Source organism: Oryctolagus cuniculus, chromosome 4, assembly GCF_051225735.1.
Source record: "Oryctolagus cuniculus isolate XC-2025 breed Fujian yellow rabbit chromosome 4, ASM5122573v1, whole genome shotgun sequence".
Classification (NCBI taxonomy): Eukaryota; Metazoa; Chordata; class Mammalia; order Lagomorpha; family Leporidae; genus Oryctolagus; species Oryctolagus cuniculus.
Window position 1 is genome coordinate 109,642,655 of NC_142870.1, and position 144,179 is coordinate 109,786,833.

At 46.2% G+C, this 144,179-nt stretch overlaps 2 protein-coding genes across 2 annotated transcripts in view; one reads left to right on the forward strand and one right to left on the reverse strand.

Moving 5' to 3' along the window:
* Window positions 1-2,966: 2,966 nt before the first annotated feature.
* On the forward strand, window positions 2,967-110,339 carry SLC7A14 (solute carrier family 7 member 14). Its single transcript, XM_002716421.6, has 8 exons — window positions 2,967-3,438; window positions 57,745-58,200; window positions 74,211-74,447; window positions 76,532-76,749; window positions 82,656-82,802; window positions 85,026-85,234; window positions 87,616-88,493; window positions 103,432-110,339. The coding sequence occupies exons 2-8, from the start codon at window positions 57,897-57,899 to the stop codon at window positions 103,752-103,754; spliced, it is 2,316 nt and encodes a 771-aa protein (XP_002716467.1). The 5' UTR covers window positions 2,967-3,438; window positions 57,745-57,896; the 3' UTR covers window positions 103,755-110,339.
* Window positions 110,340-137,433: 27,094 nt separating this feature from the next.
* The window catches only part of CLDN11 (claudin 11), a 14,727-nt gene continuing 7,981 nt past the window's right edge, over window positions 137,434-144,179 (reverse strand). Inside the window, exon 3 of the mRNA XM_002716414.5 lies at window positions 137,434-138,698. Coding sequence (XP_002716460.1) covers window positions 138,466-138,698 — 233 coding nt within the window. The 3' untranslated portion in view covers window positions 137,434-138,465. The remainder of the gene's footprint in view (window positions 138,699-144,179) is intronic.

Genomic DNA, 144,179 nt, shown 5'->3' on the forward strand with positions numbered 1-144,179 from the left:
TAGAGATTAAAAACAGTGTTTTATCTAGTCGAAAAAATTCTTAATGGCATATATAGGAGTATGATTGGCATATTCTGATTTTTGGTTTCCCTAAATATAAAGGTTCATATTGACAATTTCTAAATAATATTAAAGGAAATTATAGAGGAAGACAGGAATTTCTGGTTCATATGAAGATTTCTTTGAGTTTATTGGCATTGGATTTGAAACCCAAATCACCATACAAACCAGTGATGAGAATCTTGACATAGCTACTGGAATATGAGTATTCTTTTCTTTGACATATAATCCGTTTTTGGGGCCGGTGCTATGGCGTAGTGGGTAAAGCCGCCGCCTGCAGTGCCAGCATCCCATGTGAGCGCCAGTTCAAGTCCCAGCTGCTCTACTTCCAATCCAGCTCTCTGCTATGGCCTGGGAAAGCAGTAGGAGATGGCCCAAGGCCTCAGGTCCCTGAACCCACATGAGAAGACCAGGAAGAGGCTCCTGGCTTCTAATCGGTGCAGCTCTGGCCATTGCGGCCAACTGAGGAGTGAACCAGCAGATGGAAGACCTCTCTCTCTCTCTCTCTCTCTCTCTGCCTCTGTATAACCCTGACTTTCAAATAAATAAAATAAATCTTTAAAAAAAGAAATATAATCCATTTTGAATTAACAGCCTAAATAAATTTTATCCAGCAAAGGCAGGAGGATTTAAACTCTGCTTTTCTGAATTATAAGCACAAACTTACCTTAGATAGTAAATGCTCAGAATCACAGAGACTGTGGCTGGTGCTGCTCTAAAGATGAAAGGGGCTCAATAGGGTAATCCTCCACCTGCGGCGCCGGCACACCAGGTTCTAGTCCCCGTCGGGGCAACGGATTCTGTCTACGTTGCCCCTCTTCCAGTCCAGCTCTCTGCTGTTGCCCAGAAAGGCAGTGGAGGATGGCCCAAATGCTTGGGCCCTGCACCCCTTGGGAGACCAGGAGAAGCGCCTGGCCCCTGGCTTCGGATCAGTGCGGTGCGCTGGCCGCAGCGCGCTGACCGCAGCGGCCATTGGAGGGTGAACCAACGGCAAAGGAAGACCTTTCTCTCTGTCTCTCTCTCTCTCACTGTCCACTCTGCCTGTCAAAAGAAAGAAAGAAAGAAAGAAAGAAAGAAAGAAAGAAAGAAAGAAAGAAAGAAAAGAAAGAGAAAAGGGGAGGGAGGATGGAAATTTTATCCAGAAATCTATGACAGAGAAGAATGTAACTAAAAGAATGCAGCTTTCAAAACACCATGCCCCTTGAGTTACAGGCACACATGCAGACTTCCAGAATCACACTGACATTTTAATAGCTGTCTATTCCATGACAATCCCATCTTCCCGACTCTTCACCCCCCACAGTGTAGAATAGACTTGGGATTATCATCAGTCTATAATATTAATAACTTGGTTTTTTTTTTCTCTTTACCTTTCACCATGACTTTCCATGCATTATTCCATCTGGACATCACAGCTTTCTTCAAGGAAAGCAGATAGGCATTTTTTAACCTGTTTTGGATATGAGAGGCTGAGAATTTAAATGATTGGTCAAAGATCCTATGATAAGTAACTAGTAGAGCCTACAAAGAGATTCCAAACATCTTATTTTTAAACTTTACACTTTTTGTGCTATTTTTTAAAAGACTTATTTATTTGAAAGGCAGAGTCAGAGCAAAAGAGAGAGAGCATCTTCCATCTGCTGATTCACTCCCCAAATGGCCACAATGACTGGGGCTAGGCCAAGCAGAAGCCAGGAGCCAAAGGCTTCATCTAAGTCTCCCATGTGTATGCAGAAACCCAAGCAATTGGGCCATCCTTTGCTGCTTTCCCAGCACAATAGCAGGGAGCTGGATGGGAAATTGAACAGCCAGGACAAACCAGTGTCCATGTGGGATGCCAGCACGGCAGGCAATGACTTAATCCACTGTCCCACAATGCCAGCTCCTATCTACCATATTTCATAGCTTCTTGGCATCCCAGGTGGTTTGATACACCCTGCAGGAGTACCAGAAGATTAAATTATGGAGCTATCTCAGGACTTCAGCCCTGAATGTGAATCCAGGGCAGTGATGAGCTTGAGCAAGGTGACTCACCAAGACCGCCCTGGCAGTGATCAGCCAACTCTCTGAGGAGAAGAGCGGCTCCACAGTCTGCTCCATCCTAAGGAGAGAGTGCCAATCAGCCACTGTTCTCCCCAAAGACAAGTCCAGTGAATTTGTTTCTAAGGGCGGGGATTTACAGGTCATTCATTATCTCCTAGGTGTTTGGAAGGATCAAAAGTGTCAGAATTTATAAAGGTACAGGTACTTTCAATCTAAATCAATCTGCTCAATGCATATTAAATAATCCATTCACCAATGGGGCCAAACACACCTGTATTGGTACCATCTGATCTCCATGCTCTGAAACACTCACCCCAAAGGAACCAATGCAAAATATAAGAATTGTATCTTTCCTGCCCCCATCTAGTCTGATCTCACAGAAGCTTCCTCCAATGCTTAAAAAAGATACATGCATTCTACTGACACATGTCACAATCTTTGTTTTCTGAAATATATTTTAACCGAGGCAGGGGAAGAAGGATGCTCCCTACTGAGCGCCAAATATGGGCCCAGGACTAACAATTTCAAGAAAATGATACTTTTAATTCTCATGACAGGCCTGTGAAGAGGTGATCTCACAGATCGTGGGAAGAAAGGCCAGGGAGAAGGGAAACACTCCAAAGGCCACACAGTTGGGAAGTCTTAGTGGATCGTCAAGTCTCAAAACCATAGCCATTGCATCCCAGAGATGTTACGGACCCAAAAAGAAGGCTTGGAGAAGGAGAAGGGTCTCGTCTTCTTCAGGAGGCAAGGAGAAATCCACCATCCTCCACGGGGCAAGGGAAGTGGAGGAGTAGGGCGGGAAGAGGGGCTGGGTAGTCCAAACGAGGCGGAACTGCTGGCAGACGCCTTCCAAACCTACCGACACCACAGAGTGCTGCCCGACCCTACGTGGCAGGGCAGAGAACCAGCCCCTTCCCCAGCGCGCCCACCCTCCACGCAGCGGGAGATATCGAAGGCTGCACCCGAGGCCTGGAGAGCCAGAGAGGAGTTGCGAGTTGACAGTGAGGGCGCGGCGGATCGGAGCTGGGGTCTGGTGTGGGGCTCGGGCTCCGTAATGTGAGGGGTTGGGCTGGCCACGTGACTCCAAGGGGCGGAAGCAGGCAAGCTGCCAGCTAGGACTGGCGGTGCGCGGAGCCGAGCGGGGCGGGCTGGGGGCACGGTCTGAATAATTGAGGAGCTGCTGGGCAGAGCGGCCGCCGCCTGCTTCCTGCGCCGCCGCCGCCGCCGCCGCCGCCGCCGCCGCCGCCGCCGCCGCCGCTGCCGCCTCCCGCACCGCGGCGGGAGAGACAGCCCCGCGCAGGACGTGCGGACCACCGGCCACCAGCCTCTTGGGTGAGTCAACAACCCCTTCGTCGCAGTGTCCCCTCCGCGCCCCCTGTGTCCCCACAGGGCCCCCACGATCGGGATTTCCCCCTCTTTCTGGATGAGCCCGGGAGCCCGGGAGCCCGACCTCCGGGAGCGGGGAGCAGGAACATGGCGCGCAGACTGAGGGCGCCCTCCGGGAAGGGGCTCCCTGGAAAAAGGAAGGAGCTGTGTCGGGTTCTCTTTGGCTGGGACCCGGAACGGGGCCCGGACAGCGCGAGGCTGCATTCGCAGACTGCCAGGTGCAGCAGGGACAAACGCAGCCCCGGCGCCACGGGAGTCAGGGGCAGAAGCGGGTGCCTGGCTCAGCGTTCCGGCCGCCGCGTCTAGGCGGACGCCGGGCCCGTCCTTCCCTCCCTGCCTTGGCAAGCACCTGCTCCGCAGGCAGTTCTGTTCTCGACCTCGGACTGAGCCGCAGAGAGGAAGTGATGCTATGGGAGACCGCTGCCTCCTGCATCAGGCGGGGGCAACATCTGCCCTTTTACCTGAGAGCAAACTCTTCAAAGGGACTCCAGCTGAGCCCGGCGCCCTGACCAGGCCGGCGCGCCTCAGGGCCATCTGTTCCCGGGGGGCGGCGACACTCAGAAGGCAGCGAGGGAGACGTGACGGGAGAAGTGTCCAGGGAAGCTTCCTGCACGGCAGGCAGCCCTGGCAGAGGGCTCGCGCCCGCACTGCTTCTCCCCACCAGAATCCCCTTTTTCCCCCCCGCCCCAAGATTCTCTTCCTACGAATCCAAAGGGCCGGATTAGGCGGTGTGGCCACTCGGGATGTAGCTCCGAGCTCCCCCACCTTGAGTTCCCCTCCACACCCCATGTGTGTTTCATATTGCGGCTTAAAAATAAGACGACTGCCAAATGACGAAAAATGTTCCTGTCACTCCTTGTCCCCCTACCTGTGCGAAGCTCTGTTCTCTAGGCTTTTGAGTGGCTCTGGGAAAGGGATTCTAGCCCAAGCGGGGAGGCAGTCCCTGGTCAGGTTGGGCCTAGGAGCTCAGGATCGTAACCCGTCTCCCCCAGGAATATGGGGTCCCAAGAGAGCGTCGAGGACTGAGTAGCACCCCCGCGGGAGCGCGCGTACCAGGGCAGAAGGGCGCTGTCCGCGGTGCTGAAAGTTCTCGCGGGCTCGGAGCTAACGCAGCCGGGGAACTGGCGGCTCACCGCGGGCCAACATTGCCTGTAAGCAGAACCTGCGCTAGAGCCACATAAAGAGGGTCAGGTGGAGTAAGCTAACTGGAGAAACAGAGAAAGGTGCCCTGTCTTCCTCAGTTGCCTGCCTTCCTGCCTTCCTGCCTGCTTGGGAGGAGGTTCCCAACACTCTTGGGTAGAAGAACAAGGAGTGATCACTCCAGGATCCAGCTTACTAACTTCAGGTGGTGCCTTGTTCCATTTCCTCTGCCTGCTCAGTAAGCCTTCTGGCCCATAAAGATCAAAAAGGCAGTTATATGTGCTATTCTGACAAATATTTCTGTGGCTTTCAGAACAGTAAGGCTACACAAAGCAAAAGGCTCATTAACAGGAGAACTGGGCGTTCTATTCCTGGCTATGGCTTTTTCTCATACCTCCGTATTGCCCTCTAAGCATCCCTGTGTTTTTGTTTCTTTCACTGGTCTTTTTATATTATGAGTAAAATACTGAAAGGATTAGGACAATCTGGGGAAACCAAGTTAAAAGGATGTTTACTGACCACCTACTATCTGCTATACTATTTCATTTAAACTTCACAATAGCTATTAACTTTAATTGTCACACAAATAAAGGCATTGAAATGGGGAATCTTGAACCCTGAAGTTGTATTTGAGTTCAGGTCTTCCTACCTCCAATGTCCAAGATGTTGTCATGCCCCCCATTTAGGTATACAGCTTTGGATAGCTATTGTTAGGGAATATGGCAAAAGAATGACATTAGAGAGAGGCCTGTTTTTCTCTTTCACACATGCTACTCTCCCTTCCAACCCTCTCCTCTTTAATCTGTTCACACACCCACATTCATTCACTCCTACCTCCCAACTGCTTTTATGCATGCTGCTTGAGATACCACTGTTCACACAAGCTGATCTCCAGGACTGTAGAAGCAAGTCTTCAGAAGACTAAATCAGCATGCTTTCCTGAAACAGCAGCAGGACTTCAGGAAAAAGAACTAGAGTCTACATCCACATTTGCTTTCATATTTAGAGTTACACTATTGAGTTTCTGTTGAGGTAACTTTAAGATCATTTGGCACCATTATTTGACATGAAGGAGAAATGGGAACCAAAAGGTGCTCATTAGTTTGAGTCAGATCATTGAAAAGTTAGGATTGGTACTCAGTTAACTTGACTCCAGTGTCAATGCCTTCCCACCACTCCATGGTGCCTTTGATTGTCTTTGTCTGGAATATCAGCATTAGTAAACTAAATTTGGTACTCTGCCTCAAATACCTAAAATGAAAGCAAGCCTTTTGGATTTTGAATACTTTTCTTGCTGTTACCTCTTTTCTGTATTCCAGTGTTGTCTGACTCCACAAATGTAGGAGATAAGATCCACCTTCCTCACTAACAGTTTCCCAACTTGCTTTTATGTTGTCTATTTTTTTCTCTTCTAAGGCCTACTCCCAACAACAAAAAAAATCCCAAAATTGATCCCCTAAGTAACTTCCCTTGTTTTTATGGGGACTTGGCAGAGGCTCAAAACAGACGTAGGCAGAATAAAGATCAATATAATTGTTATTCTCTATAAATGATTACTGAATTCTAGGCATGATACTAAATCTTTTCAGTAGTCATTTTATGGGATCTTCACAGCTTTGTAAAGTAAGTAGTTTCATTAGAGATGATCTTAGAGTTCTAGATCACTCTAACATCAGCAGAACCTAATGTTAAGTTCTTGTTTCTCTTTCCAGCTTATAGTAAAATCTCAACTTCATTAATTGGATTTCTGTAGCCCTAGTCATATCATTGGCAAAAAGGAAATATTTATATTGAATTATTAGTTCTGCCCTGTTCTAATACATGAGGCTTAGAAATTCAAATTCAATTCAAACAGTACTATTCTGCTTTTTCATTTCTTGGTACGTACCACAACATATCCTTCCCATTTGTTATCCTTTAGTTAAAGCTCCTCATATGGCTTTTTGCTAATGCCAACATTCTGCTTCAAACTCCTTCTAGGGGTGGGCACTGTAAAGCAGTGGGTTAAGCCACCACTTGGGATGTCTGTATCCCATACTGAAATTCCAGTTTGAGTCCTGTCCCCTCTGCTTCTGATCGCACTTCCTGCTAATGCAGCCTGGGAAGCAGCAGGTGATGGCCCAAGAGCTTGCATTCCTGCCATCCATATGGGAGACACAGACGGAATTCCTGGCTCCTGACTTTGGTGCGCTTAGCCATGACTGTGTGGGCATGTGGAGAATGAGCCAGCAGCTAGAAGATTCTCTCTCTCTCTCTCTCTCTCTCTCTGCCTTTCAAATACATGAAAATGAGTAATCTTTTAAAAAACTTGCTCTATAACCAATTAAAATACAATTCACAATGATGAATTCACATAACTTCTGTTATACTGTCACTAGGTGATCCTGCAAAGATACTACTGCTGGGATGCTCTGAGCCCAGATTCTCTTTTTTTCTTTTTCTTTTTTTTTTTTTTTTTTTTTGACAGGCAGAGTGGACAGTGAGAGAGAGAGACAGAGAGAAAGGTCTTCCTTTACCATTGGTTCACCCTCCAATGGCCGCCGCGGCCAGTGCACCACGCTGATCCGAAGCCAGGAACCAGGTGCTTCCTCCTGGTCTCCCATGCGGGTGCAGGGCCCAAGCACTTGGGCCATCCTCAGCTGCACTCCTGGGCCACAGCAGAGAACTGGACTGGAAGAGGGCCAACCAGGACAGAATCCGGCACCCTGACCAGAACTAGAACCCGGTGTGCTGGCACCACAGGCGGAGGATTAGCCTATTGAGCCGTGGCGCCGGCCCCAGATTCTTAAACTACTGAGAATTGCCATACCCGATATAGTAGTCACTAACCACATGTAGCTATTAAATTCAAAATTGATTAATTAGCAATTTAGTTCCTCAGTCTTACTAGCCATACTTCAAGTACTCAGTAACTACAAATGTCTACCTTACTGGACACTGCAAACATAGAAAAATCCTATCATTGTAGAAATTCTATTAGATAATACTGCTCTAGCAAGTGCTAAAAACTAGGCATTGTGAAGAAATAAGAACATAATACTCTGAATCTTCTGCAAGGAAAGGTGAAAAAGCCATTTGCACATGTCCAGAAGCCCAAAAAGGACAAACAGGCCATCAAAGAGAGTACATAGCTTGCCTAAGGAGCTGGCAACTTCAGGGTTTGCATGATAGGGAGTACATTTTACCATAAATTGTTGCATTAATGAAGTTTTCTGTTTTCCTGAATTTTTAGAAATAGCCTGAAAGTTCCTGTTCAGAATTCAAATTCCTGTATTATATATATGTATATGTGTATATATACATATATATTAATGTGTGTGTTTTTTGTATTGCATATGCTTGTGTAAGGGTATGATAATACTGAAATATCAAGAGTTGGAGTCAGTAGTTAGCACATAATTTGCTACTTGATGACATTCTAAAGCCCTCTAGAGCTTCATTCCTTCATCTGTGAAACAATGATGAATTACCATAACTATCTCAAAGGGCTATTGTGAATCTCAAAGTGCAGGTACATGAAAGTACTTTGTAAGGATCATGGCTGAATCTGCAATGGTTGATCCTTTCTTACAATATGATGTAGTCAGTATACAAATGAGTAGCTTAACTGCATTTCTGAATGCTTTAAATCTTTGATATGAATGAATTTTGCTTGTGTTTTCATTTGTTTCACTGAGAAGTGGAATGTTAAAGAAAAAAATATTGGTTGTTGAAATTTGTGGTTGATTAAGTTTTATTAATTAGACTATTGTGCATGATTTGTGGTTTAAGTTTTATGATCTTGAACATTTTCTTCTCAGGATTTTATATATATCTTTATATGTATATTTATATATATTTTTATATATTGAAAAACACATTTGAAACAACATTTGCCTTTTAGCTAATAGTTTTAAGTTAACTGTCAATAATTATGAGTAATATGGTAATATGAGTTCAGAGATAACAAGGAAGTATTACAAATAGGATATTTTTCAGTATGGGTGGATGACAGGGATAATTTAAAAGAATTGTTTTCATTATTACTAATTGAAATAAACTCCTACCCATCTTATAAATCAATGAGAGCAAGAATAAATCTATTTCATGCATTGACTAATTCAAAATAAAAGTACATCAATTTGACTGAATTCTTGAGATTGTATTATCTGACCTCAAACAAGGAGTCTACATCAGCCCTTCTCTGGGGTAAAATCCGTTGCAGTCATGGGTAGAACCTTAAGCACTTGATAACATTTACTCCCAAACCTGGCATCTGTTGCCTATTCCTGTACCATAATTTACACTATTTATCCCTCAAGTAGGAGGGCTTTTCAAATGTAGCTGTGCCTTCTTTAATGGCTCATCATTTGATACTTAAATATTTTCTCTTAAAACATAGCACTATCACAATGCTGAGGTGTTGTAGAAAATTAATCTGGAAGTAAAGCTATTCTATCAGATGATTCTTGACTGTATTTATTATGGTTGTTGGTCCACCTGGAAAATCAATGAAATAATTTTATTTCTTTATCTATCTATTTATTAATTGGCAAAACACCTGAGAATTCAAGCTGAGTACAATCAATGGCATTAGATTCTTTCTCTGGTTCCAGGATTAATGGCAAGTCATTTCCATTCTTAGGGATTTAATTTACCTAACAAAATCTTAACAAAGCCATGGATAGTAACTTATAAAACATTTTGGACAGAGAAATAGCTGAGACATATTCTTAGTTTCAAAGGCTGGTTAATCATGCCATTCAGAGACCTTTGTTACACATGGAATTGCATTACTGAGGGGAAAATTAGTGAGGCTGTCAACTCTGGCCTCTAGCAGATCATGCTAGCTTTAATAATAAGCATCTTTTGTTGGGAGTCATGGTTTATTCACTTTGGGAGATTTGCTTATTTCCTGGAAGGGACTGGATTTTAAAAAACAGAAAATGACATTACCTCAGAGGTAAAAAGAATTCAATTTTCTCTTACTGTAGCTTAAGGATTTCTCTGATTTTGTATCCAAAGGGGGGGAAAAAAAGAAGAAGGGACAATGTATCTTTGAAACTCCTCCTTGTAGCAGACAATCAACCATTCAATCAATAATGTAATTGAAGAGTTGGCTGTACGTGGTTAAGGGTGTTTGAAACTCCTACAGTCTGGCACTTGAGTGCTCAATAAATATTTTTTTTTTAATGCAGGCCATTGTTCCAGGTTAATTCATGCCACACACTCATCTAGCCAGTCCCCTCTATAAAGAAATGAACATTTTCTATGGTTTTGTCCTTTAGCAAATAAAACAGGAGACAAACAGAACACCAACTCTTACCCTGATAACCACCCTGCTAGCCACTGTAGGGGCACAAGTAGCGATGACCAGGACTGACTGCTCCTAAGAACTGTATCTTGCTGACTTCTCCAGAAAACAAGGGACACATCAACCCAAGGGTTTTGTATTTCACTGTGATGAGGCAATTTCATAAACACAACATTTAAATGTTGTGTTTTTTCTTTTACTTTTTTACCTTAAAGAGATCCTTGTCATTTCCTTGAGAAATTATTTTGTTGGCAATAGTGAACTATTTGTTCACAATAGTGGCAGGCAATCATTATCAGAATAGGCTTAGCATAGAATGAAAGCACATACATCAATGGAAGGAAGGCTGGGAACACCCCAGTCTGATAGGTCACAGAATGCATCCTGTTCTAGGAATAGAGTCCCCTTTAAGAGTTTTAACTGGTGATTACTGACAAAAATGAAAGAAAAACAGTTCATTTTATTCTAGTGATTCAGTAAGCAAATGCCTAGAATTAGCTGATTCCCATTTGCCAAAGGCAAAATATTCCAACCCAATAAACTGTCCTATAAATGAGCAAGCTGGCATCCGTGGCCTCTTCATTTTTTAAGTAGCTTTTTTCTTTGCTTTTTAAATAATTGGTAAACTTTTAAAAGTGCGTGCAAGTGTTTGAACATTCTTATGACAAAATAGTCTTCATAGCTGGAAAGACTTCGCTGTTCATTAGAGATGAGATTTGTACAAAACAATATTGAGTCAATATTTTGCGAAACATAATCCAACTCTCTCACCCTACAAACAGAGAAACCAAAGCTGAGAACCACCCCCAAAATTAATGGCAGAGGCAGAAGTAATATTTAGGTCTCTTCTCTTTCAACCCACTTCTCTTTGTGTCTTTTAACATCTTCTCATTAGTTGTGAAAGCTTGTGTAGTCAACAAGATTAGCCTGTTGCACCAAGCTTTTACCAGAGCCTCTTGGAGGAGGAAAGTGGACATATTTCCCTTTGTAGCTCCAGATAAAAGAACTGCCAGCAAAGAATCAACATATAGAAATTTCATAGGCAGAACTATGAGCCCAAAGAAAAGGATTCAAAGCCTTAGTGTTCTTGAGGAAAGAAGTTTGGTAAGAATTTAATTCCCTTTTCTTCTTCATCTTCATCTCTAAAATAGGAGATTTAGCTTAAATAGTGTTCCAGGTCCTGAACATTATAATATTCTGTAGTTCTATGAAATAGGGCCAAAGCCTGGAATAAGCTATACTTTGCCTAACTGTGCACAAAATAGTTTTTTAAAGATGAAGATTTCTATTTTTGCATTATTACTTGTTAGAAGCTCTGACATTCCATGCTAAAAACAATAATGATGCTAAGGATTGTGAATACCTATCTGCATTTATTATGGCCCTATAAGGTTGGTAATGTTATTATCCCCATCTTACAGATAACAAATCCAGAGCCTTCAGAAGCTTCTACAAGAAGCTGCCTCCAATTTCAGTGAAGCAAGGAATCTCAATAGGTCAGGATGCCCTTAATGTGAGGCCCTGACTACAGTTTGGCTTCTAAGGATCCCAAATTAGTAAATCTGATTGTGCAAACCTTCAGCTTGTAGCTTATTGAAGAAGCTTTGATTTATTCTCTTACTTTATGACAAGCATGGGTCCTGTTAGGCAGTGGACTTAAGACACAACTCCTACCCTCAACTCATCAATAATATGTCAGACAGGTGTGAGCTCCACTCATTTCATGTACAACGTGGCACAGGCTGCAATGTGCTGTGAGTCTCCAGGGAGAGATTAGAGAGCCAAGCTCCTACACAGAAGAAATTACCATTGAACTGTACCTGCGATGGTATGTGATATTTTTTCAGATAGATAAGGCTCTTGTAGAAATGGGAACAGCATAGGCAGACACTGCAGGTGTGAACAGAAATGGCACTTGTGCCAGCTGGTAAACTTACTGGCTGGGAATGGCAGGGGCCCTTATTGGAAGGACTCTGGAGAGACTGGAATGCAGCAAGGTGGAGGTGTTCATTCAGCCTGGAGTTTAGCCTTTGAACAGGGCTTTTAGGAGTATTTTAGGGATATAGTTGAAGTCGGGGTCGGTTCCTGGGATACACCAGTCTCATCTTACAACCAAAAGAGACCTCAGAAATCATCCCAGCCTTCTACTTTTCCCCATGCATTAAAGTTAATGTAATTAAAATTCAAAGATGTGAAGTGATTGGTCCAAGGTCAGACAATAAAGTAACGGCAGTATGAGAAAGGCTAGAACCTGGTCCATCCTCGACTATAGAGTAAAGTGCCTGCTGGAACTTTACTCATCAAGTTAGCAGCAGTATGGGAAAGGCTGGAACCTGGTCCATCTTTGAGGTTTAGAGCATTCTGCCCTGCTGTGTGCCTGCTGGAACTTTATTCATCATTTGAGCATAGTCCAGAGTAACACACAATGTGATGATTAAGAATGTATGAGGCTCCGAGTTTTCCACTTCTCCCGGTGAAGCTATCGTTCCTTCCTTACCACCGGGTGATAGATGAGATCCTGGGCTGCTTCAGCACGAGAGTATTCCCCTTGGAAATGCAGGCAGACAGCACACAACACACAGGCATGACATGCTTCCCCCGCCTCACACATCCTCCCTGCCTCCTGGTTTCAAACTGCCAGAGATTATAGAGGCGCAGCCTGAACAGAAGGCATCTTAATCCCTGGTGGTTCTGTAACTAATATGCTGCTCCTGCTTGTGTTTGTATGATCACAGCCTATTTCCTTGATGAGGGAGCCTTTAGAAAGGTGAGGCTGCCTGCAAGCAGAGTGCGTCAGAGACAGGATCTCAGACCCCAGAGGCCTGGCCCTCCAGGTGACAGGTGAATTTTTTCACCCAACTGCACATTCTAATAATTTATCTAGGCTGATGGACTTAAATTTCGCCCATCAGTCGAGTTTGTCTGTGCATATTTAGATTTCTGGGGTCAGTTATATCCCACTTCCCTCTCTCTGTGACAACCTTTCCTTCACCTTTTATCCAGTATACATCCAGTGGAACTCATCTTATCCGCTCAGTTCACAAAAGTGGAAACTGGAGCCCAGAGTAGTGAAGCCACTCTCCCGAGTTTGCACAGCTAAAAGCATTACTGTGACTAGATTCTCTGATTCCCTGTCCAGTGCTTTCCCTGACACACCAAACTGCTGCTTCCCCCGGATAGATATCATGGCATTTTCCCACTGTCCCTCACTGCATAGTCCCATAAAGATGGCTGGAAAGGGCTGACTGCACCGTGCTCAGAGGTTTGATCCAGAACCTTGTTTAGAATGCCACAACAGGTCATTCCCCTTGTTGGATTGGCCCAATTACATGGAGAAGCTGAGTAGGGAGGAGCTTGACATATAGGTCTAGGAGATACCTATAATCAATGCCATTACTCTACTTGTGCTCACCCCCAGTAAACTTGGTGTCCAAGAAGGAAGAGGGCAGAGTCCATGGGTCTCATCATTTGGAAATGAAGCAGAGTTCAGCCAGAGTTCACTGTAAGTGGCACACTGTCAGATTCATAATCCCAGAGACCAGACAATCAGACAATTGAGTGGATTTAAGCAAGATAGGTAGTGGCCCAAAAAATGAAAAAAAAAATATATAACTCCCAAATCATTTCTGCTTCCACTCCAAGTTATTTTGCCTGAACTGATCATCATGATGCATCAGGTATAGACAAAGTTTTCAGTGATGGAAGATTTAAAATAATCAACAGAACTCAGATTTGCTGTTTAAATGACTCCTGAGGAATCATGTTAAGATGAAAACTGGTGATGTTTCCATTAAGAGCATATTAAAAAATACAGGGAAGAGGGGAGAGAAACCCAAGCACTGGCTTTGGGTTTGGGCTTCTATCAGAATTCTCTAGAGGAGATTCACATGAACTGAAAATAAGATGGGCTCTGAGCTAACTTGTTGCAATATGTCCAAAGTAAATCCTAACAGAACAGGGGAGTAGAGCCTTGTAGGGTCATGAAAGTCTCACAGCTGGACCAGGTTTACCAGGTACAGAAATTCAATTCTATCTGGTCAATCAAGAGTGATCTATCTCTGCAGAATCAAGCCTTGCTCCCCAAGTCCCAAGAGACTGGTTTAGAAACTAGATGCCAAGGTAGACATATACAGCAGAGGATGCTTGTGGGTGCTGCCCATGATCTTTCTTTTACTAGTATTAGGATAGACAGAACCCCAAAGGAACTAACAAAGATAGCCTGTAAATTCAACAGCAGCATCAATGGAGCTGGACGGGCAGTCTCATGAAATATGCCATGCAGGCTGCAACAGGGATCAAAGAGTTCTTCCAAATTTCACCCCCAAAACACTGGAATCGTAGTGCTCTTCAAATAAAGGGCCTTGTTCTATTTCCCTAAGGATAGAGAAACTGGCAACTTCTTTTAGAAAAGATTGAGACTTTATCAAGTGTTTATACAGCTCCCATACTCCGTTAGGGTTTACTTTGGACATATTGCAACAAGCTATCTCATAGCCCATCTTATATTCAGTTCATGTGAATCTCCTCTAGAGAATTCTGATAGAAGCCCCAACCCAACTACCAATCATAGATAAACCATCTGGGTAGTGGGGTCATTTCTGTAAGGGTCAAATCTCTTGTACTCTGTGCTGATTCCCTTTTCTATTTCAGAGGATACGGTGATCTGGCCTTGCTCTGAATGCCCCTGTGTCTGGCTTATCCTTGTCTGTAATCTCCCTGTGTGGACCCTGACATTTGAAACTGTATCTGTTTGTCACTCTGAATACAGAAAACAGTCATGGAGTGACTATGACTCATCTACAAAATGCTGAAGGAACCAACTCAAAGGTTTTTTTTTTTTTTTAATCAGACAACATTGTTACTTTTAAAAGAGACCAAACAACCATCATGAGTATTTTTACTTTCCCTTTGAGCTGACTAGTTATTCTGATTCCAAGTGGGAATGAACTACACAAACAGTTTGGGACTCATTTTAGTTTCTGTCCTAGTCACAAAGACTTTTGGCATATATTCTATTACAGCATCAGAAAAAAAAGGAAAGTAAATCTGAATGAGTATAGACTGTTATGCCAGAAGTAAATCTCTAATGCAGACAACTAAAATATGCCACTATAGAATGTAACTGTCAAAACAGAAACAAGATTTTCTGGTTTTGTTACTGTCTTAATGAATAGCTTATGTTCTCCCTTTCCACCCCTAAGTCACCAACAACCTACAGTTATGAATAAATCAAAGTGGTCCCATCATAGTATATTAAGAATCTGGGGGGGGGGTGGCAAAATGGGTAAAGCCACCCCCTATGGTGCCAGCATCCCATTTGGGTGCGGGTTCGAGTCCCAGCTGCTCCACTTCTGATCCAGCTCTCTTGCTATGGCTTGGGAAAGCAGTAGAAGATGGCCCAAGTCCTTGGGCCCCTGGACTTGGGAGACCCAGAAGAAGCTCCTGGCTCCTGGCTTTGGATCAGCTCAGCTCTTGCCATTGCAGCCACCTGGGGAGTGAACCAGCAGATGGAAGACCTCTCTCTCTTTCTCTCTCTCTCTCTCTCTGCCTCTGCCTCTCTGTAATTCTGCCTTTCAAATAAACAAATAAATCTTTAAAATAAAAAAGGAATCTAGGGAGCACTTGTCATTTCAACATTATGAGGTCATCTCTTCACACAAGTGATTCCAATATGGTAAATTACTGAGTGTTCTTCTTTTTCAAGCTGTATTTATTTATTTTTATCCATTTGAAAGGCAGAGCAACAGTGGGAGAGAAGGAGACAAATTATTTTCCATCTCTGGTTAATGCCCCAATGTTCACAGCAGCCAGCAGTGACACCAGGAGCCTGGAACTCAATCCAGGTCTCCCATGTGGGTAGCAGGGATCCAAGTACTTGAGCCACCATCTGCTGCCTCCTAGGGTGTACATTAGCAGGAAAGTGGATTACTCCAAACCAAGAACATAGTACAGGAAGAGTAATGAGCTTCAGTGGGAGAATCAATGGCAGAAGTGGTGTTCATGAGCAAAACAGAATGGGGGACTTGAAAGAAAGACAAGTGATTTGAAAGGCCATTTGTTTAGTTTAGAGAATTTTGAAGTTTTTTCATGCTGGTGGACTGAAGTGTATTAAGTTTAAGTGAGAGAGTAAAAAAGAAAAATAGGGTTGGGTGTTTAACCTAGCAATTAAAAAGCCACTTAGGACACCCACATGCCCTATCAGAGTACCTGGGCTCAAGCACTAGCTCCATTCCCAATTCCAGTTTCCTGCACGGAGTGTTTGCTGAGCAGAGAGAAAGGAAGATACATCTCATTGCCCCTGTCAAAGACTTCTCCCAGCAGCCCAGGCTCAAGAATAAGAAGTAGACACAAATAAACAGTCGGTTCTGTCTCTATTCTAAATCATTCAATTTGTCCCCAATTTCCAGAAATCACTTGCAAGAGGCATCATCACAAAGCCATTAACTAATGGATCCCACCTGCAGCAAGCCTACAGGCCTAATTTATATGCAGGAAACCACTCAGACTTTTAAGGTGATTTTCTCCTCTTCCGAAAAAGAATGTCAAGCCTTTCCTAGCAGAAGACCAAAACAAATAAACAAACAAAATAAATAAATCAGAGGAAACCACTGCCATTAGAAAATTAAATAATGTGCCGGCCTAATCTCACAGCATCACTTGCAGTAGGGCCGATTTCTGTCCAGAAGTAGGGCAATACCCACTGTAAATGGAATGTGTAAGGTGTAGCTCGGCCGTAGCTCCGTAGCTGCCTCCCATCACTCAGGGTGGTTTTTTTTTTTGTTTTTTTTTTTTTTGTGTTGTTTTTTTTGGACAGGCAGAGTGGACAGTGAGAGAGAGAGACAGAGAGAAAGGTCTTCCTTTGCCGTTGGTTCACCCTCCAGTGGCCGCCGCAGCCGGCGCACCACGCTGAGGGCAGGAGCCAGGTGCTTCTCCTGGTCTCCCATGGGGTGCAGGGCCCAAGGACTTGGGCCATCCTCCACTGCACTCCCTGGCCACAGCAGAGAGCTGGCCTGGAAGAGGGGCAACCAGGACAGAATCCGGCGCCCCGACCGGGACTAGAACCCGGTGTGCCGGCGCCGCAAGGTGGAGGATTAGCCTAGTGAGCCACGGCACCGGCCTACTCAGGGTGTTTATTTCAACTTAAAGCAGAAGTCTCAAGCTTGTTTTTTTTTTAATTGTTTTCCCTTTCTTTCTGTTTTAAATTAACCAAATAAGGTGATCCGCACCAGAATTTTCTTTAGGCTCAGCTGCATGCTGTTGAGAAATTTTCATAACAAGCTCAGGGCTATAAAATGAAAGAAATTTATCTCTCCTAGACCTTGAATGCCGAGCTAAGGAGATCAGGACTTATATCATAGGCAGTGGGAGCCACCAAAAGTGTTTGTGACTGGGGAAGGAACAGAAAGGTCTGATAACAGTGAGTGAGGGGACAGTGCTGTGGCATAGTACGTTAAGCCTCCACCTGCAGTGCTGGAATCCTATATGGGCACCGATTCGAGTCCCGGCTGCTCCACTTCCAATCTAACTCTCTGCTGTGGCCTGGGAGAGCAGTAGAAGATGGCCCAAGTCTTTGGGCCCCTACACCAGCATGGGAGACCCCAAAAAAGCTCCTGACTGTTGGCTTCAGATCGAGCCAGCTCCAACAGTTGCAGCCATTGAGGGAGTGAACCAGCAGATGGAAAATCTGGCTCCCTCTCTCTCTCCTTCTCTCTCTGTATTTCTGCCTTTCAAATAAATAAATCTTAAAAATGAAAAAAAACGTTGAGTTGGGTAAAAGGCAGGTTAGAGGGCAAGGAGGGAAAAAGACAGGCAAATTGACCATGAAACTGAAACTGTACAGAGAGAGAGAGAAAGGACCTCTCATAGCCATAGAATCAGAGACCACTATAGCTAAGGTTGAACCACGTCACCCAAGTCTTGTTTGAGAAGAGCCCAACTCCAAACTCTGAAGGGTCAGTGCCCCTCCTCCCCTTGGCTTACCTGACTTCGGTAGCCCCCATCCCCCACCCCACAATGGGCAGGAGCCACTCCACTTATGAAACGGGTAGTGAGGATGAACAGATGGGCAGAGAGGGAGAGAAATCAGATGAGCTCTGCATGCCTGGGACGAAAACAAAAGAAGCACCCTGGGGAAGTGGGGCTGGGTGCTGGGTGCTGGGTGCCGGGTGCCGGGTGCCGGGTGCTGGGTGCTGGCTTCAGCTCAGCCTCCTCCTGCTATGTGAGCTTCGTTTTGTGCAGGTCCCTTTGTTCCTCTGGGCCCGAGGTTCCTCATGTCTAAGACAGAAAGGCAACCACAGATGACTGCCATGTTCTTTCCAGCCTGGAGATTTAGATCAGCAGCACATTATTAATTTAAAGATACATTTCGTGGATCATATTCAGTTCCAGGCTGGACCACTGCACAAGACGCCAAAGCTCCTGAGGGCTTGCTTTCTTTGCTTTATCTTCCTACCCTCCATTTCTTGGGTTTTTTTTTTTCCCACTGCTTTTCAAATGCAGTATTTTTCCCTTCGTCCATTTATTCTTCATTTCCTAATGAAGGGGCTGCTTCATCTGCAGGAGAGGGAGAAGCCAGGGCCCAGCCAGGCAATTCTTCCCACACCAGTCTGCTGCTGACCCCTCAGCCCTGTGCCAGCAAGAGGAGGAGATTGGACAGACTCTCTTCCACCTTATTTTTCAATACCCCCTTCTCCGCCAAGCTGCAGGCTCCCGGGTGTTCTAGACAACACTACTCACTGCCTGCAGGCCATGCAAGGTGACTGTTGTCATTCCCTTCTTCTAAGACAACTATTAAAGGAGACAGCTTGCATGAATATTGCTCCAGCTTAGTATGACAATAACTGCCACACACCCACAGTCTACACACGTCTCCCCTCTCCTTTCTGCAACGGCCTTTCCTTATTCTCGGCCTGCTCAACTCCAGCAGCTCAGCAGAGCCCTGGTGGCCTCGTGCACAAGGCAGGGCCCAGACCCTGAGCAGCCGCTTGTCTCCCAGTCCCTTGCGCTACTATCTGTTGGGGAACCAGCGCCTCCTTGCCTTCCTCATCTCAGGGAGCTGGGCTTAGGCAGGGTGTCCCTGTCCCCACAATCCTAGTCCAGGGCCTTTTGCCTTCAGACAGCTGAAGTTTCCCTTGAAATATTATGTGAAAAAACATAGAATCATTTTCTCCTGCTCTTTGGGTTAGAAGGAAGCTCCTAACAATCCAGGATTCTGCAACAAGTACCAGATGATTGGATTGCTAGAAATCCTTGAAAAAGCAAAATCAATCTACGTGGTGCCCGAGACTACATCTAGCTCAAAGCTGTAAAGATGAGGAAAGACCTAGTTGCCACACCAGCACTACAGAAATTTCAAGTTACATTCATAGCATCTGTGTTGGGTCAATATGTTCTGTGTACCTTATATACATGAAAACAAGTTAGGACAATAATCCTACAAGATCAGTATTAGCTTTCTCATTTTGTGCATGAGAAAGCCATGATTGAGAAAGACTGCAAACTTTTAGCAGGTAGGGCAAGGACTCTGGCTTGGATCTGTCTGACGGCAGAGGCTTCCTCGAGGGGTATGTAGCTTCTGCAAAAGGACAGACTGCTCAACTGCGACTTCATATGATAAAACCCAAATCAGTGGACTGGAGGGAGATCCCTGGGACCCAAGACTCCTGCCTCCAACTAGAAGTGTGGCCCTGGGCACAGCTCCTGGGCTCCAGCTCCTTGTCTATGAAAGGAGAGCATCGGAGGTAATTATCCCTTCCAGCTGCCATGCCTGGGAGTGTGCTGTCACGTCCCTGCAGTCCGCTCCACGTAGGCAGATCTCTGCCAACAGGAAGTGCCACTTCAGAGGCTCTGGAAATGACTCAGAAAATAATTTATATGACTGTGGTTGGCCAGAGCTTGTTTAGGTGACGTTCTTGCTGTGATGCTCCTGCCACTCCTTGGCAGTCTCTGACGACACTGGAGACAGAACCCGTGCTCAATCCTAGGGATGCATGTGTTTAAAGGGGCAGTGACTCCAAAGTGAAAGAGGGAGAAATACCACACACCTGCACAGAGCTCTTTCATGTAACCCATCACAAGAACACGCTAGTGGTAGATGGGCTGGAATTATTACTGGCAAGGTTCTCATTTCATACAAGGAATAACCAGGATTCTTACTGGAATGTGTTTACAGTCCATCAAAGATGAACAAGGGTGACAGATAGATTCTAGACTGAATACACTGAGAATCAATGTTGAAATGTGATATTTTGTGATATTTTTGTGATAAATGTGATATTTTGTTTGGAAAAGTTTGTTCTACACACAACCTTTAGGTCCAGTGTTTGAACAGATGCCAGGTGCATCTCTGCTGTGGCAGGACCATGAGTATGAATCTACACAACAGTGAGAGAGTGTATTTCTGCTTGGAAAGGCGTCATGGTACAAATACTGCATGGACTTTGAAAAACTGGGAGAATATTGATAGAAGAGGGGATAACAGTGATGCAGTTCTTTAGGTTAAACAAGAAACAAGCTTCTTCTAAGCCATCTCGAGTATCAGTAAGGCTCCTTTGGTCAGCATGTGCATCATTATAGAGAGTTTGACAGGCGAAAACAGTATTTCCTGTAGCAAGGCCAGGATAAGCAATGTTTCCCAAGAGGAGCTGGGCAATCTTATTACTGCCACTGTGGTTTACCCTGTCTCTGTGGGTAGCCTCTTAAAGTTTTTGCCATTTTTCTTTTTTTTTTCTTTCTTTTTTTCTAGAAATTTGCCTTTTTTAAAAAGACTTATTTATTTATTTGAAAGAGTTACACACAAAGAGAAGGAGAAGCAGAGAGGGAGAGAGAGAGAAAGAGAGAGAGAGGTCTTTCATCTGCTGGTTCACTCTCCAATTGGCCACAACGGCCAGAGCTGTGATGATCCGAAGCCAGGAGCCAGGAGCTTCTTCTGGGTCTCCCATGTGGGTGCAGGGGCCCAAGGACTTGGGCCATCTTCCACTGCTTTCCCACGCCATAGCAGAGAGCTGGATCAGAAGTGGAGCAGCCGGGTCTTGAACCGGCACCCATGTGGGATGATGGCGCTTCAGGCCATGGCGTTAACCTGCTGCACCACAGCACCAGCCCCTGCCATTTTTTCATGTGGTATTTTTCATTTAATCTTCATGACAACCGTATGGAGTAAGCAGAACAGAAACACGAGACAGCTTCAACAAGTTCATGGAAATGTGTATTATGTAACTCCACTTTTCCTCAAGCATTTTGAGGCCCATCCTCTCATGCAATCCTCATTTGAAGAAAAAAGAACTGAGGTTCAGAAAGGTAGAATGATTTGTCTAAAGATGCACGATTTTTCTGTAACAGACTGGTCCAACACCCTGGATTTCTGGCTGCTGGCCCAGGGACTGCCCCATTGATATCCCAACCACCCAAAGTAGGAAACAGCATACATGTTCCACACAAAGATGAACAGCAGCAGCCCACACTGGGGAGTTTGTCCACCATTAACAAGCACTGGATGCAAGAAGCTTGGTGGATTGTCTATTAACTCTGAAAAAGACTGGAACCTGTGCCTTGTCCTCAGGGACCTGGGGGGCCAAACTGTGGAGGGACTTCAGGCTGGGAGATGTGTTATCAGAAGAAATCTTAGCACTAATCAAGGACCAGATATGGAAGTGGTGAAACAGTCAGAGGAGACAAATGGGGGGTGTTCCTGCAATGCAGGTGAGAGGAAGCAGCATTTTGAGATCCAGGAAAGGGGCAACATATGGGTCTGTCTATGGGTGTAGCTTTCCTGCTGGGTATATGTTCCAGACACACGGAGAAAGTAGCTGTAAATGTGACTAAAGCAACTTCATATAATTTATAAGCTGAATAAAAATAAGATTAATGGAATATACTTTTTATTAGAAGTAAAGATTCGATCCAACTGTTTAGGATTTTCTTCTGTTACTGAGAAATTTTGTAAATGCCAGGCCACTTTCTGCCTTTGATATTGTTGCCCATAATCAAAACCTTGGTCCATTATGCTCAAATTATGCTTACTGTTCTACACAGCCTCGCCAACACCTGGTGACACTAGATTTTAAAACCAATGCTTAAATCATGAGTTTGAAACAGATTCATGTGGGTTTGGCTTGTGTCTATGATGACTCACAAAGTATTTTCATGATTTTTGACCATATGGATTTCTTCATCTGTGAATTGCTTGTTCCTGGCTGTTGCCTGCTTTCTATTGCATTGTTTGCCTTTTTTCTTATACATCTGTAGGAACTTTATAGTATTTACACTAATCCTTTGTTAGGGGTATGTATTGAATACTTCTTCAAGTCTGTGGCTTTTCTTTCTTAACCACCTTCCTTGGTTAAGTTCAGTTTATTATGGTGTCAAGGAGATTTTTTTTTTTTTTTTTTTGGACAGGCCGAGTCAGACAGTGAGACAGTGAGAGAGAGAGAGACAGAGAGAAAGGTCTTTTTTCCCATTGGTTCACCCCCCAAATGGCCGCTACGGCCAACGCGCTGCGCTGATCCGAAGCCAAGAGCCAAGTGCTTCCTCCTGGTCTCCCATGTGGGTATATATATATATATGTGCAGGGTGCAAGGCCCAAATACTTCGGCCATCCTCCACTGCCTTTCTGGGCCACAGCAGAGAGCTGGACTGGAAGAGGAGCAACTGGGACAGAACCGGCACCCCAGCTGGGACTAGAACCCGGAATGCCGGCACCACAGGCGGAGGATTAGCCTAGTGAGCCATGGCGCCACCCTAAGGGGATTTATAATAAGTGCATTTAGCTCTGCTGACAGAATCCTAAACTTAAAAGTAAATTTTATTCCTGATGAAGCTAAATTTTCAGAACCTGAAATTGAAGATGCTAAAATGATACAGGCAATTGTAGACTTCTTATGCTGTTTGTCTCCACCCTGTGATGGCTAATGTAAAGTTTTTTTTGAAGGGAATTTAATTTAACTGAGATAATACTTTAAATCACTTACTTTTTATGAAACTATTGATAAGAAAAACTTTTACTCCCTCCCCAGAAAAACTCTATGGATTTTCTTTATTTAGTCCTGCTTCTTTCCTTCCAAAAAATATTGGTTAAAAACAGTTCCTATGTTTTAAAACCAGAAGAAATCACTTAAATGGAGATGACTTTCAGCCAGGCCAGAGAGGTAGAAAAGATGGAGCTGGTCCCTTCACCCTCAGAAATGCCAGTGGACTGAGCATGTTTGATTCAGTTTATTTGCTAGTTGCACACTGTACAAGACTAGAGTACCACCTTATAAAGCCAACCTCAGTGTGACTACCACATTCCAGACAAAATAAGAGAACAAAACAAGGAGAGGAAGAGAGAAACCCTGTATGTTGCCAGTGGAATCTATTTGTTTGTCTTTTAGCCCAACTATTGGAATTAAATTTTTTTTAAAATCTATGCCATTTAATTAGAACAAAGATTAATCAATATGCTCTTCTTGAATAATGCAAATTAATGAGTGTTTAGGGTTGAAAATAAATTTTCCAGAGAAAATGAAATGACCAAAAAATTGTTCTGTGAGTGCTATAGCTCTTAGACAAAGTAATTTAAAAACTGATCTAATGGACAGTGTGTTATGCTAACAGATTACTGACTTCCCCCACATAATACATTTTCTACCATGATAGTTAATTTATGGCAACAAAAATGTTAAGGAAAGGGGGTAGCATTGTAATTCTGAAGTCAAATTATTTCTACTGATTTGAGGGAAATGTATCTTTTTTGGTACCCAGAAGACAACTTTACAATCACTTAAGAATCAGTTTTTAAAAAAGGATTTATTATTTATTTATTTACTTATTTGAAAGTCAGAGTTACAGAGAAGGAGAGAAAGCAAGATTTTCCATCTGCTGGTTTGCTTCCCAAATGAATGCAAATGACCAGAGCTCAGCCTATCCAATGCCAGGAGCCAGGAGCCCTATCCAGGTCTTCCATGTGTGTGCTGGGGCCCAAGCACTCGGACCATCTTCTGGGGCTTTCCCAGGTGCATTACCAGGAAGCTGCATCACAAATGGAGCAGCTGGGACTCAAATCAGTTTCCATGTAGGATACTGGCTTTACAGGAGGCAGCTTTTTCTCGATACACCACAACACTGGCCTTGAATAATCAGTTTTAAGAACCATCTACCTCTCTGAAAGAGAAAAGAATCATCTTGCATATTTTCCTCCTGAACAAATCTGAAAGTTGAAATAATCCTTTGAGGTCAGAGTTTGTGAACTCAAGAGGCTTCCATAGCCTTGGCAGCTCATGACAAGAGCCTCGGGTGATTAGTGATGCCATAAATAAGAGTGTCAATTGTTAAATCAACAACGGGAGTCACTGTGCACTTACTCTCCATGTAGGATCTCTGTCCTTAATGTGCTATACTATGAGAATTAACGGTAAAACTAGTCTTCAAACAGCACTTTATACTTTGCGTGTCTATGTGGGTGCAAACGGTTGAAATCTTTATTAGTACATACTAATTTGATCTCCTGTATATAAAGATAATTAAAAATGAATCTTAATGAAGAATGGGATGGGAGAGGGAGTAAGAGATGGGATGATTTGTGGGTGGGAGGGTGGTTATGGGGAGGAAAACCGCTATAATCCAAAAGTTGTATTTTCAAAATTTATATTTATTAAATAAAGTTTTCTAAAAATAAATAAATGAATAAAATGATTGTAAAAGCCAAAAAAAAAAGAAAGAATCCTTTGAAACCACTAATGTGCTGCATAAATAGGTCTTTTCTCAATATTAATACCAGTCATTGATGGGAACAAGTGTAGAATCTGCAGAAAGTTCAGGGAAAGTGCATATTTCAAAAAAAACTGCACAGATTTTGGGGCCAGCACTGTGGCGGAGTGGGTTAAGCCACTGCCTGTGGCACCCAAATCCCAAATGGGTGCAGGTTCAAGTCCCAGCTGCTCCACTTCTGATCCAGCTCCCTGCTAATATGCCTGGGACAGCAGTGGAGGATGGCTCAAGTGCTTAGACCCCTGCTCCCACGTGGGAGACCCAGAAGAAGCCCGCTGTTGTGGCCATTTAGATGATGAACCAATAAGTGGAACACATTCTTCCTCTCTCTCTCTCTCTCTCTCTCTCTCTCTCTCTCTCTTCATAACTCTGCCTTTCAAATAAGTAAATAAGTCTTAAAAAAGGAACTGCTCAGGGGCCGGCACTATGGCATAGCCGGTAAAGCTGTGCTGGCATTCCATCTGGGTGCCAGTTCAAGCCCCAGCTGCTTCACTTCCTATCCAGCTCTCTGCTATGGCCTGGGAAAGCAGTAGAAGTTGACCCAAGTCCTTGGGCCCCTGCACCCACATGGGAGACCCAGAGGAAGCTCCTGGCTCCTGGCTTCAGATTGGCACAATTCCAGCCATTGCAGCCATCTGGGGAGTGAACCATTGGATGGAAGAACTGTCTCTCTCCCTCCCTCTGCCTCTGCCTCTCTGTAATTCTGACTTTCAAATAAATAAAATAAATCTTTTTTTTTTTAGAAAAAAAGAAACTGCTCAGATTTATAAATTTCTTTCACCAAAATAAGCTTATCTTTTAACTGCATTTTTCCATGATCTTATTTTTATTTTTTATTTTATTTGAAAGGCAGAGAGATCCACCATCTGCTGGTTCACTCCTCAAACAACCAGAACAGCCAGGGCTGGACGAATCTGAAGCTGGGAACCCCCTACTGAATCTGGGTCTCTGACGTGGGTGACCAGGACCCTAGTACCTGAACCATCACCTGCTACCTCCCAGAGTGTGCACTAGCAGACAGTTGGCTCCGAAGCGAAGAAGCAGGGACTCAGACCAGGCCCTCCAATGACAGATGTGGGCATTGCAGGCAGCAGCTTAACCACCATGTCAAACGCCCACCCCTCTGCAAACTTTTTGAAGTACCTTCATATTACGTAGTAATTTTGTGGGTGTCAAGTTTAGACAGTGCCGTCTGTCGCTCATGCAGTTGAACTCCCATACAAACTTCCCAAGATAGTCACTAGGCCAGGCTGTTCCCTGCAGGAAAAGCTACAATTTACATTCTTCCACTGAACATGGCCACACGCAGGGAGAACTATTTATACCGGGACTAAGCACTATTATAACAGGAAGGAATTACCCCCCTTCTGCCTAGTTGTAAGGAGAAGCTTAAACAAGCCATTTTTATACTATAACCTTATATTTATAGCCAGCGAAAAAGCCCAGTCACTGAAATCCAACTTTGTAATTCTCCATTCAGAATGACATTGTAGGAAAAGCATGATGTTTAACTCTGCCATCTGACATTTCTCATACGAAGTGGGCGTGTTTCCTAGTCAAATTTCAGCCATGCGGCCTTATTACAGAGCTACTCCCATCTACCCTGGTGATGTGAAAATAAAATTGGCTATTTGCTCGGATAGCTTAGCATACAAGACACAGCAAGTTAGAAGCAGCACAGGAATTTGGAAGCTGAGAATTGTAAATCTGAAAGGAGTCTGAGTAGTTAATCCCTCGCCCCTGCACTCTCATGTTCTAAACTGAGAAGCCTAATGTTCAGAGCAGTCCCACCTGAATGGGGTCGGTGCAGTTTCCCAGTGACTAACCACACGACAGGTGCACTGAGACGCCGTGGGGGACCCTGTGCTTTCCAGAGGATTCCTTCCTGCCCTGGTGTGTGGTGTGACCTGGTCAGGACCAAACAGCCAGCAATACAGTAACTCCCATCTTGCCTTTTCATGCAGAGGCGAAAGTCTTGCCAAGAACAACACAATTTTTGCATGGGAAACACAGAACTAGAAATCAGGTCCCTAGCTCTCAATGAAACAACAAACGATAGTTACCGATGCTTACTATACACTCTACATTTCCTAAACAGGTTCCAAGGAGCATCTCACTTAATGCTTACAACAACACTTTTACAGAAGGTACTATGGGTATCCCCAATGTACAAAAAGAAAAACACGCACTGAGATGTAGAGAGTTCAAGTATCAAGGTCCCAGGACAGAGCTGCGACAGAGCAAAGGTAGTTGGATGCCACGACTCCACTGTGACCCCCAAAGTCATGCTGCTTCCTTCAGGTCCACATCTCTGAATCCAATGACATTTCCCCTACCCAGGCCACAATCAACTGAATATAAGATTCCCCAAGGGCAGGAACATCATCTCTTTCATCTCCTGCTCCAGCACCCAACAGCATGCTTGACACAGAACAGGCATTTGTTACATATTTATGAATGGGACTGAACTTCCCTAGGCAACCAAATTGGGTGGCTCTGGCTGTACTATTCTTGGGATCAGTATGGAATTACATGACTTAGGGATGTTTACAAGTGAAGGCTGATGGAAAACTTCCTGACCTGAAGCTATGATGTCTCAAAGAATAAAAAGGTTGTCTGAGGTTTGGTTTGGGTTTGGTTTTTAGCACTTCCAGTGTGCCTGGACTGTGCTGAGTGTTTCATGGACATCAGTTCATATCATGGCTCACAACAACCCAATCTCTTTATCAGCTTGTTGATATAAAGATTCATGGTGAAGACACCCACTCCTCTTCCAGCTGTTCAGAATGGTCCTTGGGACCCAGCAGATGGAAGGAAGACAGCCAAGGCAGAGCCGACCCAGAAGGGAGCCCAGACTGTATTCTGCCCTTTCCTTCGGAATCCAGCCCAGGAAGGGTCTACGCAACACCAGGCAACAAGCATATTCCTTACTTATATAGGCTCCAGCCCTCCTCAGCCACGCTTTCTTCCTCTGCTGGGCCCAGCTCGGCGCCTGCTGCCTCTGCATCTCCCTACCCTGCACCCTGGAGACCCAGGCTCAGCCGGCAGGAGAAGACCCGTCGGAATGTGGCTTCTGGAGAAATGCACTCCACATTCCGAGGAATGGCCTTACCCGGGACCCCCACAACATATCCCACTAGAAAGGCCTGGTCCCAGAAAATGGACCAACCAATTCACGCAAGGAGCAAACAGAAAGGCAGGGAGGAAGACACTGAACAAGAGGACCGTGCCCCATAATCCACCTGAAAACAGCAGAGACTGAAACCTGCAGAGGCCTGACCCACCGTCTCACTGCTTAGGACAGGGACGAGAGGAAGAGAAAGGAATTTCTTAAGGGAAAGGGACCAAAGAGGCCTTTTGAAGACTGTTTTTTAAATGAGGCTCCCATGTATTCCTGTATTATTACTTTTCCTTAAAAGCTAGTGATGAGAGTGGAGGAGTGCCCAGCAGGCCCCATCTCAGTGGATGATGTAGATCATGAAATAATTCACCTTTAAAAATCCGTGAATTAGCTTTCTCAGTGTGTCTGTGTCTATGGTAGGAAAAAATCAATACTTCATTCCCTTAGATTTTCTGGGGAGTGCCTAAATAGACTCTGTCTAGATTCTGCTGTTAAAACACACATGCAGAAAATAGATTTCTGCGGTCACTCACCATTCGCTCTGCCGACGCTGAGGATTAATGGCCTCCTCCAAGAGTGGCGCCAATTCATCGAAACGCTCTATGGTCATGCAGGGAATGTGCTGCCTAAGTGATTGCCTGAAATGTGCATTACAATAACAGCTGTGACAATTAAACTCCTCCTACTATGGGGCAAGCATTTGGCCTAGCGGCTAACACATCCACATCCGCCATCAGAGAGCCTGGGTTTCATTCTTCTCCCTGGCTCCTAAGTCCACTTTCCTGCTAATGCAGACTGTGGGGGCAGCAGAGATGGCTCAAGTAATTGGGTTCCTGCCACCCATGAGACCCAGCTCCCAGCTTCTACCCAAGCCAAGGTTACCGGCATTTGGTGAGTGAACCAACAGACAGGGCATCTCTCCCTCTCTCTCTCTCTCTCTCTCAAATAAATAAATAACATAATTTTGGAGGACCGGTGATGTGACATAGCAGAGAAGGCTATGGCCTGCGATGCCAGCATCCAGGTTGCTCCACTCCAATCCATCTCCTTGCTAATGTGCCTGGGAAAGCCAAAAAGGATGGCCCCGGTGTTTGGGCCCCTGCCGCGCCCACATGGGAAACCTGGAGGAATCATGTCTTCCTGGCTTTGGATCAGCCCAGCTCTGGCCACTGCAGCCATTTGGGGAGTGGGCCAGTGAATGAAAGACCTCTCTCTCTCTCTCTCTCCCCCTTTCTCTCTCTGCAGCTCTGCCTTTCAAATAAGTTAATAAGTCTTCTTAAAAAACTTAACTGTACTATTTTGGGAGCTGCCCATACATTATCCCAGATAGCCCTCCCACCAAGCTCGAAAACAGGCAAGATTTATAATGTTTCTAGAAGGACTGAAGGGCAGGCATTGTGGCTCAATGGGTTAAGACAATACTTGTGACAATAGCATCTCATACTGAAGTGCCAGTTAGAGACGTGGCTGCTCCGCTTCCAATGCAGCTCCCTGCTAATGGCCTGGGAAGGCAGTGGAAGATGGCCGAGGTGCCTCGGCCCCTGTTCCCCCATGTGCAAGACCAGGTTGGAGTTCCTGGCTCTTGGCTCCAGCCTGGCCAGCCCTGGCTATTGTGGACATTTGGGGAGTGAACCAGCAGATGGAAGCTCGCTCTCTCTCTCTCTCTCTCCCTTCAAATAAATAAATAAATCTAACCAAAAAATAATCCAGAAAGGCTAAGCTACTTATCCACGTTCACATAGAGGAAATTGATGCTAAGGCTAAGGGAATGCAATCCCCTACCTCACCGCATCGCTTCCAGACTGCGCTCCAGTCCTGGTACAGGCTGCAGACTCTCCTAAGACCCCAGGAAAATTAGGCACCCAGATAAGAAATGGGCTGTGATCACAACTATTTGCAATTATTATGTATTAGCTACATGTCAGCTAAGGTCTAAATGTACAGAAACCATAACACAGGACAGCTGACAGTTGATATAACTCAACACTTTCATTTTACAAATGAAGAAACTGAAACCCACAGAAGCAAACTCTTTTATTCTACTGACATTAGTAATGCACCCACTATGGTCAGAACTCTGTTCCAGGGTACATGGGATAGATGCACACTTAGTAGGGTAAATAAAACCAGCATGCTGATAATTAAAACAGTAGGCAGAAGAGTTGTAAGGTGCCATTTTTAAAAAAGATTTTATTTATTTATTTGAGAGGTAGGGTTACAGACAGAGAAAGGGAGAGACAGAGAAAGGTCTTCCGTCCACTGGTTCACTCCCCAAATGGCTGCAACGGCCAGAGCTGGGCTGATCCAAAGCTAGGAGCCAGGAGCTTCTTCTAAGTCTCCCACGCAGGTGCAGGGGTCCAAGAACTTGGGCCATCTTCCACTGCTTTACCATGCTATAAGCAAGGAGATAGATGGGAAGAGGAACAACCAGGACTGGAACCAGCCCCCATATGGGATGCCAGCACTGCCTCCTACACCATAGCACTGGGAAGGTGTCATATTCTAGGATTGTTTTCTAAGCAAACACCAAAAATATTATCAGAGATTCACATGCAAGCAAGTTCTCTGTAACATTATTGATAATAATTAAAGCTTGATAGAAACCTAAATGTCTAACAATACCAACAATAGATGAATGATTGTATCAATTATGGCAAGACCATATAATGGAACATTTAACAACCATTCAAATCATATTTTTTCACATTTTATTAGGATATTTTAATGATCTGAGCAGATGTTCCTAGCATGATAAGTAACAACAGGCGAATACAATTTGTTTGTTCAGTTTGAGCATAATTTTAGACCATTTTGCCACCAAATTGTTAGCAGACACTTAAGTCCTAAAGTCTTATGTCAACAGTTAATGGATTAATGCTGATGGTTGATGGATTAGGGTGGAGAGTTGATCTAATTATGGTGTCTTGGAGGTGGGGCCAGTGGGAGGGGGTGTGTCCTTGGAAGGTAGTTCTCTCAAAAATTGGTTACGTGAGCTAAGTTTGGCCTTGCTCCTCTGCTTCCTCACTCACATGCAATGATTCCTCTGCACACACACTGCCACTGCCAACCCCTGCCACCCTCCAGGCTACAGGGACTGCCTGACATTGAACTGTGAGCCTCCAAACCTTAAGCCAAAATAAACCTTTTCTTTACCAAGAAGCTCTGCTCAAGTAGTCTAGTTAATAAATAAATAAATAAAAGCTAGGCTGGCACGGTGGCTCACTTGGCTAATCCTCCGCCTGTGGCGCCGGCACCCTGGGTTCTAGTTCTGGTCAAGGCACCAGATTCTGTCCCGGTTGCTCCTCTTCCTGTCCAGCTCTCTGCTGTGGCCTGAGAGGGCAGTGGAGGATGGCCCAAGTCCTTGGGCCCTGCACCTGGCTCCTGGCTTCAGATAGGCCCAGCACACCAGCCGCTACGGCCATTTAGGGAGTGAACCAACGGAAGGAAGACCTTTCTCTGTCTCTCTCACTGTCCAACTCTGCCTGTCCAAAATAAATAAATAATAAAAGCTGACTAATACAGGGTGATTGTTATTTTCTTGTCTGCACTGCCTATATTTTCCAAATCCTCTGCGGAGCAGGTTTAACTCACATAATTAGTTAAACAAGTGATTACTTTCCCCTGGAGCCAACTCCAAATAAAGGAACAGGGCTCTGAAGAGGGGGACTGGGGCAGGCTACTTGTGAAGGGTGTGGACTTTGTTCTTTTTATGTCAGGGGACTGTTGAAGGTTCCTGAGCCAGGCAGTGGTAACCCAGCCGGGTTTGGGGGCATCCTCGGGGAGTAAGGGGACGGAGGCAGAGGCCAATGAGGCTGTGAGTGCAGTGGTCAGGGCAGCTGGTGGCTCGGGCAAGCAGAAGCAGGTGAGCGCTGTGGACCCCGCGTGGGGAGCAGTGCACAGACATCGCAGAGGCCCAGTGCTGGCTCTGTGGGGAGAGCAGGGAGGAGCCACACCCCAGGGGAAGGAAACACTGCGCATCAGTTTCGGGGCGGTTTCAACACCGCCTCTGGGGCTTTGTACCAAATGAAAGAGACGGAAGAAGCGGAAGAGAACGTGCTCCAGCAACAAACTCCCTACAAAAGCCGTTGCTCCCTGGCTTAGCCAGCCCGGAGCTGCTGTCTGACTCCTGGTTAATCTCGTTCCGGTCATTCTGAATTGCACCGCTGACGTCACGGCTGTGCAGGGGGAGATGTGACAGCGCAGTCCTAGCATGGCTCTGGGCTGTGCCCAGCTGGTGCCTGGTCAGAGGAGAGGGGCCGGCCCCCTCCTCAGCACTTCTTGTTTTCCCCTCTCCTTGCTATTGCCTTGCTTTAATTTCCTTTTTTTTTTTTTAAGCTCTGCAGTTTGTAGTGTTCCCTAACAACTGACCATCAGAAGGACACCAAAGAGGGCTTAGAAACGCTGGAGAGAAATGGAGTTGAACGTTGAACGCGTGGACGCTGAAATACTCACAGCGCCCTCTGTAGGCAGTGGAAGTCATGGTGACAAATATTGCTGCCTTTTATGTAGTTCTGTTTTTTAAGATTTCTCCAATTAAGTTGTATGGATTTTGGAAAGAAAACCAGACTAATTTTAAAATGTCAGACTATACAAAACGATTTGTTGTTAACAATAGCTTGGGCAGCAGAGTTATAGTATCCATGACTGACTCCAGTGTCAATGTTCACAAGCAAGCCACTTAGGTGCAGCAGCTGCCACTCAGGCACGCTTCCTCTCCCACCTGCTCTGTCTCTAAGGCCCTGTGCTATGACCTCTCTATAGCCACTACAAATCTACGAGACATCGCCACTGGCCTTGAATATTTCATATACGGCTTTTGAGTTTTATTTTTTAAAGATTTGTTTATTTGAAAGGCAGAGTGAGAGACACAGAGAGAGAGTGAGCAAGATCTTCCATCCACTGATTCACTTTCCAAATGGCTACAACAGCCAGGGTTAGGTCAGCTGAAGCCAGGAGCCTGGGACTCCATCCAGGTCTCTCACATGAGTGGCAAGGGACCCAAGCACTTGGAATATCTTCTACTGCCTCCCCAGGTACATTAACAGGAAACTCTATTGGAAGTAGAGGAGGTCGAACTTGATCCCAGTCACTCCCATATGGGAAGCTCATGTCCCACGTAGTGTCTTAACCCACTGCACCAAACACCTGCCCCTTGAATTTTATTTATTTGCTTATTTATTTATTTGAGAGACAGAGATCTCCCATCCACTGAGTCACACTCCAAATGCCTGCAACAGCTGGGACTGGGTGAAGCCAAAGCCAGGAGCCGAGAACTTAAACCAGGTCTCTCATGTGGGTAGCAGGAACCATCAGTGAGCCATCACTGCTGCCTCTCAGGCTGTGCAGTAGCAGGAAACTGGAATGAAGAGCATAGCCAGGACTCAAACCTAGGCACGCCCATATGGGATGCAGGTGTCCCAATCAATACCTTAGCCACTTGTTAAACACTTGCCCTGGAGTATTTGAGGTTTAAGATATATTTATTTACTTACTTATTTTGAAAGTGAGAGAGAGAGAGAGAGAGAGAGAGAGAGATCTTCCATCATCTCTCCAAATGACTGCAATGGCCAGCACTGGGCCACACCAAAGCCCAGGGCCAGAAGCTTCATCCAGGACTTCCACATGGATGGCAGAGGCCAAACACTTGGGCCATATTCCACTGCTTTTCCCAGGCCATTAGCAGAGAACTGCATGGGGAGTGGAGCAGCCGGGACATGAACCAGTGCCTAAATAGGATTCTGGCATCACAGGTGGCAGCTTAACCCACTATACCACAATGCTGACCCTGAGTATTTGAGTTTTAAATTGACTCTTCACTTATGGAACAAAAATACTTTTCCCCATTAGAGCCCATTAGAGAAATTCTATAATCTGGGCCGGCACCGCGGCTCACTAGGCTAATCCTCCGCCTGAGGTGCCGGCACCCCAGGTTCTAGTCCCAGTCGGGGCTCCAGATTCTGTCCCGGTCACTCCTCTTCCAGTCCAGCTCTCTGCTGTGGCCTGGGAATGCAGTGAAGGATGGCCCAAGTGCTTAGGCCCTGCACCCCATGGGAGACCAGGATAAGTACCTGGCTCCTGCCATTGGATCAGCGCAGTGCGCCGACCACAGTGCACCAGCCACAGCGGCCATTGGGGGGTGAACCAACGGAAGAGGAAGACCTTTCTCTCTGTCTCTCCCTCTCTTTGTCTGTAACTCTGCCTCTCAAATAATAAATGAATAATTCTTAAAAAGAAATTTTAAGAAAGATGTAGAAATACTGGAACCTTCATACATTGCAGGTAGGAGTAGAAAATGAAGCTGCTGCCTTGGAGCAGTCTGACAGTTCCTCCCGATGGTAATGAGAAAGTTGCCCCGTGACCCAGCAATACCACTCCTGGTGCACACCCAACATTTGAAAATATACACGAGTTTGTGCCAAACATTCATAGCAACAACCGTCAGCATTTCATAGCAACATTCATAGCAACATGGCAGACAAAACAAATGCTATTGACTGATGAGCAGATGAACACAATATGGTATATCTCTACAATGGAATTCAATCACACAATAAATGAGGTCTTGATACGTGGTGCAATGTGAGTTACTAACCTTTGACAACTTCGCAATAAGTGAAAAAATCCAGATACAAGGGACTGCAGATTGCACTACTGCATTTATAAGCAATGTCTAAAATGGGCAAATTCATAAAGACACAAAGTAGATTTGCGGTTGCCAGGAGTTAGGAGAAGGGAGAATGGGGAGCAACTGTTCATGGGGTGAAAAAAAATGTTCTGGAGTTGGATCATGGCAATGGTTGCACAACTCTGTGAATGTAGTAAAAAAGTACTGAGTGCTAGACTTAAACGGGTGAATTCTGTAGTGTGTGGATTATGCCTCGGTTTTAAACATTTATATGTGCTGAATTTTTCAGAAAGACAACTCACAAACCAAGGAAAGTTGGGATTAGGATTAGTCTGGATTTTAGCAAGAGTTGTTTACCATTTCAGAAAGCTCACTTCACCCGCAAGCCCCCACCAACAGCAGCTGGATCACCGGTACCCCACAACGTTATCGTTTGTAGCTGTTGAGACCACAGTGATTCTCTGCAGTGTGAATACTTGATTATATTGTATTGAAGCCTTTCCACCTTGAAGAACATTTTTATTACCAATTAATTGCCTTCTAGATATTCATATTACAGTGATGGCTATTAGTGCAGCAATTTTTCCTACACTGTGTTTGTGGGTTGGCTCTATTACCTATGAGTTTCATTTTAGGGAAGGAACGAGGGTAATGCCGCCTCACATTTGTAATGCAAGGTGTGTCTAAAAAAGGTAGCACTGAGGCTAATAGAACTGAGACCCATTGACCTATTTCAGATCAAGCTTTCATTACACACACACACACACACACACACGCCCTGCTACAGCCATCATTGAGTACAGCACAAGGTCTTCCACTTATCCCCTCTGCACATAAAACCGCAGACTGAGAAAACTGCAGCCCTTGGCCTCTCCCCAGATGAACGCGTTCAGCCATCAGGTCTCTACCCCGAGAATTATTCAGATTTCCTTGCAAAGAACTTAAATTTCTTCTCAGGCCTTGCTCTCATTCAGACACCCCACTCTTCGTCCAGGGGTCCAGGGGAAGGCGATTTCAGTTGATTGATCTGGGTGCATTTTCTTGCCTGCTCATGTGGAGGTGACCAGGGAGGCCATTGTTTATGGGGTAAAGGTGCAATCTTGGTGTCTCTGAGAGCTGAGTGCCTCTCCCCGGGACATCAGGAAGGGACAACCGTCAGCATTTTAATTTCTGAGATCATCACAAGTGTCCCAGTGGGGACTTTTAAACTGATTTTCTCAACTGGGGCTGACGATAAGAGCTGCAGAGGAGCCGCCTGGGGCCACTCAGAAGGCCGCTGTCCAAGCCCGGATTCATGCCAGGTCATCACAGAACGGTCATTTTGTTCCTCCAGACTTTTTTTTTTTTTGTCTGTAAAATGGGTCTATCAATGCCTGTACTTCGTGCCTTACACACTTAGGAGAACTGAAGGTGAAAATACAAGGTGCTTTATAAGCCATGTCTACGCACTTACTCATTCCTGTGTCCTGAGAGACACCTACTTGCCAGCAGGCCCAGACCTGGCCCTGGGGACACTGGTCTGTCCTCAGAGGACTCAGAGATCAATGACACAATCAATCAGTTGACAAAGCGCTTCCAAGGAGAAGTGCAGGTGCTGGACAGGGTCTAAGCCCATTCACATGCACAAGTGGCAATCACAGGGGGACCTCAGGGCTGGAGGCAGCAGCAGGCCAACCAGCAGTTGCAAGAATCTGGCTCATTGCTTTTCTTTAAAGTACTGAGTCTTGGACCCCACTCCCGGGGTTGCGTGTTCAGAAGCTCCTCTGACAAGCCGTATGTATGCTTTTGTTTTTAAGTTTCCCAGCTGATTCTCAGATCCAGCCAGGTTTGGAAACAACTGCGGTAGGCAAAAGTGGGAAAGAGCAAAAGAGGCAGAGCCTTGCTGCTAGATGCAGAGCAACCAGCCAGGCCTGGGCCTCTTCTGGAAGCTTCCTGGAAATGCAAATAGCAGACCCAACCCGAGACCTGCATTTTAACAAGATATCCAGGTGATTTTTTATGCACTTAAAATGCCCAGAAGCAGTGGGTAAGAGAATTAAAAGTTCCCCAGAGGAAGAACCTTGTGATATCCATAGCACCCAATACGTATCAGCCATTTGGTAAACACAGCTTGAATCAAATTGTACAAGAGCAAATTTTTATCTTATGGGAGTTGCCAAGCTCAAAGACTAAGACTGACGGTGAATCAATCCCTCTTCTCAGGGAAAAGGGCATAGGCATACTATACTGAGCAGGAGGTGAACTGGCACAATATCATGAGAGGTCAGTCTGGACAAAAGCTCCAGAACATAAAAGATGTGTGCCCATTGCTTCAGTCCCCCCACTTCCAGGAGCTTAGCCTACAAAATTCACATCCATGCAGCGCTGTTTACAAGAGCAAAGTAATGAGGAGAGCATCAGTTGTCATTCAAAGGAGATTCAAATGTTATTGAATACACATAAAATGGGCAACCCTGCAGCTCCTTAAGATGACATGGAAGCGTACCCACCACCTTGGGTGTGTCATATCTCTGATAGTAAGCAAACAAAGGTTAAAAAAATCACTTTCGTGTTAAATATTTTTAATTATCTGAAATTATTTACGTTTGCTTGTAGGAGGTGGAAAATATTTTCATAGTTATAAAGGAAAACAAATCCCTCTACTTCAAAAAGTGGAACGTGCCCTATTTGGTGAAGAGTCTGCAGGAGGCAGCCAACGGGAGGAGAAGTTGGAGGGGGAAGGGGAAGAGAAAGGAGAAGAGGAGGAAGAGGAGGAGGAGGAAGAAAAGAGGACTGAGCGGGAGGAGAAGAAGTAGAGGAAGAGGAAAGGGAAGCGGGGGAGGAGGAGGAGGGAAGGGCCCGCGGCGTGCGCTGATCTCTCTTCCATCCAGGTGGTTTCAGCCCCGACATCACATTGGAATCATGGCAGGGGGACGTCTGACATCACTGATGCCAGGCTCTCACTCAGCCCCTAAGGAGAAATCTCTCGGGGGTGGGGCTGGCCATTGTTCTTTTTAGAACTTGCCGCCAGGTGATTCTAAAATGTCCAGGGCTGCAAACCAAGGTGATCTGGCCACCACCCACATGAACATGCTGCTGTTCATGGTGCTACCACTCTCACCGGCACCAACTCCAGTCCAGCCTGCTTGGAGAAGGAAGGACTGGAGGAGTGAAAGGCTCATCCAAGTCACCTTCCAGGCCAGCTGTCTCCCCTCAGGCTGCCTTGTAGGGGAGGACACCAGGGACCCAGCCCAGTGTGACAACAAGGTTGTTCCCCAAGGAGTCCTGGAGAACTGCCTGGGAACAGAACGAGATTATGTTTAACATGTACAGTGCTAGATGTCTTACCTTTAGGAATTATAAAATGCCTTCTGATCGCTTACTCCTTCTGTGTACATACCACCACGTGGACGTGTTCCTTCTAAACGAGTCTCCAGATACCACAGCGATCACACTTGGTGATCAGGTGGGCAGGCTGCTGTCTGACAAAGCAAACAGAATTTCTTCTCTTCCATTGCCAAAAGGGACTGCCTGGGTGCATTAGGTGCGGGTGTGCGAGTATTTGAATGTGGTTTTTCTTGGTTCAACAGAATTCTGTTTTCTCTGTATGCACCCAGTGATTAAAGTGAGGTTTCCTACTGAGTTAAGTCTTCAGTCACTAAAGGAAGGCAGAGGACAGGAACTCAAGCAGGTGTTAACAGTTGTTGAGAGGCTCCTGGCTATGAGACACTGTGCGTGGCTCATTGTTGGTTAACAAAATTGGTTTGTTCAAAATCGTCTTAAGAAAAGGTGCCGGCCTGCGCCGCGGCTCACTAGGCTAATCCTCCACCTTGTGGCGCCGGCACACAGGGTTCTAGTCCCGGTCAGGGCGCCGGATTCTGTCCCGGTTGCCCCTCTTCCAGGCCAGCCCTCTGCTGTGGCCAGGGAGTGCAGTGGAGGATGGCCCAAGTCCTTGGGCCCTGCACCTCATGGGAGACCAGGAGAAGTACCTGGCTCCTGCCATCGGATCAGCACGGTGCGCCGGCCGCAGCGCGCCGGCGGCGGCCGCCATTGGAGGGTGAACCAACGGCAAAAGGAAGACCTTTCTCTCTGTCTCTCTCTCTCACTGTCCACTCTGCCTGTCAAAAAAAAAAAAAAAAGTGCCAGTCCCCCAACCATAAACAATTGTATTTTTCTTTGATAATAATATGACCTAATATGAACCTAAATGAAAGATAGTATTGGCTGTAAATTAAATAGTGAGTTGGAGGTTGCTATAACTTCACTACCTTCAACCAAAGGCTGATTTTTTAATGTAATATGTATTTTGTTGCTGATGATGGAAGAATTGAGATAAGGTACAGAGAAATATAATCAAGGAGAAAGTGGCTGCCAAAGAATAGTCTTGGAAAAGCCCTTAATATGTTAACGGTGAGTATACCACTTAACACCAAGTTGAGCTGCTCCAGTTTGGCCAAGTATCAGGGGCATCCCAGAGCCCCACACACGTAACGTGATGTCATTGTCACAATGGGCAGGTCTACTGTTACTACGTTAATAATAGAGGAAGGGAAAAAGAGACTGCTGGATACGGATGAAAGAGGAAAGATAGACTTCCAGCTCCATTTGGAAAGAGATACTCAGTGCCTGCTCCTGCAGAGAATACCACTACTTTCCAGTGTTATTTCTGGAGTTATTAAGCACAGACTCAACAGCTGTGCCATCTGGAATGCTAGCCACCGGACACATGTGGCTATTTAAATTTAAAGTACAGGCATCACCTTGGAGGCAGCGGTGATGGCTCAAGTAGTTGGGTCTCTCCTTACTACCACTGAGTTGAGTTTCCTGCTCCTAGCTTTGGCCTGGCCCAGCCTGACCATTGAGAGCATTTGGAGAAGGAACCAGCATGTGAGAACTCTCTGTGTGTGTGTGTGTGTGTGTATCTTATGTGCCTTGCAAATAAATTAATTGATAATAAAATTATAATACAGGCCTACCTATTTCTTTTTTTAAGAGTTACAGAGAGAGGTAGAGACAGAGGGAGAGGTCTTCCATCCACTGGTTCATTCCCCAAATGGCTGCAACAGCCAGAGCTGTGCCAATTCAAAGCCAGGAGCCAGGAGCTTCTTCCAGGTCTCCCACATGGGTGCAGGGGCCCAAGGACCTGGGCCATCTTCTACTGCTTTCTCGGGCCATAGCAGAGAGCTGGATTGGAAGTGGAGCAGCCGGGACACAAACCAGGCCTATATGGGATGCTGGCACTTCAGGCCGGGGCTTTAACCCTCTGTGCCACAGCACCGGCCCAGGCATACCTATTTCTATTGCACTTCACTTTATTACTCTTTGCAGACATTGCATTGTTTGCAAATTGAAGATTAGTGGCAACCCTGCCTCCAGCAGGTCTAGCAGCACCATTTCTCCAGCAGCTCAGATGATTATTTAGCAGCCAGGCATTTTAAAGCTAAGGTATATACATTATTTTTTAATATAATGCTATTCACACTTGATAGACCACAGTATAGTATAAACATAACTTTGCTAAGCACTGGGAAAATGAAAATTTGACTTCTTTTATTATGATATTTGCCTTACTGCAATGACCTGAACTTGCAGTATATCCAAGGTATCCTTGCAATTAAAATTAAATGAAATTTAAAGTTCAGTTCTTCAGTTGCACTAGCCACATTTGAGTGCTCAGTGGCCACAGGTGGTTAGCAGCTGCCAATATGCACAGCACAGAAAAGTCTGCTGGCCAGTGCTGCCCTAACAAGTCCGGTCCTGGAGCTTTGCTGCCTGGATTCACATCCCCCAGCTGGGCCCCCAGGAACTGCACCACTTTCAACACATGCCTTAATGGCTCTATGCCTCTATGCCTGGGCGTCCTCATCCTTCACTGGGGGTGGTTAAAAATAGCACCTCTCTCACAGGGCTGCAATAAGAATCAATATGTCTCAGTCAGCTGAGAGCATGCCGGCTCCATAGTCAGCATTGTGAGAAGCGGTGCTGCTGTCTGGGCCAGGTAGGATATGGGCAGCAGCTGGCACTAACAAGTATTTCTACCTCAGCGGTGAGAACAAAGAAGACCCTCTACATTGCCTTTAGGATATGTCACTTTCCCTCTCTCTGATTTTCGTCTCACAACCGAAGATTCTCTTTCTGTCCATTTTACCCTTTTACCTACTTGCAGCAGATTATAAGACCCAGAGTTCAAAATAATAGGAGGCTTTTGGGGCCCTGTGATGTATTCCAAAGGGAGTTACCCCCTTTTAATCTGGAGATTTCTCACTCAATGAATGGAATGGGTGCCCTGGTCAGACCCAAACCTTAGACAAGGAGGTCTCACCCTCACATCCTGCGTAGGACAGGCCAGACCACGTAGTTCCTGAACGGAGAGACGTACTTGTTGGGGCACTCTTCGGTGACCAAAGCACGAATGCAGCCTGGCCGCCCCTCTTTCCCACCTCCTGTGGCCCTGGCGAGACAGCACTTCTCACGGACAGGGACCGGAAGCTGGTGCATCTCTGCGATGCAGGACGTAGTAAAATGGGCCCTTCTTGGGCCGACTCTGGACAGAGGCATCATGGCCATCTCGTCTGCAGGAGACACAAAAGGATGGCAACAGGTCCACTGGCCGGGCTTGGCAAGGAGACTTCCTGCCTTCAACCTGAGCCCCAGACCTCAGACAAGGGACAGTCTCAGGTCAGCTCCCGACCCAAAGGTCCAGGGAGACCTTGAAGTTTATAAGCCATCTGACGCTCTACCTCAGGGGAGATTTTTATTCTTGGTCAGTTTTTTTTAACTTTTATTTAATGAATATAAATTTCCGAAGTACAGCTTATGGATTACAATGGCTCCCCCCCCCATAACTTCCCTCTTACCTGCGACCCTCCCCTCTCCCGCTCCCTCTCCCCTTCCATTCACATCAAGATTCATTTTCAATTCTCTTTATATAAATAAGATCAATTTAGCATATATTAAGGAGAGATTTCAACAGTTTGCACCCACACAGAAACACGAAGTGTAAAATACTGTTTGAATACTAGTTATAGCATTTAATTACAATGTACAGCACATTTAGGAAAGAGATCCTACATGAGGAGTAAGTGCACAGTGACTCCTGTTGTTGACTTAACAAATTGACACTCTTGTTTATGGCGTCAGTAATCACCCTAGGCTCTTGTCATGAGTTTCCAAGGCTATGGAGGCCTTTTGAGTTCACTGACTCTGATCTTATTCAGACAAGGTCATAGTCAAAATGGAAGTTCTCTGCTCCCTTCAGAGAAAGGTACCTCCTTCTTTGATGTTTTGGTCAGTTTTGTCAAGCAGATTCTCCCATTTCTTTTTTAGATTGCACTGAAGATCATTTAGAATGTCTCTTTTCTCCCTCTTTCAGCAAAGACACACCAGGCATCATGGTTTCTCCATAGCAACTCACACTCGCATATCAATATATGTACTCACATGATTCCCGCAAGTGGCAGACACTGCATTAAGCACTGAAAATGCTCAGCAGGAGGGATTTTCTGGAAGAGGAGTTCTTCCTAAGATCTTTCCAACCAAGATCACAACAGTGATCTAAAAGAATGATCCGAGGTCACCACCAAGTTTGCACGTGGACACACACACACACACACACACATCCCATGACTATCTCTTCTCAGGAATGAAATCCAAATCTCTTAGTCAAGGAGTGAGTTTTTTGGGCTGGCACTGTGCCATAGTGGGTAAAGCCACCACCTGCAGTGCAAGCATCACATATGGGTGCCGGTTCAAGACCCAGCTGCTCCACTTCCGATCCAGCTCCCTGCTAATGGCCTGGGAAAGCAGTGGAAGATGTTCCAAGTCCTTGGGCCCCTACACCGATATTGCAGATCCAGAAGAGGCTCCTGGCCAGTGGCTTTGGATCGACCCAACCCCAGCCATTGCCATAATATGTGGAGTAAAACAGCAGATAGAGGGGCCGGCGCTGTGGCACAGCGGGTTAACACCCTGGCCTGAAGCACCAACATCCCATATTGGCACCAGTTCTAGCCCCGGCTGCTCCTTTTCCTATCCAGCTCTCTGCTGTGGCCCAGGAAAGCAGTGGAAGATGGCCCAAGTCCTTGGGCCCCTGCACCCATGTGGGAGACCCAGAAGAAGCTCCTGGCTCCTGGCTTCGGATCGGCACAGCTCCAGCAATTGCAGCCATCTGGGGAGTGAGCCAGTGGATGGAAGACCTCTCTCTCTGTCTCTGCCTCTCTCTGTAACTCTGTCTTTCAAATAAATAAAATAAATCTTTTCTTTAAAAAAAAAAAGCAGCAGATGGAGGCATTCTCTGTGTGTGTGTGTGTGTGTGCCTCTATGCAATTCTGCCTTCCAAATAAATAAATATCTTTTTAAAAAATATATAACTGAGTATTTAAGAAGGAGGACTTGAGCAACTGTGATGCACACACTTCTGAGTGGGCAAGGGAGGGAGATGAGGTCTTGAAATATGTTCATTGGACTTAGTAAAATGGAAGGAGTTGTTTGAATTTGATATATCCTGAATGACTTTCATGTCATTAAATGTTACTTCAGAACAATATTTGAGTGTTGCCTAGTATTTTTTTCTTTTTTAAAAAAGATTTTATTTCTTTATTTGAAAGGCGGAGTTACAGACAGAAGGAGAGCTAGAGGGAGGGAGAGAATTTTTCCATCCGCTGATTCACTCCCCAAATGGCTGCAAGAGCTAGGCAAGGCCGAAGCCAGGAGTCAGAAGCTTCTTCCAGGTCTCCCATGGGGATTTAGGGGTCTAAGGACTTGAGTTATCTTCCACTGCTTTCCCAGGTGTATTAGCAGGAAGCTGGATCAGAAGTGGAGCAGCCAGGACTTGAACTGGTGCCCATATGGGATACCGGCATCACAGTCAGCTGGCATGGTTCCAGACCCAAGTATTTTATTCTTTAAACTCTTCATATTTCATCTAAATGTCACTGTTTTTGGAAATTTAGGTTTTCTACAACTTTACTATAAATAATACTGCAATGGATTCCCTTGAAAAATATTTTTCTGCACCTATTTCCACATGATTTTATTGTTTTCCAAAAATATTTATATCAGTTTATACTCCAACCATCAGTGTGTGGAAGTATCAATTATTTGACCCTTTACCAGCAAGAAATATTTTTATATATTTTAACCTTCATATTAACAAATGAAAATGTCCCCTTGTATTTGGTATTTCTTTGAATACTGGTGGTAGTGAATACATTTTTATGTATTACTGAATACTTGTGGTTGCATTTTCAGTTATCCCTTGCTGTGCTCTATGAGAAGTACCTTTGAACTGAAGAACTTAAAGCCCATAAAAAATTTAACTCAGCAGTTTAGAAACAAATGCTCCTCAGTTGAATAGTTTATAGGTTGGAAATTCACTTAGAAGTCTCCAGATGAACTCTGACATTGTCTCTGAGCGAGGGCTGCTAGCACTAGAAGATGCTCTCTAGCTCTCAGATTCTCTCATGGGAAGATACGGTGATAGTCAGGGAAGGAACCTTTCTCTGAAGAGCAATTCTTTGGACCATGGATCCACAGATCCCTGAGAACCAGTGTAGATGTCATTCCCAAGTCCCCAGAAGCTAGGACTGAACAGGACACCCACAGAGCATTGCAAACCTCCATTTCTCAAAACTGTTTTAAATTTCCAAGCTGTCAAAGGTCTCAACTGTTTTTCTCTCAGATGGGAAAAAAAGGAAGCTAAAAGTTAAAACATATACCTTCTCTCTTTTCATACTTAGAATTCGTAGGATTTTTACTGCTCTGATGGGTAAAAGACTGAAATCTCTGAGAAGCCACATGGAACCTCAAATTGTATATGTCTAAACCTTACTAAGCTTTAATGGGTTAATGTTGAAGATCTTTAATATTATAACACTGTGGATCTTTCATTTGGGCTTCCTTTGACTTAATGAATATAAAAGATAAATAATACATAGAGATAACTTGTTTGTAATGAGATATAATTATTTCCAGGTAACTGATTTCCAAAAGGATTTGTGGAGGCACTGAACGAAAGTAATTTTTTTCCACTTATAAAATCTGGGGCTTTGACCATATAATTTCCAAGGTTTTGTGTTCTGTGATTTTATGTACAGTAATTAGCAAAGAAAATCCTCTTAAATTGCAATAAATACCTCAAGATATTGGGGACTGTTTCAAATGGTTATTGTAAGTGATATCTTTTTATGAGGAACTATTTTGTGCCCAGTGATCTTCTAAGTACTATGAAGGAATCCTTTATTCTACAAGTATTTATTGATTTCTTACTGTGTTCAAGTACCTGTCTTAATCACTGGGGATTCAGCAAAGACTAAGACAAACAAAATTCCTACTTTCAAGGAGTTCACAGTCTAGACAGGGGGAACAGACAGTGAAAACATAAACAAATAAATGAGAAACCCAAATAAACTACTCAAAAATAAATGAATAAATAGATAAGTGTATGGATGAATGGGTGGATACAAAGATGATCAATACATACATGATAGATGTTGATAGATGATTGACAGGGAAATGGTTGATCGATGCATATAGATATGTAGTTATGAAAGACTTGGGTGGTCCAGGGGGCCTCCTTCTGAAGAGGTGACACTCAGCTGAACTGGAATAAGCACCTGAGGCAAGAGATTCCAGATAGACAAAACAATTGCAAAGGCTTGTTTCAAAGAGAGAAAAGAGTCAGTGGGACTGAACCAAGGGGGAGAATGGTAGGAGATAAACTCAGAAATAAAGTAAACATAGGTTGGGGCGGCCCTGGAGGCCACTGTTAGGACTTTGGATTTCATTTTCTTTGCAATACAAAGGGAGAGTTTTCAGAAGAGATCCTAGCCTTCAAGTGTTTAACAATCTATGCACAGCAATTTAAGAAAATCACAGAAGAGGGAGCTCAAGTGGTTAACACATATTTAATGACAAAAAGGTTATGGGGTCAATCCCAAAGGAATATGGCAATAACGTCAGAGGCATAAGTGAGAGAAATGGGAAAAGAAAGCTAAGAAGTGGGAAGGCAGTGGAGGATCTGGTCGTGTCACACCAGGTGGTCCCTTCACGCTTGTCTCCTTGGCCAGCCTGAGAGCTCCTGGAGAACAGAGGCCACCTTTTTTCTCTTTGTTTCTGCACCTTGAACACATAATTCCAGGCATTTGCAGGTGCTCCATAAATATGTGTAGAAATCCACTATGTAAGGCAGATGGCGCATACGAAGAACAGCATGAGCCAACAGCAGAGTGGGGAGGAGTGTGCTGCAGTTAGGCTTCACTGAGAACTCCAAGTTCATGGAGCATGTGTAACCTACCTCAATCAAATTAAGGTCAGATTTGTCTGCTGATTGTTGTAGCATATAAAATGGCCATTTTCGGAATTTGGCGACTCTACTTGAAATTGTCTGACTTAAAATGTAGGCTCTTCAAAATACAAGACATTCTCCTCAGGGGCAGGGGAAGGAATCTCAAAACAGACAGGTGGCCAGCCTGCAGAAGGCCCGCATCTAACATCCCAGTGGGTCTGGGTTAAGTCAGTGCGCGGAGGAAACCAAAGGCATTTCAAATAAGAGCTCCCCAACCCAGAAGCACAAATGCGATCACCTAAATGGCAGTTACTGATTTGGGAGAGAGCGTCTGTTACGGGCAAGTCCATTCAGCACGTCGAGGGTAAGCAGCTGCCGGGATGCATCCACAGGGGGAGGGGAGTCCTACAGCCCTGGGGAAACAAACCAGCTAACAAGGTGAGCAACCGCATTAAGAAGACCCCTGCCGGAGCTGGGCATCTCCAGTTGGGATGAGGAAATCCCACTGAGGTGAAGTCGCTAGGCAGTTTTAAAGACCATTAGATCACTTTCTCTCTTCCCTCAGCTCCTACAAGGGAAAATGATATTTGAAAGGAGCATGATCCCCTAGATAACTGAGCAAATGCCTGATCTCCTCTGAAGAGCACCCCAAGCCTGGCGTGGGAGTAGTGCCATACAAAGAGTGCTTAGAGCTCCCACAAAAGAGACCTGGATGGAGTTCCCAACTCCCGCTTCAGCCCAGCCCAGCCCAGCCACAGCCAGAGCATGCTTTGGGGGAAGTGAACCAGCATGTGGGAGGGTTTCTCTCCCTCCCCCCCCACCCGCTTCTCAAATAAAAAAGAAACAGAAAACATGGACCGCTCTGTTCACCTTCCTAAATGTGAAACAGCAGGGAAAGCATAGGTTTGGGGAACAGGAGGTCTGCCATAAGCTGGCCTTGGCCTTGCCTATGTCACCCCAGTGCTCAGGTTCCAGAAATCACCTAGTGAATGACTCTACCATGGCTGTTCTTGAGGGATAGTAGGTGGGTGTCGTTTGGGTTAAGGTTTCATTTTAGGTAGGGACAGAATTTTGGAGAAAGTGTGCAGAGACAGACTGAGCCAAGTGTTTTTCAAAGAAGGAAGAGAGAGTGCGAGTTTGCCACAGAGTGTGGAACTAGGAAGAGAGATGTGCCTCGGGTAAGAATGGTTCTTGGAAAGTGTGCAGGCTGATGAATGCCCTCCAGAAGTCCAAGTCCTCATCCTGGTACTTGTGATTATGTTACCTTACATGACAGAGGGGACTTTGCAGGGTGATGAAGCTAAGGATCTTGAGATGGGGACATCTGGGACATTGTCCTAGAGTAAGTGTTAGGCCTGATATAATCACGAGGTTCTTAAAAGGAGGAGACAAGGGGTCAGAAAAGAGATGACAAGCTGCCGTCTTTGAAGATGTAGGAAGGGACCACCAGCCAGGGAGTCTAGAAGCTGGAAAAGACAAGGAAATAGATTGCCCTCTAGGGTCTCCAAAAGGTATGTAGCCCTGTAAAATTAGAGCTGTAAAATGATAGATTTGCACTGCTTCAAGCCCCGAAGTGTGTGGCCATCTGTTACAGAGGGGAGTTGGGTGAGGCATGCAGTAGCATTTCTCTGTGCAGTCGGGAACTTTCAGTAAAGGCCTGTTTCCTCTCAGTGTCTTAGGAGTCCAATTGCTGTCTCTGCCTTTGGTGTGAGGACAGGTGTGCCGGGCATGCAGCTACAAGGGTGCAGACTGGCTTCTGGGGGCTCAGCAGCGTGGAGATCACACATGGCGTGAAAGGGCCATGCAGGAGGACATCTGACACAAATACCCTATGATCTCATTGTTTCCGAAGGGCCTCTGATAGCATATTTTGAGTGAGATCAGTTTTGTGCAAAAAAATACCTTGCACATCATCTGTGACTGTACTTTTCAACCTGTAGTGTTGTATTAAAAAGTAAGTCATTATCATCACTTCTAAAGGAGAAAACAGACTCTTAGCAGGCTGTAGCTTACCCAAGATCTCACTCACAGGCTGTCCGTCGGGGTTGTGGCCACCCTCAAGTCTCCCAATTCACAGTTCTATGTTCATTTACAGTTCTATGCTCTGCACCTTTCACTTTAGTAATCTGCATGTGGTTTACAATGACCAATGGGCTCATCATGTTTCCCAATAACTTTTGCATGCAGCATTACTGGAATGCTTAGGAAATGTGTTCTACCCAAATTAGCTTTGCTGATTAACCAACTAGGAACCAGAAGAATAATCATTGTGTCTTTCTGCCACACAAAAATCTTCTGAAATTTCATGCCTCACTCTCCTTTGGTAAGAGAAGCTTTGCAAACAGTTTTGGGTCTACTGTTGTTCATTATCAAGTGTCTTAATGTGTCTCCACCATCTTTTAAGGCATTGGTCGCCATTTCAATGCCTTTAATGATTGGTTACTTCATAGTTTCCAAACCCATCTGTAGCATCATCTTATTAAGTCTTCATGACAATTCCACGAGGTAACTTTTTTTTTTTTTTTTGGACAGGCAGAGTAGACAGTGAGAGAGAGAGACAGAGAGAAAGGTCTTCCTTTGCCGTTGGTTCACCCTCCAATGGCCGCCACGGCCGGCGCACTGCGGCCAGCGCACCGCGCTGATCCGATGGCAGGAGCCAGGAGCCAGGTGCTTTTCCTGGTCTCCCATGGGGTGCAGGGCCCAAGCACCTGGGCCATCCTCCACTGCACTCCCTGGCCACAGCAGAGGGCTGGCCTGGAAGAGGGGCAACCAGAACAGAATCCGGCGCCCCGACTGGGACTAGAACCGGGTGTGCCGGCGCCGCTAGGTGGAGAATTAGCCTAGTGAGCCGCGGCGCCAGCCCACCACAAGGTAACTCTTATTACTCCCATCTTCCAGATGAGAAAATGGTAGCTTAGAGACTCACCCAGGTCACATAGCAGACCTCAGTGATCGGATTTCAACCCATTTACTATCTCTGTACACTTAGAGAGTATGGTTGATTGTCCTGAATTTGCCAAGATATACCCTCTGACAGTCAGGGTGCCAGCAGGAAGCACTTGGCACACTCAAATCAGGTATTTTGAAGAGAGTTTATGAAAACAACTGTGTGCAGAGATATGCACAGTGATAAAGAAACCATGACATACAGTGCAGTGTGAGGGGCTGAAAATACGGGTACCACTCTGTGCCTGAAAGGACAAAATGAAAGAAGTTACCAGGGCCAGAGAGAGAGGACTCTGGGGAAGGGCCATGTGGTGGGAGCCACAGTCTCTGCTGTGTGAACATAGCCAACCCATGGTGACCAGCAGGGAGCTGGGGCCAAACACCTCGCCGCCTCTCTCCCACCCTCCTCATCATTTGCTGGCACCTCCCGTTGACCAACCCAGCCAGAGGGCAAGGGACTGTTTGATGCACTTCATGCCGATCAAGCAACTCAGGACAGCCCTAGCTGGTGGCTGGTGTGAGGATCTATTACTACTAGGCTAAATACGTGGTAGAACTCAATAAAGACTTTCACAGTGATTCATTTGGTATGACTTCTTACATCCTTTGTGGTGACATGGAAAGATTAAATTATTTTCTTGTAAGATCTGTGCCTCCTAAATGAAGGGTTTCCCTATGAAATCTGATTAGTGGAGAAGTTTGTTTTGTGTCCTGGGCTCTGGCTTTGTTACCTTTACTCTGTGTGCTATGACTAACACGTGACACCAAGCAGAGACCTGAGAAACTGGACCTGGGCTCTCTGGGAGTGGAAGGTGACCTAAAGCCCTGGAGCTGGGGCCAATGGGACAGCAGAGTAGGTGGTGATGCCAGCCTGTGATGCCCAACTGGCCAGGGAGTTGCAGGAGAAGGGTCGCAACCTAATGCTGAATGAACACAACTCTGAACAAGCTCCTCCTTGCTTCTCCCTCCAGGTAGATAGCAGACATTGTCTTTGAGAGTTTCTACAGCAGTTTCTGCCAAATCGGAAGCCATACCCAGGGATATGGATAACATTCTCAGTGCATGAAGCGCTGACAAGCAAGGGAGCCAAACGGCAAACTGTTTTTCTTTTCAAGTGCAAGTATTCCGGACCCGGTCAAGATCAATTGTCCTCTTCAGGTTTTTTTTTTTTTAATTATTTGTTTCAAACAAACAAAGTTAAACTGATTTCTCTTTGTTTTGTTCACTTTCTGTGAGAAGCAGATGAATATTTAACTTATATTGGTCATCAAAGGAAGTCGATAGTTAACACCTTTAAAGAATTGCAGACGGGGCCCCTACTGTGGCATAGCAGGTAAAGCTGCCCCCTGCAGTGCTGGCATCTCATGTGGCACCAGTTTGAGTCCCGGCTGCTCCACCTCTGATCCAGCTCCCTGCTAATGTACCTCCCACGTGGGAGGCCCAGAAGAAGCTCCTAGCTCCTGGCTTCGGATCAGTCCAGCTCCAATTTTTGCAGCCATTTGGAGAGTGAACCAGCAGATGAAAGATTCTCTCTCTCTTTCTCCCTCTCTCTCTCTCTCTCTCTCTCTGCCTCTACCTTTCTGTAATTCTGCCTTTCAAATAAATAAATCTTAAAAAAAGAACTGCAGACATGCAGGAATAACCACCTCAGAGTCTCCCTAAGTTTATACCTCAGCAGGATAAATTTCTGCCCATTCCAGAATAAAACAGCCTCAAAAGAGAAATACAGTTGCTTTGCCTAGCACATAGTAGGACTTAGGGAGATGTTGCCGTCACAGCTATTCACACCCACCTTTCTAAGCAAAGTGCACAACCTTGACTGTTTCCGTGTGTCTCACTTGCCGCCTATGGGAGGAGGATGCCTCTCATCCCACTAACTCTGGGCCTGGTCATATGACTTCCTTTAGCCAATAGAGAATCAGTGGAAATGTCACATCCCTCCAGAAGCTGGAAAGACATCTCACAGCTCACTTGGTGCCTTGTCTCTGGCCACAGGGAACAGCATGTGTCAGAGAGGGATGGCTCCTTCAGCCTGGAACCCCGAATGAGGCAACACGTGGAGTGGACCCACAGACCAGACTGCAGCCTGTGGCCTGTCTGAGCTGGAGTAGAGCCACCGCAAGAGATCAATGTCATATTTGTAAGAGATGGAAATCTGGGCTGTTACTGCAGCAAAAGCTGATTAATATACTCAATAACCTTTGCAGAAACAGAAAAAGAAATGATAAGCTTTGAAAAGGAAGCTGAATTCATACAACTTCTTATACATGTCTAACAGATGCAGTTGCTACAGATTCAAACTCCCCTTTAAAAAAAGATTTATTTATTTGATAGGCAGAGTTACAGAAAGAGAATGGGAGAGAGAGAGAGAAAGAGGTCTTCTGTCTGCTGGTTCACTCCCTAGATGGCCTCAACAGGTGGAGCTCAGCTGATCCCAAGCCAGGAACCAGGAGCTTCTTCCAGGTCTCCTGTGGGGAGCAACATGGTGGGGCGCCCAGGAGACAAATAAATACTGAGGACAAATACTGAGATTACCGATACTAGACTAAACTACTGGAACTGCTAAGACTAACTCTATGCATCTGATCTCCCACCATATGGCGCTGAGAGGGAGTAAACAACTTCCACACAGCTGCCTCACCAATTCGACTAACAAGCTGCAGGAGCTGATCCTGCTCCTGATTGGAGGAGAGCAGCATGCTCAGCACGTGGGGAGAGAACGCCAGCAGAGTTGGGATTGGTGGAAGAGGACTATAAAGGAGGAGAGAGACAACATGCAGGAGGACCGTCTGAGGAACCCCTGAGAGAGCCGGCCAGCAGTGTGCCGCTCCTCCGCAGAAGCGGGGGAAGTGGCGGGGGTGCCTCCCCTCCGCAGAGGCGGGGCGGGGGGGGGGGCGGCAGCTAATCCGGGGAAGACTGGGGGAAGAAACAACAGCAAATCCGTTGCCGCTCCTCTGCAAGCCTGCGGAGCGAGCGACAGTCTCCCACATGGGTTAAGGGGCCCAAGGACTTGAGCCATCTTCTGCTGCTTTTCCAGGCCATTAGCAGGGAGCTGGATTGGAAGTGGAGCAGCCAGGACTCAAACCAGTGCCAATATGGCACCGCAGGCAGAGACTTAACCTACTACACCACAGCGGCGGTCCCTCAAATTCCCCTTTAAAGACACTCCAAGCAAAAAAAGTCAGCTGTGTCTGAGATTCCTTATTCAATATAAATGGGCTAGTGCATTGTTAGGTAGTATGGTAGATAATCAGAAAAATATTTAAAGTAGGTTTGATTAGCAGGAACCCTGGTTTTAAAGCAAATTGTTTTTTGAATGATTTTTTTTCAGAGGCCAGTATTGTGTGATTATGGAGGTGCATGTTCACACTCATGTGCACATGCACACATGCACAAACACACACACACACACAGAGCCAGTTTGATCACAAACATTTCCCTCACCACCCTCCCATTGTTCAAAAAATGTCAACCACAATAAAGCGCATCTTGGCTAGGAAGTACAAATCAGAATGTGATTGATCTAGAAGCTGTAACATATGAGGTGCCCAGAATCAGCCCTTAAGGCATTTGGATCTGGCTAAAAAGCCCATGAGAGTTTCTCAGGCATAGAAAGCCAAGACACTGTGGCAAAAAATGACCTAAATGAAAGATCTCTGTGAGTGAGTCCCAGTGTAAAGAAGGGGCCATCAAAGAAGGAGGTACCTTTCTCTGAAGGGAGGAGAGAACTTCCATTTTGATTATGGCCCTGTCTAAATAAGGTCAGAGTTTGTGAACTCAGGAGGCTTCCATAGCCTTGGCAGTTCATGACAAGAGCCTCAGGTGATTACTGACGTCATAAATAAGAGTGTCAATTGTTAAATCAACAATAGGGGTCACTGTGTGCTTGCTCCCCATGTAGGATCTCTGTCCTTAATGTGCTGTACTATGAGAATTAACAATACTAGTCTTCAAACAGCACTTTATACTTTGTGTGTCTGTGTGGGTGCAAACTGTTGAAATCCTTATTAGTACATATTAAGTTGATCTTCTGTATATAAAGATAATTAAAATGAATCTTAATGAAGAATGGGATGGGAGAGGGAGTAAGAGATAGGATGGTTTGCAGCTGGGAGGGTGGTTATGGGGAGAAAAACTGCTATAATCCAAAAAGTTGTACTTCCGAAATTTATATTTATTAAATAAAAATTTTCTAAAAAAAATATGAGGTACCACTGATCATAGAAGGAATCAATGCTTAGTCTAGGGGAGATAAGACTCCAAGAAACGATGATAGTCTTCAAAGTCTGGAAGATTTATTCCATAAGCAGATTAGCCCTAATCTCTATAGTTACAAGACCAGAACTGCAGACAGCAGAAGGGAGTTACTGGGACACATCTCCCTATCGAATGTCCTGGGGTGCTCTGTTAGGGCCGCACAGACGCTTGGCCTCGCCTGGCCACCCAGGGTCTTGGACTGGGTGCAACTGATGTGCAAGCATATCTATAGTTGAGCTGCAAACACAGAGCAAGATGTGGCAAGATGGAGGCAATAGAAGAACAGCAGAAGCAAGGACCACAGAGAGGATCCACCACCAAAGACTGGCTGAGTGAGCCAGAGAAAGCCACCAGCATGAAGGTCAGAGGGGATTTTTTAGGGATAGGATGGTAACTGTAGATAAACCCACCATGTCCCAGACACCCAGTGGTGTGTGTGCGTCTTTGGGGGAAAAGTCCGAGGTCTGTAGGAATTAAAGGAGATGGAACACCCCAAGGCCAAAGCAAGTCTGCCGAGGAGTCCGCTTAGACGGGGAAACACAGCAAGTAAGAAAGCCTTTCTCTAAGATCTTAGGTAATCAAGAGCCCCTTGAAGCAGAAATACCAGGTTGTACAGTCTGCCACCAGGAGAAGCCCAGAGGAGTTTCAGCAGAGAAAAGCCCTAGGTAAGGGCTGAGCTGCAGTCAGGAAGGTGGAGGGGGTGAGAGGGATATGAGCAGCAGGGGACGAGAGGTCCTGGTCAGGGGCTAGAGCACTGTGACCCCAGCTAACACTCCTCCCATGGCCCTCCCTGTACACCAGACTCCACTACTCACCACAGCCCTGTGAGCCCGCTGCCACTGTCATCCCATTTTATAGAAGGCAAAATTGAAGCAAGAGAGGCTTTGTCCCGGGTCACCTAGCAAGGGCAGAGCCAGAAGTTGAACCCAGGGAACCCGGCTCCTGAATTCTGTCCTCAGTCTGGCTGATGAAAGGGTTAGCCCAAGACCCTGGGATACGGGAGGGGAGGGGTCTTTCAGTCCCTGCCTCATCAGGTGGGGCTCATCAAACCGGGAAGCTTTTATTCTAACTCTAGCCTCATTTTGCCTGGGTACACTGAGTAGAGATATTTTGTACCAATCTCAACCGTCCAAACACATGAAGGAGCTACTTCTCTCAGCCAATGTTCCCTGTTGCCCCAGATGTTCCAGCAAGGGCAGACCATGAGGTACCAACAAGGTCACGAGTGATCTTTATAATCCCTTAATGTACCTGCAAAATCACACAGGAATGATTTTTGGCTGTTGACTGCTTTGTTAGCCTTCTTTTCCTTCCTCTCCTCATCTCCAAGGGCGGGTCTCTAACCTAATTCTATAATCCTACCTATTCAGTGAATTTCTAGACCGTAATCATGTTCATCTTGAAAGGAACCTGCTTTTACCATCCTCACACTTGGAGCCTGCGGAGCGCCCCCAGCTTGCCAGCAAACATCACAATGACGACTCTCTTCTCCCTGAGGCCCTGGAAGCCTTCCTTAGTTATAACTGAGAAGTATTTTGAGAAACTGGAATTAAAGTGCTAGAGAAAGCACAACACACATCTACTGCTCATCTTGGAAAGACAACAGCAGTGAGCTTCCAAAACGATCTTTGATTAACATAATCTGAGGGTAATGAATATGGATGTTGTCAATAGTCACCTAGAAGCATGTTTTCTTTTGTACATTTTGTTCTCTCCAGTAAATTGCCTACCAAGAAAGGAAATGACCCAAGTCCCTGTTTGCATCAATGAAATAAGCACTCCGAGGAATTACGGGGAGAGAATAGAGCCAGGCAGGAACTTGTTTATTTAACATGTAATACTTGTACATTTTTCATGGGGGCCAGTGCAATATTTCAGCACAATCTGATCAGATCAGGTAATTAGCATGGTAACCCTTGCATTCTTTATCTTCCACGCCTGGAGCCAGTGAGCTCCTCCCTTTCAGTTCCTCCTTCTGCACATAGTGTATGACTACTACTGCAGAACAATTCTTGCCACCTTCAATCCGTGTTGATTCTCCGCGTTTTCACCACGGTTTCAAGTTACACTCAGCACAAATGGAAGCTGTCACCTCCCTTATAAGCCTGGTGTATGGCTCAGTGTCCTTGTGACAGTTCCTGATGAAGGGCTGACCAAGACAAGCCTCTAGAGCCTTTGGCTGTGGAGAAGCGTTGTCTTGCCCGGGACAGGCGACGGGACGTGCTGCTAGAGGGGAAATGCGGACACTCGGGCTTTCAAATAGCTCTGCTGTGTACAGGAGAACTATCCGACCGTGGTGAGATTCAAGTTGTTGTCAAGAACAAAAACACAGCAGGAAGCAACACTGTCAGGTGTAGGAGGAAATTAAACCAGAAGGGCTGTTACCCAACCCCTGTGAACCAAACTGCCACATTTCACCTGCTTCTTCTAATTATCCTAGGCATTTGCAAAGTCTTTAGAAGCAGAGAAGTGGTACATTAAGTGCTAAGTAGTGTAAGTTAATATTTGTAGCCTATGTAGCCAGGTACTTATCATATATGTAAATACCTTATGCTTATCAGTGCAGCATTTGGAATCAATGTTTAGCCGTAATTCAAATTCTTTAAATAATTTTATAAATCTTCCATTTTCAAAAAAAGTATAATATTTGCATCTTCTAATTTGACAAAACTTTATATAAAAATTATTTATCTCATTTACTTGAAAGGCAGAGAGGGAGACAGATAAACAGAAAGCTCCCATACAAAGGTTCATCCCCCAGTTGCCTACGTCAGCTGGGACTGGATCAAAGTGAAGCCAGACATCTGGAATTCAAGTCCAGGTCTCCCTGTGGGTGGCAGAGACTCAAGTACTTCAGCCATCAGCTGCTTCCTGCCAGGGTGCACACTGGAAGGAAGCTGGCATCAGGATCTCAGCCAGGACTAGAACCCAGGAACATGGATATGGAATGCCAGTATTGTTATATATTAATGTTAGCCGTCGCAAAACACACCGAACACCGGAGTAAGGGAAAGGGTTTATTGGGGAACACCCAACAGACAGGAGTGAATGGGCAGCGAAGGGAAAAAGAGAGAAAGTATAAGAGAGAAAGCCAGAGGAGAGGAGCTAGTGAGGACAGAAGATAGAGCAGAGAAGAGAAGAGCTCAGGAGAGCAGGAGAGGAGAGCTAAGAGAGCCAAGAGAGAAGAACCAAGAGAGCACGTGTGCAGGAACAGGCCCTTTTAAAACTTTGCCTGAGGGCAGGCAGGGAAGCAGGAGCAGCGAATCCCATTAGGATGGGGGTGGAGCCTGGCTCAGGTAGCTGGGCCATGCGGCCACCTGGCTACAACTGCACCAGTTTCCTAACAAGTATCACAAGCAGCGCCTTAGCCACTGCTCCAAGTTCCCACCCCAGCAAAACTTTAGGAATCACCCAGCACCAGAGTTCTCAACTCTATCAGCCTCACCATCTCTTTTAGTACAAGATATTTTTATTACGCCTCTCTTTACAGGATGAAAATCACAGATAATCTATCTATATGAAACATACTTCAGTATGTAAGTAGGTATGTCCCAATGAAGTTGTCACATGCTTGCATTATATGAAGAATCACACATATGAGCCAGTTCCAAATGGCTGTCTCAGGTGGCACTGCCTATGTAATCCCGGGGGGCAACACCATCATGGAGGCTTTGGTTTTCTGAAGTGGTAAACAACTTCTACTGAGTTCCAAACTAAACACTTCACAGCCTTGCTTAGATTTATTCTCTAGTTGCATCCCTGGAAAATTCAATGAAATTGTATATTAAAGCCATCTAAAATATAATATGTGTTTTTAGGTAAAACAGAGTTTGGTTGAACTCCCACCAAATCTAGGAGCATTCCCTTCAACTCCAGTATTCAGCAGACCAAAATAAAATAAAATAAAATAAAATAAAATAAAATAAAATAAAATAAAAATTCCCAAAACACTCTTCATTTTATGTGAGAGCCAAGTCCCCAGACAATCCCATGGGGTGGCAAGGCTCTTCTCGAGAATCATGAATCTGATTTTACCCTCTTATATAAATGCTTTTAAAAAAGGTACTTCATCCCAAAGGATATGCCCAAGAATTATAGTCTGAGTAAAGGAGTCAACTTTTCATCATTCTAACACCCAAGAGAAGGTTTCTCTCTGCTCATGATTCTGAAGGTCCCAGTCCAAGACTGGGCAGCCCCATTGATCTGGTGCCTGATGAGGGTGATGGCTCGCATGGCGAGCCAGGGATCTGAGAGAAACAGGGAGCACACATCCACTTCCATGTGGCTTCCCCTGGTCAAGCCACCATGATTCCATCATGGACTCCCCTCTAACAACCTCATATCCAAATCAAACACCTCTCAAAGGCCCCACCTCCAGACACCATAATTTCATCAAGCATCTACCATGTAAGTCCCATCAACCCTTGACTTTGGGACTTGCATCTCTACAAGTCGAGGAGCCGAGCAGAGCCAGCTAGGAGACACTTAGCGTTGAGACAGATGAGCGATTCCCATACGCCAGGCATTGTCCTAAGCTCCTTTTTACATATGTGCATTTTATCCTCACATCCACACTACGAGGAAGGCTCTATTTCCCCTGGACAGAGCAGACTGAGCACAGAAATGTGAAACTGCTTGCCCACGGTCCCAGAGCTCTGACTCAGGCCACGCTCGCCAGAATGACTGTGCAACCAGAGCGAGCGGCAGACTGGCACTGAGAGCTGACAGGGGACACGCACCCTCCCGGGTTACAGACACACAGGATGGACCAGTTTTGTGAGTTCAGGATATTAACCTGCAGCCATGCCTCTAAGTGCTTCCCACTCAGCCTCATCTTCTCCTTTCTTGTGTTTTTCCTGCAGGCATCCATGCCCAGGAGAAGGCTGCTTTGGCTCCCTCGGGATCTTTCCTGAAAGGGAGATCCCTGTTCACTAGATGAGTTCCAGAATCATCGAGTAAGGCTTCTGTAACCCTCTTCCATCAGCTGACTGTCACCACAACCCTACCGTACAAGATGAGTGGATTCCTGGCCTCCCTGGACCCCCGGCGGGTACAGTGGGGTGCTGCATGGTATGCGATGCACTCCAGGATCCTGCGCACCAAACCAGTGGAGTCCATGCTGGAGGGGACTGGGGGCACCACAGCACATGGCACCAAGCTAGCCCAGGTGCTCACCACCATGGACCTCATCTCCCTGGGCGTTGGCAGCTGCGTGGGCACTGGCATGTATGTGGTGTCGGGCCTGGTGGCCAAGGAAATGGCAGGACCTGGTGTCATTGTGTCTTTCATCATTGCCGCCGTGGCGTCCATCTTATCAGGTAAGTGCCTCAGTGCGGGGAAGAGCTACGGGAAGCCTGCCTGTCGGCCTGGTTACTGCTCAGCCCACTTCTCTGGGGTCCTTAGCAGTGAGGTGTGTGACGTGGCAGACAAAGTCATTCATCTGCTCCCCTTCTGCCTTGACAGCCAGGGAGAGCAGGGCTAGGTTTTGACTCAAATGTAGTAGCTTCTTTTTTCTTTGATTTTTTCAAAACAAATCATTATTCTGATGCCCAAACCTTTCCCAATTTCTCATGCCCTGTCACGGTCTAATGGTTCTATTTTTATTTTAACTCTCTCTTCCATTAGAAGCCAGGTCAATTCCTTTGGTGGAGATCACAGCTAAAATATAAATAATGTACCAAGGTTAGAAAGAATAGCAAAGTAGCAAGTCAATAAATCTGATATGATTGGAATTTGAGAAGTTGCAAACTGGCATTGTGCCACAAAGGAGAAAAAAAAGCCAACGTAGGAGATTTCAAGCCATTGTGAGAATCACAAAGCGTTATCTACCATGAGCACCTTAACAGATTGATAGTCCACAGTTGGTCACCTGGCTCCTCTCTCCCCTTGAGGAAAAATCACAAAACTCTACTTAAAAGCAAAGTGCCAGGACCTCCATGGTGATAAGATGCACTCCTGTTGCCTCTGACTCGCCCCTCCTGTCTGTTGAGTTGTGATCCGCAATACCCAGAATGCCAGGAGTCAGTCAATGGACAAGTGAAAACAGGAAGAAAAACAAAACTCTGAGACTGCCAGGTAGGGGGTGGCAGATCACGTGGGTCAGCCCCTTACAGGCAGTGAATGTCTAGGTCTCTTCAAATGTTTTGGGAGAAGTGGGAGCTCTACCTTGGGTCGGGAGTTTCACACGCCTGTGTATGCCATCACAGATGTAGGACACAAAGGTAGTGGACAAACATGCCACCAGAAAGGGCACTGTTCGTATTTGACATCTTTTTTATTTGATAAGGAAAATATTTCCTTGCTATGCTTGTTAATCTCCACGAGGACTTATCTTCCCAGTTGCTTTACTGTCATCTCCTTTTCCTGCAGTCGCCTGTTCGTATGCGTGAATATCCTAATCATTGAGGTTTCTGCAGAATACAGCGGTGCTGTCTCTTAGAGATGAAAATAAATCATTCGCATGAGTGAATTTTGTGGATATTTGAAATTCTGTTTAAGGGACTGCAGTTATTCCCACACTTTCTGAAAACAGAAGCTTACTGAACATCCGTACATCTAAAAGTGTCATCCCGTAGAACAGAATGTTGATAGCAGGACAAAAGGCAGACACATAACCAGAGGGTCCCTCGAAGGCCGATGCCCGAGGGGCCTTCCCAATTAATGAAGATGACACGATTTTCTCTCAATACCATCCTATGTTGGCCCAGTCCCCAGAACACAGTCTTCCCTGTCAGTGAATTATCTGCATCTTATTCTTTGCATCTAAAAAGCCAAGCAAGATCCAGCTGCATTCTGGGAGCCTGGCCCCTTCCAGCTTCCAGTCCGCTAATGGACTTCTCTGCTTGGATGGAGACTGGCCCAGCCAGGGCTGTGCTGGAGGCAGCTGCACCAGTGGCTGACAGCTCTGACTGTGCAGATCTCTTTCCAACCTGTCCTCAGCGAAGTGATGCTGCTAATTTGGTCAGCTCTGGCGGGGCTGTGTGTGGTTGTTCAGAAAATCAGATGGTAAACATTTATCCGTATGTCACTGACCCAGCCCCACCAAGACCCTGGGACGTACCGCCCAGTAACTGGTGCCGACACCAGGGACCAGAAGAAAAACCTCTGCCGCTAGCCTAGTCTCCGCATATGGCCCCATCGGTAACATTTCTGTACGTTTTGTAACTGACTCATGCCCTCATTGAAACCAGCCAGAACCCTCCTAGAGACCCCAGCCAGGGTCAGGGCCAAGTAAGCAGTGCCAACGCTGGCGTATTCTAGCAGACTGCCCCCGCCAGGCCCCTGGCTCCTGTGATCTTTGATCACTAACCTCGAGGAAAGTTCCCCTCCACTGCCTCAGCCCTCTCCCCCAGGCTCATCCCCACATCGCCTCTCCTTTGCACGAACGTCCCACGGCTTCCCCATAGCACAATAATCAAACTCCCCTACATCTTCCCCCTCCTGAGTGTGTGATACTTGTCTCCTTCCGGGCTTAATTAAAACCTGGCTCTCCTGCAGGTAGTCCGGTCTGCACAGTCCTACATTTATCTCCAGCTATAATTGCTGCTTGGTTGCAAGACTGGAGTGAAAAAGAAAATTAGGATTAACTAGATTGTGCTTTTTCCAAACGGAGGGAGAAAAGAGCAGTGGTGTTAAGAGTGTTTACAAAGGAAGAATAAACCACACTGAACCTCATGTGTAGGCTGCATAAACAGGAAGGCGAGAGTGATGACGACTCACAGGAAGTGCTGGAATCAGGGGAGACTGGAGACTCCAGGAAGGTCAGAAAATCACTGAAATCCCAATACCAAGAAAATGAGATCGAAGGCCAGACAGTGGCAGCTGGAGAGTGGGATGCTTGAATGCAGATTTCGGAAGTGATTCAGAAATCAATAATGTTGAGTTTGGACTTGGGACCTGGTTCAGCCATTGAGGAGCTGTGAGACCTTGAGAGGTCCCATGCCTTCTCTGAACCTCAATTTCTCCACTTTGAGAATAATAACATAATAATACGTACTTCATTGAGTTGTGGTGAAGACTAACTGGGATGCCTACAAAGTGCCTGGTACAGTGTGTAGCACACAGCCCCAAATCCGTGATGATTATTGTGTTGTGACAAACTCCACGTTAGGCACTCTCAGTGTAGCATAACATTTAAAACTCACAAATTCTCTTCAAGGTACATTTTATTATCTCCAATTTCACCTATGTAAAAACTGAAGTTTAAATGACCAAGCCTAGATTCAAATCTGTCAGGAACACTGCTTATGAACTTAAATCATTTGATTTTTTTTTTTTGCTGAAATAGTGGATTTGAAGTCAATTTTATTCAAGTATGACTACAAATAGTAAAATTCATCCTTTCTGTATATCCTTCCATGAGTTTTGGCAAACACAGACAATCCCATAACCTTCACCACAATCAGGATATGGAAGAGGTCCATCACCCCAGAACCATTCCTTCACACTTTCTCTCCATCCTTGTCCTCTTCTCTCACCCCCAGCCCCAGGAAACCACTGATTTGTTTTCTGCCCCTTCCAAGTGTCATAGAAATAGAATCATCCAATATTAACTCTGAATTATCAGGTGACTTTGGTGGGGAGGGGTGAAGGGTCGATGTTTATTTGCCATTTTAAAAGGGTATGCTAATATCTCAATGTGGTTTTAACTTAAAGTTCCCTCTTTATTAATGACACTAAGCATCTTTTTCATGTGTTTATTTGCCATTCGTATGTCTTCCTTGATGACATGCCTATTTAAACCTTCTGCCCATTTTTTAATTAAGTTCTTCATTTTCTTATTAATTTTTAAAAATTCTTTATATATTCTAGTTACCAGTCTTCTATCAGATGCATGTTTTTGCAAATACTTTCTCCCAGTTCATGGCTCTTATTTTAATTTTCTTTTAACTTCTGTTTATTTCTTTTGAAATTTGCTTATGCCCAGGCTCTATCCCCACAGTTTATAATTCAATTGAACTGGGATAGAGCCCAGGGATTATTTTTTGTTTGGTTGGTTGGTTGTTTGGTTGTTTGTTTTTTAAGTTTCCCAGGAAATTCTAATATACAACCAGAGCTGAGTACTGGTACACTTCAGAAACTTAAATCTACCTTCTGCTACTGCCATAATCTACCTTCTGCTGCAAGGAAACATATGTTAAAAGAGAAACTATTTAGAGTAAAGAATCTTAGGAGATTTTTTGAAGCCTTTTTGCAGCGTTCTCTAAGCTATAAAAATCAGCTTATAACATGAAACAGATCTGATTCACAGAGAGACAGCACTATTTTCTTTCTAATTTGACAAGACCAAAGATCCACCTAACAGTTCTGTCCCAACACTGTAATTGCCCACAGCCCTGTCACAAGTGCAGGGAAACATCCCAAGAAGCAGTTTGTGCTGCAACCTTTACCCTTTGTCGGGAAGGTTTGATCTACTCTGGAATAGCTCAGTGGGCCACAACCTGACACCATGCCCATACAAACCTAAAAACAAAACAAAAAGACCTTTTGTATAGTCCACATACAGGAAATAGCTTTTTCTTCCATGTTCCTGCCTCCAGGCCAAGGGGTGGAGGCAGGGTGGTTCAAAGGGGGCTCTCTGATGTAGTTGGCTGGCAATGAAACAAAGCAAAGCCATCATGCCAGACACTCGACCATGTAAAGCCCCAGGAGGCTTTGATGAACTTGAATGGTAGTAGAATGGCAGGTTTGACATTTTTCCTGGGTTTATGTCCAGTTCTCTTTTCCTATTATTAAAAAATAAACCATACACAGAATATAGGCCTGTATGGCTCCAAAGCTCATGCACTTTCTACCATTACCCTTCAAGCTCATATCCCAATGAAGATTAAGAGACAGTATGCCTCCACAGCACCCATCCCTTGCCTCGTGCAAAACACCAGCAATTTTTATCATATGCCCATAGGAAACGGTTGGCAAATATGGAATAGGATACGGTTCAGTAAAAATGTATTGGGTTCCCACAATATACCAGTCCCTAGGGCGGTACCACAAATACACTAGAAATTGCCTCTCCTGCAGGCCCTGTTGCTTATCAATGGAGATGAAAACAAAATCTAATGGGTAAATACAGTAATAATAGTAGTAATAATAGTAACAGTAGCAGCAGTACCATTTATTGAGCACTTACTGTGTACCAAAAGACTTGCAAGTGCTTAACACACTGTTCTACTTAACCCTAATAACACTGTGTGTGACATCAATTATTACCTACAAGAGAACTTTAAAAAATTCATGGGAAATGGGATTAAAAGATAAGATTATTTTGGAACAAAAAAATTTGAAATCCATGCATCTTTCCATAGTCTTCATCTTCCGTGAGCTTGTTGAAGCCTCTTCATATCACAGGGGAGAAAGTTGAGATTTCTGGAAGGTTTGGGAACTTGCTTCCGGCTCCTGCGTAAGAGATGATGGAGCCAGACGTGGAGAGACAGGAGTCTGACTCCAGAGTTCACTGTTCAATCTGCTATTCTGCTGCTGGCAGATTAGATTCAAGAGCAGACAACAGGAAACCAAAAAGCAGGGATAACTCCATTTCTCTGTGTAAAAGAAATCAGGAGGGAGACTGCCAATGTGGCTCCTTAGTCTGGGAACTCACCCTCAGGAGACTTCTCCGCTTTACCATCCAGACACACGGCCGGGCTTCCACCTGCAATGGGGACATCAAGACCAAGATGGCTGTCAGGGCACTTGTTGACAAGTGTGCATGAAGACAGGAGGAAAAAGGGGAGGTTGACACAGGCCATTCCCACCTCACTGCCCTTCTTAAGAAGCTGTCTCGGGAATCCTTTCCTACAACTTCCATTTACAATGGCCAAAACCTGGACACCTGGCCACAGCCAGGGAGGCTCAGAAGTCTTCCCACTGGGTGCATGGCCAACCCCTGTATCACAGAGATTCTGTTGATAGGAAATAAAGGGAAAATCAGCTGTCACTGCCACATCTGTAATGGATGAAGAACCCCTAAGCCCTCCAGTTTGCTGAGGTCAGTTTGTTCTGAGAGCATTAACATTGGCTCTGATCCCCAGTCAGTGTGCTACTAGCAAATCTACAGTCCCCCTCAATATCCATCCGGGGAATTGTGAAGCTCACCTTTCTCCAGGTTCTTCCAGGTTCTTCCAACTCAAAATCTCTGCTTGCACAGAGTCTCTGTCTCACGCTACACTCACCATCTGAAGCCTGCTGTTCATCACCTCATCAGAAAGCTTGACCCCACCCACCCCTTCCTCTCCTCAGGTGTAGGTAAGGCAAGGTTGTGTGTACATGGATCTTCTGGAAAGTCTGGGCCAGAGCTAGGGTCTAGAACACAGACAGTCCCAGCAGACAGCAAGCCTACACCTGAGTATAGACACTGCAGTTCTCACTGCCGTTGGGGGTACCCACCAACCCTCTCTTCTTGCCTCCAGCTCCCAGACCCACTGTGGGCAGCCTTTCTTTGCCAACCTCTGTTTCTTCCTAGCCTCCTTACTGTTAAGTTCTAAAACTCTTGTCCATATCTCAACCAGTTTATATCACTCTCCAAGTTCATCCTGGCCATTCTCCAAAGATTATCTTCCCCCAACCAAATAGTACTTCAAGATAATTCACTTAACAAAGAGGTTTCTTGGGAGAGGGACTTGGGGGCCAAGCCAGGAAGATTTGATATGATTTTGTAGGCACTGAGAAGTTCAGGGTCAGGGCCATCATTGCGCGGTGACTGAAGCTGCCACGTGTGATGGCTGCATCCCATATCAGAGCACCATTTCAAGTCCTGGCTGCTCCGCTTCTGATCCAGCTCCCTGCCAATGAGCCTGGAAAGGCAGCAGAAGATGGTCCAAATACTTGGGTCCAAATACTTGCCACCACTGCGGGAGACCAAGAAGGAGTTCCAGACTCCTGGCTTCAGCCTGACCCAGCCCAAGCTGCTGCAGCCATTTGGGGAGTGAACCAGCAGATGGAAGATCTCTCTCTCTCTCTCCCCTGGCCCCATCACTCTGCCTATCAAATAAGTAAATAAATCTTCTTGTAAAATACAGAAATGCAGTGAAATGACCAGATATAGTAACACAGTGGAGAGAGAATGGAAGTGGAAACCTGCTTGTGCAGTATTGTATAAAACAGGCAAGGGGTTATAAGGCCCTGGTCCCGGATGGTGCAGGTGGCAAGGAAGATAAGGTGGAGGAGTATTTGGGTGTGGGTGGATGAAGGACACTCAGGGGCAGGGAGAAATGTTCTTTCTAACCAAGAAAAGACACGTGATAAATGAGAAGGCTTTGGAACTACATCAATGTTATTAAGAAAATGGATTTTACAACACAGTTCTGGTAACAAAAGGTGTGAGTAGAAAAGTTCATGCAGGGAACCGTGGCAAAGAGGGCCAGCCCCAACCACCACAAGAGGCACCAAACTCACCCATGAGTGCAAAGGGTGCTCTCAGACGGCGCCTGCTCCCCAGCCTCGCCCACCCAGCGGAGAGCTACCTGACTTGAGTTCTGCTCCGGGTGAGGACCCAGCGCACCGGAGGCTAGGAACTTCCTGAAGATCTGACAGCTGCTTCGTGTGGAGCTGGAACTCAGCTCGAAGACTGCCGAGCTCCAACACTCACACTCTTCCAGCCCGGCATCCAGCTCCCTGAGGTCTTCAAGCCCCAAATCTTGTTCATTAGATGTCAATTAATAATTGCAATCAGTCCTCATCAGTCGTATGTAAACGGCAGTATAGAAAGATCACACGGAGTAGTGTGTCTCTTGGTGCTCTTGGCTTGTGGTGTAGCTTTGGAGTTTTGAATCCGTGTCTCCTGCCATCCTCATTTGCTCTTTGGTAGCTTCCAACCTGCCATCAGGGGAGCCCGTGATAACAGAGTCCCTGGGGTGGTGGCAAGGGGCACAGGGCTCTCTGGAGTCGGCGCCTTTCCTATGAGCGGCCGAGGCCCCGCCTCCTCCCAGGGCTGGCTCTGCAGGCCTTCTCAAAGCTCAGGCAGTCTTCCTATTGCACTCTTCATCTTGGCTTGGGTTTGCATGACCAAGGAAAGATTTCTAAAGTTTCAGAAATTACATAGTCTGACGAGTGCCCTCGTTTTAGTTTTCCGAGTAACAAACACTTTGCCTTTCTCCAACTGAAGTCAGGCTTGCGAGGTGAACCAGGAAGCTTGGTCCTTGGTCACCCTCTCGGTGATCAAAGATGACTTACTCTGTCCACAAACACATTTGTTTGTTCCGCAGAACACCCCTGAGGACTGCTTTTAGCCACTCTGCAGGGTGGAAGAGGCGGGACTATTTAGAGGGTGGGGCGGAATTGTGAAGATGAACAGCAGCACACCAGTCCTCCCTCAGAGCTGGACAACGTGCTCTCCCAAATATTATCCAAATACATGGCCGGATGTCAAAGCCTTGCTACTGAGAGCAGCTACCTCTGGGTTAGAGTCTCCAAGATACGAGTTAGCAAGTTCTCAAAGTCAGCCTCTACTTTCATTATTATTGTTATTATTGGGCAAGCACTGTGCACCAGGCACTGTGCACCCATCACCTCATTGCAGCCTTCTCAGTCCCCGGCTGGGTGCATGTTGGTGTCCTCTAAGAGTCACCATGACAGCGACACTCCTGACGGCTTCCCATGTGTCTGGCACTCGCTGAGCGACGTCCTTACAGTCCTTCCAATGAACTCGCCCAAATAAATGCAGTTATACTCGCTTTGCAGATGACAACACAGAGTTTCAGAGAGGTTAGGTGACTTTAGAGTGACAGGTGGTCGGCACAAAGTGGGAGTCTCCAGCTCTGCCTGTCTCCAGAGACATGGCCCCCATGCTGCTTCCTGCAGACACACCCCCCAACATTTAAAATCTCCCCAAAGAGAATTGAATGAATCCAGGAAACCTGCACCGTTCCTGGGATTCTAGTCTATTGATCAGGAGAGCACTTGCATAGATCCAAACCTCTGCAAATCAGGTCAGGAAAATGACTTCTGAGCTCAATGCCTCCGTGACACCTGCCAGCAATAAGGAGAAAGGGTTGCAAAGTTCATGCAGCTCTTCTATCCAGGGCCTGATTGACAGCCCTGTAGGAAGGATGTCAGTTACCAAGTCAGAGAAGGTGAGCACATTTTAAGAGGAATCTGCGAGTTTCTCAAAGTGCTGATAATGAAAACCAGCTTCCTCCAGCAAACTCGGGAAAGCCTGGGCTGCTTTTACATCTTCTGTCGCAGCTGGTAGAGTGGACAGTGCGGGAAAGAGCACCTGGCGGGACCATGGGCGGGGCTGGCCACCTGCTCCGGGCTCAGCGTGGCGGGGGCTCCTGCTGCAGAGCTGGGAGACAGAGGGCTCGGCATGGGTGTGGAGAAGCAAGCCCAGCCCACGTGGAATTACTGAGCGCTGCAGGGGACAGCCTGCCCACAGAGCAGCGGGCAAGATGGGGCTCCCGGGAGTTGGCCCTCTCAGCAGATGCCCGCAGAGGGGAGACCCAGGAAATCTTCATGTCCCCCAAAGGCACAAGAGACAGCTAGTGAGAAAGGCGCCTTCCACACTTTTCTCCAGCTTGGACAGGGGGAGAAGAGCAGGCCAGAGACTCAGCATTGAGGATTCTCAGGAGAGAATCTTTTGGGAATGGGGGCAGCCTCTGCCTCTGGTTCTGCCCCCTTCTTTGATACAAACACTGACCACTGGCACCTCCCTCCTCCCCTCTCCTCTGCCCTGAAGACTCTAGTGGGCCTGGCCTTCTGTGAGGCGTAAATATCACATTTGTATTGTGAGGAGTGAGGGTCGCCAGCTGCTGGGCGGTGAGCACTGAAATGTGACGTGTGCTTGGTAAAGTGGGCTGCAGCTTCCACACACACCTGACAGGCCAGGGCTGTTGTTCCTCCCCATGGCCCCCTGTAGGAGCTTGGCAGCCCCTAATGAATGCAATGGCCCAGACGGCTTTTGCTCAATTTTGTACAAGGGACTTGCAGTACCCACAACAGTGACTCCCTTAACTTTTATCGGTGGCTTCCTGAAAGAGGCATTGCCACCAATGAAAACATCAAGTGCTTTTAGCTGTGTTTGTAGTATTCCGCCCTATGAGGGCTCTGGTCATTAACACATTCTTAGAAATGTTTTCAAAGGAGCATGTGTGAATCTACCCTTGACATATAAGCGAAATTCATTACATCGTTTATTTTCTTAGAAGTCCAAAAAATTAGGCCGGCGCCGCGGCTCACTAGGCTAATCCTCCGCCTAGCGGCGCCGGCACACCGGGTTCTAGTCCCGGTCAGGGTGCCGGATTCTGTCCCGGTTGCCCCTCTTCCAGGCCAGCCCTCTGCTGTGGCTAGGGAGTGCAGTGGAGGATGGCCCAGGTGCTTGGGCCCTGCACCCCATGGGAGACCAGGAAAAGCACCTGGCTCCTGGCTCCTGCCATCAGATCAGCGCGGTGCGCTGGCCGCGGCGGCCATTGGAGGGTGAACCAACGGCAAAGGAAGACCTTTCTCTCTGTCTCTCTCTCACTGTCCACTCTGCCTGTCAAAAAAAAAAAAAAAAAAAAAAAAGAAGTCCAAAAAATTATAAGCTGTGGCATTTATAAACAAAGGCAGAGATAAATAAATATAGCCGAAGACTATTATTGAATTTACCCTGAAATAGGAAATGCCTGAAAAGTTAATAGGATCTATACATACATACACATATTCTTAGGGTGCAGAGGGTTAGGCTGCCAGTTGGAACGCCCTCATCCCCTATGGGAGTGCCTGGGTTTGAGTCCCACCTCCACTTCTGATCCAAGCTTCCTGCTAATATGCACCCTGGGGGGCAGCCAAAGATGGCTCAAGTAGTTGGGTCCCTGTCACCTATGTGAGAGACCTAGATTGAGTTCTGGGTTCGTGGCTTCAGCCTGGCCCAGCCCCAGCTGTTGGGGGCACTTGAAGAATGAACCAGTGGCTGGGAGATTTCTCTCTCTCCCTCTCTCCTCTTTTTTGTCTTTCCCTCCCTTCCTCTCTATCAAATAAATTGAATAAATACATGTTGAAAATCAGCAGTTGCATGACCACATAGTACTTCAATTCACCGTATTACGGAAGTGGACCCTCCAGTAATCTCTAAAATACTCTCATAGAGGGAGATCTAGAGGAGACAGTAAACAGATCGGTTGTTTCCATTTATCAACAAATTACCAAGTCCCCTTGATCTCTATTGGAGTGGCTTCCTGGCCAGAAGGGGCGTTTCTTCCCTTCCTGTTTATGGGTTAAGATACTGGTGCTGTGGTTTGGGGGCCTCGACAGCTCCCTGTTTCCCACCCAACTTCAGCAGGAGCCCTGTTGGGTTCAGTGAGCAATGGTGCCATCCACCCCTGATGCTGCCCCACCCCGACACGTGGGCAGCCCTTGTCGCCCTCCTGGGGCAGCTCTGGCAGAGAAAACCCAAGTCTCTGTGTAGACACAAAGGAAAGCAGGCATTCCCAGACACTTCATGGTTCTCCAAGACACATTTGTAAAAATGGCCGGGGCTTCGCTGACCAGAGGCAGAGTGACTGAGTTGGCTGAGGTAGAAGACACAGCCATGGTGAGGTGGGAGCCAGAGAGCACCTGGCAGGCCGCTTTCTGGAAACGAAACCCTCAGTCTTCTTGGCTAATCACGAGCATGGCAGAGGACAGCAGGGACTGGGGAGGTTTTTCTCAGCTTCGAGTAGCCTACAGTGATGGGGTTGCCCCGGTACATGCCGCTGGAATTCGGTATCACTGGGAGGAATTCACCGATAGTTCCTCCGAGGCCGGAAACCACCCTTTCCCTCATTATTTTCTGACTGGTGAAGCCAGCTCACCCCGCAAGATGCAGCTGCAAAGCCGCCAGGCCCCCTGCTTCCTCCCTACTTCCCTCACAACCAAAGGTCCACCCTCCCCTCCTTCCCAGGGCTCTGAGAACACCTGAAACTCCTCGGCCGGGCCGACCTTGTAGAATCAACTGCTGATGGAACTCCTCCTGATTAGAATATAGGTGCTTCCTGATCAGGAACTCGGCTTTGCTTACTGCTCGTGTCTCTGCCTTCGTGGCAGTGCCTGATTTAGTAGGCACTTCACAATGTGTGTGGCGTAGAGGGAAGAAATTAAGAAGTCAGAAGTTACTTAGGAAATTGCTAAGCTAATTGATAAGTAGGTTAGGGAATTAGGTGAGGGGAGGTAAGCTACATGCTAATGACAAACGTCTCTGTGTGCAGAAAGGAATTAGCATTCGAGTGTGACTAACCACTAGGTTTAATCCTCCAGGTGGAAGTAAACTTATTTAGAAGGATTACTTATCTGGTGGCTTTCTTTGTTGGAATGAGGCGAGAAACGGGAGCCCAGCTCCAGACTGAAGAAGCCTTCTCCACATTTTGCCCCTCTCTGCTGGGTTTTCCTTCTCCGCGCCCTCTTAGGGTGCACAGTCTTTGCCTCCTAGGACTTCAAGGATAAACAGAGAGCAAGGGCCGGCTGCGGACGGTGGAATCAGAGGAGGAGAAGCAGGCGGTGGTGATTTTGCTGTTGGGCTGCACTGCGCTAAGCCCAGTCTGGAAAGTTGAGTGTGGTGTGGAGGATCCCTGGGCGCTGCAGACCTAAGGCTGGCTCTTCTTCCCCTTGGCCGATAGAACCATGGAGTCTGACTTGGAAAGATAGCCACGCTGACAAAGGTCATATCTTTCCCTTTTCCTGAAGTCACACATTAGCCGGCATCCACAAGAGGAAATTAATAGGGCTTATCTCAAATTAGAGAATCCCCAGGTGCCTTGTCCCAGGCCTCTTTTCAACATTAAGTACTCTCCAAGTTTGACTGCTTTTTGCTGGTGCATGCAGTAGAAGTTGTGGCGTTTAGCCACCAAGAGCTCTGGGTTTAGAAGTAAAACACCAGGAATTTGACAGGCTGTGCATAAGGATATGTGTGTAATACATTGAAAGGGTGGCTGATCAGAAAGGGCCGTGAGCCGCCCCTCTTCCTGCAGCCCTGCTGAGATCAATGCCTCCTGTTTCTCAAGGACCTAGACTTTCTGTCTCTGAACCACGACGATGGGGACATTTCCATCACGTGGTGGCAGCGTGCAGTCACTCACTGACGGCCGTCTACATGCTCATGTCATGGCCCAGTGACTCTCCAGCTACTGGGTTATACTTCTGGAATCTGCACCTCTCCAATCACTTGGCGGGTAACCAGGAGATGCAGAAATCACTGTGATAAAATAGCATACGGCAAGTATGATTAAGAAGTAACTCTTGGGCACAACTTAAAACGGATGATCAAATGAAGCACAGATTATTTAGACATGGATCTCTCGTTTGGAACAATTATTCTCCTCCCTGGCTCACACAAATCCACTTTCAGTGGTAAATCCTTTGTAATGCATCTTTTACTACTTAGGAATGAGAACTAGAAGTCATGTGACCTTTCCAGTCACTTAAATTTTGCCTCCTCATTTCACCCCATGAGGGTAGGTAAGCTGCTCTTAGACACTCAGATCCTAGAGAATCTGAAATAGAAACCCAGCTTTCCTGCCCTATGCCTTTTATTTCTTAATGAAATTAGAAAGATGCCCTTACTCTATCTCACTGGCATACCAGATATTTCAAAATTAGTGAATGAATGACAATATTTTCCAGGATATTGGGCTTCTAAACACTCAGTTCTCACCACTGGGCTTCAAAACCAACTTAAATAATCTCTAGTGCCCACCAAAATCCTGGATTCCTGCATATAAACGAATCAGAAGGATTTGAAAATACTACAAAATCCCTTACAGTGTGTCTGAAAGAGTGAGTTCTTGAAGCATAATTGCCTTAGATGGTTAGTGGCTGATTTCCCATTGTTCTCCCTAAACTGCCATCAGGATGCCAGGGGACCCTGAGAAATGGAGGCCTCAGAGTCTGAAGGCCCCTGATACCAGGCACGGCCAGGACCTCTTCCTCACACTTAGGACAGCAAGGGGCTGGTCCCTTAACAAGACCGATGGGGATGTGGCTATTCCCTAATTACCTTTAGCCACTAGGCCTCAGGGGCACGCTGAGTACTTTTAAATTAAATTTGGCAGATGAAATATTATGGAGAGAACATTTGATTGCACAAATTCCACAATACCAGCCCTCCAAATTAAATTTGCAATCAAACGGATGCCTGTTTCAAAAACCTCAATGGGGAAAAAATCTACTTCAAACCTTCTACAGGATCAGGAGTAAACACAGGTGGAGAGAGTAAGCTCGTGGGACCTAGGAATTATTGAAGGAAACTGCAGATCCTACACCAAAGAGACGTTAGCGGTCACCTAGTGCTTCCTCACACAGCACTAAAAGAGCAACCAAGTCTGTGCCGACTCAGAGGGAACACAGAAGTGCTGCGGGCATCCGAGAACACATCCTCGGGACCTCCTCCTCCATGCAGACATTTCTCTGTGCAAGAGCTCTTCCGGCCTTTCTGCAGAGACCACTTCCTCTTAATTATAGACTCGCTCTGACAATTTAAACATCCAGGGTTAGAAGCAGCAATTTACAAAAGAGGTGGTCTGACTGCCCAAGGTAAGCAAACCAAGTGAGGGCCAGGGGAGCTAACAGCTGGCGGCCTGACATCAAGGAAGGAGGTGGAAAATTCTTTTGCAAAGCAGGGGGAGGAGGACTCACACAGGAACTCAAACTGAGCAGCAGCCTGGCTCATGTCACACGGGACAAACGGCTTCACCGAGAGCAACTCCATAATATAGGACAACGCAGTGACTGACCTAAGAGTTTAGTTTATGCTCAATCTATTTGTCAGCAAAGCCAGCAAGATTCGATACAACGGCTAGAGTCTTTGAGCATCAGAATCGGGAGATCCTTGAGACAGTCCCTGGTTTAATATTTTTATTTCACAAATAAGGAAGTGGAATACACAGGGGTGGGCTTGAGGTAGGAACCTAGTGCTCCATCCACAGGGACGTCTTGTCAGCTGATGCCACTGAGGGTGAGACAGAGATGACATCACCTTGAATCATGGATTGTGTCATTGCTTTTGACATCTCTGTTTTTGCTTCCTTGCATTGACTCACCCCCTTGAAAAGGAGAAGAAGGCTGCTCTCTTTATTCACAAAAGAGTGAACTATTGTTCCCTGGTTTGTGATGAGAGAACCTCAGGGTTGGCCCTTAACAAAATTGAGACTGAAGGTAAAGTTGCTTTGAGTTCCCTCCTACGTCCTCCCACATCCCACTCCTGGTGTGTCTTCTCCAAGCTGTCCTATGTCTGTCCTCCAACTGGTTGTCCCACGCACTGGCCCCCGGCACAGACTGCCTAATACAAAATTGGAAACTCTTCCAGCTCCCAGAAGTTTGGTGTATTCTCAATGTGTTTCTAACTCCACCTCGCACTGCATCACAGAATGAGGCAATATTCCAGTGTTTTTCAGATCTAAGTGAGCATTAACATTGCCTGGGTAGCTTGTTGAAGTGCAGGGTCCTGCTTCCAATCTCTGGAAATTGGGATTCAGTAGTTGATTCTGGTGGATGTGCACCCTGGACCACCTTTGGAAAACACAGGGCTACTGCTTGCCCATCATCTCCTCCTCACACACCCATGCACACTCCCTTCCACCCAATACTTCATCCTGTCTCTCTCCACCATGTCTCTGCCTCATGTCCCATCTTCTAAGTCCAATTAACTCCTCCCCATACAAGGAGCTAAGCATGTGTCTTTCGTCTCTACTCTCACAGCTCCCATACATTGCTAAGCTCGTGCAGCCACCCACGGGGGCTGACTTTCTGGCCTATCTGCCCTTGAGGCTGGAGTGTGTGTCATATGTCTTTCTCATTGCCAGCCGTTAGCACTCTGCCAACCAATCTAAAATGTTTGTTGAATTACCTTCTGCATGTGTTAAATGTGCTTGTCAGTAACTAGTACTTTATTTATATTTGCATTTTTCTGTAACTCCTCAACACAGTACAGCATTTTCAGATTGCTAGAATCATCATCCTCAAACAAGGATCACCTTCTGTAATATGTAAAGGCTGAAGGGATGGATGCTATTTATAATATAACCCTGGTGCTATCAAGGATGGGGACTGTACTGAAATCCACTGTCTGCATCCACTCAGGATATCTGACCACAAAGGAACACAACAGACATGCATAACAACTGGGAATTTTCCTACGGAAACATCAGTTTCCAGTAGTTTGGCAGAATGAGTTCTGTTTGCCTTCCCAGGCATTCAGGTAAAAAGTTTTTCAGAAGTGAAGTGAGAAGAGATTAGATTTGATCTTGATGCAATTCACAGACACAAGCTTTGTGTATTGGTCCTAAGATTCCTGAGATTCCCAGTAATTCGGGGCCAAAGATCATTCACCAACCGCCAAGACATTGGCTTATCTCCCAAAGTCCACTGTCTGTGTGTTTGTCCCTCGCAGGCGTCTGCTATGCAGAGTTTGGAGTCCGAGTCCCCAAGACCACGGGGTCGGCCTACACCTACAGCTATGTCACTGTTGGGGAATTTGTGGCGTTCTTCATTGGCTGGAACCTGATCCTGGAGTACCTGATTGGCACTGCGGCTGGCGCCAGCGCTCTGAGCAGCATGTTTGACTCGCTGGCAAACCACACCATTAGCCGCTGGATGGTGGACAGCGTGGGAACCCTCAACGGCCTGGGTAAGACTGCACATCCTCCTACCCCAACATGCAAACTTAGCAAGCCAGAGAAATGGGTCCTTCCAGAACACAATTTGGCAGAATACATCTAGGACCTTAAATATCTCTTTTTGTCTCTTGTAAAGTAATTCTTCCTCTGAGAATCTATCCGTTCTAAAGAAATTACCCTAATGTCCACAAAGTCGTTATACCAGAGATGTTCATCAGAGCCTTATTTACAGTAATAAGAACATTAGAAACAGCCTAAATTTTCAATAGCGGGAAAATTATTAAGTAAATTGCAGATATGTATTATGTAGCTAGCAACTAAGAGGATTACTATGCAGGCCATTGAAATAGCATGGACTTTGTTTTAATATAATGTTGTATGTCAAAGAATACAAACCATACATGCATCACATCAGTAACTACATAAAAATACAATCAATGCTAGAAAAAGGACTGTAAGGAATTTGCCTGATGTTTTCATCAGAAGATTTTTTTTAAACTTTCATACATAGCATGGATTAATTTTCAAAACTTCTGTAAAAAAAAAAACCTTTTTTTATTTAGTAAATATAAATTTCCAAAGTACAGCTTATGGATTACAATGGCTTTTCCCCCCCATAACTTCCCTCCCACTCGCACCCCTCCCATCTCCCGCTCCCTCTCCCATTCCATTCACATCAAGATTCATTTTCAATTATCTTTATATACAGAAGATCGATTCAGTATATATTAAGTAAAGATTTCATCCGTTTGCACCCACACAGAAACACAAAGTGTAAAATACTGTTTCAGTACTAGTTATAGCATTACTTCACATTGGACAACACATTAAGGACAGATCCCAGATGAGAAGTAAGAACACAGTGACTCCTGTTGTTGACTTCACAGTTTGACACTCTTGTTTATGGCGTCAGTAATCTCCCTAGGCTCTAGTCATGAGTTACCAAGGCTATGGAAGCCTTTTGAGTTCGCCGACTTCGGTCTTATTCCGACAGGGTCACAGTCAAAGTGGAAGTTCTCTCCTCCCTTCAAAGAAAGGTACCTCCTTCTTTGATGGCCCCGTTCTTTCCACTGGGATCTCACTTGCAGAGATCTTTCATTTAGGTCTTCTAAAAAAAAAAAAAAAAAAAAACTTTTAAGGAAACAAATTGGGTTCCAATCTAACAGAAGTCGAGGGGTCAACTATAACTGAATGACAGCTCAAAGATCAGAAGCTCACCTAATCAGTGCAGTGGACTCTAGTTCCCTCTGTCACTTGCCACCCACCTTCCATCCCAATATCTGACTCCATCCTTTCACACTCACGGGAGGCTAAGCTTTGGAGTCTTGCCTGGGAACTTCTAAGGCGTGATTCGGCAGCTGTGTCAAGTCCTTTGGCTTCAAGGTCCCTGTCTCAGAAAAACTGGCAAAAAATGCAGGGCATGCAGATACCTAGAGGAGATTAAAAATATATAAAAAAGACCGTGTCCGTTCACTACACTGACATCATGGAACTTTCTTTCCGAAGGAGTTCTCCAAAATCACATCATCTGTCTCCATCGCACAGATGAGGTCTGAAAAGACGAGGCAACTGAAGCCCGGCCACAGAGCGGGCTGCCGGCAAAAGCGCAGCAGAAAGCTGTTGGCTGAGGCAGTGCCTCGTCCACTCCATAGAGGGCAGGAGTCCACTGGCCAGTGGGCGAGACCCAGCGGGCGGGGTGTGTTCACTGGTCATTTTCTCTCTGCAGCACATGCACACAGATGGAAAGAGAAGCCCTCTACAGTTGTCATCAAAGACACATTCTTAAAGTTTCTAATAAAAAATAAAGGGCTGTTGTTGGAATGAAATGAAATTTTACCAACTGTGTAAAGTTAATGATAGTGAAGATAGGATCATTTTCAAGTATCATGTGAGTCCTATGAAGCACCCTCAGATATGCTGGGACCATCCTGACATCAAATGTTCTGTGCTTTGAGTCCATCAGTGCTGCTGTAATTGTCACATCACACATCCCACCCTTCTCAGCGCTGAGTGCAGGTGCATCAGGGTGAGACCAGGAGTTTGCACGGCCCTCTCTGCCCTCTGGAAAACGTTAAAACCTGTTTTTGCCCTCTAGGGAAAGGTGAGGAATCCTACCCAGACCTTCTGGCTCTGGTGATCGCCGTCATTGTGACCATCATCGTGGCGCTGGGCGTGAAGAACTCCGTGGGCTTCAACAACGTCCTCAATGTGCTGAACCTGGCGGTGTGGGTGTTCATCATGATTGCAGGCCTCTTCTTCATCAATGGGAAATACTGGGCTGAGGGCCAGTTCTTACCCCACGGCTGGTCAGGGGTGAGTTCATCCCTAAGGCCTGGTGCACCTGCCACATGCCCTGCCTTCCACCCTGCAACCAGCCTAGCAGCTAGGGTCAAGAAATGCTGCTCTGCCCTGTACCTATCAGGGACACCCTTCATCACCTTTTAACATTACAACTTTCTCAAGAGGTAGCTCTTTTTTAAAAATGTATTTGGTTCTTAAGCATATGTTGAGGCCCTGTTTTATACAAGGAGCAGTAATAGATTCGTTGCTTTGGCCACTTGCAATATGCTGACACTGTGCTCAGTGCTTTGAGTGTAGTATCTGGTGAGGAAAATATTGACATTGAGATCTTCAAGATGAAAAAACACCTTACACTCAGAGAGGTCACGTGATTTGCTGCATTGGCAGAGTGTAAGTAGCAGAACCATTAACCCAAAGTGTGTGCAAGAACAACTCAGGTCTGTAGAACTCCTTACCATCTCCTAAGAGACACTGATGGAGGCACTAGACAAGGCAGTAAAGGAGGCCAGGGAGAGTAGACTGGTGAGGAAGGGGTGAGTAATCCAGTCCCCATGGTGGGAGGTGGGGCCTGAGGGAGCTAGAGTGGGTCCGGCAGAGTTATAAATCCCATTCCAGAGACGTGGCTGATGGCAGAGAAATCTACTGAGTGTGTGTGTGTGTGGGGGGGGGGGTTGGCAAGAGAGTGGGCTGGGCCAAAAGCACAGTGTCACATCGCATCTCTGTGGCTTGGGTTGGATGTTTTATGCTGAAGAGGAGAACATCAGAGTGGCAAGTGCTGTATGCAGACCAGTGGTTGAGTTGTGCCTGGTTTCTTTCCCTAGTATTCCTAGAAATGCTTATTGTATCTATTTATTGTTAAAATTCATCAAGCCGTTTTTAACTGTCGAACATAAGTCAGATTGCTTGGGGCTGGCAGGAATCTGAAAGGTACCCTGGTCTTGACCCCACACTTAACATGTTACTGACCTGAGACCGAGAAAGGCAGGTCTGCCCAGGCCTGGAGGCAGAAACACGGCCAGGATCCCACCTGTTTTTGCTTTTGTAGCTTCTGCTTAGGCTGGTTTTCCTCCAGGATTCCCAGGGATGAGAAATCTGTCTTGGAGAGCACCAGAATGACTTTTCTTCACTCTGAACAACCAGGCTCTGCTGTTCAACGCAGAGGAATAAGCCAGACGGCAGTGCAAGCCCAGATTTCTCATCTTCTGCTTATCTGTAAGAATTCCACAGAAGCACAAAGTGCATCCTCCTCTTGGAATGAATAAATGCTGAGGCAGGTGAAAACCAGAAGAAAAGACAAAGGAAAACTGTTGGCCCCATTCTGGATCTCCAAGTCTATATTTTCTTAGGGTACAAATTGTTCCATTCCTATCACATAAGATAAACAACAAATTAGAGGAGTGAAAAGAATGTTTTCCTTGAACTCTGTTGCTTTCATCAAAGCATAGGAAAATGTTCTCACCATTTTCTTAAGAATCTAAGAAATTATTAGGTCATGGACTTATGATAAGACTTTGGCCATCCTGTACCTGCCTTGCTTGCAGATTTTCAAATCTATCAAGTGGAAAAACTAATTGTTGCAAGAATGCATGAAGCAGAACAAAATCTTTGGTGTTTTATGTGCACGTTGTAATGGTTAACAACAGGTGAAATGGCAGGAGGAGGGAGCTAGTCCTTATTGACTCCCTGAGAGGTGCCTGGCATTGTGCACTATAGATATTCTCTTACTCTTTAAGGAAGGCATTGTTGTATCCAACTTGTAAATCGAGAATAAGAAGTTTGGAGAGGCCGGGTAACTTACCTGTCTATCATGGCCAGGCCGAAATTCCCGCCCAGCTCTTAGTGACCCCAAGCCCTTTCCATCCTGAGTATCGCATATACTCTATGAGCCTTCTTCAAAAAATAAATAAATAAGAGAGCAGATGTTGGGGCTAATAATAAAACTCCAGTTAAAACGCTCTTGTCCCAGATCAGAGTCTCTTGAGTTGGATTCCCAGCTCTAGCTCCTGACTCCAGCTTCCTGCCAAAGCAGAGCCCGGAAGACAGTAAGGATGGCTAGAGTAACTGGGTTCCTGCCTCCATGTGGGAGACCTGGGTTGCATTTACAGTTCCTGGCTTCAACCAAGCCCAGCCCCAGGCCCAGCCCTAGACTCAGCGATTGTGAATATTAGGAAAGTAAACCGGCAGGTGTGAGCTTTCTCTCTCTCCATGACCCCCTGTTAAATAAGCAGCTAATAGGATCATTAACCTGACATGTTATGCTTCCTTTAAACCTCCACAGAGTCATAGGTCTGTGGAGCTGGAGGAGCGTTAAGAGATAGTGTAGTCTCTTTTCTTACCTTCAGCTGGGGGTACCGTTAAGCCAACCCAGCTGAGTGGACATTGTTTAGGAAAACATCCTTTCAAAGCCTTTCAAAAACTTCTCTTAATTATGAGATTCGTATTTTATTTTCAAAATCCTCCTAATAACTCCCCTCAGCGGCACATGCTATAGAGTTGCTGTCCCCTATGTAAATGCCCTGTACCCATTCTGAAGAAAGCGAGCACACCTTCCCTGTGCCTTGTCCCAGGGTCTTTATTCTCCTTGGGTCTCTTCTTCCCTCCTCAGGCGCTCCATAGCTTCCCTCAGTTAGGAGCCTGCCTCACTGAGGAAAAGGCAATGGAGCCAGCCTACTTGTACATCCCATCCCGGCTTCACAGCTTCGTGACAGATCCAAAGTCAGGCGCAAAAAGGAAAGGAAAGATGACATCCCTAACACTTGACACTTCCTTTGTGACAAACTCTTAGATACACGCTTTATTTAATCTTCACAACAGCCCTACAAAATGAGTACAATGATCTCCACTTTTACAACAAAAAGACTGAAGCTTGGAGAGGTGAAGGTGGTAGATCTAAACCCTCAGTGCTAGAGCTGAAATTCCACCCCAGCCCGGATGAACCCAAGTCCAAGTTTACTCCTCTGCCACCCAGTGTGGGCCCATAAGCGCAGTCATCTGGCTTTGCACCTCTGGCCACTAACCTCTCTCCAGCCCAAACCTACCAACTTGGGTACTTTTGTCATTGACCACCAAAAAAAATTTGGCCGGCATTTTGATTTTTTGCTGCAAATCCATGATCCCTGAAGAAAAACTCCAATGGGTGTCCCCCCACCCCCGTGGCTGTGACTTAAAGTAGCATGTGAGCACAAAGGACAGCCGGCGCAGTGGCAGGCTGTTTAGTTCATGCTCTCTGCTCTCTGCCCGGCCATGGATTTTGCATAGTACATTTCCCCACTAGAGAACGGACCTGCCCCCTTCTTTCTCAACTCTGGTTCCAGATCACTTTCCCAAGTCCAGCAAGGCTGCTCCGAGTGTACATCCTGCTTTTTAAGACCTGATGCCCTCTCAGGAGCATATTATCCATCCGGGTGACAAGCACGTCGCCCACTCTTAGCTAACAAGGCTCAGCAGAAGTATGTTGCCCACTTGGCAGCCACAGGGCCTTCTTCTCTCCTTAGGGAAACTGTGACCCCTGCCGCTGCCCAGGGGACTAGAGCGGACCTCCAATCCACTTTGTCCTAACATCGCTGCCAGTGGATGGCATGGGAGACGCCGCTGTGGAGGGGATGATGTGTAAGGATGTGCGATTTGAAACACAACTCTCAAGGGCTTTGAGAGGGTTAATGAACAATCTGTCCTGTGGCCATGGACCCCTCATAAGCCTCCTTTCTCCTGCTCCAGCCCCTTCCTTCCAAAGAAAATAGCTCCGGGAGTGGTTTACTCACAGGTTCTGGGTCAAATGCGTCTTTGGTCTTGAAGAGCTTCAGAACAACAAACAGCTTTCCCTCTCTCGGGTAACTCTGGCCCTCAGCTGAACCCCCGCTTCCACTGTAGCTCCTCAGCCCCCAGACATTGCTGGATGTGTTCTCCCTCTGTGCTATTTTTTCTTGATGCTATCTTATGGTTTTGCTTTAGCCAAATAAGAGACTCTACCAGCACAAATAGCTTCCAGGAAAATGGCCCGTAGCAAGCATTGGTGGGGAATTCTGACAGCCTCCAAACAAAGGCAAAGTTGTTTTTCATGATCTCCACATCTGAATCCATTTGCTGGAACCGATTAGCACATTCCATTGTCACTGTGGACAGGCGGCTGCTGGAGCTGAGGCACGGGGGTGGCAGACAGTGCTGTGTTAAAGTTGGAGTTTTGTCTTGTTACCTTGGGAGTGAATTCTATAATTATGTCTTATCATCTCCTAGGCATCTGGCAGTCTGGCCAAGGCGGACTATGGGAGGACTGCCTCATGCTAATGCCTCTCAAACCCCAGCATGGAGTAGGCAGCAGATGTAGGGATCCCACACAGTGGGCAGCAGGCCGGTAATGACACTGCTTTTAACAACTAATTAAGCAGCAGCCCTCCAGCACCCGGGACACTGCGGCTTCCCAGCAACGCCCTGTGGAGGGCTGAGCCCACTCTAGAGAGCCTGGCTGAGCATCTGCACCAGGTTTGCTTTGAAACACAGTTTCAGCTCTGTCGTCAAATTGAAGTGAATCTCATTTTTTTAAATTAGTTGAAGCATTAAAGGGAAGAGTTAGGATAAAATGCCAGTGAAGCCAGAAACACACACACACACACACACACACACACACATTTAGCCACCAACTTTATTCACAGATGCTCACACCCCCCTCCCCACCCCCCACCCTAGGTACCACACACGTTCTTTCATGCAGGGAAGGGAATTCTAATCATAAATTGCAATGATCAGATCTGAGATCCAGATCGAATGATGTGGAAAAGAGGTTTTAGTGATTATTTGGGTAGAGACACATCCATGCGCCGTTTCATTCCGTGCCTCCTTTGTATTTACCAATACAGGCCATTTGCTTGTAGGGAAGAAAAATTTGTTCGAACTAACTCTAGGAAATAGTGAATATTTTTGCTAATGTTAATGACTTCTCTCTGATAGTCAGTGTCTTTAGGCCAGGGCCTTTTTGACCTTGGTGGGTGAGCTGGTCTTTCTCCGTGTACCTCCACTTCCCAGACCTATTCCCCACCCTATACGCTCTGTTCTGTGTGCCAGAAGAGCCCGTGCTGGTTGCTTCCTGTTGGACTCAGCCGATGGCAGATCACAGGGGAAAGATAATGCAGTCAGGGTTCTTCTTCCTGGCTCCCTCCCAGTCATGTCACCACACTTGCTGTGCACCTCCACATCACCAGCTCCCACTAGACTCCAGGAGCACCGTTCTACCCTGGCCCATGGCCTAGGGATGGCAACGCTTCTCAATGTCACTAGTCTATAATGCCTAGCATCCCTAGATGGCTCCCTTATATACTGGTTTACAGTTGCCTGTAGTCCCTTCACTGAAATTATTTCATCTGAATCATCTGAGTTAAGTTCTATTGCCTGCCAAATGCAACAGGAACTCCAAATGTCCTACCTTTGATTTGTCCAATCTTCTCATCAACTATAATGGTTTTCTAGTTCTACATATGCAAATACAGGCTAGCTCAAATGCCCACAACAGTCTGGACTAGGCCAAGTTGAAGTCAGGGGCCAGGAATTGCATCCAAGTCTCCCACATGGTGACAGGGACCCAAGTACTTGGACCATAATCCACTGCCTCCCAGGTACATTAGCAGGAAGCTGGATCAGAAGTACAGAATAACCAGGACTCAAACTAGGCACTTCAATATGGGATGTGGGCCTCCCAGGAACAACTTAACCTGCTGTGCCACAATACCCAATCCGGCCACAGTTCTTATCTCCATTTGGTACCTGGGAGCATTAGCCAGCATCACTCCACTAGGAAGTAGAAGAGATCAGAACTCGGGCATTCAGCAGTAGCTCTACCACATTACCCATTCTATACTGCTTGCAGGAGATGGGGCCCGGGCACTGCCTTGCCTGTCTGCATCTGACCAATGCCATCATCCATACAGGTGCTGCAGGGAGCAGCCACGTGTTTCTACGCTTTCATTGGCTTTGACATCATCGCCACCACTGGAGAGGAAGCCAAGAATCCCAACACATCCATTCCCTACGCAATCACTGCCTCCCTGGTCATCTGCCTGACAGCTTATGTGTCTGTAAGTACCAAATGCTGCTGGCCTGTTTATGCTTGACCTTGAAATGTGGCTCTGGTTGTGAGTTCCCTTTTCCATCTTAGCGTTTGTATGCTGGTGTCTCCTGCCCCCATAGCCTACCCACTGATGACAAGCAGGAAATCAGGACCCCAAACTGGAGAGAAAGAGAAGCCACAGAGCCTCACTCCAGCCTCAGCCTCCAAGTCTCCATTCTTGGCGCTCCCTGTGCACAGGCCCTTCATGTCCACCACTGCCCCAAGGCGTGGTGTGCAGAGTGGGCCACCGTCCAAGGAGCTCAGGTCATAGGCTGGCGGTAACGGGTGTGTGTGAGCACAGGCATTGTGCGTCTCTGTGCACATCCGTCAATGCTCTTCTGTCTTCTGGGAGCTTCCCGGCAGCAAAGAGGCTGGGCTCCTGCAGAGCGGGGAGAGAGACGACATTGTCCTCTAGTACGCGCTTCCCTTGGAATCTGGGCAGGAAGATGCAGCCTCTCCCGGCTGATGCTGCCTTCCGTGCCCTCAGCTCAAACTCATCCTCCGGGTTTCCCTGCCCCAGGGGAGGCCTCAGGAGAAAGCCTGCATCCTTCTCTCCTTGGGGTCACACCCGAGGCACCTCCCCACACTTAGATGGCTCAGCATTTCTAGCCCAGAAATTGTTCAGCCACATCCAACACTCCCATTCCCCAGCCTCTGGCCAGCTGGCAAGCAAAAGCACTCCCAGGTCCCGAGGGCCCTGCTCACTTGGGTCACCACGATAAGAGACACTGGTCACTGGGGTGCAGCCTGTCAGCCCTGCCATCCATCTCTCCCAAGAAATCTTCTCTAGCAACTCTAAGGGACCCAGAACCACCTCTGGCTGAGTCACGCTGTGAAAGAGGATCGCCCTGAAACTCAGAGAAAGAGCCAGTAGCCTTGGAGGTGGTCTACAGAAAGTCGGGTGTTTTCTGCCCTCTCATGTGCACACACACAAGTGACTTCACCCTGTCCATATGCGGTTATCCCTGTGGGCAGTGTGTTGAGAGAGGGGCAGAGGAGTAGTGGGCAACAGACACACTCCGCTCTGCATTTCCCCATCTACCCTTCCCTCACATCCGCCCCTCATCCAGGGGCGGACCCTTGCCTCCCACACAGTGAAGTTCCTTCCTTAGCGTAGCACTGGAGAGACTGTGGCACGTTGCTATGCATCTACCAACTTCACGACCGTCTGGATCTATGATGGCCAGAAGGCTCAGTGTGAGTCTCTCTAAGAACCAGTCCCCCACTCCTCCAGCCCCAGCCAGTCCACCCATTGCCACGGGGATGCTGTCAGTGGTCACGTTTCTGGGACGCATTCTCCGTCAGATGGTGCGGACGTAACCACACAGGCCTCGGGGACTGTTTGGTCTCATACTGCTCAGCAGCAGCCACTCCACCACCACGTGAGGGGCCAGCTCCTGGGCTGTGATTCTCTGTCCTGCCCAGTGCCCATGGCGTCACTGGGAGACTTTAGCTCACAACAGGAACAGGAACAGACAAAGACGCGCTCTGCAAATGACCACCCCTCCTTTTCAGGCTTTGAGCTCCCTTCTTGAGGTCATGTTTGCCCTCCCCTGGCCTGGGGAGCCTGGTATCCAGTCAGTTGACCAATGGCTGCATTTTCTGGGGCCAGTTCTGAAAGGAGGGGTGTTGTGGCAGATCTATGACATGTGGAGGAAGATTGGTCCAGGTTCCCCAGCCAAGTAATTCCTGGTCAAGCAAAGCCACCCAGATCTTAGAACCCAAGAGGCAGACTGGATTCATCTTGATGCCATCATTTCTCTGCTGGCCTGCCTGGCTACCAGGCCAAAGCTAGGAAGAGGAAAGTGAAGTGCGAGTCCTCAATGGGGTTCCATCAGTGAGTTGACGATGGATTTCCTAAGCAGCTACCTTTGGGGTTTTGATCTCTGGTGTTCAAGGCCCTGGAAGTATAAAAGATGTCTCGTCCACATGAACAAGGTGTTCGTGGTCACTGCCAGGCCCTGGTGGCAGTGCCAAGGGCTACAGATCCTCCCATCTGGTAGTGCTTGCCCCCACCTCTCCCCCACTGAATTTCGTGGGGCTGAAATACCTGCAGGCTATTTCTCACATTTGAAAGGGCCACAGAGAGATCTTGGTGATTTCCTCTCCAATGGGCCATCTGTCCCTGCTTTCCGTCCCCCTGCCCTCCGTGCCCTCTAACCTCCAGCCATGTCTTCTCTCGTTTGGGTAGGTAAGCATGATCCTAACACTGATGGTGCCATGTTACGCCATTGACACGGAATCCCCACTCATGGAGATGTTTGTGGCTCATGGTTTCTACGCTGCAAAATTCGTGGTGGCCATCGGGTCTGTTGCAGGGCTGACGGTCAGCTTACTGGGCTCCCTCTTCCCTATGCCGAGGGTCATTTACGCCATGGCTGGTGACGGACTTCTCTTCAGGTAAGGGCTGTGCTCCATGAAGTTTGTCCTACTCTGCCCTGCTTATTCCAGGGAGAATGTCCCCCCTCATCAGTCTGACTGTATACTCGATGTGAGTGCCTTTCACGTGGACCGTGGACCTAGTCACACATCCTGGGAAAGAGATCAAGTGAAGAGAGCGCAGGCCTCAGGGTCTGTCAATCCTGCGCGAACCGCTGTGTTCCCAGCTGCCTTTCTCCTTCCTCTTCGACTTTGTGTGCTCCCTTGTGAAGACAGCAGCTGTCAAACTGCTGCACTGTGTAGCCCCCAGGAGGAAGAACCTATCCCAGGGACATCATAGACTAGCCTCACCTTGGGGCCTGGTGCCCTCCTCTCTCTCCACAGCCCCTCTGAAGCTGAAACAAAAAGAAGCTAAGACTCTCTGCACAGAACCTAGTAATTATAGCATCCACCGCTTCCATGTATCCTGGGGTTTTGTGTTTAGAGTCCTGTTGCATCCTCACACTCATCTTTGCAAATGAACTTGGGGGGAAGGGGCAGAAAAAATGTGCCCCAAAACCCCCAGCTGATGAGTAGAGGGGAGGGGAGCCAGGATCTGAACCCAGAACTATCTGACTCCCCAAATCAGACTTTCAACCAATATATTGCTAATTCTTGCCTCCTACGCTAGCCATGAAGTAACCCATCTGCCCCTGCATGGTACAGAAAGGATGTGGCCCCAACTCTTGGTCCCCAGTGCCCACCATGTGAGGCCATGGAGCTCTCGGGGTGCAGAGGGAGCTGGCTTGGTGACTTTATCTCCACCACCAGCTGTTATCTTTTGCATTTCCTCTGCACGGCCCTGAAGCCATCACCGGGCCATAGGTGCTTGGTTGGGCTGCTGAATAGATCAAGAAGGGGCTTACAGTGAGGGAGGTGCAGCAACTTTACACATCCGAAGTTTTCTCCAAAGAAAACTACGAGGAAAGCTGCTGGTGCCTAGGCAGAGAAGACACATGCGGCGTGACCGCACTGAGGTGTGGCATCTAGAACACTTGATCTGGGAGCGGGCGTTTAGCCTAGCACTTCAGATGCCCATGTCCCACATCCAAGTGCCTGGGCTGCATTCCTGGCTTCAGGAACCAGGAAACTGACTCCAGTCTCCTGCCAGTGCAGACCTTGGGAGACAGCAGTAATGACTCAAGTAATTGGGTTTCTGCCTCCCACCTGGGAAGCCTGGATTGGGTCCCCAGCTCCTGGCTCCAGCCCAGCCCCGACTACTGCAGGCACCGGGGAATGAAGAAGCTCCCCCCACGTAATCGCCCTGATTTGTCCTCTCTTCAGTTGGCAGCAGGCAGGCCTGGGGCCTGGATCTGTGAGCACAGGTGTTTTATTATTATCTGTTTTGCCAACTGAACCCCTGGACCTTTGTGGTAAGGCAGTGTTTCTCAGGTTTTAGTGTACAGCAGAATCCTCCAGAGGTCTTCTAACGCACAGTCAGCCGAGCCCCACCCCGCCCTGATTCTGATGTACTAGATCTTGGATGAAACCTGAGAATGCATCTAACAAGCTCCAAGGTGATGTTGATGCTGCTAACCCTCAAGTCCAGGGCCCCCGAGCACGTTATGACTTCCTCCGACTGTCCCTTTTGAACAGCAAGGCCTGGGCCTCCGTTGAGCTCTCTCTGAAAGACCTGCTACAATCAATCCACTCTTCTTATCCCGTAAGAAAGTAGGAACTTTAATAAAAAAAAAAAAGTTGCCTCAAAACCAAGGAACTCGCGTGAATTCTCATTAAATTATATTTCGGGAGCCAAATCCTGAGACAGGGATAGCAGATGGACTTAAAGTATGAATGCAGGGGCAAGCATTTGGCCTAGAAGTTAAGACTCAGGTTGAAGTGCCCATGTCCCATAACAGAGTGCCTGGGTTCAGTTCCCAGCTCCAGCTCCCAACTTCAGCTCCCAGCTAAGGTGCATCCTGGGAAGCAGCTGTGGTGGCTCAAGTGACGGGGTTTGTGCCACCCACATAGGACAGCTGGATGGAGTCCTAGCTCCTGACTTCAGCCCAGCCCAATCCCATTGCAGGCCTTTGGAAAGTGAACCAGCAAATGGGAGCTAGTGCTCGCTCGCTCTCTCTCTCTCTCTCTCCCGATAAATAGAGAAGGATCTAAGAGTGTTCTCTAAGTGCTTCCCAAGTGATGAACATGCTCAAGTAAAACCATGCTCACAAGGATTTTAAAAAATAATAAAATATAGGAGAAAATACTAAGAAAGCAGTGACTGCAGAAGTTAACTGAGGGACAGGATGAGCAGGAACTCAGCACATCAGCCTCCTGACACTTCTGGCCCCTACCTCAGCAGTGTTAGATGCATCCAGCATGGGCAGCCCACCATTAACTCTCTGCTTGCACCTGCCCTCCAGGTTCCTGGCTCACGTCAGCTCCTACACAGAGACACCGGTGGTGGCCTGCATCGTGTCAGGGTTCCTGGCAGCTCTCCTCTCGCTGCTGGTCAGCCTGAGAGACCTGATAGAGATGATGTCCATCGGCACGCTCCTTGCCTACACTCTGGTCTCTGTGTGTGTCCTGCTCCTTCGATACCAGCCCGAGAGTGACATTGATGGTTTTGTCAAGTTCCTGTCCCAGGAGCACACCAAGAAGAAGGAGGGTGTTCTGGCTGACTGCGAGAAGGAAGCATGTTCTCCTGTGAGTGAAGGGGAAGAGTTTTCCGGCCCAGCCACCAACACGTGTGGGGCCAAGAACCTGCCATCCTTGGGAGACAATGAGATGCTCATAGGGAAATCAGACAAGTCAACCTACAACGTCAACCACCCCAACTACGGCACTGTGGACATGACCACAGGCATAGAAGCAGATGAATCGGAAAACATTTATCTGATCAAGTTGAAGAAGCTGATAGGGCCCCGTTACTACACCATGAGAATTCAGCTGGGCCTTCCAGGCAAAATGGACCGGCCTACGGCGGCGACAGGGCACACGGTGACCATCTGCGTGCTCCTGCTCTTCATCCTCATGTTCATCTTCTGCTCCTTCATCATCTTTGGTTCTGACTACATCTCAGAGCAGAGCTGGTGGGCCATTCTTCTGGTTGTTCTGATGGTGCTGCTGATCAGCGCCCTGGTGTTTGTGATCCTGCAGCAGCCAGAGAACCCCAAGAAGCTGCCCTACATGGCCCCTTGCCTGCCCTTTGTGCCTGCCTTTGCCATGCTGGTGAACATCTATCTCATGCTAAAGCTCTCCACCATCACATGGATCCGGTTTGCAGTCTGGTGCTTTGTGGGTAAGCAGCCTCCTCTGGAGCCTTGGGAGCTCCCTTTTAGGTCTTGGACGGGTTTATCCAAAAACCACCTCCTAAGCAGACTAGGCAACTCCATCTCTAGCGAAATCTGGCTGGTTCTATAGACCACTGCTTTCTGCGGTAGAGTTGATAAAGCCGGTGTCCTCTCTCTGCCTGTGGTGGTCTTGGCCATTTGTGTGGGAAGAATGATGCTGATCAATCCATCACTTACATGAGGATAAACAGTGCCAAGAAAAGTCCATTAAAGTGAATCCATATTTTAAGAAAGGACAAAAATAGCATAGTAAAAGTGAGGGAGAGATAAGTTGATTGGAGTTCTATCTTAGAAACTAAAATCCATGACGTAAGAATTATTAAAATGCACTCATATTTGATAAAAGTAAAGCAATCATCATGTTCTAATTTTAAGTGAGCAATGTTTTTTATGAATTAGACATGGATTTATTGGCATTATTTTTCTCATAAAATTGAATCATGACACCATTTAACAGCCCTCTCTTCATGTGGACTTTTGTAAAATACTCAAGAGCTTTTCATTTTTTCCCAAGGCCCTTTCTTCATCATTTGTATTTCAATCATTTCCTTGGAAAGTATCCATCCTGCCATCCTCCTTGTTGATTTTCCCTCTCCTGCTGTCAATAACTGGTATCACTCCATTAGTTCTTCATTTGTCCATAGCTTTTTTTTTTTTTTTTTTTTTTTTTTTTTTATCTTTTATTTAATGAATATAAATTTCCAAAGTACGACTCATGGGTTACAATGGCTTCCCCCCCCATACCGTCCCTCCCACCAACAACCCTCCCCTTTCCCACTCCCTCTCCCCTTCCATTCACATCAAGATTCATTTTCGATTATCTTAATATACAGAAGATCAGCTTAGTATACCTTAAGTAAGTATTTCAACAGTTTGCTCCCACACAGAAACATAAAGTGAAAAATAATAGATGATTTTTTTAAAATGATGATGAAATCAGATCAGACCTATTGTCATGTTTAATCCCAGTGAGAGTCAAGTTGGGAATTGAAAATTTCTTTCTTTTTTTTTTTTTTTTTTTTTTTTTTTTACAGAAGATCAGTTTAGTGTACATTAAGTAAAGATTTCAGTCGTTTGCACCCCCATAGAAACACAAAGTGAAATATACTGTTTGAGTACTCGTTATAGCATTAAGCCTCAGTGTACAGCACATTAAGGACAGAGATCCTACATGAGGAGTAAGTGCACAGTGACTCCTGTTGTTGACTTTACCAATTGACACTCCTGTTTATGGCATCAGTAATCTCCCTATGCACCAGTTATGAGTTTCCAAGGCTATGGAAGCCCCTTGAGTTCTCCGACTCTTATCTTGTTTAGACACGGTCATAGTCAAAGTGGAGGTTCTCTCCTCCCTTCAGAGAAAGGCACCTCCCTCTTTGAAGACCTGTTCTTTCCACTGGGATCTCACTCACAGAGATCTTTTTGCCAGAGTGTCTTGGCTTTCCATGCCTGAAATACTCTCATGGGCTTTTCAGCCAGATCCGAGTGCCTTTAGGGCTGATTCTGAGGCCAGAGTGCTATTTAGGACATCCGCCATTCTATGAGTCTGCTGAGTATCTCACTTCCCATGTTGGATCACTCTCCCCTTTATTTATTCTATCGGTTGGTGTTAGCAGATACTAGACTTGTTTATGTGCTCCCTTTGACTCTTAGTCCTTTCATTATGATCAATTGTGAACTGAAATTGATCACTTGGAATAGTGAGATGGCATTGGCACATGCCACCTTGATGGGATTGAATTGGAATCCCCTCATTTGTCCATAGCTTTGAACAGTTCAAGCCAGTGCAAGCTCTTCTCCAAACTCACTTTCTTATTGACTTCAAAAAGTCCTGTACCTTTTCCAAATTTTCTAATTTTACTTTGTGATCAACTTACATTGCATTCATATTATGCTCATTGTCTCTGACAATCACTGATGTTTACAAGATAGCTGGAGACTGAGGCTAGTGACAGCTTACAAAGAATATTTGAGTGAAGACTGATTTTAAAGTTTCTTAGTCACTGCTTTTGTGTCCCCCAGCTTACTAACCACCAGAGTCCCTGTTACCAAAAGCATAGCTAAGAAGTTTTCTGAGAAGCTTTGATGAATAGGAAAGTAACAGAACAAGCAACCCCTGCTTCAAGGAGGGCAAGATAGCCATCCCCGAGCCAACAGCCTGGGGAGCCACAGGCACTCTGATGAGTGGCCCATCCACTCCTTGAGGTCAGAGATGTGGGTGTTCAAGGTGTGTCCTCTGTGGTTGTGCCAGAGTCCACATGGTGCGTGCTCAGTAAACATTCCTTAAACTACTATAAAGTACAGTTGAAGGAGAAGCAACACACATCAGAAAGGTAGAATGGGAACTGGGCCTACCAGGTAAGATTCAGATGAAGAAAAGGGGAAAACAGCCATGGAAGGAAGTATATTTTCCAGCAGATTCTTTGCCTCTGGGGGACAGTCTATGTGTTCCAGTAAGAGTGCCACCCAATTTTTCACTCTTCTAATCTCCATCCCTTGTTAGAGTTTATGGGGATTTCTTGAGAGTGCACCACTGACTCATCAAGATTCATGCATAATCTCTCATCATGTCTGTTTAAACTTTTCCTACTGGAACATGCAGCTAACCAATGCAAAGATTCCACTCTGGGTAGAAGTGATTGAAGTGGATAGAACTGTTTTAGTCATGTATTTGTCAGGTGAATGAAGGCTTAGACAGAAGCACGTGTGGACTTTTCCGTTCATTCATAGACTATGAAAGCTTGAAGGGAATTGCATTATCTCATACAATGCTACCCATTCCATTGCTCATATTTCAGCTGATTTCAGAGAGTATATGGATGAACTTTCAAAAATATTTTATAGTTATTTTACCTTTTCATGCATATTAGAAAAACCTATCCATACACATGAATCTGGTGACTTCATAAATGCTATTGCTTCAGAAGACACTGCAGTTAATTTTTTATTTTAAAAGTTAGTCACAGTAAAGAAAAAGCATTAGTTCTAGTGCAAGTGCTATGTGACTTATGGCAACAGATAACGCTTCTCTCGCACTTGTCCCACATCAGCCATTATTCTGACCTATTTACTTGTGTGATTCTCAAAACCATCCCCATTTTGCAGAAGAGGAAACTGAGGCATTTGGCTGAGCTCACATAGCTAGTACATGGCAGAGCCGAGATCACAGCACAGGGAATGTGGGGCCAAAGGCCCCCGTCATAGCCACTATGCTAAGCATGTGGTGGGGAAACACTAACAGTTCACCTACTCCCTACTCCTCCTCTCAGCTTTACAGAGTAGTCCAAGCCTCAAAGAAGTTAAATTATGTGCTCAAGGTCAACAGCAAGTTACTCAGAGAGCTACTGCTGGGTTTCAGTCTACCCCAGGCTCAGATCTGGCACTCCTACCACTCTACCATTGTCTTCTTTGATCAGAACACTTGGTGGGGATTAACACAGAAGGTCAGAACTGGCTTCCTGGGCACAGGACCGGAACTCAAGGTCCCACATTTGGCTTAGTGCTCTTGAGCTCTTAAGATATTCCAAATTAGAGAATGCACATTTTCATTTTACCACGTAAACCCTATGGGTTCTGGAGAGCCAGAGGCATTTTGCACAAAATGGGAAGGTGGCAGGGCCCTTGCCTTTGGAATCCAGCAGCGCCACAGTGAAATCACAGTTTGTCACCTCCTTGTCTGTGACTCTGGGAAATTCAGTCATCTTCTTTCAGCCTCAGTTGACTTATCTGTAAAAATGCAAGTAATTCTGTCAGTGTTGAACTGATTGATTTAATAAGCAATCAATTGAGGAAAAGCAATAAGAATGGGGAAAGCAATAATATTGATTTCCTGCCTTTAAAAAACAAACTACAGTGAGCCATCGTCCTTCAGTGCAGACTGAGTGACTATCATGCCCAAGCACGAGGTGAACCTGTGCTCATCCAGGCTGCCTTTCCAGTTGTCAGGCAGAGAACTCCCTGAGCGAGGGACCACCTCCAAACTCCCTAAAAATCTGCGCCTCGCTTGCTCACTCGGGAGGACGCCTCCCTGCCCAGGGGCCGGGGGCCCAGAGGGCATAGGTGCCTGCAAGTCAGGACGCCCAGGAGATGGCCCTGCACGGTCGGCAAGCTGGGGAGGGGCATCCGCAGCTCACCCCGTGGGTATCAGGACTTCGAGGGCTGCCGTAAGACCACGATTCACCCAGAACGAAGATTCTCAACCCAGGCTCCACCCCCCCACCCTGCCCCCACGGAGACTTTCTGATTCAGCTGGTCTGGTGTGGCCAGGTATTGGGTGTCTTTGAAAGCTCCCACAGGCAATTTTAATGTGCAGCCAGGTTTACATGGATCTAAACCAGTGGTTTGCAGACCACTGCATCAGTACCTCCAGCAAACTAGTTAGAAATCCAATTCTGAACTGCATCCCAGACCACCCAAATCAAAATGTCTGGGGGCAATGTAGGCCTTAACAAGTCTTCCAGGGGATTCTAACACGCGCTCAAGTTTGACAGCCATTGCCCTAGAGAGAAGGAGAAAAGATGATCAAGCAGGACACATAAGAGGATTACAGAAAGTACATTTTCAGGATGGCCCTGCACCCGCACGGGAGACCAGGAGGAGGCACCTGGCTCCTGGCTTCGGATCAGCGCAGCACGCCAGCGGTAGCAGACATTTGGGAGGTGAACCAATGGGAGGAAGACCTTTCTCTCTCTCTCTCTCTCTCTCTCTCACTGTCTAACTCTGCCTGTCAAAAAAAAAAAAAAAAAAAAAAAAACCACTTCATTTTCAAAAAAAATGCATATGTAAAATATGCCTCGCCACAAACCCAAATTGGCAAATAACATTTTTCATGGTCCTATAGAATAAATACCCCACCTCTATCAGATGTTTCTTCTTCCTCTCTCTGTGAATAGCTTACCTTTTCCTGGGAGAACAGTAAAGATGTTTGTAAATGAAGCTTCTTGGGGAACCCTGTCAACTCTGTAAAAGATTTACATGGTTAGGCTGATCTTCCTAGGTACATCCCTACCCAACCTTCCCTGAAGGACTCTTAATGACTCTTTTGTGACAATGTATTGATCTTCAGAAGAACACAACTCACGGGTGAAACTAGGCCACAGCCCCAGTGAGATCACCCAGCACATGTCTCTTTCCCTTCACAGAAGATAATCACATAAGTAATCCATGGCCATAAATCCGCAAAGGGGAGCAGCCTTGGTTTTCCTTTTCTCCTGTGTGATGCAGGTTGTTTTTAAAGATTTTATTTTTTTTATTTGAGAAGTAGAGTTACGGGGCGGGGGGGACAGAGAGAAAGGTCTTCCGTCTGCTGGTTCACTCAAATGGCCGAAATGGCTGGAGCTGGGCCAATCCAAAGCCAGGAGCCACGAGCTCCTTCCAGGTCTCCCACATGGAGGGGATGCAGGGGCTCACTGCTTCCACTGTTTTTCCGAGCAGGGAGCTGGATCAGAAGAAGAGCAGCTGGGACCCAAACCAGTGCCCATATGGGATGCCGGTGCCACAGGCGGAGGCTTAGCCTACTAAGCCAGAGCGCTGGCCCCGTGGCTGGTGCAGTTTTGCAAGGGAACATCTCAAGGGTTGGGGAGAGTCTCCAGAAACATGAACCCAGCAGGGACTCAGAGAAAACACCATGCATCTTTCAGGCCTACTGTTCCCTGGGTGCCCTTTTTCCTTCATTACAAATGAATCACCTGGTCGACTACCTCACTGCCACCTAACTCTAGGGCTGCCCAGCTTTCATTTGGAATTTTTTCAGCCTCTCTGAGGAAAATTAGTTGTCTATAGATTCAGAGAACAGACAGGACTTGCTGTGGGCAATGGACCTTGTGAATCCTACACTAATTACAAATATTCCAGAGAGAAGACATGCCCTGTGGACTTGACCTGAGCATCACCTGAAATCCTATCAGCAATTAATCCAAAGTAGGGGAGAGGAGGGAGGGAAAGGGGTCCTGGAGTGGGAGATGAGAGGGCACCAAACTAACCAAATTCATGGTGATACACGCCATAAATTAAGTTCGAAATTTTCCTGGGAGGCAGAGGAGAAAATACTTGGCACCTTCCACAGCAAAGTCATGCTCAGAAGATGAGAAAAATCGTGAGGGTCAGACTGAGGGTGGCCCCAGGGCTGGTGGGATTCCGAGAAGCAGGGGTGCAGAGGGAGTCCTGTGACAGCCGAGGCTGCCTGCTGGCACAGCAGATACCTGGACAGCAAGGGGCAGGCCAGGGGCAGGGCTCTGCACCCAGCAGCAGCTGAAACAGTGGCTCTCCTCTGTGTCACAAGAATGAAGGGAAAGGGGACCATGGCACAGGTGGAAGGCCTGGACTGGACTGGTGTGTGCACCTGGAACAGGCTGCCAGCCACCACAGACAGGGTGCTGGGCATCTTCCCCTCAATGTCACATCTGTGGGATCTGTCCACATGGCTGCCTGTGGTTCTAGTTTATTCATTCTGGTCACTGTCTAGCCCTCCACCACATTCCTGCACCACAGTATAATTGTCCATTCCACGCTGGGTTGAGATTGCTGTGAACAGAGCTGCTGTGAATATTCTTCTCCATGATTTTGATGGACACCTGGACACGTTTCTCTTGGGTTTCTGTTGAGTTAGAAGTGCAACTTCTGGCTCATATTGTTTTTTCATATTGTTCGACACAACTGCAGTACCTCTCACAGCAGCTATACACCTTACAGAAGATAGGGGTCCTCGGTGTCACTTGCAGATGGGAACCTGAGGCATAAAGTAACATGGCTTCACGTTAGATCAGGGCCAAGGAGAGAACTTCCGCTTCATCCGACACCGTCCTTCCTGGCCACACCATACAAGAGCAGCTTCCTCTTTATTGCAATCTACAGAACCTTGGTGGAGTTTCAAAAAATAAGAAGCATGAGTGGCGGTGGGCGGGGAGGACACCTTCTCTCTACCACCCAGGCTTCATTTCTGCACTGGCAAATATCCACTTTGGAAAGCTGATCTCAGAGCATCAAAATAAAAACCCCTTTGGGCATAACAAAGGGCCTCAGTCCTCTGCCATGGGCAGGGCTTCCTGCGGGACCTTGCGCCCCAGGAAGCAGCAGTGCCACCCCACCTGAGGCTGGGGGTGTGGGAGGAGAGCTGCATCCCCAGCACAGGGAGCTCCAGGGGGTTCCAGAGACCAGGGATCTAGTCTTCAGCCCACTTTGTGCCCTCAGAGTCGGAAACCTGCTGTTACTGTTCACATCACCCAGTCCCTTTTCAGAGTTGGGTTTTTGTTCTAAGTTCTCTCCGTGAGACCAAGACTCACAACTTGCCTCTCCCATCCCTCTCACTTATAGTTTAAGTCATTTTCTTGACAGGATGGATCAACACAGGCAGGTGAGCAGGTGCCTTGGCACTGATGATGGGGGCACCAGCACCTGGAGGCAGACTGGGCATTCCCAAGCCCCGACAGCCATCCTCAGTGTAGAACCGAGAATTGAAGGGCTCCAGTGCTAAATCTATGCTTGATTTATTGTACAGTCCTAACTTCTCTAAGATGATAGGTGTTAAAGTATTTTTTTTCTAAAAGCCTTTATGATTGCAAAGTGTTTTACTACATAAAGAAAGCCAATTCAATGGCTAAGGGCATGAGTCTTCTTGTCTAGCCTAACCTCTCACATTTTCCACCAGGGAGCTTCTATCTGGAAAAGAAGCCGAAACTTCCCTTCATTGTGAACCGAGTTTCACAGGACTCACGGCAGTACCAGGGCTGGCATTCGGCACAAGTGTCCTGATACAGCCCCATCTTGTTAAAATACTGATGCACTCCTGTGCTAACACCCAGCTAGCCCCTGCCCCGTCCACACCAGACACCCAACCATGACCTACCAACTGGGAAATAACTCCAGTCCAGCAGGGCAGACCCCTGGAACCTGCTATAGCACAAACACTGACTTTCTTCTCACCTTTAACATCACACCTGCCTTTAAATAATTTATTATAGACATAACACACATTAACTACAAAGCAATAGGTCAAAATGATTAAAAAAGAAACAGCAGAATTATGTATCCAACTGGAATGAATCATATTATGCATTAATTAGTCATTTTAGTCTTTTTTTTGGAAAACAGATATTTATTGTTTTACAATCTAAAGATCAGAAACACAAAATGGGTGGCATTGGGTTCAACTTATGGTGGCAATAGGACTGTTCTTTTCTGGAGAGGTGAGGAGAAATATCTTTTTTGCCTTCTTCTCAACTTGCAAAGCCCATACTCATTTCTTGGTCTGACTGCCTTCCATTTCCAAAACTATCAATGGCAGGTTCTGACTTTTGTTTCTCCTTCTTCTTCATTTAAGGATCCTCATTATTGCATTAGGTCTACCCAGATAATCAAGTAAAATCTCTTTATTTCAGATGACTAGCAACCTTTGTTCCTATGTGTAAGCTTCATTCTTCCTGGCTATGTGGCACATAGAATAAATGGACGTGGATCTGGTATGGACATTTGGGGAGACCATTATTCTATTTCATTCAGCTTCTCTGGCATTGAACCTGGGAGCTACCATTACATCAAAGTGATTTTTCATGTGATTATCAGTCTCATTTATTTAATGATATTTCACTCACTTAATACTGAATTACCATCGTGTCCATCCCAAAGCTGTCCCTCCTAAACCTCCACAGAGAATAAAAAATTTATAGCTCTACCTTGCCATTTTATCTGATAGGACAGGCGATCACAGATCTATAGGTCAAACTTTGAATCCCCTTAGTTGGAGTTACTAACTCGGAACTAGACTGACCAGACATCCTGATTTGCCGGTCAGTGAGAGCTTACCCAGAACCCAGATCTTCAGTGCTAAAGCTGAGATAATCTTGAGGAAATCCAGGAATCAAACTTCTCTTCTGCCTTCCTGCCCATCCCCTCACAGCTCCTATGAGCTCCTGATAATTAGAAACAATGTTATTGTGGGAGACAGAGTCAGGTAAGAAATTAAATGCTATGTCTCTATTGCTTAAATAGCCATGGTCCATTAGTACATCACCTTTTTGGTTCCTAAATTGGCTCAATAGTAGAAAAAAATGTTTGCACAGATTCTCACCAAGTTTTCTTGCAGTTCTTCTATGCTGTATTGTGACTATGTACTGAGATGGATCACACGAGTGTTCAGCTCAGGGCTATTGTTCTAACCAGGTTGCTGACTAACCAAGTCATTTTATTCTTGAGGCTTTGTTCCAAATGACATCTGGCTTATGCCAAAATCAAATCCACCACAAAAGACAAAACTTTGGCATCTACCTGGCTTATAAAAGAATATAATGCCAGTCCCAGGGACAATATTAAATAACAATGCCCCAAACTATTTCAAGTAGTGATAGTATCATTGGACTAAGCATGGATCCTCATAAGGTGGAGTGTTTTTCTCCACATGTGTAAAATTCAAGGAAATTTTAGTGTGGTCAGATATCAGGTGATATATAAGAAATTATTCATGTTTATCTGTGATAATGACATTGAGTGCTGCTTTTAAAGGAGTCTACTGTAGAGGTGCCCATGGAGATATTTACAGATGAAACCTGCAATAGAAGAGATTTGCTTCCAAAAAAAATGGAAAGGGCAGGGGGCAGGGGAGTGCAGAGGAAGCTGGGATGAGTCCCTGGGATCCACTTTAGGATTCACTCATTTTTGTTTACCTTTGACATTCTGCAGAATAAAGAGGTCAGAAGCGTTGTTCGCAGTGGATCTAAACCACCCCTGATGTAGATGGGAGAAATAGAGAAGCACCCTGGCTCAGGGCAGGGAGAGACCCAAAAGGAGTCACACAGTCCAGCCGCTTCTTGCTGTGGACAATCCCCGGTTTTCTCTGTGCCGCTGCCTTCCTGTCTATGAAGTGCAACAGCCTCCCCATCACACACACACACACACACACACACACCCCGCGGGGGTACTTCAAAAAGTCCGTGGAAAAATGGAATTAAAAAAATAAGTGTATTTTGTGCAGGTGTCATGGCTCACTTGGTTAATCCTCCGCCTGCGCACCAGCATCCCTTATGCACCCCGGGTTCTAGTCCCAGTCCAGCTCTCTGTTGTGGCCGGGAAGGCAGTGGAGGATGGCCCAGGTGCTTGGGCCCTGCACCCACACGGGAGACCAGGAGGAAGCACCTGGCTCCTGGCTTCGGATGAGCGCAGCGCACTGGCCGTAGCGGCCACTTGAGGGGTGAACCAACGGAAGGAAGACCTTTCTGTGTCTCTCTCTCTCACTGTCTATAACTCTGTCAAATAAAAAAAAAAGTGTATTTTGAAACAAAACATTTTGAAATCTATATGTACAAGGAATCTTCAAAATAATTCATAGAAAATGCATAGAATGAAAAAAAAAAAGAAACCTCTAAGGAGTTTATATCATTTTTGCATCAAAAGGAACTTTTTTGATTCTGTTCTTCCACGAACGTTTTGAGGTTCGCACAGACCTTGGCGAACAGGCTAGAAGGAGTCCCAGGAGACAGTGTCGGGACAGCACTCTGAGCTCCTTGGAAGGAAAGTGCATAAAAAAAAAAGACGCTTTTTGCTAGGAGCTCCCTCCCAGGGGTGTCGGGGGAAGTCTGGCCTAGATGGTTCCGGATTCCCAGAATCCCTACCGATTTCTCAGCAACTGCCTCCTGCTGGGCTCCCTCCGCCAACTGCAAAAGGGAGCAGAAACAAAACGCGCCGCTTCTCCGCGGCTGTTTACTCCTCGGACACAAAGCCCTCGTTATGTGGGCAGATGGCGGCGCGCCTCGCTCCTCTTCGCGCTCCCTCCTTCCCTCCCGCCCTCCATTTGTTCCCCTCTGTTTCTTTGTCCCCCTCCGGGTTTCCTTGTCTCCCCTCCCTCTCCCCGCCTCACACGGCGGGTCTAGAACTGACTCAAGGGCCAGCGAGGAGGACGAAGGCAGACAGAAAGCCAGGGCGCAGACGACGCCGCAGCCCGCGCGCGCGCGCTCCCGGCGCTCCCGGCGCTCCCGGCACAGTCGCTCTGCCACTGGGCGCTCCAGATGGACTTTTGACAGAGCGACACGCCTTCAACTGTAGGGGGCCGGCAAACCTCAAAAGACCTTTAAATATTTACATGGCGGGTTTCCAAGGGTGCTTTTCCAAAATAAACATAGTCAATACGCGCACACACACACATTTGTACATGGACGCATGCGTAAGCACACACACACACACACACACACACACACACACACACCCCACACGTTCCTTCTGGCCTAGCCACTCCCAAAAAGCAAATGTGGACCCAACCACTGACTGAATATTGACCGCAGTAAGCATTGTTGATAAACCCCGTAGGCTGGGCGCGGACTAAGGACTGGCTATGCCAGACTTCTCTACCCAGTGACAAGGCTGCTCCCGCCCTTCTCAGACCCACACAAGTCACTTATTCTTTCCCAGCCGCGATTTCTTCTTCCGTAAACTGAAGCTGTTAGAATACATAGATATCTGATCCATTGAGGTGAACTATCTATGATTCTAGGAGCAAACCAGCGTTTTAGAAAATTCCCTCAGGCTGATCTTCCTGACACCCAGACGCCTGGCGAGAGCAGGGGAAGTTCTTTTAGAATCTGTGCATTGTGGCACAGTGGGTTAAGCCACTGCTCTTACCACCAGCATCCCATATTGGAGTGTGGTCTGAGTCACAGCTGCTCTGCGTCTTCTTTGTTTTGTTTTGTTTTGTTTTGTTTTTTTTCAGATGTTATTTATTTGAGAGAGAGAGAGTTACAGACTCCAAATGGCCGCAATGGCCAGCGGTGGGCCCTTTTGAAGCCAGGAGCCAGGAGCTTCTTTCGGGTCTTCCATGTGGGTGCAGAGGCCCAAGCACTTAAGCCATCTTCTACTGCTTTCCCAGGCCATAGCAGGGAGCTGGTTCAGAAAAGGAGCAGCCAGGACTCGAACCAGCGCTCATATGGGATGTGATGCCACAGGCTTAGCCCACTGTGCCATAGCACCAACCCCTGGCTGCTCCACTTCTGACTCGGTTTCCGCTACTGTGCCTGGGAAGGCAGTAGAATACGGCCTCAAGTGCTTGGGTCCCTATGGAGTTCCTGGCTCCCGGTTTCAACCTAGCCTAGACCTGGCTGTTGTGGCCATTTGGCGAGTGAATAAGCAGGTGAAAGATACCGCTCTTTCTGTCTCTCTCTCTCTCTCTCTCTCAGCTCTCACTCTTTCAAATGAATAAATACATTAAAAATAAATTTTAAAAATAAAAGAAGCCTGTGGTCAAGCAATGGGCTGATTAGTGGGAGGGGAGAGAAGTTAGGGATCAGGGGAACAGAAAGAAAAGGAGTTCAGTTTGGTAGGGAAATGACTCTCCTATGAACAGGCTCAGCCAGGGATCAGAAAGGAGTAAGTGGCATGACTGGCACCTGCTTGGATGTTTAGGAGAAAGATCTCAAAAAAGTAAAACTGGGCAAAGGGGAGTGTGGCCTGATGGTCCTGCTTTGTCACCTGAAATTGATTCTCCAGTCCCCAACAGGCACTCTGTAAGAACCAGCACTCGGGCCCTTTTAGAGGAGGCCCTCATGCAGTGCCTTGTTCTACACGAGGATAATAACTCTACCCCCATGGCCACCCCCTGCCTCCAGACAAGAAAGATTAAAGACTTACGCTGGGAAAGATGAGGTCGCTATTGGAGCAGTAATGGCTACATCTGCAAGTGATTACCTCTAGGATTCATTACCAAGTAGGACTCTGCTTACTTTGGCCCCTGGGAAGTTGATTTCACTGGGGGTCTTCAAAGAGGGTAGGGAGAAAGCCATTTGAGTCAAGGGGTGGGAGTAGGGATGGGGGTGAGGGGGATCCAAGCTTAAACAGACACACTTCACATTCGAAAGGAAGCAAGGTCTCTCATGTACCACAGCAGCGGAGCAGGCTTGCCCTGCTGCTTTAAGCAAATGGCTCCACCAATGTCCCCAGGATCAGCAAATACAAGAGCTGGTGCCACTCAGAGGATGGAGGTGGGGGCCCGGAAGGAGGTCGCATAACCGAGTGGAGCCCCGTGGCCTGGCCATGGCCTGGCCTGAGTAAGCGGTAGAGTGGTGTATCAGACACAGTTCCTTATCTCAGGGTTTCTCAGCCTTGGCTAACCATTGCAATCATTTGTGAAGCTTTAGAAGCCTCTAGGCTTGAGTCCCACCACAGACTAATTAAATCAGAATCTCCAGGGGTGGAGCCTGGGTACAGAGTGGTCCAAAGACTCCCCATGTTGGGGTGGGTGTTCAGCCCAGTGGTTAAGACACGTGCATCCCACATCAGAGTATGTGAGTTCAGTTCACAGCTTGTCTCCTCTTTCCAGTCTGTCTGGGAGGCAGTTCAAGCCCTTGGGTCCCTGCCACCCATGTGGGTCCCCCAGATTGAGTTCCCAGCTGCCAGCTGCCAGAGCTGCCAGCTGCCAGCTTCCAGCCCAGGCCATTGTGGATAGCTGGGGAGCAAACCAGCAGATGAACACTCTCTCATGTCAGGTGACTCCCAAGTGCAGCCAAGTTCAGAGCTGCCACCTATTTCCATCTTCAAGAAACCCCATGTGGCGGCATTGCTCTCACTCTCCTGGTTTTACGGCAGAGAAAACTGCGGTACGGGGAGACTAACAGGACGGGGGTTACACCTGCTGGTAATGGAGGCAGGATTTGGACCACAGCCCATACTCCTACTCATCATGCCCCCGGCCTTCAAGGCCACAGTCAGCTTTCCAGGTCCCGAACTTTTGTGGACTTTTCAAGGTAGAAAATTGGAGCTCTCAAACTATTTGCATGTATTACTCAAAATATCCCAAGGGGGCAGATGCTTGGCCTAGTGGCGAAGCCACCAACTGGGACACCCAGATTCTGTGGGCACCTGTTGTTTCTGGCTCGGCTCTCAGTTCTAGATTCCTACTGGTGTACCCCCTGGGAGGCAGCAGGTGACAGCTTGAACGGCTGAGTCTGTACCGCCCACGCTGGGGACCCGGATGGAGTCCTTGGCTCCATGCTTCAGTGCTTCAGCCCCTGCAGGCATTTTAAGAGAGAAGCCAATAGATGGTATCTCTCTCTCTCTCTCTCTCTCTCTCTCTCTCTCAATTTAGAAGACAAGTCATAGAAATGAAACACTAGCCCATATTAATGCTACATATTCCTGTTGATTGGGGAGGCAAATTTCTTTCCCTTGGTAAGGACATCAACACAGATTGCAGTGTACTTTCCATGCTCATCAGGAGTTCTCATTCACTCATTCAACAAACATTCAGAGCCAGCTTTGTGCAGGCTCCGGCCACCCTGTGCAGATGCTCTAAGGGCCGCAGCAGCACCCACACTGGACACCCGTGCACTGAGAGCCACGGAAGACTACAGGCAGCTCCGAGTGGCAATCACATAGCATGCCTTTGGTGAGTGAAGAATGGCAGTGCAAATCATAGGGTAATATAACACCTGTTGCTACATGGTGAAACGAGATGGAGTCTCTCGTTGGAGGCAGGGGCAAATACAATGTTATGGGAAGTTGGGGAATATATTGTCACTGACCCGTATATATTTAACTCAGAGTGAGAAATGCACATTCCTGGCTGGCAGCCCTGCATGTAATGCACTGAGTGTCAGCAGGGGACATGGGCATAGAGGTGACCTACAGAGCCCGTGCTAAAGAGGCAGCTGGGTCTCACTTCCAGACAAACGTTGCCACGCACGGGCGTGCTGCAGTGCTGTCAGCTGTAAATACGGGTTACTTCAGGTAAGGTCTCCCAGCTTTTAAGTGGCGTCTTGTTATTGTCTTTTCCAAGAACAGCTCCTCTGGCTTCGGTTTCCCCAGGGAGGGTAATCTCCCCACTGGTCCCGTGGACCCCAAAGTGGCTGCTTATTCACCTGTGCCCTTCCTCCTCCTCCCTCCTCCACTCTCCCCTCCTCCACCCCGCCGCAGGTATGCTCATTTATTTCGGCTACGGCATTTGGAACAGCACCCTGGAAATCAGCGCCCGGGAAGAGGCCCTGCACCAAAGCACGTACCAGCGCTACGACGTGGATGACCCCTTCTCCGTGGAGGAGGGTTTCTCCTACGCCACGGAGGGCGAGAGCCAGGAGGACTGGGGCGGGCCGGCCGAGGACAAAGGCTTCTATTACCAACAGATGTCAGATGCAAAGGCCAACAGCCGGACGAGTAGCAAAGCGAAGAGCAAAAGCAAACACAAACAGAACTCAGAGGCCCTGATTGCAAATGATGAGTTAGATTACTCTCCAGAGTGAGTGTGAACCCGCAAGAGGGCAGAAACAGTGGAGGTTGGTTTGCAGTAACTTAACCTGTGGGCTCCAAGGTGAAAACATTTTTGGCTCTCATTTCACAAACCCAGCCTTCCCCAAAGTCAGTCCCCAGTCATAGCCTGTTGTTTGCTGCATTAGCTCTTCTGGATTGTTCTGTTGCAGAATTTCACCCGGGTCCCCTAGCTGGTCCCCTGGTTTAAAAAAAAAAAAAAAAACTAAACCAGAGGCAACATGAAAATCCCACTTTAGGTGCAACCATCAGAGCTGACACTGGCAAACGCTTTGCTGGTTGGATCTTTGTGGTTCTTGTTGAGACCCTAAGCAAGGAGTACACTTCTTGGGCCCCACTGAGGCAGCAGTGCCAAACAGGTGGGTGTGGCTCAGGTGGGAAGTCAGCCAGCCGAGACCACCGGCCAAGGCTCCCCTCTGCGCATGTCAGGCTGAGCGCTGCTCCCCCAGGTCAGGGTGGGCAGGTGGGCGTTGGCAATTCCTCAGTGTCCTGATAACTCAGCCCCGAAAATGTCGTGCAGAAGACACACGCTTCTTTTTATTCACCAGAGCTCTCACAGCTTCCAAACTATAATTTCAAACTCCAGCAGAGGGCTGGGACCTCTCAGGCCACTTGCCCATAAGGTCTCGCCTATCGCTCATGCTGGCCCAGTACCGCACGGTAAGGAGCGGCATCAAAGCTGACTGCAGTGCCCAGAAAACAGCTAACTAGCCCTCTCTGGCAGTGTAGCACAGAAGGGCATGGGCGAGAATGAACTCCCTACCACGCCTTCTCTTATGCCAGAGTCCACTGATTTGATGAAAGAGGTCAGCGGCGGGAGCATGATTTCACGGCGCTGATATGCCTGGAAGCAGTGGGCTGTTTTGTTCTCTATGCAGATAAAAATCTTTACCAGGAAGGGTGACCCAGCCACAGAGATCACATTGCAAATTCTAGTTCAAATTTCTAAAATTATAAAGGGGGTAGTTTTTGGAGATTTGCAACCACCTGATTGATGGGTGCTACTCTGAAAACAAAAACACGCTCAAGCGCAGCTGCTAGGTCATGGTATTCCGTGAGCTCCCATTTCACTTCGGCACCTTCCTCCTCTGGGGTCGCTCACTTCTAGAGGTTTTTTTTTTTTTTTTTTTTTTTTTTTTTTCCCTGTGTTTTCCCAAAGCAGTTCCACTGAAGCTGGAAGAAATACCCGTCTAGCAAGGTCTAGATTTGGGCTATAAGTGGGATCTTAAAAGGATTTTCTTAGAAACAGCACGGATGCGAGAATTTGCGACAAAGAAAAGCACAGGGGTTACCTTCCCCAGGCAGGGAAGGGGTTCCCGTGGCTGCGCTGGAACATGGCTGCATGTATGTGAAGGTACAGCTGGGCTAAGCTGAACTCTCTGTGGGAATTTCCTGAAAGGGCAACAAAATAGCGCATTCCTTGCCCTCCCTCGTCTCTGTTTATTTCCATTTATGCCAGAAGTTTTCCAGAACACACCAACATTTACATCTATTCTTTCTTAAAGGTTAGGCTCACACCATCTTGGCAGGCTTTGGATTCTGCAGAGGAGGCAAGGTCCCATGTTCTTCCATTCAGCCAACACTGACTGCGAGAATACCAAGGGCTAGGTGTTGGGAAAGGAAGAGGTGTAGGCTCTGCTCTTGGGGCTCACGGTCCGGGGGTGCAGCACTGGAGACCAACAAATGCAGACAGAGCAACCAAAGCGGACACGTCCGCATGACCGATGCCCTGGGCTTCAGCACACATACAGAGATTCCCTACAGCTAGCCTTTTTCTTAATGTGCTTTTAAATAAATTGCATATCACATCCACAACCAGTGCATACCATTGAATTCACATAACTGCCCCTTTCCTACATCTTTTTTTAGTCCTCTATATTTCTTTAAAACTGTGGTTTTCTGAGGTCATTTTGTCATGTTAATGTAGTGGCTTGACAATGCTGCGTGTTATCTAAGCTAAAGATACAGTGCCTGGCCTGTGAAATACGTCTTTGGGTGTTCGCATAAGCTAATTGTCAGTCATCTTTTGAAAAGAAAAAGTATTGAACTGCTTTTAGGGTTCCACAAGTCTGCCTACTGTAAATACATTCTGAGCTGAGGAGATGGGGTGGAATTGCTTTTGTTAGATAAACTCAAGGGAAATACAAATGCAAAATCTGACCAGGAGTGAAAGCGCCCCTTTCACTCGTGAGTTTGGAGTTAAAGTAACAAGAGTCTTGGGACAGATGTGTGTGATTTTTGTCATCCGAGAGAGAGAACACGTGCTTTGGTCAACACCAGCGGTATTGACTTAGTGCACACCCAGCAAACCACTCTCATTTCTGGAGCCCTGTGTCCTAAGCAGTACCTTTGGGTCATTTGAAGTTCTATTCAATTTGTCTAAAGGTGATAGACCATCTCTCTAGTAACCCTGATTCAAAAAGCAATTAATATGAGAGGAAAAGTTTTTTTAGGGAACATAAACATGTTTTTCTCAGGTTTCCCAGCTTCCGTGAAATGGGCCCAAATTTTGCACTGCAGTTTTCATATATAAATCACTAGAATGACTATATTAGTGTTTTCCTGACCAGTTTCTTTTTTTAAAATATTTTTATTTTATTTATTTGAAAGAAAGAGATACGGAAAGAGGTAGACAGAGATACAGAAAGGGCCAGAGAGACAGAGAGGTCTTCCATCCGCTGGTCACTCCCCAGATGACCACAATGGCCAGAGCTAAGACGATCTGAAGCCAGGAGCCAGGAGCTTCTTCCGGGTCTCCACGTGGATGCAGAAGCCCAAGGACTTGGGCCACCTTTTACTGCTTTCCTAGGCCACAGCCGAGAGCTGGATCAGAAATGGATTAGCCGGGACTTAAACCAGCATCCGTATGGAATGCTGGCGCTGCAGGCCAGGGCTTTAACCCACTGTGCCACAGCACTAGCCCCCTGACCAGTTACTTAATACCATGTTTGTGGGGCTACTTTAAAAGGAAGATCACTTTATAGATTATTATCATGGTAACTCAGCCCCCCTGAATGGAGTCCAAGGAAGATCTACATTTTATAGAATTCTTCTCCAAAGCAAGAGCTCTTTGAGTGAGGTTTCCTTGTGTGGATTTGTGGTTTGGAGCCAGTTACTTGACTTTTTCCATTTTATCCTATTTACTTGGCGGATTCTGCTTTACTTCAAAAGAATTAGAGGTGGCTATTAAAATATAGATGATACAAAGCAAAAAGTAAGTGAAGACTCAAGGCAAGTGAAAATACAAAGAATAAGACAAAGCTAGAAATATGTTTAGTGCTCAAATGCAGAACTCTGATATACATTACTGAATTTACCAGTGAGGGGACACCTTGAAAAATAACAGAATTGGTGATAAAAACAGGAAGTGCTCTCGCCTGGGAAAAACAAGTCTTTCCCCATGAGAGCAGAGAACTGAAATACATAGGTCACTGAACTCCCCAGATGAGATTCAAGCCTAGATTTTACGAGTGACATGTGCATGACATATCGCTCTTGAGTGGTTATTCAATAAATATCTGATGATTGGATGGAGAATAAGTGGGAAGACAATGAAATATGTGTGGCTTCCATATTATGTGCAGTGGCCTATATTGATACAATAATAAGCAAGAGAGAAATCCAGCTGGTAAGAAATAGGGGGAACAGGATGTGTACATAAAGATCAACAGTAAGAGTGACAGGTGAGATGAGGGAGTCGCAGTGCGTTGTGGGAGTTCAGTTATGGACGAGACCTCCTTCCACTGGAGAGATCATGAAGAATGCAGCACTTGTGCTGTGGCTTGTGGAACGGGCTGGGGTTCTCTAGGGAGGAATGGGAGAAAGAGCGGCAAAGCAGAGGGTCAGCATGAGTAATGGGTACACTGGGGCTGACAGCCATCTCCTGACTGGTGATTTGCATCGTCCCTCCCTCAAGGGAACACAAGCAGCCAATCGGACCAGACCTTACGATTTAGGTGTGATTTGTACATGGAATGATGAGAAATACAGGAAAGGCAGCTTGGGGCTCACGCACAGTCTTAAATGTCAGACCGAGCTGGCTGGCCCTCCCTGGGTGGGGCATGGCTGGGAAGCGGTTGCAGTATGAATGAGGGCAAGTCGGACTTTAAGAAAGTGGAGGCAGTGGCTTTGTATGTGCATTCAAGAGCCTAGCAAATCGCACGCACTCCCAGCTGATTTAACAAACTAGAGGGGAAAAATCCACATTTTAAGCAACGTTGTCTTCTTTTGAATCCTGAATCTTAATTCCATAACCAACCTAGGAGAAATAGGTTCATCTACCGTGTGAACAGACATGTAGAGTTATTCACAGCCTCTTTAAAATTTCCAACAATAAATTTCAGCAAACAAACCTAACCACTTTTCTGTGTACCTAATTTAAACAGTAAAACCTCAGCTCCAGGTTTGACTCTGCTGGAAGGCAAGTCCACTTTGAACTAGCGGAGAGAGCTAATTGGTAGGATTCAGTGAATAATCCCTTTGAAATTCTTAGTAACAAACTAATTCTTGGTAACTATCTACACAGTGGTGATAATGAGCTATCTAAATAAACAGTGAGTGAGGAAGTGTTGGGCAAGTTTAACAACTCTCCTCCAGAATCTATGGGTCGATCAGGATATAAGCCCAGTAATTATCGGGAAACAAACACAAACTCCTTTAAAGAAATATCTTTATTCTGCTGAAAAGAGCTGATAAACTTGACAGCCTTTAAGTCCTGCGTGGAGGAAGTCCGCTGTACCAGGGACTACCTCGTCTCTGTCTTATAAACAGAAGCTGCACACGTCTGAGAATTCCCCGAGAAGATTAAGGAGATGGTTTTCCTCCTTCCCGCTAGATTTTAATCAGGGGCCGGGAAGTCAGTGGGAAAGCCACAGCGAGTCAGCCACAGGTGTGTCCACTTTTGAGCCTCAGATGAGAAAGTGTGAAGTCAGAAATCAGGAACCGTGTCCAAAGCCAGAGCCAGGCTCTAATCATGGAACCCCAGTGGCGATGAATGGTCCACTCTCGCTTGGATTTAAGCTTCAGGTTAGTCCAGAGGTGGCCTTCATTTCCTCCTGGGGGAGACGGAGAACAAAAGAAATGCACTCCAAATGTCACCACTCGTGACCTCACCCCTCTTTGCTGCTCTTTGGAACAAGACTTGTGAAGAAACGTGTTCATGCAAACTGACCATTTGTCTACAGAGGCCTTTTGGAGATCCTAGGATAGAGAGGCACCAGCAGGTGACCCGCCCGTGGCTGGCCCTGAAAGAGACAATACTTCAACGAAAGGAACAGCACCCCACGCCCCAGGCTCCCACCCGAGCGCGTCCCTGGGGCATTCTGTATTGTGTTTCGCAGTTGGAATGGTGTGAATAGCAAAAAGCCCTCTGATGCTTTCCTCTTTGCTCCACTTTAGTAACAATGCATCCTTCTGAACCCACTGGGCAGCTGCCTTTGGCCATAGCGATTTCCTCTCAGAAAACAGAACGTCCATCTTTTTAAGACTTACAACCCAAGATAGACTGGCGGGAGTTGTGAGCCCATCAGAAGTGAACGTGTATTCTGCAGCATCTGCTAACATAGTGTTAGACATCACGAAGCAGCACACCACATGCGTGGAATTACAAACCCCACACAGGACTTACACAAAGCCGGCCTTGGGCTTCAGGTCTTCGGCCAGCAGGTAGCTCTGATCTCTTCCTCTTTCAAAACATTTAGTGCACATCTGTTCACATTCAGAAAGGAGGCAGCTTATATTAGAACTAGGAAACAGGGAGAGCCCAGGTTTTTATGTTCTGTCCCTCTGTGCTTTCTTCATTTTTCTCTAGTAAGCTCTCCTGACTTAGACATTGGTGGCATTGGGTCATGTGAATTTCCCTGAAAGTGCAGCCTTTGAACGATTGTGTTTGTTCTGATATCGGGATGAAGAGACTCTTCCAGGCACATCTCCACACTGGTCTCATGTACTTGTCTTAGGGCACAGTCCCAAAGTCGAGAATTTACTCCGGAAATCATGAACCCACGCTTTCCAAAGCAAAGACTCTGTTAATGTTCTGATAGTGCATAAATACCTCAACTGTCTAGGCTGAGAGAAGGGGCCGCAGGGTTCTAAGAGAGCAGCTATTTCCTTCATTCCATGTAGTCACACCCTCTGACACCGGGACTCAGCATCCCAGCTTTTCTCACTGTGGAAAAGAAACATTACCGTGGAAGTCACATCCAAAGTTATACATACGGCTTGTAAATTTTACTAACTTGTTTCGTTTCTGGTCCTTGAGAAGTACAACTTGCATCTTGCAGATGGTAATTTCTGGTGTCGTTCTCTGCTATTTTATTTTTTTGCTATGGAATCGCTGTATTTGTTAAAGTTTATTCGTTTCGTGGTTTTTAATCCCCATTGGTGCACTGTACAATGGGGTGTTGTGTGTCACGAAGAAAGAAAAAATATGCAGATGTGTTATGAAGTGTGTTTTATTTTCAAATGACTGTGATGTTGACAATATATTGATTTATCAAGATACTAAGGGAAAATTCTAAATTTACCAAAATGTGTATATTTTAATAAATGCATAAAGCTTTTATTGTGTGCCTTTAAATTTTAAAATGGGCTTATAAAGAAAATCAGCAACAAAGGTATCTCACTCTAAAATATACATAGTAATGTAAAGCTTTGACCTATAATTCTCTCAAGAAAGACAAGAAAAAGAGAGAAAAAATTTCCCACATTCTGTTAACCTTAACCAGTACCTGAAGTCTGTTACTTGATTTCCAATCTAAAATAGAGATGATTAAGTGACTCTTGCCTTAAGTGTTTCAATTGTCCTTTGTAGAAAAACCAGACAAAGGAGCTCATCTTGAATCTAATTGCATTATTGTGGAAAATCCATTTTCAGAATAAAAATATTTTAAAATATACACAGCTAGTTGACTAATAAAATTTAAAGAAAGTCAGTCCCATGCTACCTTTTGAAATGTATTTGACTTCCACAAGGTGAGTATAAGTGGTTCAATCTCCGCATACCCTTTTCCTGGCCAGGTTCGTGGTTGTCCTGTGAGACCTGCTCACCACACTGCCTCTTTAATCTCCACTCGAGCCACTGCCCCTCCACTCTCAGTACCATCTTACACTGAATACAGAGCATCCCATGCGTTGCCTTCATTCCTTTTAAGGATTAATTGATGGAATGTTGCCTCCTTACAGTCCTAAACCCAGGTACACAGCTTTAACGGTGGCTTCTTATTTTTTGATGGTCCAGGTAATATCTGGAGAAGAGGCAGAGGAAGTATAGGAGGCTGACAGGTGCATGTGAGATGCGAGGGAACTGCTGCATCTCTGTGTCTTTGAACTCATTGATCTCCTTCGCAAAGGTCCACCTGTCTGGGTAGCAGAGGACAAAAAGCCTTAAATGCATGAATTCCAGACCACAACTGTCCTCCAGTTTTGTCTCTTTTAGACAACTGCATCTCTTTGGGATAAGTGCTCAGTATTCTCAGTCTGCCCTCCCTCTTGCTTCTTTCCAAAAACAGAACCAAAAACAGCTCACACAATAATGATCTCAGAAGCTGTGGAACAGATGAGGGTACAGGTGAGACTGAATGTTCTGGACCTTTAATGAGGCTGCTGTGCAATCCCAGGACTGGCACAACTGGAGAGGGACTGGCCCATCCGGCCACATAGGTGTGGCATTGAACTTGTGAAGTTCCTGCAGGTCTTTCCTGGTCCCCTTTAGAACCCACTGCATGTTACCCCAAAACTTAGGAAACCAGAAGCAATACCTGAGCCTTGAGCATCCAGCCATGTCCTTTATTATGAAAACATTGTCACTTCTTGGCTCTGCTCATTGAGACTTGGAGCCATAGGTGTATAGCAGCCCGCTCATGAAAAACACTGCTAAATTTTCATTAATTTCATGAGTCCACTGCTAAACACAATTATCATTAAAATTTAACTTCTGGGGCCAACGCTGTGGCATAGTGGGTGAAGTCACCACCTGCAGTGCCAGTATCCCATATGGGCACCAGTTCTATTCCCAGCTGCTCCACTTCCAATCCAGCTCTCTGCTGTGGCCGGGGAGTGCAGTGGAGGATGGCCCAAGTCCTCGGGCCCTGCACCCCATGGGAGACCCAGAAGAAGCTCCTGGCTCCTGCCTTCAGAATGATGCAGCTCATCATTCTGTTGATGGCCATCTGGGGAGTGAACCAGCAGATGGAAGACCTCTCTCTCTCCCTTTGCCTCTCTGTGGCTCTGCCTTTCAAATACATAAATAAATAAATCTCTTTTTAAAAAAGCAGAAAAAAATTAACTTCTATACACTTCTCATTAATTCTGCTGCAAACAAAGGTAAGAAATTCTCAAAACTAATTGTCTTACTACATTTGACTGTTGTCTCAGCTTTTGAGGTTATTTACTGCTATTACATCTAAATAGGAGAAACACTTATAACAATGAGCTATTGCACATCTTCTCCCAACTTCAGGTGTAATGAGTTCACACTGAAAATTAGCCTTGGTGGGAAATTGGCAAATGCTGCAAAACCAGGAGAGCTGGCTAGAAACGTTTGTTAGCACATCACTGCTCATGCCCTTTCCAATTTATGAACCCACTCAGTGTTTGCAGATTTCTCACTCCTACCACGCCTCTACCCACAAAAGAAAAATCCTGCACAAGTATTTTTCCCTTTCCAGCCACCTATTTCTCTTCCTCTGCCCACCATCTAGCAAGAACAGACCGGGCTAGATTTCCACTCTTCTTTCTCTCTGATTAGGATACTCTTACATGACATTCTCCTTTTTGGGGACAACAACCTCATAAATGGCCAAAGGGTTGCCCATTTTTTACCATGGAAGACATTACAATTAGTAACCAAGAGGCATCACTGGACAATCTGGAACTAGGAATTATCAGAGTTAAATCTAACTGGATCAATATTCCAAAATAAAGCCCCTTTACATGGACCTTAGAATTAAAAGATTATTCAGGTATAAGTGTTGGGGAGGATGTGGAGGAATTGGAACTATTGTAGACTAGTGGGAATGTAAATTACAGCTGCTATGGAAAATGGTATGACAGCTTCTCAAAACATTCCTGATAGTATCACCATATGACCCATAACTTCACTTCTGTGTACACATGCAAAAGAATCAGAAGCAGGGTTTCAGAGAGAGATCTTTCTACTCCCATGTTCATTACAGCATCATTCACAACAGCTAAAACGTGGAAGCAGCCCAAGCGCCTGGCAATACATGAATGGACAAGCAAAATGTGGTCCATACACACATTGGAATACTCAGCCTTAAAATGGGAGGAAATTTTGACATAGACTACAGTGTGCATGAACTATGAGGAAATTAGATTAAGTGAAAATAAGCCAGTTACAAAAAGACAAATGTTGTATGATTCCACTTTGAGTGGAGTGAAGTACTTGGAGTAGCCAAAATGATAAAGACAGATGGTATACTGAGGTTATTTAGAGGATCAGAGCTGCTTTTGAGTCATCGTCTCCTTAGGCCATATCTCAAAACCATTTTCAAATTAAGTACTTGATTAGAAATGGAAGGGATCCCCACATCCTACACACCCCATTGGTGGCTCTTCCACATTTGATTTCCGACTATCAACAGTTAACGGGCTGGCAGACTCTGTTCGGAGCCAATTCCCCCCGCCCTTTGCCTACACACATTTCCTAGAAGGACTAGGATCAGTCCTTCCATTCTCGAGTTGGTCTCCCTCAAATCCAGGGCAGCAAAATGCTCTGCTGCGCGGCTCAGAGAGAAAACCACACACCCCCATTTCTTGGTCCAGACACCAAATCTCCAAGCTTTTCTACCGATCTCTGTAAGCCTACTGCTTCCCCCTTCAGTGCCATTGAGAGTGCTTTCAGGAAGGAATGAGCCTTCTGCAAGTCAATTAACTTGATGAGATAAGTACTGTGGCAGGCTATCCTTCAGAGAAAGGAAATACAAATGATTTGTGACTCTAATTAACTTCAAACACAGCAATAGGAATGCAATTTGGAACAGAATCCAAAGAGGAAATAGTTCATCCAAATTCAGTTCTGGTGGCTGCAAGACTGTGATTGAATTTCCTTCCAAACGCAGACACTCCTCACGGGGTGGGATGGGGAACAGAAAGGGACGTCCTGGGCAATGGGGCTTCCCTGTCCTGGATTTCCAAAGCAGACCCTCTGTGGTTCAGAGATGAAGTTGGTCCAAGGTGTGGGAGCCGATGTTCTTAACATCCTCACCCAGCCTTGTCTGCTGGGGCCCAGAATGTGGAGACCGGGTTAAGCCGAAAGGGCAGGGAAGGAGACGTCCTGCCCAGGACCGCAGCAGACAGTGAGTCTTGTGCATCAGCAGAAGAAAGCCACTCTGCCCTATCTGCTTCCTGGTGCCTGGGATTCCTCCATCAGCTACCGAGGCCAGCGCTCCTAGCTAGGAAGGGGGGCTTCAAATGCCTTCACGGTTAACCCCCTGCAAGAAGGAGCACCTTGTCTTCATCCACCCCCACTGAGATTGCAAGGACTGACATCACAGGTTCCTTCCCAGAAAACCTAATGTCCCAAAATGGAACTCGTTTCAATTAATTACATCATAACTAAAAAAACTCAATACAGATATCTTGCAAAATCCTCAGAGAATTTGTTCTAGCACCTCTGCATATACCAAAATGCACAGATGCTGATGTCCCATTTATCAAATGGCCTAATATATGCCTGGTGTTGTGGTGCGACAGGCTAAATCTTCATCTGTTGTTACAGGTGAAATGGCAGCAGAGAAAAGTTTCCAATGGAAAAAGCAGAAGAAGAGTTTCCAATGGACAAGGCAGAGAGAAAGCATTTAAAAGTATTTAAAAGCAAGATTTATTTAAGTCAGAGACCTCCAGCCACAGTGGCCTAGAGCGGGGCTCCAGGAGAGGAAAAAACCAAAGGGACTGGTGGTACTGGGGTTTTTAAGCACAATTTTGCGGAAGAAAAAAAAATTTATCATTCAGTTACAAGGCAAGGACAAAACCTGCCAAAAGACCGGATCTGTAATCTTATTTTCCAAAAGGTGGGATACGTAACTTGTTCTTACAGTAAACTCTGAGCTCAGAAGGATGGAATCCCCAGTCCCTTGCTGTTCTTTTGGTAAAATGGGAAGCTTCCAAGGTGTGGGCAGGTGTGGTGGAATGAGAAGGCCATGCCAAAATGGCTGCTGGCAAAAGAGTCTGCCTGGCAACAGGCTGTGATTGGATGGCTTCAGAGACTGCCTGGCAACAGGGTGTGATTGGTTAGGGCATAGACCACCCCTTGACCAGATTGGCTGCCTTGGCTATATAAGCTGTTGTAGCAACTGAAATAAATGTGTCTGCAGGCTGCTCACCTCGGGCCTGCTTTCACCTGACTCCCGGGGTCTGTGTGGTGACTCCGTGCCTCTTGCCCCCATCACCTTCCTCCTCCCAGAAACAAACTCACTGAAACAGGCAGGCATGGACTTTTGACCTTGCTAAAGATAACTTTCGGGGGAAGAAAGCATTTTGCACCCTCCTAAATTTCCATAGGGACTAACCTGACTGCCTATTAACCCATCTGACTCTTCACACTATGATGCCAACATACCATATTGCAGCACCTGTTCAAGATCTGGCTACTCTGCTTCCAGTCCCTGCTAATGTGCCTGGGAAGGCAGCAGAGGATGGTTTAAGTCCTTGGCCCCTGCCATCCATATGGGAGATTGGGATGGAGCTCCTGCCTCCTGGCTTTGGCTGGCCCAGACCTGGCTGTTGTGACCATCTGGGGAGCAAACTAGAAAATGAAATCTCTCTCTCTCTCTCTCTCTCTCTCTCTCTTTATCAACTATCTATCTCTTTCTCTTTCTCTGTCTTCTTGCTATCTCTGTTATTCTACCTTCCAAATAAATAAATGAACTTTTTTAATATTTTATTTATTTATTTGAAAATCAGAGTTACAGAGATAAAGGAGAGACAGAGATTTTCTATCCTGTTTCACTCTCCAGGTGGCCACATTGGCAGCAGCAGAACCAGGCCAAAACCAGGAGCCAGCAGTTTCTTCCAGGTCTCCCATGTGGGTGGCAGGGGCCCAAGCACTTGGACCATCTTCTGCTGCTTTTCCCAGGCCATTAGCAAGGGGCTGGATCTGAAGTGAGGCAGCCAGGACCCCAACTGGTGCCCATGCAGGATGCCAGCATTCCTGCAGCAGCTTTACCTGCTACACCACAATGCCGGCCCTGTGAATCTTTTCTAAGCAAAATAAAACGGACTAGTATTTGAATATAATCCATTTACATCCTCTTATTTACTTTAAATCATCTCTAAATCACTTCTCTTTTTTTTTTTCTTTTTATTTGACAGAGTTATAGACAGAGAGAGAGAGAGACAGAGAGAGAAAAATCTTCCTGCAGTTGGTTCAATCCCCAATGGCACTGCACCGATCCAAAGCCAGGAGCCAGGTGTTTCTCCTGGTCTCCCATGCGGGTGCAGGGCCCAAGCACTTGGGCCATCCTCCACTGCCCTTCCGGGCCACAGCAGAGAGCTGGACTGGAAGAGGAGCAACTGAGACTAGAACCCGGCACCCATATGGGATGCTGACGCCACAGGCAGAGGATTAACCAAGTGAGCCATGGCGCCCTCTAACTCACTTCTAACGTTGATACAACGTAAATGCTATGCAAATAGCTGTTATACTATGTTGTTAGGGAATAATGGCTGCAGAGAGAAGGTCTGTGCGTGTTCAGTACAGACTCAGTTTTTTCCTAGTATTCTTAATCTGCAGAACCTGAGGATGAGGAGAGCCAGTTGTACTCTATAGGGAACTAAAACCATGTTTCAAAGAATGTTTAGTGACATGAATAGTTTTCATGGATTGTGCTACATTTTTCAAGTAGAATTAAAAACTATACATAGTGTGTCTATAGTGTGAAAACATTTGCATCTTACATAGTATAGAGAAAACCTGGAGGGAGAGTGTTATAGATTGTCAACACGGTTACCTCTGAGAGTTTTGATTTGCGGTAGTTTTGCATTGTCTTCTTTATAGTTTTTCTCATTTTTCTACGTATTCTTCAAAGCATATTTTACTTTTAAAATCAGAAATAGAATGTAACGATCTTTTTATTTCCTATGACATAAAGGCTTTTTCAGATATTTGACACTTCCTAAATGACAAATCAAGAGAACACCTCTCCCCGAGCAAAGACACAATTAATAGAAGCTACCCTCCAGGGCCAGCATTTGGCCTAGTGGTTAAGATGCCCATGACTGGGTTTGAGTCCTGGCTCTGCTTCTGATTCCAGCTTCCCGCTAATGCCCACCCTGCAAGGCAGCAGGTGATGGCTCAAGGAGAAGGAGTCCTGCCACCCTCGTAGGAGATCTAGATTGTTGAGTTTTAGGTTCCTGGCTTTGCCTGGCCTAGCCTGAGCTATTGCAAGCATCTGGGGATTGAACCAGCAGATAGGAAATAAGCCCCCTTTGTGTGTATGTGTGTCTCCCCCTCTCTCCTTTTAAATAAAATCAAATAAAGAAACAAAGCTTAAAAAAAAAAAACAGCAGCAACCCTCTCAAGAGCATGCCACACCCAGGCTGCTCTCTTCATTGGCACACCTACGCTTAGGATTGGTCCGCGGAAGGAATCCACACTCAGAGCTTATTAGCATAAATGCTCGATTCACATATAATATGTATTGACTTGTGTGTTTCTTTTCCAGGGTATAAGTGTGACAATCATTTCATATATATAAATTCTCAATTAGGAAAACAAGCGTACTTGGGGTTTCTGAAAATAGGGTCACTGTAATGATGGCACGGATTTCCACAGTAACAGGTCAGCCTTGAACTTTCAGGACATTGACCTCTAGAGAACGTTGCAATAACACTGCCTCCTTCATAACATGGTGACCCAACATAAACCCCAAACATGTACATTCACGTGTCGCTTAACAGCTAGGCTCGTCCTGAGACACATGTCTGGATTTCATCATCGGGCAAACATCACAGAGCAGATTGTGGTAACAGCACTTGGTGATACCATCTTCCAGGACCACCCTCATGTACGTGGTCAGTCACTGCCTAAAATATCCCCTCGCAGCACGCGTCTGCACTTGGATTATTATGTACTAAAGTCCAGTGTTCATTTGTTCCAGGTATCAAGGATGATCGCCCAAAATCACAGTTATAAAGGACAAATGCATGTATTTGTGTATTTCCTTATAAATACTCGGCATACATAATCCTTCCATCAAGTACAATAAGCACCAAATACACCTTTGCATTGCCTTGGGAATACTGCCTGTCACATGGAATATGTTCAACAATTATTTGTTTAATCGGATTGGGCAGAATTCATCCACAGCTAACAAAAATGTAATTATTCCAAAATGTACCTATCAGTCAAGACTCATCCGTGAAACACACCCTTCACTAAGATCATTCGTCGACCTAAATGCTTCCAGTGGTTCTGCACTGCCGGCGGCAAAGCCCTTCAGAGCCTGCATCCAGCCATCTCAGGCCCCAGATAAAAGCCTCCCCCAGCCTCCAGTACTCTGGCCCCAGACAGCTCCTCACTGCTTCCCAAGCATGCCGGCTTCCTTCTTAGGTCTTCTTGAACATCCTTCACCCCTGTTCCATTCAGCAAACTCCCATTTTTTCTCCCAGTTTCTCACAAGTGTATGTTCTCTAGGGATTTATCAAATCTACCCTCAGCTCCAACTCCTCCTCCCCCAACATGTGCTCCCATAACATTCTTTTTTATGGATAGAGCATTTTGCATATCCAGTAGTTATCTATGTATGTGTCTCTCTCCTCCTATAAATCAGAAGCCTCAAAAAATATGCAAAAAAAAGATAACATTCACTTTTTTTTTTTTTTTGACAGGCAGAGTTAGACAGTGAGAGAGACAGAGAAAAAGGTCTTCCTTCCGTTGGTTCACCCCCCAAATGGCTGCTACAGCCGGCGCGCTGCACCAATCCGAAGTCAGGAGCCAGGTGCTTCTCCTGGTTTCCCATGCAGGTGCAGGGCCCAAGGACCTGGGCCATCCTCCACTGGCTTCCCCAGCTGCAGCAGAGAGCTGGACTGGAAGAGGAGCAAGCGGGACAGAATCCAGCGCCCAGACCGGGACTAGAACCCAGGGTGCTGGCGCCGCAACTGGAAGATTAGCCTAGTGAGCCATGGTGCCAGCCCAACATTCACTTTCTATAACATTTTCTCAGATGTTTTAATCTTAAGGGAAAAAAAATAAGCCTTCTATTCAGTATGCTGGGCTTCTGTTGTGTTGCATTGTGTTTGTAGTCTTATGTTGCCTGATACTGTGTTGTGTTGTGTTGTATAGTGTTGTTATACATCACGTTGTATTGTATTGTATCACATTGTGTTATGTTGTGTCATATTGTATTGATTGTGTTGTAGTGTGTTAAATTGTGTTGTGCTATAATGTATTACATTCTGTTGTGTGGTATTTTCCTGTGCTGTATTGTATTCTATCGTATTGTGTTGTGATCTATGTGTTGTGTTGTTTTATATTACATTGTGTCATCTTATGTTTTGCTGTATAGTGCTGTGTTTTTGGTGTCATATTATATTGTGTTGTGTTGTATTATTATGTGTTGCATTATATGGAGCTTTTTGTAAATTCTGTACAGAGCCACATATTAAGCACAGCATCCCTTGATGGGTCAAGAGCTACTGAGGACAGAGGATCTTTGTCTCTGAGGAAGGAGAGACAGTGCCCCTCGTGCTTTCGTTCAGAACATGCTATTTCATAGATTACAGACACCATTTAAGTGGACTTACAGATTGCAGTGTGTTTTTGCTAAACCAACACACAAAAAGAGCTAGACATTTTTAAAGTTTCCTGCAAAAATAATGCTTTTGGCATTGCAGCAAAAACAATGAAGTCTAAAAGGTTGCCACCGAACAAGAATTTGAAAGCAAAATAAACACTGTTAATCCATGATATTGTAACAACTCATAAGAAAGCAACTGCTTTTCAAGGAATATCAGTCTTATGGAGAGACCTCTTTGAAAAAAGAGATATTTGGACATATATGTGATCTTACTACTGAAGATATGTATCAACTATTGAGTCTTATTATATATACAAAAAATTTGGGGCCGGCGCCACAGCTCACTAGGCTAATCCTCCACCTGCAGCACCAGTACTCCAGGTTCTAGTCCCGGTTGGGGCACCGGTTCTGTCCCAGTTGCTCCTCTTCCAGTTCAGCTCTCTGTTGTGGCCCGGGAAGGCAGTGGAGGAGGCCCAAGTGCTTGGGTCCCTGCACCCGCATGGGAGACCAGGAGGAAGTACCTGGCTCCTGCCTTTGGATCGGCACAGCGCGCTGGCCTTAGCAGCCATTTGAGGGGGGTGAACCAACGAAAGGAAGACCTTTCTCTCTGTCTCTGTCTCTCTCTCTCTCTCTCTCTCTCTCACTGTCTAACTCTGCCTGTCAAAAAAAAAAATTTGGAATTGTTAAACCTGGTTACAAATCAAGAGTCTGAATGGGTGCTTTTGTTTTCATTTTCATGTTTTTCTTTCAATTTTTACATGGGTTTTTAGATTATTTCCTAGAAATCTAAAAAATGTAACACATTCTGATTAGTGTGCAAAGGTAACTGAAAGTTGTCAAGGAAATTGACTACTGACAAATTGTCATACAAATCTTTGCAAAAATGATGGAGAAACAGTATAATGGTTTAGTGATGTATTTCTCCTATGTGGTTCTATATGTTCACATATCTTTTTTCAGCCACAGTATCTGTTAAAACAAAGTAATTAAATTGACTGAACTAAAGAATCAGACTCTTGGGGCTGGCGCTGTGGTGTAGTAGGCTAAGCCTCTGCCTGTGGCCCAAGCATCCCATATAGGCACCAGTTCATGTCCTGGCTGCCCTTCTTCCAATCCAGCTCTCTGCTTATGGTCTGGGAAAGCAGCGGAAGATGGCCCAAGTCCTTGGGCCCCTGCACCCAAGTAGTAGACCTGGAAGAGGCTCCTGGCTCATGGCTTCGGATCAGCTCAGCTCTGGCCATTGTGGTCATTTGGGGAGTGACCCAGTGGATGGAAGACCTTTTTCTCTTTCTTTCTCTCTCTCTGTCTCTACCTCTGTCTGGAACTCCGTCTTTCAAATAAATAAATCTTTAAAAAAAATCAGCCTCTTGAATCTTTTTATACTAAATATTAAATAATGAACTAAGTTTAAACTCATTGCTATGAATAAAATATTATTACAAATATAGAAGAAATAAAAAGTTTATATCATTAGTAAATAATATAAAATAAAAATTTTAATGGTATTTTTCATATCCTTTTAATCTTTTATATATATTATATACTGTACATATTACAGTTGTACATTTATATAATTAAATAACCATGCACATGTACTTTTAGTTGCTAAAGTTCATAAAATGAAAATCTAAGATTTAACAGCATAGATATTAAAAGTGCCCATGTATAGAATGTGAAAGGAAACACAAAAGGAAAGAAATTCTCTGAGTAAGCCATAGTCTGTTTATTGCATGATATTCATAGCAACATATATCCTTTTTTTAAAGATTTATTTATTTGAAAGGTAGAGTTACAGAGAGAGAGAGAGAGAGATCTTCCATCCACTGGTGCACTCCTCTAATACCTGCAATAGCTAGGACTGTGCCAGGCTGAAGCCAGGAGCCAGGAGCTTTTTCTGGATCTCCCATGTGGGTGCAGGGGCCCAGAAACTTGAACCATCTTCCACTGCTTCCCGCAGCATTAGCAGAAAGCTGGATGGGAAATGGAGCAGCCAGGACTCGAATCCATGCCCACAGGGGGCTGCTGGCACTGCAGGCCACAGCGTAACCCAGTGCACCACAGCGACGACCCTAAATGAAATCCTTTCTAAAGATGCTGGTGGCCTAGAATTTAAACAACACCATTGATAAAAATAAAGTAATGTGAATGAGGCAGGTGTGTGGCGCCGCAGGTTAGGCCTCTGCTTGGTGCACCTGCATCACGTCAGAGCACCTGTTCAAGTGCCTACTCCTCCACCCGTGATGCAGCTCCCTGCCAACGCATCCGGGAAGGCAGCAGACGAGGCTCAAGTGTCTGGACCCCTGACGCTCACCTGGGGGTCTCAAATAGAGTTCCAGGTTCTGACTTCGACCTGGCCCACTCCCAACTATTTCAGGCATCTGAGGGAGTAAAACAGTGAATAGAAGATTCTCTCTCTCTCTCTCTCTCTCCCTCCCCCTCTTGTCTCTCTATCAAATATATGAGAAAAGTAAATAAGCATTTTTTACAAAAGAAAATAATGTGGCATTAAATACCCATGTAATGAATAACAGTGGCAAGGAATTCTATATTATAGTCTCAATTTATGGTACTCTCAAGTTCTGATCTTTAAATCCACTTGTTCAAACAAAGACACATTCTAATATATTTCCTAAGAACACACTAATTCGAATTCATGAACATGATGAAATTCTACCCTGTTTCCAGAAAATACCAACCCAGTTAGTGAAAAGAACACAGAAGGAAATTAGAGGCATTTTTATGACTTGTCATTATAGAGCAATTTAGTGCTTTGAAAATGAGGTTGGAACATGTTTTGCTTTCCTCTCACAAATTCCATGAAGCTTTGTTTCCATTTAACAGATTAGAAGATGGATGTATGTGAAGCTAATTCACTTGTTCCTGTGCCCAGAGCTCTGGGCGCCCACAAAATATCTTACCGATTCTTCTTCAGACAAGCGGGCATCTCGAAAGGGCTTGAGGTCAGCGTGATGACCTTGTGAGCTGAGGTGAGCGGCCTTGGGGACCGTGACATGAACCATGGATGAAACAGAGCAGCCAGCAGCCAGGACACAATCCCAGGGAACACTGCTCTCTCCACGGGTGGTAACCATATGGGGCTTGTTAACTCCCAGCGACAGCGCTGGCGGAGGCATCCAGGGGTTCAAGGAGGGTTCAGATACATTCGTGGAGAGCAGCTCTCACGGAGTGGAAGCTGAGTTTGTTCCGGGGACAACTCGACGCTTCAGAGACGTCCTTCGTGACAGACACACCCCACCCTTCCCCCACAAGGGGCACAGTGCTGAGCCGCGCCTGTTCTCATGGTGACATCAGGAATGAACCCCAGGTCCCCAGGTCCACACACACACACACAGAGGGAGTCTGACAGCCTCCCCGTCTGGCTCAGTCTCCCCTCCTTGGTGTCGGAGGGAGCACCCATGACTAAGAAACCGGAACCCTGGCTTCTTTCTTCTCCACCCTGAAACCAACTATTTTTCTAAAACTAAGCTGAAGCCCTTCTAGGGGCCTCCCAGGCTTGGCAGTAGCTCAGCTAGACCTCCCAGGCCTGTGGTGCACTCTTTCTTTTCAAATTTTAAAGCAAAGCTAGTTAACTTCCCAAAGGCACAAAAAGCACTCCATTGTTCTCCCCAGGAGGTCCTATTGGATGATTGATACACTGAGGGTTTTCCAACCCAGTGACTTCTTTGCTAGAAACAGAGTTTATGCACTGGTTTGGGCATTGTGGTTTGCATCCCGCTGTCCATGCCCTTGTGGGACAACACTGGGGATTGATAGCCGGGGGAGGGGGGGGTGCATAGGGGAGCAGGCCTACCCTAAGGTGCTGCTGCATGACTCTACCTTTTACACGCAGATTATAATGTCGGGTCATTAATTAGGACTTCAAAGCCTACAAGATAACTTATTCCCTGTGGTAGTTAATTCCCCTCATTTCCTGTCCCTGGACTGATGGGGAATATTGAGTCTACATTTCCTCTTTCCAGAGATACAAATATCCAATAGCCCTTAGCCTGGAAAGAAGCTCAAGTTCTTTGTATTTTCCAGCTCACTACAGATAAAATATCCCTCTCTAAGACATCTGTTTAGAAGACTCTCTAAATTAATATTTGTAATTGGGACAGTATTTATGTTAAAGAGTCTTATTTTAATTTTGAATCTGTTCTTTCATTAAATGTCTTTCCATCATAATTCATTCTACTTTCTTAGGGAATAAATTCCTCTTGAAGGCAAAGCAGTGGTTACTACCTTTATAAACAGGCTTCAAAGATTATAACCCTGGCTATGAGATCTTAGGCAATTTACTTAATCTTCCTCATGCCTCTGTGTTGTCATCTGTAAAATGAGTATACTGATGGCCTGTAACTCGCAGGACTGCTGTAAGAATTAAAGGTATAAATATTTGTATGGTACATTCCGTGTTATTATTTTGAGTGTTTCTCTTTAGTATCGTATGAGAACCATACCTATTCTTCCACATTCTCAGTTCTCTGCATTTTGTTCGCTATCATTTAGCTTCATTTCCTCAACTCCAAGTACACTGCAGCAGTATGAGAACCGGCCTAGCGTTAGAGGACAGGTTCAAATCCTGCCCTTGATACTAAGTCTACAACCTTGGCTTATTATTTCGCCTCCCAAAGCCTATTTCTCCACTTGGGCAAAGGAGATTATTTGTTCCTCGTAGAATTTTCAGAAGGGTCACTTAGACTATGAGTTTGCTCCAAAATCTATTCTCTTCTTTTCATAGACTTCATCAAAAGTTTAGCTGGGCTTCTAACCAGCTGGAATAAAGGCCAGGGCCACTGACTTTATGAACTTGTGGCCTGTGTGATCTCACAGACCCAAAAGCAGAAGGATCGTGCACTTAATGTTCTGCTGCTGACATCTTGAACAATTTTTAAGATTTATTTATTATTTATTTGAAAAGGAGATAGAGCAAGAGAAAGAGAGCAAGCAAGCTTCCCATCTTCTGTTTCACTCCCTAAATGGCCAAAATAGCAGGGGCTCGGCCAGGCAGAAGCCAAGAGCCCAGAGCTCCATCCGGATCCCTCGCGTGGGTGACAGGGACCCAAGAACTCAGGCCATCACCGTCTGCCTTCCTAGACACATCAGCAGGGAGCTGAAACAGGGGCAGAGCAGCCAGGACTCAGATCTGCCCTCCGCACAGACGCCAGCCTTGCAGGGTGTAGCTTAGCTCACCGTACCACAATGCCAGCCTCTGACATTTTTACTCTTTAAATTTATTTAGGTATCGATGTATTTATTTGAGAGGCAGAGAGACAGAGACAGACAGCTCCTCTCAACTGGTTCACTCCCCAGATGCTCATGATAACCACAGGTGGCCAAGCCCAAAATCAGGAGCCAGAAACTCAATGGGTGGCAGAGACCCAAGTACTCAAGCCGTCACCTGCTTCCTCCGAGGGTACCCTTCACCAGGAAGCTGGAATTGAGAACAGATGTGGGACCCACACCCAGGTACTCCCATAGAGGAAGCAACTTTCTTAACCACTAGGCCAAATACTTGCTCCAAAGTCTTGAAAGTTTTAATAATCTTGTGGGGAGCAATCCGGACTGGACTGTTACTGGAATTAAGACTTATTCTATGCATCTGCTCTCCCACAATATGGCACTGGGAGAGGAGAAAACAGCTTCTACCCAGCTGCCTCCAGTTCAACCAATAAACAGCAGGACTTGCTCCTGATTGGAGGAGAGCAGCGTACTCGGCGTGTGGGCAGCCGAGTTGGGATAGGCAGAAGAGGACTATAAAGGAGGAGAGAGACGGCATGCACCGGGAACATCTAAGAGGAACATCTAAGGGGAACATCTAGAGGGAACACCTGTGCAGCCCCCGAGAGAGCCGGCCGGCGGTGTGCCGCTCCCCTGCGGAAGTGGGGAAAGCGGCTAGGGGGAACCGCCCTTCCACGGAGGTGGAAGGGACAGTAGCCAACCCGGGAAGAACCAGCAGCAAACCCGGGGAGGGCCGAGCAGACGAAAGAACAGCGCAGGGTCCTGTGTCGTTCCTCCACGAAGAGGGGGAGCGACAAATCTGATCACCGAACTTGTGCTAAGATTTACTTATTTGAAAGACATAGTAAACAATGGAGAAGGAGAGACAGTGATCTTTCATCCACACTGATTCACTCCCCAAATGCCCACAGTACCTGGTACTGGGCCAGGCTGAACTCCATCTGGGTCATGTGTGAGACAGGAACCCAAGCACTCAGGCTATCATCTGCTGCCACCCAGGCACATGAGCAGAATCCTGGTCCAGAAGTGGAGCCGCTGAGACTCGAACCAGGCATCTGAGAAAGGATGTGAGCACCCCAAGCAGCACCTTAACCTTCCTCACAACACTTGACCCTGAACTGGTGTTTTACAAGTGAAGGCTGATGAGACAATGGTGCATATATGGGAGCAGAGACAATAACACTCAGTACAGGCACCCATGGTTTCTTGCCACCCTATTTTCACATAGCACTCACAATACCCCAGTAGAGAATTCTTCTGGACTCATGATGTGGGGGAGTTCAGCAAGACCCAAAGCAAGTGCAAGGGTAAGCATGGGTTGTGCCTGTGACCGAGGGCTGCGCTGATGGACCTGAGAGCACCAGCAATGGGACTGTCTTGTTTCACACGTTCAGAAAGAAGGCAGGGTGCTAAGAAGCACGAGTGGCCTAGGAACCCTATCCTATTCCTTGTATTAAACAATTTTACCTTGAAAACACAAGGGAAATGAAATGAAAGAAAGAGAAATCCAGGGCAACTTTTTATTTCCATCCTTTCTTACCTGTAAGCTGAAGGTGGAGAGTTTGGTAGAATGTGCACATTAGGAAGTAAAACTACACACAATTGAGTTAGCTTTGTGCAATGTTTCTAGTGTTCTAATAAGAGCAAAATACAAATGCACATATGAGCTATGAAGTACAAAGCTTGGAATTTCAGTGTCTCTGCATAAAAGTGAAATACTCTTACATTCAAATGCACTGAAAATTGATATAGCACCAAATACAAATTGAATGGTAAAATACATGCTAGTGACTAAAATTTTTTAATTTGTCTTGACAGGGAACAACATTAAATAGAAAAAAAAATACCATGCCACATCAAGACATAGCATAAAATGAAAAAAAATTATAATTCACTATCTTTAGCAATACTTTTTGTCCTGCATTTTGTAAAGATTTATTTAGTTATTTGAAAGGCAGAGTCACAGAGAAGTAGAGACAGAGAGAGAAAGGTCTTCCACCCACTGGTCCACTCCCCAGATGACCACAATGGCTTGAGCTGCACCGATCTGAAGCCAGGAGCCAGGAGCTGCTTCTGGGTCTCCCACGTGGGTACAGGGGCCCAAAGACTTGGGCCATCTTGTGCTGCTTTCCCAAGCCATAGCAGAGAGCTGGGTCAGAAGTGGAGCAGCTGGGACTTGAACCAGCACCCCTATGGGATGTTGGTACTGCAGACTGGGGCTTTAACCCACTGCACCACAGTGCCAGCCCCTGTCCTGCTTTTTGTAAAAGGTGCTCCATGTTTTTGCTTTATCCTAAGCACCACAGATCAGCCAGCCAGCCCTAACCCAGGCTGTGTTTCCAAGTCTCTCTCAAAGCATGTGTGCTGTGTGTCTTACTGCAGAAAGGTCCTGTGGTAGCACTGGGAGACCTTCCTGGGAGATGACACCCATGGACTTCTGTCCCTTTTCTTTGGTCCTTTCTACCTGCAATGCAGGTGCCACCATCTTGGACCGCGCATGAGTTCAAGCGCTGCCTCCTAGGGTTGGTGCTGCCATGAGCTGGAAGGACTCAGGGTTCCCAAGTTTTTTTTTGTTTTTGTTTGTTTGTTTGTTTTTTTGTTTGTTTGTTTGTTTGTTTGTTTTTGTGGCAAAAACACCACACCAGGCCTGAACTGTGAATTACCAGATTTCACAAGTTGGGAAGTGGATTTCACGAAACGATTCACATGATGGGGCATCACCTTTATTCATCACTCAATAAGTGCCTAGATTTTCGTTGCTTTTGTGTTTGTCAATGAATTATGAAAAGAAACATGAGCCTTCCCATCTTTCTTAGGGACAGCTCAGCATCCTCACACCATCTACAGTGCCCAGCCTGGGGATCGCCGCTTCCATTCCCCACTTCACCCTGTGAAGAGTACCTGCCCAAGCACTTTGTGCACGTGCCAGTGCCGACTGACTCAGCTACAGTCTTGCTGCACCTGTCACCGTAGAAGCCGAGCTCTAACCCTGGACGGACTGATACCTTCAAAGAAGTCCCAGACTAGAGAAGAAACAGAGATCTCAGCAGGGCGGCCCCCAGGGTGCCGGGGCTTCTTCAGAAGGCACTTACGTCTCTGCCAGCGCCTCACTACTTTGCTCATAAGTACATCAGTGGGCTTTAGGAAGCTCAGGGGTTAGATGATCTTCCATACCCAATTAAAGGGTGCGATGTTGGGATTAAAGTCAGCATGTCTTCTTACGTTGAATATGCTGCAACCCCTTATCTTCCATCTGCACAGTGCTGTGCTTCTGTTGGTATCTTGTTTGCCCCTTTTAGTCGGGGTGTAACTTTCCAAAGTAGATCAAAGATGACAATGATAAGTGACTAATAGCATCATTATTCATGACATACCCAACTATACCGCTGGACTGTGGGTTACTTCAGGGCTGGAATGTCTTTGTATTTCCTTTTTATATCTGATGGCTAATGACTGGCTGGCGCACAGCACAAGCTTGTTAAATGTTTGCCTAATTAGTCAACTAATTAACAAATGAATGGAGAGATGAATAATGTAATCTTAGCACAGGCTCATGAAACCCATTTTAAAATGACCAAAGTTTTAAGAGTTGGTGAATTTTTAAATACTCTGCCAGATTTCCAATCTTAATAAAATATCAATGAGCTCTAAAGAAGCCCAGATCTACCAACATAGCACAGTCATGAATTATGTAGCCGGCCTCATACCCTGAAGGTCTACTTATTCAGAGCTCCATTCCATTCTGAGCAGAAGGTGGAATTAGAGACATATTTTAATTAATGAAAACTTTGTAGATTTACTGAGAATATAAATAGCCTTGGGGAAAGAGCTCAAAATGTATAATAATTAATCCTCCAGATCATTGCTCCCATAAAGCATCTCTCATTTAGTGATGACTGATTCTTTCCCAAAGACGGTCTTGATGAGGCCCTAGAGCATTGGAGTAGGGGGAGCCAACATACATGAAGTTTGGGGATTCTAGTAAACTTCGGGATATCAGTGAGCGTAATGGGCCTGTGTTATTTGACCTCTGCTCTTGGTCAAAACACCTGCATTCCTTGGGAGAAATGTTCCTCCTTCCCAACACCCAGAAACAAGAAATCTACATGGGGCCTACAGGCCTGAGGAGCAGGGGTGGAGATGAGGAGGGCGTGTGTGGGCTCCCGTGAGGAGAAGCATTGGTGACACCGCCTCACATACTCACGACAGCAGCCCACACTTGACACCTCCTCAGTCCTGAGTTCTGAGCCAGGTGGCCGGTTCAGGAAGCTTGCATCACAGAGGACTGTCTGACTGAAAGTGACAGTGACTTACCACAGACTAGCTTTGACCAAAAACCTTGATGCTGGGCAGGCACTTGGCCTTGCAGTTAAGACCTGGTTAAGATGCCTGTGTCCCATAGCAGAATGCCAGGGTTTGACACCTGACTCTGGCTCCTGACTCCAGCTTCCTGTTAATGCAGATCCTGGGAGGCAGCAGGTAGTGGCTCAAAACTTTGGTCCCTGCCACCCATGTGGGAAACCTGGACAGAGTTCCACCTGCTGGCTCCAGCCCATACCAGCCTTGGTTATTGCAGGCATCTGGAGAGTAAACAGCAGATGGGAGGTGAGGTGGTGCTGGCTCTAGGGTCACCCAGCACTAGCGCCCTAATATTGCTGGGACCACCTTCTCCCTCTCTCACTTCCGCTCCCTCTCCTTCCTACATGTGGGCTTCTCATGAGGTTGACGGATGGTGTGGGTGCTGGGAACTCTTCAACTTAGGAAAGAAAGGTCTCCCCTCTTCCGTTTGAGAAATTCCAGGAGAGGACTTGATGGGCTTGACTTCACACATCCATTCTGAACCTCACGTTCTGCAAAGAGAATGGCTGCATCCATCCCATTTGGACCACACAGTTTTGGGGGGAAAAAAAAGGCAGACAGAACCACAGGTCCTAGCCTCCTCTTGGACACCAAAAAGAAAAGGAGAAAAGTGGCGCAATGTGGGACCATGTCTGTGACTAGAACCAGCCACATCAGAATGCATTTGGCTGAGATGAGCAGAACCAATTAGGGGTGCTTGGGAGTATGGGTTTGTATAACCACAGGGCGTTTGTGAAGTTGGCTCAGCAACAAGGGGAACCAGCCCCCCATACACCATAAAGCCCTGTTCTTTGACCTCTACTGCCCTCTACATTTTGGTCTCGTTTTCCCAAATTCACTTTTTCCCCTGCGATAAAACAACAGCTGCTGAGAGCTGCAAGCATCATCCCTTCCCAGTTTTGCTGTCAGAGAGAAATGCGCCCTGATCCACAGCTCCAAGAAATGATGGGCTCCGGCTGGCCAGTGCGAGTGTCCAGTGTGGGCCATTCCCGACATCTTGGGGCCCTGAGGTAATGCGATTGGCCCATCTGGAATCACATGTGCACCCGAGACTGGGAGGAAGGGCCAAATAAAACAAGGGCAGCCCTCCTTCTGTGGGAATGGCTGGTTCAGTGAAAGAGCAACCTCCCAAGCCCTAACTCCATCTTCCACAGGGCCCCAGATAACGGGAAGGGACTCCCTAGCAGTATTGCCTTCGGCAAATCATTTTTATTCTGTCATTGAACTTTTTCCCATAGTTCTCAAATTTTAGGGTGCATTGGGGTAACCTAGGGAGTTACTTAAAATGCAGATTTCCAGGCTCTATCCCCAACACTATGTCCACAGATCTGTCCATGACTCCCGATTGTACTGGGTCATGCACAGATGACCCACACACCACACTTTAGAAATGATGCTGTGCCCTTGCTGAGACACTCCATAATTGGTTCAGAAAAGGCCAAGCTTCTTCTGTGTGGGGAAAGTTCAAGAAGGAGGGGGGAGGGTGGTGCAATCCCCAACTGAAAGGAAGCGCCACTCCCGAGTCAACCCCACAGGTGGGGTCGATGAGTGAAATTCTAACTGCAGGTCGGGAAGGCTCTGTTCTGCACACGGACACCACAGCAGAACCAAAGAAACACCTGCCGGCCCTCAGCTGCCCGTGGCACAAATGCCGTCACCTCCGCAAGTCCTGGCCTCCCTGTGCCTCTGGAAGCTTTCCTTGATGTGCGCTCTCCCAGCTTCTGTTGACGCTATCATCAACAAAACCAGGAAGCAAAGGAGCCCAGGTAACTTTTCTTTCTGGCATAAGCACAGGATTAATATCTAGGAGGCCTGGGCAAAGAGCCAGCGATGCGTTTGCACCCTCCTTTGGTTTTTGTCCCAATAGATTATGCCCGGTACATGATGATGGGAGCCAATAAAGAACCCCGTGGTTAACTACCGATACTCCCAGGGCTTAGCCTCAACCTGGAGTCAGCAGGCCCCCCACCCACACGCAAAGCCTCCTGGGGACTGATGCTTCTTTCGTGGGGACCAGAGTCCACCAAAGCAGAACTGTAATGCGGGGAGGTGAACTCCAGGCCCCAGCCTCCCTTTGGCACACTTTTTCTCCTCCTTTCGCATTTTTTGCATTAACCATTCATTACAAGTACTTTCTTATGTACTTCCATCTCAACATTAAAAAATTAAACACTTTGTAATTTTAAAACAACACACTAAATTGATAGGCTGCATTCTATTTTCTGTGCTAGGAGAAGCCTGACAACATCCTCCAATTTAAAAAAATATATATTGTTTTTAAATCACACACACATATATATAACCTAGAAATTCTCTTCTAGAAATTTATCCTAAAGAGACCACCATGTATATGTGCAAAGTTTTACCCATAAGGATGTCCATGGCAAAAATTGCTTAGAAGAATTAGAAAGGAAATAAAATAGCCAAGATATTCTTAGGAATTCATTTAGCAAATCGTAGTACAACAATAAAATATTATGCAGATATTTAAAATCTTGTTCCAGAAAAATAATGATACAAGAAAATGTTATCTCTAAAGTATTTTAAAGCAGGTCACAAAACTGTCTGCAGAAAGTACATCAAAGTTTTTGTTTCAAAACAAAATGATGACCAAGAATATGTACAAAAGAAGTTATTCTTGTGATGAAATAACAGGTGATACTTATTTTCCCATTTGTACTTTTCCACAGTTTTCAAGTCTGCTATAATGAACAGATATTACTCAGTAACTGTGTGATTTAGGACAATTAAGTAATCTCTCTGTCTTAATTTCCTTACCCGTAAAATGAAAATAACTCCTAACTCACATGGGTTGTTATAAAGATTAAATATGTGTGCATTTGTCAAGTACTAAGATTGTGGCAAAAAAATAAGCTCTCAATAAAGGTTACCTATTACATTACTATCACTTGTACAATCAGGAAAAAATGTGACTTTGGCAAACCAAGTTTGCCAGGAAATTTCCAGAAGCCAGACTGGTGAGACCAACAAGCGTATGAGTTCAAAAGGGAAGAGGCACGGCCCGAGGCACCAACCCAGCAGCCATGGGGTTTGATATGGAGGCGGGTTTCGCCGTCCACTCTCCAAATCTACGGCTCCGGCGGAAAGGTGAGAAGGTAGCCCTTCCGTGCCGGGGCCTGCAAGGCCTCAGACTCAGCACCCGGACCCAGAGCACCCAGAGTTAGCGAGCGTCTCCTTCCCCTCCATCGTCCAACAGACCCTCAGCTGCAGTGCTGGAGAGCGCAGTCCTCCGTGGTAAAGGTGCCAGGGGCTGATACAGCTACTGGGTGGTTCTCCAGGACCTGGGCAGCAGCAGGCTGGTCAACGTTAAACAACCAGCTGGGAGTGGGGCCAAAACACCTGATTTTCAGAGTCTGGTGGTTTCCATGGTGTCAATACCCAACGGTGACTGTCATCAAGCTATCAGTGTGACATCCACTGGCTCAGAAAATTCTTGAAAAGAGAAGCAGCTTTCCTGAGCCAGCACTGATTGATTCAGGTGACCATGGGTGCTTGTATTTTCATGAGGAACAACACCTGGATGCCAAAAGGAGGATTCTACACAGGATGACGGGCCAGTGAGGCGCCCAAATTATTGTGAAGGGCAAAATGCCACTCCCAAGATCCTCCCAGAAGCGGCATCGCTCAGCGACAGGTGTGAGCCTAAGGATGCCCTGTGTTTGAGCAGGACCAAGACGAGAAGCCAGTTTCTCAAGGCGTGAGTCAAGCACCAGAAGCATCAGCCCCTGGGAGCCTTTTAGAAATGCAGTCTTGGGGCCAGTGCTGTGGCGTAGTGGGTAAAGCCGCCACCTGAAGTGCCGCATCCCATATGGACGCCGGTTCGAGTCCCGGCTGCTCCACTTCTGATCCAGCTCTCTATTATGGACTGGGAGGGCAGTGGAGGATGGCCCAAGTCCTTGGGCCCCTGCACCCATGTGGGAGAGGAGTCTCCCGGCTCCTGGCTTTAGATTGGCGCAACTCCAGCTGTTGTGGCCAATTGGAGAATGAACCAGTGGATGGAAGACCTCTCTCTCTTTCTCTCTCTCTCTCTCTCTCTCTGCTCTCCTTCTCTCTGTGTAACTCTGACTTTCAAATAAATAAATAAATCTTTAAAAAAAAAGAGAGAGAGAGAGAGAAATGCAGTCTCGGGCCCCAGCCCACACCTGCTGAATGAGAATCTGCCCTTTAACAAGACCGCCTCAGTGGCCTGCGTGCACGTCACAGCTGGCAAAGCGTGACTGTGTACAACCCAGCATGAGAGAAGGGGAGACACAGGTTGAGCATCCTGAGCTCATGAGCCAGAAAACCCAAATCGAAAACGTTTCCACAGCCAAAACTTTGTGAGCTCTGGCACGATGATGCGAGTGGGAAATTCCACACTGACCTCGTGGGTGGGGAGCGAACACAGGCACGCTGAAAGCCTGTATAAAACTGTCTTCAGGCTTTATGTAGAAGGTGTATATGAGACAAACACGCTTCATTTCCAGGCTTGGGTGTCCCTCCCAAGATATCTCATTATGTATATGCAAATATTTTAAAAGCAGAAAAGAATCCCAAATCTGAAAGGCCTTGAATCCAGGCATTTCATATAAGGGATTCTCAGACTGCACAACCATATTCCCCCCGCCATGACAGCCATGCTGTTTGTGTGTACAAAGTAAGCGATTCTTACCTTTTACAATCCTCCAGAAAAAACTTAACATTTCCACGCTTTCCATTTCAACAATGGGGCGTGGGGCAGTGACAAGTCCCCCCATCTCCACTCCCTGCCCCCCGCCTGAGCTCCAAGCTTCTGCGTTAGGTAGAGAACTATAGATTCCTCAAGAGCTGCTATTCAAGCCATAAGCAGCATGTGCCAAGGTTCCACCCACAATCCTGGTTCAGTCTCCATTAAGCTGCACATCTGGCTGTCACACACTCTTTTGTGGGGCCATCTCAATGGCAGCACTGATGCCGCCTCTCCCCGGGGCCAGTCCCACAGTGGCCTCCCTGTCCTCTCAGCATGTGATGTCATGAGCATGAATGTCCTGCCAAACATTTAAGATGTGGCCGTTCACATTGTGTACATTGTATAGAGAGACACTGACACGCAGAGGGTTTTTTTTTAATTATTTATAAAAAAAAGGACAAGATACAACCAAACCTTGTTCTATTGTTACCCCAAACCACCAGTTTAGCACAACTATGTAACTTGTATTCTTCAAGCACACAATCTTCTCTTTTTCTTGCTGTCATTGTGACCAACATCCCTAAATTCAGCGATTCCACTGATTTTCTCTGATTTCACTTCTATCAGATTCTTAGAAAGCATGAACTAGTTCATTTTCAAGCCAAGATTCCTCTTCAGAAAAGGGTAAAGGGAGAGAGGGGGAAATCTTGGTCTAACTCTATATAGCATCTCACCTCCAGTGACCAGCAAGGAAAGAGCAAGGGAGGACAGGAGCTACAATCCAGGAAGCCCTTCCAGCCACCATTTGTCCGAGTGTGGGGTGGAGGTGACGGGGTGGGGGTGGGGTGCACGGTAGATTCTGGGGTCTGGACCCAAGACAGTAAATCTGCGTTTCTCCCGACTCTAGCAGCAATTGGAGAACAAAGGCTTTAATGTTAGGAAAACTTAAGTCCCTTTTAGATCCAATTGTATGGGGAATAGGGGTCTTCATAAAGTTCATGGAATTGCATATTTTGGAAAAACTATACACATATTGCAAAAATCCTTCTGCAGTAAAATAAACATTTTTTAAAATTCTGTTTTTCCGTGAACTTTCAGAAGTACCCTCATGTGACTGACAAACAAAAGCCCTAATCTCACCGTATCACATGTTACTCTTCTATAAAATCGGGACGAGGAGGAGGATTGAATGTGCAGACTTCCTGATACAAACAGGTCTCGGTGGCACGCATTCCCTTCTAGATTACTCTAGGTCTGCCGTTTTTTTTCAAAGCACTGGGCTCACTGTCTCCACCTGGGTGAAGATTGATTGTAGCTGTTCAAGAAATTCTAACTGTCATGTCCTAATGGAACTCAAACGAGAGCAGATAAAATAATCGGGATTGCATTCCCCTTGGTGAGTACTGAGACACAGCCTGTACTGTGCAGCTACACTGCCCAATCCAGCAGGCTCTGGTCCCGTGTGGGGCTTCAGCCTTTGAAATGTGGCCAACACAAGGAGAGATGGCATTCAAGTATAAAGTGCTCCCTGGAATTCAATGACTTAATGCAAGAAGGTCTTAAATATCCCACTAATGGATGACATGTTGAAATTATAATGCTGTGGATATAGTGTAGCAAATGAAATGTATTAAAATTAATTTAATTTGTTTATCTTTAGCTGCTTTAATGTGGATACTAGAACATTTTCAATTACCTATATGAGTGGAGTTATATTCCTATGGGACAGTGTTGTTCTAAAGAAATATCCATTCCCTAACCTCAAACTGATACTAACTCTACATCTAGACTTGTGACCTACAAAATGGGATTCCCCAATTAGGCAATGGTTGGCTAGAAGAGATCTGATGTCCCCCACCCGGCAGGGAAAAGTGGGATTCATGTAACACACACACACCTTTAAGACAGAGCAAGCAAGAGCCTCAGGGAAGGAGCTAAGTGAGTCAATGCAGCAAGTGCAAAGAAGAGAGCTGCATTTGCTGACGTGCCTGTGTCAAGCTGGTGGTCGTGAGGAGAGGGGACGTGGAACCTACAGCCTCTCCTGTCCCCATAAATGCCTTTTGCAAGGCTGGCGCTGTGGCATAGTGGGTAAAGCTACCACCTGCAGTGCCGGGATCCCACATGGACACCGGTTCAAGTCCTGGCTGCTCCACTTCTGATCCAGCTCTCTGCTATGGCCTGGGAAAGCAGTAGAAGATGGTCCAAGTCCTTGAGCCCCTGCACCCACGTGGGAGACCCGGAAGAAGCTCCTGGGTTCAGATCAGTGCAGCTCCGGCCATTGCAGCCATCTGGGGTGTGAACCATCAGATGGAAGACCTCTCTCTCTCTCTCTCTCACTGCCTCTGCCTCTCAACTCTGACTTTCAAATAAATAAATAAATCTTTTTTTAAAAAAAATGCCTTTTGCTACATTCATGTCATAATTTGTTACACCCTGGCATGGGCATATTCTCCAATATAGACACAAGACATGCGCCCTTACAAAAACTTGATCCTAGCTCAGCCAATACATAGGTCAACATGAAGATGGACTTTTTTGTATAAGTAATGTTGAAGTAGCTTCAACTAGGTCATAGCTTGCACATAAATTGCTACAAAATGACCAGCCCAAATGGAGATTTGCAAAAAGGGAATGTTTGCCAATTATTATATGACCAGCTAATGAAACTAGCATTTTATTTCAAAGCTGCCAAAATAGATTGCAATCTATCTTCTTAAGCAAGCCCATAAACTGACAGAGTTTCTGGAACAGAAAACAAAAATCAACATAATGTGTCTTTGTCAAAAATTTCTAAACAGCTACATGTTTGAGAGGGGTTTTTAAAAAGTTCATGGAGAATGGATATTATGGCAAAACTAGGCATGGAATTCAAATTTTTTGCACTACAATAACCATTTCCCATGAACTTTTGGTAGTATTTTGGTATGTGCTTGAACACAATGCACTTAGACATTATTAAAGATACAATAAAATGTTTAATTCTCCCTTTACGCCTAGCCAATTCCTTTATTGAGTGTTGGAAGTAGACAAAGGAATTCATCTGCATCATGCTTGAAACTTGGTCTCTGCTTGCTGCCCATTTATCTGAGACTTAAAATTGCCTTAAAGTCACTCCACTTAAGAAACCAGGGGCCGGCGCCGTGGCTCAATAGGCTAATCCTCCACCTAGCGGCGCCGGCACACCGGGTTCTAGTTCTGGTCGGGGCGCCAGATTCTGTCCTGGTTGCCCCTCTTCCAGGTCAGCTCTCTGCTGTGACCAGGGAGTGCAGTGGAGGATGGCCCAAGTGCTTGGGCCCTGCACCCCATGGGAGACCAGGAGAAGCACCTGGCTCCTGCCATCAGATCAGTGCGGTGCGCCGGCCACAGCGCGCCGGCTGAGGCGGCCATTGGAGCGTGAACCAACGGAAAAGGAAGACCTTTCTCTCTGTCTCTCTCTCTCTCACTGTCCACTCTGCCTGTCAAAAAAAAAAAAAAGGTACCATGAATAATATTCAACCTTTTAATTATGCAGGGCAATGCTGAGTGACTCACTCTTGCATCACTGATTTGGTTCCCAATCATCAGTATTCATGAGACTTTTTTAAATCAGTAGATGATATCTCTGGGTATGACAGACGATGGGAGGCCAAGTTTGCAGACAGTTTGTTATTTTATTGCACAGATTTCACTTAAAGAACAAAAGGCACCATGAGTGTTTGGAGAGTTTGAGGGTCTCAGATACTGATATACCATCAGCGTGTACACCCGTACAGCCACATTCAACAGTACAATGTACATTAGTCAGCATCCCTTAGAGATTGCTAACTGAATGAAAACAAAGAGAGAACAGGGAAAAGCTTTCAAAATGTGTTAAACTGAAGCATCGGCAAGTAGAAGATTAAAAACTACATCACACAAACCTGGAAACCAACGCAGGTTTGTGAAATGTCGCTTGAAGTTATATCCCTTGGACTGTTACTTATTGCATAATTAAAGTCTATTTGGTTCATTTCCTTCATATGGATGAATGGAGAATTTCAGGAAACCTTGGTTATAAAAATGATCAATCTTGAAAAATATGTACAGATAAATGTAAAAATCACAAACCAAAAAATATCCCCACCCCTTGCCCTCAACTTACAAAAAAGAAATTTTCCCATGGAAAGAACAAGTTCCAGGATTCCCCTCCCGCCCCCGCTGTGGCCCCCGATTCTGTTTCTATCCCTCAGAAGTCAATGACCTTGGAGCTCACAGAAGGGAGGTAACAGAGAGGCGTCTTTATGAGGCTCCCACTGTCCTCTGTTACAGCCTGAAAAGTGTCTTTTATTTCTCTCCCCCACCCCCACCCAACCCGGAGCTGTTTGCAAGACATTGAAGATTTAGAGAGAAACAAAATATTTGTTTTAATAATAAACAACAAAGGAATGCCCGAGAAAAGAGCGGCGCTGTGAGACAAATGTGTGGGCACTATCGGAGCGAGAGGTTTCTTTTAAGGCAACCAAAAGGTCGGGGCGGGGGTGGGGGTGGGAGTGGTGTTAAGACTAGAGGAGGCCAGACAGGATGCTTTTCTACACCTTTGGCTCTGGAGCCTGGCAGAGAAGTGGGCTTCCCCGCCACTGTGGCAAGCAAAGCGAGGGCCAGCGCCCGGCCTCTACAGCACCTAGGAGGGCGGCCCGCGCGCGCTTACACGTGGGCGCTCTTGGCATGCGTCGGGGAGCTGGAGCCGGAGGAGTAGTAGAATCGGTTTTCACCAAACGCCTGGGCGTCTCCGGCGCAGCAGACGATGACGCAGCCGCCCACGAGGCACATCACAGCACCGATCCAGCCCGCATACAGGGAGTAGCCGAAGCTCACGATGGTGGTCTCTCGGTGAGCGCACACGGGGAACCAGATGGTGGCGACGATGGCGCAGAGGGCTGCGGAGACAAAGAGAGAGCGTGAGGGGCGTGCTCACCGCACACCAAGAGGGTGAGCTGGCCCTGCACTCCACACGGACACACCGCAGGCCGTCACCCGGCTCCACGAAGCTCCACACACTCAGCGGCCTGTAAAATAAGGCGACTGCACACTTGTGTCAAACTGCTGGTGGGTTATTTCCTTCAACAGGTGGCAGAGATGAAAGAATTCCCAGGGAAACACCTAGAAATAAATCACTTAAGTCCAAAATATATTTGTACTTACTTGCATCTGGTAGCTTCGCATGTATGGTTACAACTCTACCGTTCCTACCTACTTGTATTATAATTCTGTCTTTACGTGCCCATTCCCCTTTCCAGACTGAGTGCCTTGAAGGCAGGGACCACATCTTACGTCTACAAATCTAATGTTTTTGCACAGTACTAAGCACAGAGTATGTGCACTGAGTGTAGTAGTTGAATGACTGAGTGGAGAAGCTACAGCATCAGCTAAAGGTTTACCTTGTGCTATGTTGTTCACAGTCACCAAATCCCACCCAACTGACATGTTAGAAAACTTCACCGGTTCAAGGATTTTATGGCAATGGTATTTGTTGCAAAGGGTCATATGGCAGATCTTTATGGTTTTGCACCCATCAGTGTAAACTTCAGATCTGATTCGCATTTCATGCCATAAGAAATAACCTCTCTATAATTTCATTCTCTCTTCTCAGCAATCACCCAATAAGGACAGGCAAGAGCCTATGAAGATTTAAAAATTGTTTTAGGGTCCAGCACTGTGGCATAGTGGGTAAAGCCACTGCCTGCAGTGCTGGCATCCCATTTGGGCACTGGTTCGAGACCCAGCTGCTCCACTTCCGATCCAGCTCTCTGCTATGGCCTGGGAAAGCAGCAGAAAATGACCCAAGTCCTTGGGCCTCTGAACCAACGTGGGAAACCCAGGAGAAGCTCCTGACACCTGGCTTTGGATTGGCCTAGCTCCAGCCATTGCGACCATTTGGGGAATGAACGTGAACCAACAGATGGAAGATTTCTCTCTGCCTCTCTGTAACTCTGCCTTTCAAAATAAATAAATAAATAAGTCTTTGAAAAAATTGTTTTAAACCTCTTATACCAGGACTATCATATGGTATCATGGAGAACAGTGCGACTGAAGAACTGAAATTTTAATTTTAATTAATTTGAATTTCAGTGCCCATCTATGGCTAATGACTATTGGACCGAACAACACAGCCCTAGACAAAGCAATTCCATAACCTCCTTCGGTACCATCTGAATTCTTACAACAATAAGCAGGATAAAAGTTTCAGTCACAACTTTAAGTTAAGGGCCAGAAGCCTGATGCAATAGTTAAGAAGTCACTGTCTGCCTATGTCCTATGTCAGACTGCACAGGATTGAGTCTTAGCCTCACTGCTAATTCAGCTTCCTGCTAATGTATCCTGGGGTGAGCAGGTGATGGCTCATGCCCTTAGGTCCCTGCCACCCATGTGGGAGACCCAGATGGAGCCCTGAGCTTCTGACTTGAACCTGGCCCAGCACCAGCTATTGAAGACATCTGGGGAGAGAAGACAGTTCTGTCTCTCCCTCCCTCCCTTTCTTTTTTTTTTTTTTTTTTTTTTTTTTTTTTTGACAGGCAGAGTGGACAGTGAGAGAGAGAGACAGAGAGAAAGGTCTTCCTTTGCCGTTGGTTCACCCTCCAATGGCCGCCGCGGCCGGCGCGCTGCGGCCGGCGCACCGCGCTGATCCGATGGCAGGAGCCAGGAGCCAGGTGCTTGTCCTGGTCTCCCATGGGGTGCAGGGCCCAAGCACCTGGGCCATCCTCCACTGCACTCCCTGACCACAGCAGAGGGCTGGCCTGGAAGAGGGGCAACCGGGACAGAATCCGGTGCCCCGACCGGGACTAGAACCCGGTGTGCCGGCGCCGCTAGGCGGAGGATTAGCCTAGTGAGCCGCGGCGCTGGCCTCCCTCCCTCCCTTTCAAATACAATAAAAATAAAATTCAAAAAAAATTTAAGTTGAGATGGCACATTAAACTGGCAGACGTAATAACAATAATGAGATTTCCAGTTGTGAGTTAGAAAAGCCATCAACAAATTCAGACAGGTGGTGGCATTGCCAGCCTGCTGTTTGCCACCTGGGGTACTCTTGTGGCTTTCAACTCAGCAAGCTTTTATCTGACTTCTACTCACACTGAGTGATTTTTCTAACTTACCCTCCATGCCTACAGAAAAGGGACATATTTTTTCCTTAACATAAACACTGAGTTCTAATCCGAAGAAAATATTTTGTCTTTCCCATATTTGAGACATTTGAAATGGCCTCATTGCCTTTCTGTGGCTTGTAACATAGGGTTTTGTTGATAACAGATGAAGCCTACCACACGGTCTGGGTATAGCTACAGGGAAATAGAGGTGCTCCTTATGCTATAAAGTGCAGATCCCACGTAGAAGTCAAAGGGAAGAGGCCCTAAAGGGCTCTGAATTGCCCAGATCAGCTTTCTCAGAGCCTACGTCCACTCCATTAATCGTGAAGGTCACACACAATTAAGGAGTTTATATAAATTATTTAAGAAGCTAACATCTATCCATAGTAATGGGTTCCTTTCCCTTAAAAAGCAAGCACACTCATCCGGCCCCTGCAACATGCGCTGTAGGAGACGCCCTGTGAGGAGGTACTGTTCTCCTTGGGCAGAATGTCCGAGAAGACCAGTGTCCCCCAGAACCTGCCCCTTGCAGCCCGGGCTGTGGAAACCTCCGAGCCAGGGGAAAGCCTTCTCTTTTTTTCTCTTTCTCTGACAGGGATCGCACAGCAGCGGGTACTCTTGGAGAACTGCTTGGCTGTGGCCATCGTCATACACTGAGCAAGGCACAGAGGAAAGTCTTATTCTCCATCAGGACAGGGGCCCCATGTCCCCTGCCGGAGTGCTCCAGCCGGGCAGAACTCGCTGCGCAACGCCAGGACACACACCCCCGCCCCAAGGGGCGTGTTCATTCGGCTGTGAGCAGGACCAGCAACTTCACAAGAAACACCCAGACACCCGGGCTTGTTTAGGGGGGAAATGCAGGCTCTGAAAACCTAAATGACATGGCAGGGGGAATATTTAACTCCCAAAGAACTGATCTGGTTCAGTCCAAAGGCTCTCTCCCAGAAATGACTGACTGGTTTCAAAAGAGCTCATGGTTCAAATTCAGTTTTGAATTTTTCAATAGCTTTTTGTACTTACACATTCTGCACGCAGGCAGGCACAAAAAGCATTCCTCACATCACATGGAAACCTGACGTAAACTCCAGATTTGGTTTAGGTTCTATAGAATTAAGGAAAAGAATTCACTTCCACATTCCCAAAGTGACCATCGGTAACATCAAAACTTGGGTGTTGAACGTGTCCGGGATTTGGTTAGATTTTTCTTTCCTTTTTTTTTTTTAACTTTTATTTAATGAATATAAATTTCCAAAGTACAGCTTATGGATTACAATGGCTTCCCCCCCATCGGGATTTGGTTAGATTTTATTCAAATACAATTCATTAGAAAAATGAATGTGTCTCAACATTTGGACAATGAGCCTCAGAGGGCTGGATGAGGGAATCGGGAGAGAGAAGACAGACAGATGGGCAGACCAGTGGAGGAGACGTGGTCTCATTTCAACTTGCCTTTCCTCTTCAACGAAAACTCTTGTGTGACTTTAAAGTCACAAGTTCATGTTGTACCTCATTCAGAATTTCCTTCTTTTCTAATCCATGCAAAACAAGGCAAATGAGTACCAGCAGGCTTTCTCTCCTGGTGGATCAATGGACTCTGGGTGGAATCCCTGTGGCTCTCCGAGATACACCACATGAAAACCGCTGAGGAACGACAGACCACGCACAACATGAAAGGAAATGAGGGGCTCGCAGCAGACACTGCCCTGCACTTGAACTCAGCACAAAAATGTTTAGAAACTGAAAAAAGAAAATTTATTCAATTTCAGCAATGGTTTGAAAGGCGAAAGGGGTATGTTCTGACCAGTAAAGTTAAAAATACAAGTCAAATAATTGCCTGACTACCAAAGCATGAAATATTAGTAAAACTGCTGATAATGTTTGGCTTTCTTCATGTCCTAGTGGGCCTTTCTACTGGCCTACCCCCAAAAAATATGAATTCAAAATGGTTCTGTTATTTGGGGGAAAAAAGAAAATGTTTTTCTTAAAAGTCACACTTGGGGCCAGCACTGTGGCATATTGGATAAACCCACTGCCTGCAGTGCCGGCATCCCATATGGGCACCAGTTCGAGTCCTGGATGCTCCACTTCTGATCCAGCTCTCTGTTATGGCCTGGGAAAGCAGTAGAAGATGGCCCAAGTGCTTGGGCCCCTGCACCCGTGTGGGAGACCTGGAAGAAGCTCCTGGCTCCTGGCTTTGGATCAGCCCAGCTCTGGCCATTTGGATGGAAGACCTCTCTTTCTGCCTCTGTGCCTCTGTAACTCTGCCTTTCAAATAAGTGAATAAATAAATTAAATAGCCACACACCCGCGATAAAGAACAGTGAAGAACTATAAAGAGAAGTCTCATTCTTTTTTCTTTTTATGTCATCAGACTTTATTTTTAAGTCAAATCTCTAAAAACAAGACAGGGAAACTTCCATGCTCATACTTCTCAGTCTTTCTCCGGTGAGTACTTACAGAAAGCAGAATAGTTAACTGCATAGGCAGAGGGTGCTAATCTGCCATTTGCTATTGGAGAATGAGAAATAAAAATCTGGGGTAGTCTTGGATTTTTAAAAGAAGAAAGCTTCATTATGTGGGTCAGCTTCATCCAGACTCTGTCATCTCCTAAATAGAATCCCTGGCTCTTAAAAGAACAAAGTTGCTTGTCTCTTTTGAGAACACGTTTCAAACAATGTGACACAATGCATTCTTGAGTTGATACGATGTACAACTTGGTTTAATCAAAGAAAACAAAACCTTTGGGAAGGCCATTTTAGAACAATGAAGTGCGAGTGTAGCTGGCTTTTAATCTCTTAAGAGATTAGATAACATGGAGAGAGACAGAGAGGCAGAGGAAGACAGAAGATCACCCAACACTGACGTTTCTTCCTTCCTCCAATGAACCTCTTTTTTTTTTTTTTTTTTTTTTTTAGGTTTTGTCACTTTCAGTACTAGGCACTATAAAGACTTTTAAAAGCATCATTTTCCAGCACAAAGCAATATTTTCATTAAAAGGTACTTAAATTATTCTGACTATATTAGTAATACTGGAAAAATTCAGCCTTGTTACAACAAGAATTGTTTCCCAAAAATCTGGGGCCCGAAAGGAGTGAGCAGCAGCCAGGCCAGAGCTGATCGATGTGGGGAGGCCCGGAGGCTCACTGGGCTGCTCTTCCTGTTTCTGTCTAAGTTTGAAATATTCCACCACAAAAACTTTCCAATCCTTCTGCAGTTAACTTTCTACAATGCACTGACCACCATCTTCTACTCGCAGTCCTACAACCTAAGTAGCAA

Excerpts from the sequence above, each read along its gene's own strand:
- SLC7A14 (XM_002716421.6), top strand. The coding sequence starts at position 57,897 with ATGAGTGGATTCCTGGCCTCCCTGGACCCCCGGCGGGTACAGTGGGGT. Across the intron at positions 58,201-74,210 it reads CGTGGCGTCCATCTTATCAG|GCGTCTGCTATGCAGAGTTT; the intron begins GTAAGTGCCTCA and ends TGTCCCTCGCAG. Across the intron at positions 74,448-76,531 it reads GGGAACCCTCAACGGCCTGG|GGAAAGGTGAGGAATCCTAC; the intron begins GTAAGACTGCAC and ends TTTGCCCTCTAG.